Source organism: Geotrypetes seraphini, chromosome 8, assembly GCF_902459505.1.
Source record: "Geotrypetes seraphini chromosome 8, aGeoSer1.1, whole genome shotgun sequence".
Lineage (NCBI taxonomy): Eukaryota > Metazoa > Chordata > Amphibia > Gymnophiona > Dermophiidae > Geotrypetes > Geotrypetes seraphini.
The window spans coordinates 89,380,142-89,501,693 of record NC_047091.1 but is presented as its reverse complement, the minus strand read 5'-3'; the positions used below and the strand labels follow the sequence as shown (position 1 = coordinate 89,501,693).

Genomic DNA, 121,552 nt, shown 5'->3' with positions numbered 1-121,552 from the left:
AGAGTGGTGGAAAACTGGAACGCTCTTCCGGGGGCTGTTATAGGGGAAAACACCCTCCAGGGATTCAAGATAAAGTTAGACAAGTTCCTGCTGAACCAGAACGTACACAGGTAAGGCTAGTCTCAGTTAGGGCACTGGTCTTTGATGTAAGGGCCGCCGCGGGAGTAGACTGCTGGGCATGATGGACCACTGGTCTGACCCAGCAGCAGCAATTCTTATGTTCTTATAAAGTTAGGACAGAAAAAAAATACTGTCCTATCTTTATGCACCAAGTTAACTGGGCACAGGTCTGAATATCAGCAGATGCCTGTTTAACTTCTGGGTGAGTGGCCATGCCCAGATATTCAGTGCAACGAGCCAAGCATTTCCTGGCCTTGAAAATCTAATCTAATCTGGTATTTATGAGTCACACTATGCCTACACGGGTAAAAGGGAACTAAAATTCAGAGTTAATTTAGTATGTAGCTGTTAGCAACATGCAACTGCTTACTGCTGAGGGCTGAATATTATGTCCAAAAGAAGACAAAAGAGGCGACCTGTGATGCTCAATCTGTTTATTCACTGTTAAGACCCGACATGTATGTGTTTCGGCCATAAGGTCTGCCTCAGGAGTCTTATCTAAAAAGATGATAATTAATATACTGTTCGAAACCTGATCACTAAGACCCCTGAGGCAGGCCTTACAGCCGAAACATGTACATGTCGGGTCTTAACAGTGAATAAACAGATTGAGCATCACAGGTCGCCTCTTTTGTTTTACCTTGAGGAAGTAGAATCTCCTTTATTCGTGTATCATACTGAATATTATTTCCTACATTTAAAAGAAGTCAAAGAAAATATTTCTTCACTCGTGTAATTAAGCCTTGGAATTCATTGTATATAGTAAAATTGGTTTGTGCAGCAGAGTTTAAAAAGGGTTAGGAGAAGTTTCTGGAAGAAAAGTGCATAAAACATTACTAAGGTGAACTTGGGAAAATTAATTGTTTATTCCTATGATAAGCTGCATAAAACCAGTTTTGTAGTACACTTTTGCAATCTTTTCAGCCAGGGAATAGCTACTGATGGAAATAGGATACTGGGCTTGATAGACCATTGCACCGTCGAAATACAGTAATGCTTATGTAGTTATGAGCACTAAATGGATTACACCGGCCCTGAGCTTCATATTTACAGTGAGCGATTGAGACATGCGTAGAGCCCTAACAGTAGTGATAGGGAAAGCAGCCTCCTGTCACTGCTGTCATGGCTTTTGCTAGGTTGTTTTTTTGGTTTTTCTTCTTTTTTTATGGCATAGATATTGTCCCCCACCGCCGGCCCTCCCCCAAGACCCCTGAACAAATGCGCAAACCCCCCCCCCCCGACACATGGTGACCCACAAATGGTAGGAGGGATGCCCACTACCTCCTGTCATGAATAACAAACCCCCCACACACAATAAAGGCAGTAGGGATGCCCACTCCCTCCTGCCACCAGACACTCCAACAAGCCCTTCCCTCCCACTGAATTAAAATATGGCAGGAGGAATGCCCACTCCCTCCTGCCATCGCCCCCCCCCCCGGTCTGGCCCCATACCTTTAAGTTGGGAGCAGGAGGGTGCTTAGTTAGTCCCTCCTGCTCCTCCGCCAGCCACTGACTGGAATGTGGGCCTTAGGCTCCTCCCCTGTGCATCATCTGATGCACAGGGCTGGGCCTAAGGCCCTGATTGACTCAGATGCTTCAAGCCCCTCCACTTAGGTAGGCTCTTAGGCATCTAAGCCAATCAGGAACTCCCTTAAGCTCCCTCTGTATCCTGTATTTAGGCTTAGGCTCCCCCCCCCCCTTGTATCCAGGATACAGAGGGAGCCTAAGGGAGTCCCTGATTGGTTCAGATGCCTATGACCCCACCTAAGGCTAGGGTTTTGAGGCTTCTGAGCCAATCACGGCCTTAGGCCCTTCCTCATGCATCAGATGATGTACCAGGGAGTGGCCTAAGGCCCAAGTTGCAGCCAGCAGCTAGTGGAGGAGTAGGAGGGACTGACTGAACACCCCTCCTGCTCCCGACTTAAAGGTACAGGGAGGGGGGCGATGGCAGGAGGGAATGGGTATCTCTCCTGTAATATTTAAGTTAAGCATGAGTGGGAGGGAGACCGGGGAGGGGTTGATGGCAGGAGGGAGTGGGTATCTCTCCTGTAATATTTAAGTTAAGCATGAGTGGGAGGGGAGACCGTGGAGGGGCCGATGGCAGGAGGGAGTGGGTATCCATCCTGCCTTTTTATTGGCTTCAGGGAGGAAGGGGGTGCTTTGTCAGGTACACACAAAATATCTGTGCCATTGCAAAAAAAATGAAAAAAAATCGTCCAGGCAGACCTGTCTGTAACACAGTTATCGACAGGTCTACAGCAATCATGTTTTAGGATAGGTAAAACTCGTTGCTAAATAGCCAGGCAATGTATGTGAATCAATTGCTTGGCTATTTTTCATGGGGTTTTACTGATTTGCATGGCCGGAAAATGGGTGATTGAGGGGAAAAACACACGGTGGACCATTTTGGGAATCGGGTTGGTTAGCAACAATTATTGCTAAACCTGTGAAAACAGGTTTAGTGACAATCACTGACTTTAGGGATTCTAGGCAAGGCCTGAAAAAAACAGCTAAATGATTGGATTCAGTATGTAAGGATTATATAGTTATCCCTCACTGATATCTCCCACTCTAAACTTTGGCAAGTTCAGTAAAGCAAAATGTATTCTCACAAATCACAAACCTATCCTATTCTTTTTTTTTTTTTTTTTTTAATAAAAATCAGAATTTCACTCACCAGCTTTAACACCATTTCAGCGGAACTTCCTCTTTGAAACTACTACCGTACTTGAGCCATCAGCCAATCAAATGACTCTTAGCTGTAGCTGTCTCCAGGTCACTTGGTAATTACATTACACATGATTACCTATGGCAGATGATTGGGCCTAGCTAAAGATTAGTTTATGTGGAGACTATTTTATGAATGCTCTTGTGTGTTCTGTAAATGATGTCCCTTTATTTAAAATACTGAAGGAGTTCCTTGATCTATTTGTGTGTGTGTGTGTATATATATATATATATATATATATATATATATATATATATATATATATATATATATATATATATATATATATATATATATATATATATTGTACACTGTGAGAAATAACATTATCTCACCATAAAAACTCAGGACGGACTCTGCTATAGAACAGTGATTTATTTTACTCTCTTGCAAGAAAGGATGTCTCACATACAGAGTAAAAAATCAATCAAATACTATACTTCTTATAGTCATCAGTTATATACGTTTGGATCTCAGCAATGTGCCTCCGCTGCAATCCAAATTTCATTGCCACTAACAGGAGAGTACTTCAAATCTTCACTGATCCAATAAATTTATCCACCCTTCAATTTTAATCTATTGCTTATATTTTAACTTTTGAGTAACTTATTTCATTTAAATAGTTTCCAACAGTAATAAATATTAATTCAAAGCATATAACTTAGCTTTAAGATCCAGTCGGCAAGAGGGTTCACTTCACTGGCATGGCTCATGTTTCGTGTTTCAAGGTAAACACCTCCTTTTACTAGCATCACGTCACTCTCCTAGTCTAGTTTTATTCTTGAAGACTAGAGTAGGAGAGTGGCGGTGACGTATACGAATAAAAACCTTTTTAATAATCTTTGAAAATTACTCAAATTTTCTTGACTTATGTACAACAGGATCTCATTCCACTTGTGAGGGCCTATACAGGAAAACATGCCCTGGTTACTTTCAACTTTACTTGTTTAATCGTTGGACTATATAGATCGACACGAACCACAGAGCGCAACTTTGGAAGTGTAACATATGGCAAAACTGCCTTTGGTTAAATGACTATGTTAGCCCTAAACATTTCAAAAAACAAGAACTTGCTTTTTCCTTGGAAAGAGGGGCTAACCCTATGTGCCCCTATCACACTCAAAGGTAGTATGTTGCAAATAGTTACATCTATTAAAATCCATGGGGTCATCTTTGGCACTAAGATTTCGTACCGCGACCACATTAATAGTATGGTTAAATCCACATTTTACAGACTACGTTTGATTTGTTTGGTATCTAAATTTTTAAGATTCCAAATCGTTGAACATTCTGATCCATTCCCTAGTAATCTCTAAGCTTGATCACTATAATTCTTTTTTCAAGGGTATCACTCAACAGGAAATGTGACACCTCCAAATCATACAAAACTTATCATGAATGCAGGAAAATTTGATTAGGTATCGTCACTCCTGGTAAAAGCCCACTGACTCCTGGTCTCACATAGGATTACATACAAAATAATAATGCTGTCATTTAAAATACAAGTATTTAAAGCTCCACTATTCATTGACAAACTCTTCATACCATATGCCCCCCTATGGTCACTTCAGTATAACAGTCAACACATACTAACTATCCCTTCTTTGAAAGTAATTAATACTAGACGCCAAAATATTTTCACTGTCTTTGCATCTCAACTCTGGAATTCTCTACTGATTCACTTAAGAGAAGAAAAATATTTTGAACGGTTCAGAGGCAAATTAAAAAGCTTCCTATTTAAAGGCGCTTTCAATTTATAACTCCATTATTAGGTTATTTTTCTTCTAATTACATTTCCCCACTTCCAATCATTCTTTGATTCCTTCATCTGTTTCCCCCACCTTGCTGTTTTTACCTTAAACGTGCCACTATCCTATCTTAGAAAAACATAGAAAAATGACGGCAGAAAAGGGCCATAGCCCATCAAGTCTGCCCACACTAAAGACCCACCCCCCTAACTTTACCCTCTTAGATATAACATAGCCCATCAAGTCTTCCCACTCTGATGACCCTCCCCCCAACTTTACCCTCCTTAGAGATCCCACATACGCATCCCATTTACTCTTAAAATCTGGCACGCTGCTGGCCTTAATCACCTGCACTGGAAGTTTATTCCAATAATCGACCACTCTTTCAGTGAAGCAATACTTCTTGGTGTCGCCATGAAATTTCCCACCCCTAATTTTTAGCGGATGCCCTCTTGTGGCCGAGGGTCCTTAAGAAAGAGGTTCCTCCTCGATATGACCGGTGATATATTTAAACGTCTCAATCATGTCTCCCCTCTCCCTACGTTCTTTGAGAGAGTACAGCCGCAATTTATTCAGCCTCTCCTCTTATGATCTCACCATGGATCTGTATAACGGCATTATGACCTCGGGCTTCTGGCTGACGAAACTTCTACGGATACACCGCAACATTTTTCTAGCCTTGGATGAAGCCTTCTCCACTTGATTGGCAGCTTTCATGTCTTCACTAATGATTACTCCTAAATCATGCTCTGCTGCAGTCCTAGCATTTAGGGTGTAATTTCTGCACGGATTTCTGCTGCCAAGGTGCATGACCTTACATTTCTTAGCGTTGAAACTAAGTTGCCAAGTCCAGGACCAATGTTCCAACAAGAGTAGGTCCTGGGTCATACCGTCGGGCAAATTGCTATTAATTACTATGTACATAGTTTGGCGTCATCGACAAATAATTTTATTTTACCTCGAAGCCCCTGAATCAGGTCTCCTACAAATATGTTGAAAAGGATCGGGCCCAAGACTGAGCCCTGCAGCACTCCACTGGTTACCTCTGACGTTTTGGAGAGGGTACCGTTAAGCACCACTCTCTGAAGTCTACCACTTAGCCAATCATTGACCCATGTAGTTAGTGTTTCTCCTAATCCCATCGATTTCATCTTGCTCATTAACCTAGGGTGTGGAACACTATCAAAAGCTTTACTGAAGTCCAAGTACACAACATCCAAGGACTCTCCCAAATCCAATTTTCTTGTGACCCAGTCAAAGAAGCTAATTAGATTGGGGTTTCACCGGTTTCTTGCCAGAGCGCAACGCCGTACTCCAAGATGCACTCTGCCTAATTAGATTGGATTGGCAGGACCTACCCATGGTAAATCCATGTTGGTGGGGATCCCGTAGATTCTCTTCGCTCAGGATTGTATCTAATTCATGTTTTATTAGTGTTTTCATGAGTTTACTCACTATCGATGTGAGACTCACCGGTCTGTAATTTGCAGCCTCTGTCCTGCAACCCTTTTTGTGCAGTGGAGTGACATTAGCTGTTTTCCAGTCCAAGGGGACTCTTCCTGTACTCAGGGAAAAATTGAAGAGCACAGATAACGGTACCGCTAGGACATCACACAACTCTCTGAGCACCCTGGGGTGTAGATTGTCCGGTCCCATGGCCTTGTTCACCTTGAGTCTTGATAGTTCGTGGTAGACATCGCTGGGTGTAAACTCGAAATTCCGAAACGGGTCTTCCGAGTTTTGCCTTGCCTGTAACTGTGGACCGGACCCCGGCACCTCGCAAGTGAAGACTGAGCAGAAGTATTCATTTAGAAGTTCTGCTTTATCGGAATCTGATTCTACATAATTCCCGTCTGGTTTTCTAAGGTGTACTATCCCGTCTGTGTTTCTTTTTCTGTCACTAATATACCTGAAAAAGGATTTGTCTCCCTTCTTAATGTTCTTCGCTAGATTTTCCTCTATTCGAAGCTTGGCCTCTCTGACTGCCATTTTGACTGCTTTAGACCTGGCTATATAGTCTGTTTTAGCCTCCTTTTTCCCAAATTGTAGGAAATAAATGCTCTTTTCTTTAACGAGGTCCGAGATCTCTGCAGTGAACCATTGGGGTCTATTGTTTCTTCGCCGTTTGCTCACTGTTTTTATGTAGCGGTTTGATGCTTCGTGTAGGGTAGATTTCAGGGTTGACCACATCGCCTCCACATTATCGGTTTCGGCTTGGTTTTGTAGTGCCCGATGGACGAAATCTGCCATGAGTTTGAAGTCAGTGCCTCTAAAGTTGAGTACCTTTGTTGATGTGTTTGATCTAGTGGAACCTTTCCTGAGATTGAACCATACCATGTTGTGGTCGCTGGAGGCTAGCGTATCACCTACCAAAACCTCCGAGACGCTTTCTCCTTTTGTGAGTACTAGGTCCAGTATTGCCTGATCCCTAGTGGGCTCCAATACCATTTGTTTGAGTCGTGCTCCTTTTATGGAGGTTAATAGCCTTCTGCTGTTGCTGGTTGTCGCTGAAAGTGTGTTCCAAACTGCATCGGGCATATTGAAGTCTCCTAACAGTACAGTGTCCCCACGTAAAGTGATATTCTCTATGTCCTTGATTAATTCTATGCCCTTCTCTTCCAGCTGTCTTGGAGGTCTGTGTACTACACCAAGATACAGGCATTTTTCGGTACCTCTGACCAGGTTCATCCAGAGGGATTCTCCGGTGTACTTGACATCTGTGATTCTGGTAGTTTTGATGTCTTCTTTAGTGTATAGCGCTACCCCTCCTCCTAACTTGCCCTCTCTGTCTCAACGAAGTAAGTTGTAATCCGGTATAGCCATATCCCACTCATGAGAGTCCGTGAACCAAGTCTCAGATATCGCCACCAGGTCTAGCTCGGTGTTTATTATTTCCGTCTCCAATTCCAGAATTTTGTTGCCTAAACTGTGTGCATTAACATATATAGCCCTCCATACCTTATGTTTGCTAAGTCCCTAATCAGGGACTAATCAGTTTGCTAATCAGGGGATTTTCCCGCCTGAGTTAGTGTGACTCTTAAAGAATTGTTTGCAATGTGTGGGTACTTACCTCGAACTCAGAAGTGGAGTCACGACTTACCTCCTCAGGATAGTTACTTACTGTATTGGTATGTGAGTGGATACCCTCCCCCAACTTACCTAGTTTAAAGCCCTACGAAGTAGGCGGGCTAGTTAATGTCCAAAGATGTTCTTACCTCTACTGGTCAGGTGTAGTCCGTCTAGTCCCTGAAGTCCCTGCAGTGCCTCTCCATGGTTTAGGAATCCGAAGTTCATCTCCCTGCACCATCCGTGTAGCCACTCGTTAGTCCTCTGGATACGCTCATCCATGGCATATATTGTATTTCTCCCCTTTTTACCCCTCTCTGTTTCAGTCTGTCTATTTGTATTTGTATTTTCTAAGAAATCAAAATGTCTGAAAGTATAAGAGAAATTACATCCCTTGATAAATTTAAAAGTAATTTGAAGGCTTTTCTTGTTAAAGACGCATATGGTGTATAATAGTCCTTATAATAGTCCTCTATTCCTTGCCATCTTTTAATCTTCTAGCATATTTTTACATAATTCTAGACCTTTTATACTTTGTTCCCCTTCTTATAGTTTTGATCCCTCTTCCCCCCTCTTTTTCTCTTCATACAAATTGTATTTCTCCCCCTCTCCATCTTGTAAGTTTATGTTCGTCAGTGAGTTTGATTGTTTGTAATACTGTTTGTAATTTGTTTTTAATGTATGTTTTTACTACACTCTGTTTTTATATTATGTAAAACCGCTTTGAATTTTTAATAAGGCGGTATATCAAAGTTTTAATAAACCTGAAACCTGAAAACATGAATACTATCCACTAGATATTTTGGTGCTAATCGATAAACAATCAACAACAATTTATAATGTATACTGTACTTCCGTTTAAGCCAGTACAATTCCATTTCCGGTGACAACAGATCAGCTCCCCCCAAAGAAGCGCAGAGTGGTAGTCATTGGGGATTCCCTGCTGAGGGGCACCGGAGCCAGGATCCAAGATGTAACCGCCTGCCTAGACAGACTTATCAAGTCCTATGACCACTTCCCCTGCTTCTCATCCACGTTGGAACGAACGACACTGCCAGGAACACCACGAGAACATATCTGTAGACTTTGGAGCCCTGTGTGAGAAGCTGAGGAGGATGGAAGCGCAGGTGGTCTTCTCCTCGATCCTCCCAGTGAGAGGCAAGGGGAGAGCCAGGGAGGATTGTATCCAGAGGACAAACGACTGGCTGCATGGATGGTGAAGGGAGATGAACTTCGGATTCCTGAAACATGGAGAGGCGATGCAAGGACTACAGGAACCTGACGGACTTCACCTGACCAGAAGGCGAAAGAACGTCTTTGGACACCGACTAGCCTGCCTACTTCGTAGGGCTTTAAACTAGGTAAGTTGGGGGAGGGTACCCACTCACGTGCTGGCGCAAGTAACTAACTTGGCGAGGTAAGTTGCCAATCCATTTCTGAGTCCAAGGTAAGTACACACTGCATTTCTGAGTCAGAGGTAAGTACACACATTGCAAACAATATTATAGGAGTCCAATTAGCTCAAGCAGGAATATCTACACAGGGACATAGCAAATATAAGGTATGGAGGGCTATGTACATTAATGCCCACAGTTTGGGCAATAGGATTCTGTAATTAGAGACGGAAATGAGGAACGCCGACCTAGATGTGGTGGCGATATCCGAGACTTGGTTCACGGACTCCCATGGGTGGGATATGGCTAAACCGGGACACAACTTACTTCAGCGGGACAGAGAGGGCAAAATAGGAGGAGGGGTAGCAATATACACTAAAGAGGACATCAAAGTTACCAAAATCACTGATGTCAAGTACACCGGGGAATCCCTCTGGATGAATTTGGCTAGGGGGAAGGACAAATTCCTATATCTTGGTGTAGTATACAGACCTCCAAGACAACAGGAGGACATGGATATAGAATTAGTCGAAGACATTGAGAATATCACTTTGTGTGGAGACACAGTATTGTTAGGAGACTTCAATATGCCTGATGTGGATTGGAACAATCTTTCCGCTATGACCAGCGGCAGCAGGAAGCTATTAACCTCAATAAAGGGAGTGAGACTCAGACAAATGGTATTAGAGCCCACTAGAGATCGGGCGATACTAGACCTAATACTCGCCAACGGAGAAAGTGTCACAGAGGTTTCGGTAGGTGATACGTTGGCCTCCAGTGACCACAACATGATATGGTTCAACCTCAGGAAAGGTTTCACTAAGTCAAGCACATCAACCAAGGTCCTCAACTTTAAGGGCATAAACTTCGAAAGCATGGGAGATTTCGTCCATCGGGCACTGCAAAACCATGCCGAAACAGATAATGTAGAGGTAATGTGGTCAACTCTGAAATCAACCTTACACGAAGCAACCAACCGCTACGTCAAATCAGTAAATAAATAACTAAGAAACAACAGACCACAGTTGTTCTCTGAGGAGATCTCAGACCTCATAAAAAAGAAGAAAAGAGCGTTCATCATCTACAAATAATCAGGGAAGCGAGAATCCAAGGAAGACTATCTGGCCAAGTCAAAAGCGGTCAAAACGGCAGTCAGGGAGGCCAAACTCCAAATGTAGGAGAACCTTGCGAAGAACATCAAGGAGGGCGATAAATCTTCTTCCGGTACATTAGTGACAGAAAAAGAAACACAGATGGGATAGTACGCCTTAGGAAACCCGACGGGAACTATGTAGAATCAGACTCCAACAAAGCCAAACTTTTAAATAAATACTTCTGCTCGGTCTTTACTTGCGAAGCACCGGGATCCAGCCCTCAGCTGCCGACGAGGGAAAACTCGGAAGACCCATTTCGAAATTTTGAGTTTACGCCCAGCAGTCTACAAGGAGCTATCAAGACTCAAGGTGAACAAAGCTTTGGGACCGGACAAACTACACCGTTATCTGCGCTCTTCAATCGTTCCCTAAGTACAGGGAGAGTCCCGTTGGATTGGAAAATGGCTAACGTCATTCCACTCCACAAAAGAGGATGTAGGACGGAGGCTGAGAATTATAGACCGGTGAGTATCACATCGATAGTGAGTAAACTTATGGAAACACTAATCAAACGCCAATTGGATACGATCCTGAACGAGGAGAATCTACAAGATTCCCATCAACATGGTTTTACGAAGGGAAGGTCCTGACAATCAAATCTGATCAGCTTCTTTGACTGGGTAACAAGAAAGCTGGATATAGGGGAGTCCCTGGACGTCATGTACTTGGACTTCAGCAAAGCATTTGATAGCGTCCCACACCGCAGGTTATTGAGCAAGATGGGTTCGATGGGATTGGGTGAAACATTAACCGCATGGGTTAGGGACTGGCTTAGAAGTAGACTTCAGAGGGTAGTGGTAAACGGTACCCTCTCTGATACGACGGAGGTGATCAGCGGAGTGCCGCAGGGCTCGGTCTTGGGCCGATCCTATTTAACATCTTCATAAGAGACTTGGCTGAGGGGCTTCAAGGTAAAATTACATTATTCGCCGATGATGCCAAACTATGCAACATAGTAGGCACAACAGATGAAAGCACAGTGCCCGACAAAAGCTCAATGCCCAACAGTATGACGCAGGACCTACTCCTGCTGGAGCATTGGCCAAAGACTTGGCAACTAAGTTTCAATGTCAAAAAATGCAAGGTCATGCACCTTGGCAGCAAAAATCTATGCAGGACTTACACCCTAAATGGTGAGATCCTAGCAAGGACTGTAGCAGAACGTGACTTGGGGGTGATTAATAGCGAAGACATGAAGACTGCCAATCAAGTGGAGAAAGCTTCATCCAGGGCTAGACAAATCATGGGCTGTATCCGTAAAAGTTTCTTCAGCCGTAAGCCCGAGGTCATAATGCCATTGTACAGATTCATGGTGAGACCCCACCTGGAATACTGTGTACAATTCTGGAGGCCGCATTATCAAAAAGATGTGCGGAGAGTTGAGTCGGTTCAGCGAATAGCCACCAGGATGGTCTCAGGACTCAAGGATCTCCCGTATGAAGAACGACTGGGTAAGTTGCAGCTATACTCACTCGAGGAACGCAGAGATAGGGGAGACATGATAGAGATGTTCAAATATGTCACAGTCCGTATCAAGGTGGAAGAGGATATCTTTTTCCTTAAAGGACCCACGGCAACAAGAGGGCATCCGTTGAAAATCAGGGGTGGGAAATTTCATGGCGACACCAGAAAATATTTCTTCACCGAAAGGGTGGTTGATCGCTGGAATAATCTACCACAACAGGTAATTGAGGCAAGCAGCGTGCTTTTAAGAAAGATGGGATTGGCATGTGGAATCTCTTCATGCAGGTAGTTAGGGAGTGGGCCATTAGTGTGAGCAGACTAGATGGGCTGTGGCCCTTTTCTGCCCTCATGTTCTATGTTTCTATGTTTCTTTGTTTCTATATTCTGATATATGTTCAAGCTTCCCCACTTAAAATAATGTACTAACAATTGAGTTTTACGCAACCTGCAAAGCACACAGAGCCATTGCAGGTTACGCCCAACAAAACGAGGTTCCAATAATCAAAACTCAATAAAACTACTGTCTGCAAAACAATCTTAAAATTACTCCCTGACAAATATGATCTGAGATTACTAAGTTGAATTTGGGAGAATCCACTGCTTATTCAATAGATAAGCAACATATTCGTTTCTAATCATGCCAGATACACAGACCAGGATTGGGCACAGTTGGAAATAGGTTACTGTGCTTAATGGACCTTTGGACAGTCCCACTGAGGTGATGCTTATGTTTACATCAGCCATGATCTTCATATTTACATGTGAAATTATAAGCAGGTATCATATTTGCATGTACAGTACTGGGGGTCTCCCTACTGCTGGTATTTATACTCCCACCAAGTATCTGCCTTCACTTTAGAGCACAGATCTGAGCTGGGAGCAAGAGAAATTCCTTTTTTACAATGAGACAGCTACAGACTTTGTTACTTTATGTCCTTCTCTGCTTTTCATGTATGTACAGCACTAAATGTTTATAAATTGGATTATATATAAGAATAGTGTAAATAGTAATTTATGAATTCTTTTTTGTTCTGCTTCCAGATGTTCAGTCTCAGACGCCTGTGATGTCTCCTCCTGTTCTCTCTGCTAGACTTGGGCAAAGTGCGACTTTTAATTGTGATGTTGGAGTGAAGAATAACCATGCTACATTTTTTTATCAACAGATCCTGGGAGAAGCTCCAAAGCTTCTCCTGTATCACCATCACACCTACTCAACACCAAAGTATGGACCAGGAATTTCAGCAGCACATTTTACTTCCACTATAAACAGTGCCGGGACAGTGTATCAGCTACTTATAAATAACGGAGAACTTAAAGATACGGCTCTTTATTACTGTGTAAAATGGTATGAGAGTCCCCAAGGATACCACTCTGATAAAGTACTTGACAAAAACCTAGACTGATCTGTGTAGAAGAGCACAAAGAGGAAGAGAAAAGAGCAGGTGTTAGAAGCAAATAGAGTGTGACAGAGGGAAAGAGCAGCTTTGCTAACTTCTGCTTCCTTGTTTTTCCTTCTGCTATGGACAAGGATCCACATCACAGTGGGAGCAAAACCACTTCTATATCCCATCCAAAGAATTCATCAGGATCACTGACTCCCAAGTTCTATCTATAGCTTTCACTGGGACTGTAACGGGACTCTTATCCATATCCTCGCGCCATACAGCGCTACTCCGACGTGCTTCTTAAATGTAAGAAGTCCTGCTGGGTTTTTCTCAAAGTATAGAACAAAACAAAACAAAAGTCAATTTTCATAATCATTCAAACCCACTTTATTCAGTGGTACTGGTGTTGTTGCTCTACAGGCAGTCCAGGAACTGAGCAACCCAACACCATCCAATTCAAATAAACAAAAATAGAGTTGAACCGTAAGACAAGGTTCCCACTCTTACCTTCATTCAGGCAGTTCAGGTAAGTAAGGTACAAACATGAAACAAAAACTGAAGTGAAGTTGCCTAAACTTTCATCTAGGTAACAGAACCAATAATCACTTTGCTTCACTCTGTGTCCAAGCCCTACAGACTTCCAGGCTTGTCTCCAGCCAGCTCCAAGAGGAGTTGGTGGGGGAGGGGAGTAAATGAATTCACTAATTATCTTTCTGATTAACAGAATGCCAGTAAAGGCCCCACAAACCCAACCTAGTTGGTAAGTGAATTCTCCCCAATTACTTCCCTCAGATATTCATACCAATCCTGGCAACAAAAAACTCCAGTCAGCCTTACTCTAGCTAACTGAATCATAAGCACAAAAAAAACGTTTTTTTTTTTTTTTTTTCCTCCACACAAGCAGAGCCAGCACAAGTCCTGCAAGGGCATTCAAAAACAAACCCTCTTTCTCACAGCTTGTGCATTTAAACTACAGAAGGATTAACCAACCTTCCCACCTCTCAGCCCTGCCACTTAGCTGATGTCCATTTCTGTGTCTTCAGACAGATTGGCAAGTTCTCCAAACTCCATAGGTCCTTCCCCAGGGTCTGTGTCAAGTTCCTGCATTTCCCAATCTGGCAGCTCTGAAGCACTTTGGTGGGGAGAGATCCTTCCACTGGCTGGTCCTGGGCAGACTGCCTTTTTCCTACTCAAAGCAGCTTCTAACATCCTCAGGTGAACCTGCCCTGCCTTTTTAGTGGGAGGAGCTTTCAGCTTACTTTGCTTGCTTGGTTTGGGAAGCCTAATTATTCCCTCCAGCTGGGATATCTCCAGGAAGAGGAAGGTTCTGCAGGGGCTGTTCTCCTGCCAACCCTCTCTTCCCTGAATATCAGCAAGGACTGATTTAAAGGGAAAAGACAGTTTTTCCCTAGTCTTAGTCACAATCCTATCCCCGTGATTTGCCCTCTGAATCACAGGACCAGGCTTGACAATAGCCTGCCCTGGCGAAAGCTGCATTTTAGGGATAGGATTGTGACATACCCTCACCTTTAAGGGCTGCCCCTCCTGGGACTCTCAATCCCCCTCAAAACCGTTTCCGGGGTTTATTTCCCCTTCTTTCCTGACTTAGGAGAGGAGGGTCTGGGTCTTCAAAATCTTGCGGCCATCGTAATAGGGCAACCTCCCGCTGCCCTCCTGCCGCTCCACCACTATGATCTTTAGGACCCTCTAGCCCCTCCACCCTCTGGGCTAATGCTGCGACCACCTGTGTTATTCCCCCCAAGTCCTCTTTTCCTAGCTGGGCAATTTGTTCCCTCAATTCATTCATATCCTGGTCCATACCTTTAAATGTAGCCAAGACTTTTTGGAAATGCTGGGCATGTTCTTCCAGTTGTTCCTCTTGTGCCTGCTGTTTCACCACCCAGCTTTCTGCCTTCCCCGTTCTATTAGTTAGTTCCCCGCACGTGTTTTTTATTTCTTTAACGCTGTGCTGCACAGCTTGTTGCTGGGCTTGCCCTTCTTTTACCTGCCCCTGAACTACCTTGAGCTGTGAGGAGACTTGTTCCATTAAACGGGTCAGTTTCTCGGACTCTTGTTGGCACTGGGTAAGCACCTGTTCCCTAGACCTTTTCTGTTCTGGGTCTATAGGAACTTTCCAGGACTGGAAACTGGCCTCTGTACATGACTTCAATCCTGTCTCCCAATCCTGGCGAGCAGAGGCTAGCTCTTCTTTTATCTTATGTACCTCCGCTTTAAGTTCGGCCAAGGAAGTGGCCTTCCTATCCCCCATTGGATTATTAAGGGCTTCTATCTGGGGACTGCTTTCTGGTACCCCTACCCCTGTAGAGCCAAACCCCCGTTCTCCTCTATCTGTCTCCGGGAGACGGGACCACTGCATTATGTCTGGGTGCCAAATTCTCTCACATAACAACTGAGCTATTCGATCACCCATCTGTACCCAGTACTCTGAATTTCCCTGGTTTACGAGGAGAACCGCTACGTTTCCCCTGAAATCCGGGTCTATCACCCCAGCAGCTACATCAATCGATTGGTGAAGAGCTAACCCTGACCTCGGAGCCACCCGTAGATAAGCCCCTGGGGGGGGTGATACCTGGATATCGGTCTTTATTAATGCTCGCCCCCTAACAGGTATGACCTGATCTTGTGCTGCATACAAATCATATCCTGCGGCCTTACTGTAAGCCCGAGTGGGTGCCCTCGCCTTATCAGAGAGTGGAGCCCACCGAATAGTTGGCCTCCAACTCTTGGGTCTGGTAGCCCAGGATCCTCGTCTCCCCTCCGGTGAGGCGAGAGCCTTCCTACCTATGTGGCTCCCAAACACCCACTTTCCCGGGTACTGATTCCCTTTAGGCCTCTCTGCCTGAGCTAAAGCAAGCCAGTCCCTTCCTAAAATTAAGGGATATGGGGTGGAATTCAGCACGGCCACCTTCATGTGGATTTTCTTCCTACCGTGCTCTATGACCAGAGGACACACCGGGTATTCTTGGGCCTCCCCGTGAATGCAGGTGATGGGCACTTTGCTCAATCCAACCTTCTGGTCATCACCTACCTGCTCCCACAACTGTCTTGACACTACCGACATCTCAGCTCCTGTATCTACTAGGGCTGTGATCTTTTCCCCTTTCACCGATACCTTTATCTGATATTCTTTCGGAACTTTGGCCCCGGGGTCCTGGGCTATTACCAGGTCCCTGGTAACCCTACAATAACGCTGGGTATGTCCAGCTTTTCCACAGCGATAGCATCGGACAGCCTCCTTGTGTAAGGACCTTTCCTGCTTGGACCACCCTATCCTGGGGATCTGCCCCTGGGATCCCATACTCTTATCCCCCCGGGCCTGTTCCCCCCTTTCTTCAGGGTACTGTACGGAGATATCCTTCCCTGATCCGGCAAGGTCCCAATATGTTCCCCCTACTGGTCCCGGTGGCCCACCAGCGGTGCTTGTAGCTGAGCACTGTAGTAGCTGAGTTAGCAGCTTGGTCTGCTCACCCATCGCCCTGACCAGTTCGTCATGCTGTTGTTTGGCCTGTTTCTGGCTGCGGTCCCACAAGTCCCGGTTTGCTTTTAGAACCGCCTGCAGGTTCTCGCCTTGCTTCTGCCGCTCCTCCGCGAGGAACCTCAATAGCTGCTCCTGGTTCATCGTCCCGGAGACTGGAACAAAGTAAACACAAAAGACAAACCCAAGTGCGGCACCAAAATAACTGGGTAGCCAATCCCCTCACCCCCCCTGGTTTAGTAGCTTACCAGAGAGCAAGGTGAGTCTCCGCCTTTGGTTTGTAGGCCTCCTTGGCCCCCAGTCGCTTACTGCGTTTCTGTCCTCTTATTCTTTTTCCCAGTTCTCCCGATCCTTCTCGGCCTCCGATTCTCCACGGACAGACAGGATCACTCTGGTCACTCCAACAGAAACGTCTGGCCACCGGATCCTCCAGGACAGGAACTCAGCTCCTCGCAAACAGGAACCAACACAACAAACTAAAAAAACAAGCTAAAGAAATAAATCAGTCAAAAGTCTCAAACTTTTTTTTTTTTTTTTTTCCAACTATATCCAAAAAATTTTTTTTTTTTTTTTTTCCCAAAAAAAAAAATTTCACCGTATGTCCAGCAGGAGGCGCACAATCCCACTCCTGATACCACTTGTAACGGGACTCTTATCCATATCCTCGCGCCATACAGCGCTACTCCGACGTGCTTCTTAAATGTAAGAAGTCCTGCTGGGTTTTTCTCAAAGTATAGAACAAAACAAAACAAAAGTCAATTTTCATAATCATTCAAACCCACTTTATTCAGTGGTACTGGTGTTGTTGCTCTACAGGCAGTCCAGGAACTGAGCAACCCAACACCATCCAATTCAAATAAACAAAAATAGAGTTGAACCGTAAGACAAGGTTCCCACTCTTACCTTCATTCAGGCAGTTCAGGTAAGTAAGGTACAAACATGAAACAAAAACTGAAGTGAAGTTGCCTAAACTTTCATCTAGGTAACAGAACCAATAATCACTTTGCTTCACTCTGTGTCCAAGCCCTACAGACTTCCAGGCTTGTCTCCAGCCAGCTCCAAGAGGAGTTGGTGGGGGAGGGGAGTAAATGAATTCACTAATTATCTTTCTGATTAACAGAATGCCAGTAAAGGCCCCACAAACCCAACCTAGTTGGTAAGTGAATTCTCCCCAATTACTTCCCTCAGATATTCATACCAATCCTGGCAACAAAAAACTCCAGTCAGCCTTACTCTAGCTAACTGAATCATAAGCACAAAAAAAACGTTTTTTTTTTTTTTTTTCCTCCACACAAGCAGAGCCAGCACAAGTCCTGCAAGGGCATTCAAAAACAAACCCTCTTTCTCACAGCTTGTGCATTTAAACTACAGAAGGATTAACCAACCTTCCCACCTCTCAGCCCTGCCACTTAGCTGATGTCCATTTCTGTGTCTTCAGACAGATTGGCAAGTTCTCCAAACTCCATAGGTCCTTCCCCAGGGTCTGTGTCAAGTTCCTGCATTTCCCAATCTGGCAGCTCTGAAGCACTTTGGTGGGGAGAGATCCTTCCACTGGCTGGTCCTGGGCAGACTGCCTTTTTCCTACTCAAAGCAGCTTCTAACATCCTCAGGTGAACCTGCCCTGCCTTTTTAGTGGGAGGAGCTTTCAGCTTACTTTGCTTGCTTGGTTTGGGAAGCCTAATTATTCCCTCCAGCTGGGATATCTCCAGGAAGAGGAAGGTTCTGCAGGGGCTGTTCTCCTGCCAACCCTCTCTTCCCTGAATATCAGCAAGGACTGATTTAAAGGGAAAAGACAGTTTTTCCCTAGTCTTAGTCACAATCCTATCCCCGTGATTTGCCCTCTGAATCACAGGACCAGGCTTGACAATAGCCTGCCCTGGCGAAAGCTGCATTTTAGGGATAGGATTGTGACAGGACACAGTCTATATCTCACTCCCAGTGATAAAAGTAGGTGACTTACTAGGCTTACCAGATGTACGGAAACCCCCAGATATGTCCTCTAGAGGAGTCATCCTCAACCTTTTTGACACCAAGGACCACTTTTATAGAAGTAAATTTTTCCAGGGACCGGTAGGGGAGGGGGACGATTCAGAGTGAGTTCATAGGGCAGTTTTATACACAATATACATTTCTATTATTCTTAAGTTATAATATCATAATAGAAATTATACAACTTACCATAATGTAGAATCAGTGGGAGCCCTGAGCTTGCAGAACCCCGATGACCCCACCAACCCATCCCCCTGCGCAGCACCTTTCCATCTCTCCCTCCCATCCTATCCCACCCAGCCGACCCTCCCACCGCGATGCCGACATGCCTCCGTTTGAAACAGCAGTGGCGGCAGCAGTGAACAGGCTGCATCGCTGCCTTTCCCGCTGGAACCTTTACTCTGCTGCCGCATCATTGATGCACGGAAATGCAAATTATTTACATGCAATCATTTAGTGAACGATTGAGACATGCGCAGAGCCCTAACAGTAGTGACAGTGGAAGCAGCCTCCTGTCACTGCTGTCATGGCTTCTGCTGGGTTGGTTGCTTTTTTTCTTTCTTTTTTTATGGCACAGATATTTTCCCCCACCGCCGGCCCTCCCCCAATGACCCCTGAACAAACGCACACCCTACCCTGACACATGGTGACCCACAAAGGTAGGAGGGATGCCAACTCCCTCCTGCCATGAAAAACCTAACCTCACCCCACAAAAAAGATACTCCCCCAGACTCTCCCCCCCACTGAACTTAAATAAGGCAGGAGGGATGCCCACTCCCTCCATCTCCAATGTCAGCCACTGACTGCAATGTGGGCCTTAGTCAACTCCCCGGTGTATCATCTGATGCACAGGGAAAGGCCTAAGGCCTTGATTGACTCAGATGCTTCAAGCCCCTCAGCTTGGGTAGGCTCTTAGGCATCTAAGCCAATCAGGAACTCCCTTAGGCTCTCTCTGTATCCCAGATACAAGGGGGAGGAGCTTTAGACTTAGGTTCCCCCGTGTATCCAGGATATAGAGGGAGCCTAAGGGAGTCTCTGATTGGCTCAGATGCCTAAGACCCCACACAAGGGGAGGGTCTTGAGGCATCTGAGCCAATCAGGGCCTTAGGCCCCTTCCCCATGCATCAGATGATGTACCAGGCAGGGATATAAGGCCCAAGTTTCAGACAGTGGCCAGTGGAGGAGCAGGAGGAACTGAATGAACACCCCTCCTGCTCCCGACTTAAAGGTACGGGGGGGGAGGGGCAATGGCAGGAGGAAGTGGGTATCCCTCCTGCCATATTTCAGTTGGGGGGGAGTGTCTGGTGGCAAGTGGAAGTGGGCATCCCTCCTGCCATTTTTTGGGGTTCGGGGAGAAAGGAGGCACTTTGTCGGGTAAACACAAAATATCTGTGCCATTGCAAAAAAAAACAAAAAAAACCCCCGAGGCAGACCTGTCTGTAACACAGTTAACGACAGGTCTACAGCAATCATGTTTGAGGATAGGTAAAACGCGACGCTAAATAGCCAGGCAATGTTTGTGAATCAATCGCTTGGCTATTTTGCATGGGGTTATACTGATTTGCGTGGACGGAAAATGGGTGATCGAGTGGAAAAACACGTGGTGGGCCGTTTTGGGAATCGGGTCGGTTAGCAGCAATTGTTGCTAAACCAGTGAAAACAGATTTAGTGACAATCACTGACTTTAGTGATTCTAGGCCTTAAGGCCTGAAAAAAACAGCTAAATGATTGGATTTAGTATGTAAGGATTATATAGTTATCCCTCACTGATATCTCCATAAACTTTGGCAAGTTCAGTAAAGCAAAATGTATTCTCACAAATCACAAATCTATCCTATTCTTTTTTTTATAAAAATCAGAATTTCAGTCACCAGCTTTAACACTATTTCAGCTGAACTTTCTCTTTGAAACTACTACCGTACTTGAGCTAATCAAATGACTCTTAGCTGTAGCTGTCTCCAGGTTTTAAGTTTAAGTTTATTAGGATTTTATATACCGCCTATCAAGGTTATCTAAGTGGTTTACAATCAGGTACTCAAGCATTTTCCCTATCTGTCCCGGTGGGCTCACAATCTATCTAACGTACCTGGGGCTACGGAGGACTGAGTGACTTGCCCAGGGTCACAAGGAGCAGCACGGGGTTTGAACCCACAACCCCAGGGTGCTGAGGCTGTAGCTTCAACCACTGCACCACACATTACACATGATTATCTATGGCAGATGATTGGGCCTAGCTAAAGATTAGTTTATTTGGAGACTCTTTTATGAATGGTCTTGTGTGTTGTATGAATAAGGTGACCATACGTCCCGTTTTCGGACCGACTGTCCCATTATCCTGACCCACCGCTTCGGGACACTGAAATGTTCCGTTTTCAGGGACAGCGTTCCAAAGCTGTGCGCGGGGACACCAGGACGAGTGATCACATTCCCTCCCTGCCGCGCCGATTCAAACCCTGGTCTGCCACCGCTGCTTCTTGCCTTCTTCCCGATGTCAATTTTGACTTTGGAGAGGAAGTTCCGGGCCAGCCAATCGCTGCCTGGCTAGCCCGGAACTTTCTCTCCGATGTCATAATTGACATCGGGAAGAAGGCAAGAAGCAGCGGCGGCGGACTGGGGTTTGAATCGGCACTGCAGGGAGGCAGGCAGCGGCAGTACACGGACGAATGGAAGGACGGGCGGGCGGGGGATGGGGGATGAATCAGGCACTGGAGGAAAGGAGGTAGGCAGGCAGGCTGGCTTCCGGGGAGCGGGTGGGACAAGGGCTGGAAGGCAAGACATAGGAAGGTGGCACTGGGGGCACTAAGGACACAGGACAGAGGCACTGAGGGCACTGAGGACATGGGAAGGAGTCACGGGGGCACTAAGGACATGGGAAGGAGGCACTGGGGGCACTAAGGACACAGAACAGAGGCATTGGGGCACTAAGGACATGGGAAGGAGGCACTGGGGGCACTAAGGACACAGGACAGAGGCACTGGGGGCACTAAGGACATAGAAAGGGGCACTAAGGACATGGGAAGGAAGGAAGGAGGGAGGGAACAGAAAGGGACAATTGTTGGGCCTAAGTGCAGCAAAAAAGAAATGAAAAAAAGGATACACAGATAGAAGGAAACGCAACCAGAGACTCATGAAATCAGACAGCAAAGGAAGGAAAAATGATTTTATTTTCAATTTAGTGATCAAAACATGTCAGTTTTGAGAATTTATATCTACTGTCTATATTTTGCACTATATTTGTCTATTTTTCTCTAGTGAGGTGGCATATTTTAAAGTCATTTGCCTTGACATCCCCCTCAAATATAAATGATAATTAACATTTTCTCTACGTATAGTGTGCATTGTAGTTTTTTTTTTTAATTTTATGATTATCATTATAAATTAATAAGATATTATGTGTACATGAAAATGAATGGAAGAAATTGGGGGTGGGATTGGGGGCGGGGCTAGGGCATGGTTTAGGGCAGGCGGGACTGACAGTTAATACATGTCCCCTTTTGATGAAAAAAATAAATGGTCACGTTATGTATGAATGATGTCCCTTTATCTATCATACTGAAGGAGTTCCTTGATCTATTTGTTTTAATATACTATATATATATATATATATATATATTGTACACTGTGAGAAATAATAGTATCCCACTGGAAAAACTCAGGATGGACTCTGCTATGGAACAGTGATTTATTTTACTCTCTAGCAAGAAAGGGTGTCGCAGAGAGTAAAAAATCAATCAAATACTATACTCCTTATAGTCATCCTCTATAATAAAACCCTAAGCGCGCATGCGCAGTTAGGATGGTGTGTTCCCTGCCAGTGTGATGTGTCCCTCCGTGCCGAATTCCATTTTCTAACACGGAGGCAGGGAACATACCAGCAACTCCCCCCCTCCCCACCTCACTCACCCAGACACTAAACCGCTGTTGCTCCTCTTTAAAGCAGCCTGCTGAGGATCGCGGCCATCTGTAGTGAACCTCGCAGGCCGCTCTCTACCTCAGTAGCACATTCCCTCTGACGCGATCCCCGGCGTCAGAGAGAACGTGCTACCGAGATGGAGAGTGGCCTGCGAGGTTCGCTACAGCCGGTCGTGATCCTCAGCAGGCTGCTTTGAAGAGGAGCAGCAGCAGCGATTCGTGCTGATGGGCCAGAAGAGGGAGCAATACAGGCAGGCAGGGGGGCCGAGAGAGGGAAAGGGGGCTGATATGGGGGAGGGGTGTGCTGGAGGCAGACAGCAGTCATGCTTTGTGCTGGGAAAGGAAAGCAAGACAGACAGACAAGCGTCCAAGGAGAGAGAGACAAAGAAAAAAAGACAGACGGACAGCGGCCAAGGAGAGATAGAGAAAGAAAGAAAGAAAAAAGACACACACACAAATCTATTCTAGCACCCGTTAATGTAAAGGGCTTAAAGACTAGTCAGTTATACACTTTGGATCTCAGCAATTTACCTCCGCCGCATTCCAAATCTTATTACCGCTAAGAGGGGAGTACATCAAATCTTTACTGATCCAATAAATTTATCCAACCCTCAGTTTTAATCTATTACTTATTTTTTAACTTTTGATTAACTTATTTCATTTAAATGGTTTCCAATCAGTAATAAATATTAATTCAAAGCATATAACTTAGCTTTAAGATTCAGTCGGTAAGGGGGTTCAATTCACCGACATGGCTCATGATTCGTGTTTGCTGTTTCAAGGTAAACACCCCTTTTTAACAGCGTCACTATTACTCTCCTACTCTAATTATATTCTTGAAGACTACATTGGAGAGTGGTAGTGACATGTGCAATTCTCAAAATTCGCTTCTGAGATTGGGCATCCTATACAGAATCCATGCTTCAGTCCCCATACTTCATCTTGCAGAATAAATATCTTTTTAATAATCTTTGAAAATTACTCAAATTTTCTTGACTTATGAACAACAGGATCTCATTCCACTTGTGAGGGCCTATACAGGAAAACAAGCCCTGGTTACTTTCAACTTTACTTGTTTAATCGTTGGACTATATAGATCGACACAATCCACAGAGCGCAACTTTGGAAGTGTAACATATGGCAAATCTGCCTTTGGTTAAATGACAATATGATTGCCCTAAATATCTCAAAAACCAAGACCTTGCTTTTTCCTTGGAAAGAGGGGCTAACCCTATGTGCCCCTATCACACTCAAAGGTAGTACATTGAAAATAGTTACATCTATTAAAATACTTGGGGTCATCTTTGACACTAAGCTTTCGTACTGTGACCACATTAGCTGTTTGATTAAATCCACCTTTTACAGACTATGTTTGATTTGATCCGTATCTAAATTTGAGATTCCAAATCATTGAACATTCAGCTCTATTCCCTAGTAATCTCTAAACTTGATTACTGTAGTTCTTTATTCGTGGGTATCACTCAACAGCAAATGCGATGCCTCCAAATCATACAAAACACAGCCTTAAAACTAATTATAAATGCTAGAAAATTTGATCACGTATCGCTACTCCTGGTAAAAGCCCACTGGCTCCTGGTCTCACATAGGATTACATACAAAATAATTTTGCTGTCATTTAAAACACAAGTATTTAAAGCTCCACTATTCATTGACACACTCCTCATACCATTTGCCCCCCTACGGTTGCTTTGGTCTAACAGTCAACACATACTAACCATGCCCAACAAAATAAGGTTACAATAATAAAAACTCGATAAAAATACTGTCTGCAAAATAATCTTAAAATTACTCCCTGACAAATATGGTCTGAGATTACTAAGGTGAATTTGAAAGAATCCACTGCTTATTCCATAGATAAGCAACACATTCTTTTGCAATCATGCCAGATTCACAGACCAGGATTGGGCACAGTTAGAAATAGGTTACTGGGCTTAATGGACCTTTGGACAGTCCCACTGTGGTGATGCTTATGTTTACATCAGCCATGATCTTCATATTTACATGTGAAATTATAAGCAGATATCATATTTGCATATACAGTCCAGGGGGTCTCCCTACTGCTGGTATTTATACTCCCACCAAGTGTCTGCCTTCACTTTAGAGCACAGATCTGAGCTGGGAGCAAGAGAATTTCCTTTTTTACAATGAGGCAGCTACAGACTTTGTTACTCTGTGTTCTACTCTGCTTTTCATGTATGTATGGCATTAAATGTTTATAAATTGGATTATATATAATAGTGTAAAGAGTAATTTATCAATTCTTTTTGTTCTGCTTCCAGATGTTCTGTCTCAGACACCTGTGATGTCTCCTCCTGTTCTCTCTGTTAGACTTGGGCAAAGTGCGACTTTTAACTGTGATGTTGGAGTGAAGAATGGCTATTCTACAGTTTTTCTTCAACAGATCCCGGGAGAAGCTCCAAAGCTCCTCCTGTACCACCATCACTCCTACTCAGCACCAAAGTATGGACCAGGAATTTCAGCAGCACATTTTACTTCCACTATAAACAGTGCCGGAACAGTGTATCAGCTACTTATAAATAATGGAGAACTTAAAGATACGGCTCTTTATTACTGTGTAAAATGGTATGAGAGTCCCCAAGGATACCACTCTGATAAAGTACTTGACAAAAACCTAGACTGATCTGTGTAGAAGAGCACAAAGAGGAAGAGAAAAGAGCAGGTGTTAGAAGCAAATAGAGTGTGACAGAGGGAAAGAGCAGCTTTGCTAACTTCTGCTTCCTTGTTTTTCCTTCTACTATAGACAAGGATCCACATCACAGTGGGAGCAAAACTACCTCTCTATCTCATCCCAAGAATTCATCTGGATCACTGACTCCCAAGTTCTATCTATAGCTTTCACTGGGACACAGTGACTTACTAGGCTTACCAGATGTTTGGAAAAACCCAGATATGTCCTCTAGAGGAGTCGTCCTCAACCTTTTTGACACCAAGGACCACTTTTATAGAAGTAAATTTTTCCAGGGACCGGTAGGGGAGGGGGACGATTCAGAGCGGGTTTGTAGGGCAGTTTTATACACAATATACATTTCTATTATTCTTAAGTTATAATATCATAATAGAAATTATACAACTTACCATAATGCCGAATCAGTGGGAGCCCTGAGCTTGCAGAACCCCGATGACCCTGCCAACCCATCCCCCTGCGCAGTACCTTTCCATCTCTCCCTCCCATCCCCTACATACAGCAGAATCCGATGATCACACCAACCCATCCCTCTGCGCAGCACCTTTCCATCTCTCCCTCCCTCCCATCCTATCCCACACAGCCGACCCGCCCACCGCGATGCTGACATGCCTCCGTTTGAAACAGCAGTGGCGGCAGCAGTGAACAGGCTGCTTCGCTGCTTTTCCCGCTGGAGCCTTTTCTCTGCTGCTGCGTCATTGATGCACGGAAGTGCAAATTATTTACATGCAATCATTTAGTGAACGACTGAGACATGCGCAGAGCCCTAACAGTAGTGACAGCGTAAACAGCCTCCTGTCACTGCTGTCATGGCTTCGGCTGGGTTGGTTGCTTTTTTTCTTTTCTTTTTTTTTATGGCATAGATATTATCCCCCACCGCTGGCCCTCATCCAATGACCCCTGAACAAATGCACACCCTACCCTGACACATGGCGACCCACAAATGGCAGGAGGGATGCCCACTCCCTCCTGCCATGAAAAACCTACCCTCCCCCCACAAAAAAGATACTCCCCCAGACTCTACCCACACTGAACTTAAATATGGCAGGAGTGATGCCCATACCTTCCTGCTCCTCCACCAGCCACTGACTGCAATGTGGGCCTTAGGCCCCTCCCTGGTGTATCATCTAATGCACAGGGAGGGGCCTAAGGCCTTGATTGACTCAGTTGCTTCAAGCCCCTACACTTGGGTAGGCTCTTAGGCATCTAAGCCAATCAGAAACTCCCTTAGGCTCCCTCTGTATCCCAGATACAAGGAGGTGGAGTTTTAGACTTAGGCTCCCTCTGTGTATACAGGATACAGAGGGAGCCTAAGTGAGTCCCTGATTGGCTCAGATGCCTAAGACCCCACACAAGGGGAGGGTCTTGAGGCATCTGAGCAAATCAGGGCCTTAGGCCCCCACAACATGCATCAGATGATGTACCAGGGAGGGATGTAAGGCCCACCTTGCAGACAGCAGCCAGTGGAGGAACAGGAGGAACTGACTGAACATCCCTCCTGCTCCCGACTTAAAGGTACGGGGGGGCGGGGGGGGGGGGGGGCGATGGCAGGAGGGAGTGGGAAATAATAGTATCCCACTGGAAAATCTCAGGATGGACTCTGCTATTGAACAGTGATTTATTTTACTCTCTAGCAAAAAAGGGTGTCGCACAAAGTAAAAAATCAATCAAATACTATAGTCCTTATAGTCATCCTCTATAATAAAACCCTAAGCTCACATGCACACTTGGGATGGCGTGTTCCCTGACAGTGTGATGTGTCTCTCTGTACCGAATTCCATTTTCAAACACAGAGGCAGGGAATACGCCAGCCACTTCCCCCCTCACTCACCCAGACATGAAAACGCTGCTGCCGTTACTGCTCCACTTCAAAGCAGCCTGCTGAGGATCGTGGCCGGCTGTAGCGAACCTCGAAGGCCGCTCTCCACCTCAGTAGCACGTTCCCTCTGATGCGATCCCGTGCGTCAGAAAGAACTTGCTACCGAGGTGGAGAGCGGCCTGTGAGGTTCGCTACAGTCGGCCGCGATCCTTAGCAGGCTGCTTTGAAGAGGAGCAGCAGCGGCGGTTCGTGCCGATGGGCCAGAAGAGGGAGCAATACAGGCAGGCAGGGGGGCCAGAGGGAAATGGAAAGGGGGCTGCTTTGGGGGGAGGGGTGTGCTGGGGGCAGACAGCAATCATGCTTTGCACTGGGAAATGAAAGGAAAGGAAGACAGAAAGAAGACAGACAGACAAGTGTCCAAGGAGAGAGAGACAAAGAAAAAAAGACAGACAGCAGCCAAGGAGAGATAGAGAAAGAAAGAAAGACACACACACACACACACACATCTATTCTAGCACCCGTTAATGTAACGGGTGCTAGACTAGTCAGACTAGTCAATTATATACTTTGGATCTCAGCAAAATCTGCCGCATTCCAAATCTTATTACCGCTAAGAGGGGATTACATCAAATCTTTACTGATCCAATAAATTTATCCAACCTTCAGTTTTAATGTATTTCTTATTTTTTAACTTTTGATTAACTTATTTCTTTAAATAGTTTCCAATCAGTAATAAATATTAATTCAAAGCTTATAACTTAGCTTTAAGATTCAGTCGGTAAGGGGGTTCACTTCACCGACATGGCTCATGTTTCGTGTTTGCTGTTTCAAGGTAAACACCCCCTTTTAATAGCGTCACCGTTACTCTCCTACTCTAATTATATTCTTGAAGACTACAGTAGGAAAGTGGCGGTGACATGTGCGATTCTCAAAATTCGCTTTTGAGATTGGGCATCCTATACAGAATCCATGCCTCAGTCCCCATACTTCATCTTGCACAATAAATACCTTTTTAATAATCTTTTTTAATTAGTCAAATTTTCCTGTTGACATATGTGCAACAAGATCTCATTCCATTTGTGAGGGCCTACACAAGAAAACATGCTCGCACTGCTTACTTTCAACTTTACTTGTTTAATCGTTGGAATATATAGATCAACACGATTCACAGAGCGCAACTTTGGAAGTGTAACATATGGCAAATCTGCCTTTGGTTAAATGACAATATGATAGCCCTAAACATCTCAAAAACCAAGACCTTGCTTTTTCCTTGGACAGAGGGGCTAACCCTATGTGCCCCTATCACACTCAAAGGTAGTACGTTGAAAATAGTTACATCTATCAAAATCCATGGGGTCATCTTTGACACTAAGCTTTCGTACTGTGACCACATTAGCTGTTTGATTAAATTCATCTTATACAGACTATGTTTGATTTGTTCCATATCTAAATTTTTAGATTCCAAATCATTGAACATTCTGATCCATTCCCTAGTAATCTCTAAGCTTGATTACTGTAATCCTTTATTCAGGAGTATCACTCAACAGGAAATGCAACACCTCCAAATCATACAAAACACAGCCTTAAAACTAATTATGAATGCTAGAAAATGTGATCACGTATCGCCACTCCTGGTAAAAGCCAACTGGCTCCTGGTCTCACATAGGATTACATACAAAATAATTTTGCTTTCATTTAAAACACAAGTATTTAAAGCTCCACCATTCATTGACAATCTCCTCATACCATACGTCCCCCTACGGTCGCTTCCGTCTAACAGTGAACACCTTCTAACCATCCCTTCATTGAAAGTAATTAATACAAGGCGCTAAAATATTTTCTCTGTCTTTGCACCTCAACTTTAGAATTCTCTTCTAATCATTCTTTGATTCCTTCATCTGTATCCCCTACCTTGCTGTTTTTCCCTTAAATGTGCCACTATCCTATCTTATATTGTGTTTCTCCGCTTTTTTCCCCTCTCTGTTTCGGTCTGTCTGTTTGTATTTGTATTTTGTAATCAATCAAAATGTCTGAAAGTACTAATCTCTGTACCCATTTTAAGTTTTGCACATCGCTTAGAAAGTTTGATAAGCGATATAATCAAATTTTAAATATAACTTGAATACTATCCACTAGATATTTTGGTGCTAATCGATAAATAATCAACAACAATTTATAATGTATACTGTACTCCAGTTTAAGCCAGTACAATTTTATATAGTATTCTGATTATGTTCACGCTTCTCCACTCAAAATAATGTCTTAACAATCGAGTTTTGTGCAACCTGCAAAGCACACAGAGCCGTTGCAGGTTATGCCCAACAAAATGAGGTTACAATAATCAAAACTCGATAAAAGTACTATCTGCAAAACTATCTTAAAATTATTTCCTGACAAATACGGTCTGAGATTACTAAGGTGAATTTGGGAAAATCCAGTGCTTATTCCATAGATAAGTAACATATTATTTTGTAATCATGCAAGATACATAGACCGGGATTGGGCATAGTTGGAAATAGGTTACAGGGCTTAATGGATCTTTGGACAGTTTACATCAGCCATGATCTTCATATTTACATGTGAAATTATAAGCAGATATCATATTTGCATATACAGTCCAGGGGGTCTCCCTACTGCTGGTATTTAAACTCCCACCAAGTGTCTGCCTTCACTTTAGAGCACAGATCTGAGCTGGGAGCAAGAGAATTTCCTTTTTTACAATGAGGCAGCTACAGACTTTGTTACTCTGTGTCCTGCTCTGCTTTTCATGTATGTATGGCATTAAATGTTTATAAATTGAATTATATATAAGAATAGTATTAATAGTAATTTATGAATTCTTTTTTGTTACGCTTCCAGATGTTCAGTCTCAGACGCCTGTGATGTCTCCTCCTGTTCTCTCTGCTAGACTTGGGCAAAGTGTGACTTTTAACTGTGATGTTGGTGTGAAGGATAATGGTGTTACAGCTTTTCTCCAACAGATCCTGGGAGAAGCTCCAAAGCTCCTCCTGTATCACCATCACACCTACTCAGCACCAAAATATGGACCAGGAATATCACTTCCACTATTAACAGTGCTGAGACAGTATATCAGCTACTCATAAATAACGGAGAAGTTAAAGATACGGCTCTTTATTACTGTACAAAATGGTATTCCAGTCCCAAAAGATACCACAGTGATAAAGTGCTTGACAAAAACTTAGATCTGTATCTAACAGTACAAAGAGAAAGATAAAAGAACAGGTGTTAGAAGCCAATAAAGTGCGAAAGAGGGAGAGAGCAGTGCAGCCACCTTTCTGCTTCCTTATTTTTCCTTCTGCCATGGACAAAGATCCACATCACAAAGATATGTATGAGAGCAAGACTGCCTCTATAATCCTATCCCAAGAGTCCTTTTGGATCACTGAAACCAAGTTCTATCTATAGCTTTCACTGGGACACAGTCTATATCCCACTCCCAGTGATAAAAGTAAGTGATTAGCTAGGATTACCAGATGTCCGGGAAAACAAGAACATGTTCTCTAGAGAACTGTCTGGGTGCCCAGACAGATTTCCAAAACCTGGCAATTTGCCCAGGTTTTGGAAAGCCTCAAGCTCAGGGCCCTGCCTGGAGGGCCTCTGCGCTTGTGCTGATGCGACAAGATGGCATCACATGCATGCATGCGACATCATTGCGTCACATCCGTGCATGCTCAGAGACCCTCCAGACATGGCCCCGAGCTCGGGGAAGAAGAGATGAGGTATATGTGGGGGCGGGGCTGGGGTGGAACGGGGTATAACTAGGGGCAGAAAGGGGCAGGGCCACGTCCTCTTTTTTTTATCAAAGAAATCTGGTAACCCTATGACTCCAACCTCTATATAGATCCCCAATCTGGTAACCCTATGACTCCAACCTCTATATAGATCCCCCTCCCTGGAACACAGTCGAGAATCTCTCTATATTCGACCTCTGGGCCCAGATCTGAACTGCTGAATTCAAGCTTTGTCTGAATCTCATTCTCACCCACAAACATATTCTGGGTAAGCGACTATAAATCCCACCCTCAAAACACAATTTAGGCCCTGGATTCTCAACCTAGTTCTTGGGATACATCCAGCCAGTCTGATTTTCATGATATCCACAATGAATAAGCATATGATAGATTTGCATGTTCAGTCTCTTTTGTGTGTGATCTCATGCATATTCATTGGCATATGCATATGCATTTTTAGTATTTTTCTAGCATCACTAGGTCCTTCCTCATGTTATTCACACCATCAGGGCTCTAGTGCACATTCTGGTACCACCCTCAAAGGGGCAAACCTTAATAGGCAGCCCTTCAGCAATATCATTAACAAAAATAGCCCAAGAACGCATTAGGGTTTAAAAATGAGGGGGCATAGGGGAGGAGTAGGAAGGAATGAGGCAGAGAGGAGGAGGGGTGCCGTGCCCCAATCAAGACAGCACCCGGGATGGACTGCCCCCCTGTCCTCCCTCTTACTATGCCACTACCTCCTCTGCCAATTCCAGACTACGTTCCTTTCACCTCGCTGCCCCACATGCCTGGAATAGACTACCTGAGTCCATGTGTCACTCTCCTTCCCTTGTTCAAAAACAGATTGAAAGCCCACCTTTTTGAAATTGCCTTCAATATATAACCCTCTTTCTCTGCTCATCACCCTAGCCAGAGGTTTAACCATACCCCGCTAACTGTAACTCCAACCCTGGCATCCTGTTTGTCTGTTTAGATTGATTAGATTGTGATTGATTAGATTGTGAGTTCATTTGAGCAGGGACTGTTTCCTTCATGACTATGTACAGCACTACATGTGTCTGGTACTGATATAGAAACAGTAGTAGTAGTAGTAGTAGTAGTAAAACAGGAAGTACCCCTGTAGTCATCCCCATCTTGAACAAGGGGCATGGTCTGGGTGGTGTTTGGTGCAGGTTATGATATCACAACTACAAATTGGGGGGGGTATTATTGGGAGACAGCAGACTCGAGAGAGACTTGGGTGTGCTGGTGGATGCATCACTGAAGCCATCTGCACAGTGCGCAGCAGCCTCGAAAAAAGCCAACAGGATGCTGGGAATCATAAAGAAGGGCATAGTAACCAGATCACGGGAAGTCATCATGCCATTGTATCGAGCGATGGTGCGTCCACATCTGGAATACTGCATTCAGTTTTGGTCGCCACACCTCAAGAAGGACATGGCGGTACTTGAGAGAGTCCAAAGGAGAGCAACGAAATTGGTAAGAGGGCTGGAACACTGCTCATATGCCGAGAGGCTGGATAGGCTGGGGCTCTTCTCTCTGGAGAAAAGGAGGCTCAGGGGAGATATGATAGAGACCTTCAAGATCATGAGGGGCATAGAGAGGGTGGATAGGGACAGATTCTTCAGACTGAAGGGGAAAGCAAGTACGAGGGGGCATTCGGAGAAACTGAAGGGAGACAGGTTCAAAACAAATGCAAGGAAGTTTTTTTTCACACAAAGGGTCGTGGACACTTGGAATGAGCTACCGGAGGAAGTGATCAGGCAGAATACGGTACAGGGATTCAAACAGGGATTGGACGGATTTCTGAGGGATAAAGGGATCGTGGGATACTGAGGGAGGAGCTGGGATGTAACACAAGTATAGGAAGTTAACCAGGAAATGAGTATAAACCAACCAGGTCGTGCATGTGCAAGACCGGAGGGCTAGGACTTCGATAGGAAGGCAGGACTTAAATGGGAAACCAAGGTGGCAAGGGAGCCCCTTCTGATGATTCAGACAGGTCTTGACCTGTTTGGGCCGCCGCGGGAGCGGACTGCTGGGCAGGATGGACCTGTGGTCTGACCCGGCAGAGGCACTGCTTATGTTCTTATGTTCTTATGTACTTCCTTTGATAGCATCCAAAGGGCTAGGGTTTGAAGCAGGACCATGATGTCACTTTCAGTGATGACATCAAAAGGGGTGCGTCAGGGTAGGTGTGAATTGGGCAGAGTAGATATAACCTGGATGGAGAATAGGTTGGGCTAAGGTCCATCTCAGATCCAACATTGTGCCCTCTTCTCTCTCCATCACCCTCTCTCCAGCATCTTTCCTGCCTTTCTAATAGCTCACAACTTCACAGATTTCAACAGGGTCAGAACAGACTTAAGGCCAGAAGAAAACAGCTAAATGTTTTGGTTCAGTATGTAAGGATTATATAGTTATCCCTCACTGATATCTCCCACTCTAAACTTTTACAAGTTCAGTAAAGCAAAATGTATGTTCACAAATCACAAACCTATCCTATTCTTTTTTTAAATAAAAATCAGAATTCCACTCACCAACTGTTAACACCATCTCAGCTAAACTTCCTTTTTGAAACTATTACCGTACTTGAGCCACCAGCCAATCAAATGACTCTTAGCTGTAGCTGTCTCCATGTCACTTGGTAATTACATTACACATGATTACCTATGGCCTAGCAGAAGATTAGTTTATATGGAGACTCTTATGAATGGTCTTCTGTGTTGTGTGAATGATGCAGTGGCGTACCTAGGGGGGGGCGGGGGGGCGGGCCGCCCCGGGTACCAGCCCTAAGGGGGTGTTCCCGGCCTTGCCGTTCAGTCCCCCGCCACCCCCGAAGGACCGCTCGCCCCCCTGGCCTCCCCGCACCACCTATGAACAGCCGCAGCAGGATCGCGAAGTCAGCGTCAGCATCCCTGCGCTGCTTCCTACGACGCGATCCCGCCCCTCCTCTGACGTCAGAGGAGGGGCGGGACCGTGGCGCAGGAAGCAGCAGGGATCGCTGACGCTGACTTCGCGATCCTGCTGCGGCTGTTCATAGGTGGTGCGGGGAGGCCAGGGGGGCGAGCGGTCCTTCGGGGGTGGCGGGGGACTGAACGGCAAGGCCGGGAACACCCCCTTAGGGCTGGTACCCGACGCTGACTTCGCGATCCTGCTGCGGCTGTTCATAGGTGGTGCGGGGAGGCCAGGGGGGCGAGCGGTCCTTCGGGGTGGGTCGGGGCATCAGGCCTTCAGGGTGGGGCGGGCGGGCAGGCAAGCAGGCTTTCAAGGGGGAGGGGGTGACAGGCAGGCAGGCAGGCCTTCAAGGGGGGACAGGCCTTCGGGGGGGGGGTGCAGACATTCAAGGGGTGCAGGCCTTCAAGGGGGGCAGGCAGGCCTTCAGGGGGGGGCAGACCTTCGGGGGGGGGGGTGTAGGCCTTTGGGGGGGTGCAGACCTTCAAGGGGGTGCAGGCCTTCAAGGGGGGAAAGGCAGGCAGGCCTTCAAGGGGGGGACAGGCCTACAAGGGGGGGGGGACAGGCCTACAAGGGGGGGACAGGCCTACAAGGGGGGGGACAGGCCTTCAAGGGGGGGTGCAGGCCTTCAAGGGGGGTGCAGGCCTTCAAGGGGGGAAAGGCAGGCAGGCCTTCAAGGGGGGGACAGGCCTACAAGGGGGGGGGACAGGCCTACAAGGGGGGGGACAGGCCTACAAGGGGGGGGACAGGCCTTCAAGGGGGGGTGCAGGCCTTCAAGGGGGGGTGCAGGCCTTCAAGGGGGGTGCAGGCCTTCAAGGGGGAGACAGGCCTTCAAGGGGGGGAAAGGCAGGCAGGCAGGCCTTAAAGGGGGGACAGGCCTACAAGGGGGTGGGACAGGCCTTCAAGGGGGGGACAGGCCTTCGGGGGGGTGCAGACCTTCAAGGGAGTGCAGGCCTTCGGGGGGGGTGCAGTCCTTCAGGGGTGGGGTTTAGGCCTTCAGAGGGGGACAGACCTTCGGGTGGGAGGTAAAGTCCTTCGGGGGGTGCAGGTCTTCAGGGGTGGGGTGTAGCCCTTCGGAGGGGGGACAGACCTTCGGGGGAGGGGGGTCCTGGTGTAAAAGTACACAGAGGGAGAGAGGGAAGGGGGGGTTCAAAGATACATGCATATGCCAGACTTTGGGGGTTAGAAATAATGGGTCTAAAAACAGAGGAGTGGGAGAGAGATGGTGCATAATGGGATTTAGGGAGGGAAGGAACAGAAAGGGAGAGAACTTGGAAACAGGGGATGGTGTGGAGGGGGGATAGAGATACTGGATAGGAGGATAGTTGGGAACAGAAAGGGAGAGATGGTGGATCCTGGGGTGGTGGGGAGTTGAGAAAAGGTGAATCTGTGGATGGAGACAAAAAAAAGGAAAGATGCCAGATCTCCGGGAGAGGGAAGGGAAACGGAAGGGGAGAACAGAGATGGCAGACGGATGGTTAGCACGGAGAAAGGAGACCCTGGCAAGCAAGACAACAAGAGCCTGGGACCAACAAGATTTGAATATTGATCAGAGAACAAAAGGTAGGAAAAATAATTTTATTTTCTGTTTTGTGATTACAATATGTTAGATTTGAAAAGTGTACATGAGACAGCTTGAAATGGGAACTTTTCTATTTTTGTGAATGGCAAGGCTGAGTTCAGTTAAAATATATGCTTTATAAGAAAATATAATAATGTGTTTTATAAAGTTTATAAGCATTGCTGGCATACTCGGTGAGGTGTTCCTAGTGTTGGTGGTGGTGGTAGCATGTCAGTGTGTTGAGAGGAAGAGGTAGTCTGGGAAATTCTGCTGAGCAAACTCTGGGCCCATTTCCACCCCCAGTTAGTCCACTCCACTCAACTGGTTCACACACTGAGTGGGTCTTTGGGTGTTATTTCTGGGTAGTTGTTTTAGAATCTCTTCCAGTGGTTTGTCAGTATCTCCTTCTGGTCCAAGGAAGGAAACTTTGTCAACCTTAGCATTGACCTTCAGAATATGTTTGTAACAGCGCTGCTTGTGTGGCATTAGGCTATGTAGTGATCGAAAGAAAAAAACAGACCTTTGCACATTTTTGCACTATATGGTGGGTGTATGAGGAGATTCATTTCCTGCACAGTTAAGTCCATTTTTTTCTACTGAATAATAGTATAGGTACAATGAAAGTAAATAGCAAAAATGTTTGAGTAGATAATTAAGGAAATCTTTTTCATATTGCTTGCTTATGGACTGGGAAAAAAGACTGTTCAAGCAAATGTCTCCAGAACTGCTTTAATGGAAAAATTTGATTTTTTTTTTTTTAAGTACTTTGTGAAATTTATTGTTGTTGTGAAATTTATTGTTATACTTTGTTTAAACTTAAAAAGCGGTGTCATTAACAGTGAATCTAATCGAAAAATCGATTCAACAGGGTGAATCGGATCGAATGAAATATTTTTCTCTGAATCGGGCAGCACTATTGGCTACCATGAGAATGGGCTACTGGGCATGATGGACCATTGGTGTAACCCAGTTAGGCTATTCTTATGTTATGTTCTCATCTGTAGGGGCCTTTGTTTTCACTTCTTATTTTAATGTATTTTTTTCCTGGGAACTTATCAGTGTTTTTTTATAATGGGAACAAAAATGGAAGAGAATTAATGTGTGTGGAATGGGGGGGGGTAACTAATTTCTTCAGCTAAATAATTCAATCCACTTCAAACAGACATAGGAGAACTCACGCACCATTCACACACCCTCCAACCAAAAACGTCAAAAGAAAAAAACTGTTCGACAACCTCCTAGCCATTCGAGCTGCAACACTTGACCCCCAACTCTACAACCTATTGACCTCGACCACAAACTACAAAACCTTAAAAAAAGAAATAAAAACCCTTCTATTAAAAAAACACATAAAACCAAACTAACATAATCAGAACTGTCCCAAGCATCACCTGCAACTACTCCATATGTACTTCTGATGTCATGACAATTCAGACATAATTTATGTTATGTTATGTTTGGAATAATGGTTACATAAATGAGGTTCAATAAAAGAAAATTTTCTGTGGGAGCATTTGTTGGAACTTCTGTTATCCTGATTTCTTCTATCTGTGGGCTTTCTTTAGCTAACCTACTTATCTGGGGCTTTCCACTTCTGCAGCTGCCCTTTTCACGGTCCACTTTGCGCTTGCACTCTCTGGGGAGGGGGGGTTGGGTCTGGGCTTGGTGGGGTAGGTGTGTCTGGTAGTTTTGTCTGGGTGGTGGCTGGGTGTTTCTTGGGTGCTTGTTGTGCGGATTGGTGTGTCTGGTGAGCGGTCTGGGTGTTGTTGCTTGTGGGGATTTTTTTCATTATAAAATATGGCTGAGGGTCTAGTCCGGCTTATTATTCTTGTGGGTTCTGGGGTGGGATTTGTTTGCTTGCCCCAAGTTTTGGCCTTTTGTTGTGTATTGCTATGCCTCTCATTGGCAATTTTCTCTTGGGAGAGGCTTGTTCATGCTTGTTGTTGCTGTTACTCTCATTCTGTGTTCTTTTTGATAATGTATAAGTTTCTGTACAGACCATGGTTGCTTGTCTGGACCTTTTGCCATTCTCAATAAAAATACTTTGGAAAAAAAAAAAAAAAAATTTTCACTGCCTGTTTCTATTCTGACCATTTATTCCATTTCATGGTTATTGCAAAAAAAAAAAAAAAAAAAAAATTTTACATGAGGGGGGGGGGGGGGTGTCAAAAAATGATGGGCCCCGGGTGCCACATACCCTAGGTACGCCACTGGAATGATGTCCCTTTATCTATCATACTGAAAGAGTTCCTTGATCTATTTGTTTAAATATACTGTATGTATATTCAGTGGCGTACCAAGGGGGGGGCGGGGGGGCGGTCCGCCCCGGGTACCAAGCCCTGAGGGGGTGCTCCCGGTCCGGTCCAGTTACCCCCCCCTGCGCCGGGTGTCGCGTCTGGAAACAGCCTGCAGCAAGATCGCGATGCCAGAGATCTTTGCCTGCTTCGACTGTTTCCTCCGCCACGGTCCTGCCCCTCCTCTGATGTCAGAGGAGGGGCGGGACCGCGGCGGAGGAAACAGCCGAAGCAGGCAAAAATCTCTGGCATCGCGCGATCTTGTTGCAGGCTGTTTCCCCAGGGCAGTAGCGTACCAAGGGGGGCGAGGGGGAGGTCCATCCCGGGTGCCGCCTTAGGGGGGGGTGCACAGCTGGCCCGGTCCCTATCGCGCTCCTACCCTCCCAGCGAAAGCAGCATCGGCGCCATTATCGAAAAAGGTAATGGCGCCAGGCCTTGGAGCACCAAGGCAGACCGCTTCTCCCCCCTCCCAGCCGAAACCCCGCTGACCATCCTATCTCTCTCCCCCCCCCCAAGTGAACCTTTCTGACCCTCCCAGCGAAAGCAGCAAACCTCCCTCCAGTAGCGTCGGCTTTATCCTCCCTCTGCCGCATCACTGATGACGTCATCAGTAACGCGGCAGAGGGCGGAGAAAGCCGCGAAGGAGGTTTGCTGCTCTCGCTGGGAAGGTCGGAAAGGTTCACGGGGGGGGGGGAGATAGGAGGGTCAGCGGGGGTTCGGCTGGGAGGGGGGAGAAGCGGACTGCCTCGGTGCTCCATTACCTTCTTCGGGCAGCAGCAGCGTTTACAATTCGCTGCTGTTGCCGGCTTCAGGCCTTGTTCTCTGCCGGGTCCTGCCTACTTCCAGTTTTCATGAAGACAGGACCCGACAGAGAGGAAGGCCTGAAGCGGGCAACATCAGTGAATTGTGAATGCTGCTGCTGCCCGATGAAGTTCAGGACATCAGGACATCGGGGAAGGAGCAGGGAGAAATCGGCTGCTGGCTTGGGGGTGAGGGTAGGGAAAGAATCGTGGAAGTGGAGAAATCGGCACGATGGCTTTGTGCAGGCTAGGGGGAGAGAGAAAGAAAGGAAAAAATAAAGAGGGGGGCCAGGGGGAGAGAGAAAGAAAGGCAGAAAGAAAGAGGGGGACCAAGGGGAGAGAAAGAAAGGCAGAAATAAAGAGGGGGTCAAGGGGGAGAGAAAGAAAGGCAGAAAGAAAGAGGAGGGCCAGGGGGAGAGAGAAAGAAAGGCAGAAAGAAAGAGGGGGACCAAGGGGAGAGAAAGAAAGGCAGAAATAAAGAGGGGGGTCAAGGGGGAGAGAAAGAAAGGCAGAAAGAAAGAGGGGGGCCAGGAGGAGAGAGAAAGAAAGGCAGAAATAAAGAGGGGAGCCAGGGGGAGAGAGAAAGAAGAAGGATCAGAAGAAGGACCAGAGACTCATGAAATCACCAGACAAAAAAGTAGGAAAAATGATTTTATTTTCAACTTAGTGATCAAAATGTGTCCGTTTTGAAAATTTATATCTGCTGTCTATATTTTGCACTATGGCCCCCTTTTACTAAACCGCAATAGAGTTTTTTAGCGCAGGGAGCCTATGAGCGTCGAGAGCAGCGTGGGGCATTCAGCGCAGCTCCCTACGCTAAAAACCGCTATCGCAGTTTAGTAAAAAGGGAGGGGGAATATTTGTCTATTTTTGTATAGTTGTTACTGAGGTGACATTGCATAAAGTCATCTGCCTTGACCTCTTTGAAAACCCGCGGAATATAAATGATAATTAACATTTTCTCTGCGTACAGCGTGCTTTGTGTTTTTAAAATTTTATTGTTGGTAGATCATTTTGACTTGGCCACAAAGGTAAGGGGGAGGGAGGGGAACTGCTGAAAGACATCTAATAATCCTTGCAGGCTTGACTGCAGGGAATTATTTTTGTAAAATCATGTTTTGTTATGTGACTGGCATTATCTAGACTTTAATTTCTATGAATGAATAGAATGAAAATGATATAAAATTACTTGCTTGTTTTTATGTGCGTGCGCTGAAGGAAAGTGGAGAGAGAGTGGGCTGAGGATGCTGAAGGGAAATGGGGAAGAGAGTGGGGAGAAGACGCTGATTTATAAATTGACAATTGTACAGAATATTGTTTCTTTTTATACTTTAATATAAACAATTCAAGGCTTGTGTGGATGGAATCAGGTGGTTTGCGGGGATGGGGACCGAGCTTACGGGGATTAGTCCAATAAAATTGTATTTTTTTATATCTCATTATTTGTTTTATTTTTATTTGTTAATTTATAAAGTGGTGATTGTTATGTATCAGTTTTTTCAAATTTACATCTACTGTCTTTATATTTTGCACTGTTTTAGAGGACATGTGTTACTGTTTTTTGTGGTGTTGCATTGTATCCAGGGTCTGGTTTCTTGGCGGATCAGTTTAACTTTTGTCTACATATTTCTATTTTTAGTTTGTGATTATTCCATTTTGGGCGAGGGTGTATCTCTGTTCTGTGTGTATGAAAAAGACATAGTTTTCAGTTGGCATTGACTACAGGACCAATTGACTGTGCGGGATCTGGCTTGTTTAGTTTTACAATGTATGTGTTGGTGTTCTAGTGCTCACTGCAGTGTTTAAGATGCAGCCTTTTCCTAGGTACACTCTTGTGGTGCGATATGTAGATTGGTACTAAAAATCATATTTTTCATATAGATGGGGGGGGTGTCAAAAAATGATGGGCCCTGGGTGCCACATACCCTAAGTACGCCACTGCCTGCAACTACTCCATATGTACTTCTAATGTCATGACAATTTAGACATAATTTATGTTTTGTTATGTTTGGAATAATGGTTACATATATGAGGTTCAATAAAAGAAAATTTTCACTGCCTGTTTCTATTCTGACCATTTATTCCATTTCATGGTTAATGCAAAAAAAAAAAAAAAAAATTTTTACATGGGGGGGGGGGGGGGGGGTGTCAAAAAATGATGGGCCCCGGGTGCCACATACCCTAGGTACGCCACTGTGTATATTATATATATACACACATATATATATTGTATACTGTGAGAAATAATAGTATCCCACTGGAAAATCTCAGGATGGACTCTGCTATGCAACAGTGATTTATTTTACTCTCTTGCAAGAAAGGGTGTCACACAGAATAAAAAAATCAATCAAATACTATACTCCTTATAGTTATCAGTTATATACTTTGGATCTCAGCAATTTGCCTCCACCGCATTCCAAATCTTATTACCAGTAAGAGGGGAGTACATCAAATCTTCACTGAGTCTGATCCAATAAATTTATCCAACCTTCAGTTTTAATCTATTACTTATTTTTTCAAGTTTCAAGTTTATTAAAAATTTGTTGTACACGCAATGTCAAATACTTCAATGCGTATGATAATTTATAATTAGGAAACAAACAATAAAACAACTTTATACAAATAAACATACAGTGTATACGTACAAATAATTACCAGTACAAAAGGAAAGGAGGGTGAACTACAATCTTTAAAGAAAATAGAGATACATGTAGGGATAAAAACAACTAGAGGGTAATAGAAATTAGAAATTAATCTTGAAAGTATGGCTAAATATGGAAAACGTGGAAAAGAGGTAAAGGAGATTTCGACCTATACGTACAGTCTGATTAAAATTAAGTATTAGAGCATATGCTTTAATGATAGAAGATTTATGATATCTATGTCTCAAATGCGTCCCTATACAAGTAACTTTTTAAAGAGCTTTTAAATTTTTCTAGTGAGGATTCACCACGTAAGTAAATTGGTAAGTTGTTCCAGATCTGGGGTGCTATAACCGAAAAGATAGTAGATCTCCTAGTACCTATTACTTTTAAAGAAGGGATAGTCAGCAGATGTTGTTCTGTTGATTTAAGTGTCCCGACTGGAAAATATGGTATTAGAAGATGATCCAGAAATATTGGTGCATTAGTTTGTTAGATTTTAAAGGTTATTAATGAGATTTTATAAATTATTTTATGCGAGATTGGTAGCCAGTGTGCTTTTTGTAACAGTGGTGTGACATGATCATATTTTTTTGAAATAGTAATAATTTTTATTGCTGTATTTGTATGATTTTTAGTCTTCTTATTTCTTTCTGGGTTATACCATGATACAATGTATTGCAGTAATCAGTGGCGTACCAAGGGGGGGGGGGGGCGGGGGGCGGTGGTCCGCCCCGGGTGCAGGCTTAGGGGGGTACACAGCCGGCCAGGTCTGGAAAATTCAGCGGTGAATTTGAAACAGCTCCCTTTCTCCCTACCTGCCCCTTACCTCGTGGCTGCGAGTCTAAATTACCTTCTTCTAGCAGCTGGAGTTGCGTGTGGCTGCCGTAAAGGTCATCTCTGACGCAACTGGAAGTTGCATCAGAGACGACCTTTACGGCAGCCATACAGCAGCTGGCTGCTGTACGAAGGCAGTTTAGACGTCACCGGCCACAGGGCAGGGACATTTGTTGGACTGGGCCCATTGTCCGGGGGGGAAGAGAGCGCCACAAAGGTAAGGGGCAGGGAAGGAGAAAGGGAGGAAAGGTGGGGTGGAGAGGAAAAGATGCTGAAGGGAAATGGGTAAAACAGAGGGAGGGAGGGGAGAAGGACGCTGAAAGCACATGGGGAAGACAGAGGGGGAGAAGGATGCTGAAAGCACATGGAGAAGACAGAGGGGGGAGAAGGACGCTGAAAGCACGTGGGGAAGATGGAGGGGGAGAAGGACGCTGAAAGCACATGGGAAAGACAGAGGGGGGATGAAAAGGACGCTGAAAGCACATGGGGAAGACAGAGGGGGGAGAAGGACGCTGAAAGCACATGGGAAAGACAGAGGGGGGATGAAAAGGACGCTGAAAGCACATGGGGAAGACAGAGGGGGAGAAGGATGCTGAAAGCATATGGGGAAGACAGAGTGGGGAGAAGGAGGCTGAAAGCACATTGGGAAGACATGGGGGAGAAGGACGCTGAAAGGACATGGAGAAGACAGAGGGGGGAGAAGGACACTGAAAGCACATGGGGAAGACAGAGTGGGGAGGATGCTGAAAGGACATGGTGAAGAGAAAGTGGGGAGAAGACGCTGCCAGACTATGGGGGGAGCAGAGGGAAGAAAATGGATGCCAGACCAATTTGGAAGGGGAGAGAAAGGGAGGGACACAGTAACAGAGCAAATGGAAGACGCAGAGAGAAGAGAGACAGTGGATGTAAGGAATTGAATGAGAAGATGAGGAAAGCAGAAACCAGAGAAGATAAAGGTAGAACAAAAATTTTCTATTTATTTATTGCTTTAGGAGACATGTGTCACTGTTACTGTGGTGTTGCATTGTATGCAGAGTCCAGCTTTTTGCTGGTTCAATTTAACCTTTGTCTATGTATTTATATTTTATCCCCCCTTTTACAAAACTGTGGAAAGTTTTTTAGCACCAGCCATGGTGGTAGCAGTTCTGATGCTCAGAATTCTATGAGCGTCAGAGCTGTTACACCGTGGCTAAAATCCACACTACAGTTTTGTAAAAGGGGGAGAGGTTAGTTTGTGATGACATATTCCATACTAGGCAAAGGTATTTTCTGTGTTCTGTGTGTTCGAAGGACATGGTTTTCTGTTAGGATTGACGGTGTAGGATTGATCTGTACTAATCTGGCTTGTTTAGTTTTACAATGGGTGTATTGATGTTGTGCTGCTCACTGCAGTATGTAAGATGCTGCCTTTTCCTAGGTACTCATGTGTGACGTGTGGCTTTTTACTAAAAATCATGTTTTTTATACAGATGGGGGGGGGGGGTGTGCCAAAAAATGATGGGTCCCGGGTGTCACATATGCTAGGTACTAGCAGTAACCAACACAGATGTATTGAAAACCAATGTATGTAAATTATACACTTTCAATTGGAGACTGTTGAGATAAAATGATGTTACAGTAATGCAGAGATAATGAAAAGCCAGTGAAGCTCAGTGTTTAGCTCAAAAAGAAGGAAAAAGCCTCAGAACGGGCCCTCCCACCACCACAAAGGTGGATATAGTAGGTGGTTGAGCGGTAACCTCACAGGCAAAACCTTCGTTTAAAAATGAGCACTGCAACACATGAGCATAAACTGTGCTTCACATAAAAAGTGTCCAGACAGAGGAACAAATTCCACATATCTCAATGCTGATCGGCACACCAACGGAGGCCAGCTTTTCATCGACAGGCTACATTAGGGTGTGACCCGACCGATCAGTCTGCAAAACAAAAGAAGAAGAACACGAGAACATGTAGTTCCTCACTTACTTTGAACTTCCTACTCTATTAATTAAAGACATACCTTTATAAGAGCGTAAAAAGATGCTTCAAAAAGTCCAGAAAAGGGCTCCCATGGGGTGGCTCCGGATGTCTGGTTTTTAAATCTTCCCGGTGGGAGAAGACGTCACCACCGGAAGTACGTCAGAGAATGACACAAAAGCGGAGACATGATTGATTCTAACAAAACCAGCTGACAAAAAATGTGTCAATGAAAAAAGGAACAGGAAAAAGAAAAAAGACAATGTGTTGTTGCTCAGTGTGCAAAAAGAACCAAAGAGTTATGCATACTTAAACCCACATGTGAATAACTTTTTGTATGTTTTTATACTTATATTTGTAATTTTTATGTATCTTCGTTTTTCTTTTTATATTCATAAGTAGTGGAAAGGTTAAAAAGGAGAAACAAGGAAGGTAAAACCTAATAAAACGTGCCCCATTCCAGTCTCTGATTTAGCCCAACAGGCTCTTCGCTGTTAAGTAGATGGATCCAGAATTGCTCAGCACGTAACAGTTGAAGGGGGCGATTGTTCACTTCTTCCCCAATGTGATCAATGACACAACACCGTAGGTCTTCAAAGGTATGGTTGTACTCGAGACAGTGGACTACAAGGGGAGCTTGAATCTTGTTGTGCAGGCAGCTTTTATGTTCAGTGATGCATCTCCTGAACATCCGTGTGGTTTGCCCCACATATATCTTCAGAAAGGGGCAAAAAATAACATATACCACAAATGTGGTAGAGCATGAGGTCAGATGTTTAAGCCTATAGATTTTTCCTGTGCCGGGATGTACAAAGTTGTCAGTAAATTCTATAGTAACGGTACAGGTCAAGCACTTGCCACATTTCACATGCCCCATAGATTCAATGCAACGTCCACTCCATTGAGATGAAACATGACTAATGTCTGTGGGACTAAGTAGATCCTTTAGATTTTTCTGTCGCGTGAATGCAATCCTAAGATGAGTCTCAGTGTGCATAGGGTGTACTTTCATAAGCTCCCAATGCCTCCTCAAAATCTTAGTAATTCCGTTCATACTAGGGGAATATTGCAAAATACAAGTAGTTATGTCATCGTCTGTTGATTTGTCTCTAGGGAGAAATAAAAGATCCCTATTCAGATGTTTGGCTCATTTGTAAGCTTTTTTAAGGACATGACCCGGATAACCCCTGGTTATGTCTGACGTCAGAGGAGGGGCGGGACCGCGGTGGAGGAAGCAGCTCCGAAGCAGCGCAGGGATCGCTGACATCGCGATCCCGCTGCGGGCTGCTTCAAAGGTGGTGCAGGGAGGCCAGGGGGGCGAGTGGTCCTTCGGGGTGGGGCGGGCAGGCAGGCAGGCCGGCAGGCCTTCATGGGGGAGGGGGGTGACAGACAGGCAGGCAGGCCTTCAAGGGGGGGGGACAAGCAGGCCTTCAAAGGGGAGACAGGCAGGCAGGCCTTCAAAGGGGGGACAGGCTTTCAAGGGAGGGACAGGCCTTCAAGGGGGGGGACAGGTAGGCAGGCTTTCAAGGGAGGGACAGGCCTTCAAGGGGGGGACAGCAGGCCTTCAAGGGGGGGACAGGCCTTCGGGGGGTGCAGGCCTTCAAGGGGGGGGACAGGCCTTCAAGGGGGGATATAGGCCTTCAAGGGGAGGGACAGGCAGGCAGGCAGGCCTTCAAGGGGGGGTACAGGCCTTCGGGGGGGGTGCAGGCCTTTGGGGGGTAGTGCAGGCCTTCAGCGGTGGGATGCAGACCTTTAAGGGGGGGACAGGCCTTCAGGGAGGGGGGCCCTGGTATAGAAATACACGGAAGGAATGGGGGGGGTTCAAAGAGATGCACATATGCCGGACTTTGGGTGGGAAGAAATAATGGGTCTGAAAATAGAGAAGAGGGAGAGAGATGATGGACCGTGTTTTTTAGAGAGGGAATGAACAGAAAGGGAGAGAAGTTGGACACAAGGGATGGTGTGGAGGGGGGGATAGAGATACTGGATAGGAGGGTAGTTTGGAAAAGAAAGGGAGAGATGGTGGACCCTGGGGTGGTGGGGAAGGAGGGAGAGATGCTGGATGAAAGGGTAGTTAAGAAAAGATGGATCTGTGGAGGGAGACGAAAAAAGGATAGATGCCAGACCTCCTGGGGAGGGAAGGGAAACGGGGAGGACAGAGATGGCAGATGGATGGTTAGCATGCAGAAAGAAGGAAGAAGGAGACCCTGGCAAGCAAGTTATCAGAAGACAACCAAAGCCTTGGACCAACAAGATTTGAAAAATAACCAGACAACAAAAGGTAGAAAAACTAATTTTATTTTCTGTTTTGTGATTACAATATGTCAGATTTGAAATGTGTATCCTGCCAGAGCTGGTGTTAGACTGCAAACGTGAGCTAGGATTTAACAGAGAGGAAAAGTCCTTTTTGTTTCTTTATTTTTTTTACACCACAGCACTAGTGTGGTTAGGAGAAGCCAAAGGTGGGTGAAAAAGCTATAAAATAAACCCACCAGGATGTTTGAAAAAAAACAAACAAACACCCAATTGGGCAGGAAAGTTGAATTGAAAAACCAATTCAATAGGCTGAATCGAATTGAATTTTTTTTTTCTTGAATCGGGCAGCACTAGTTTGCGCTACTGTCTTAGACTTTAGGACCTGGGATTGGGGAGAGATGGCATCCTCAGCACTTTATAATGCAAGTGAAATGAGGATTTGGTCAGACTTTTGAAGGGTCTGCAGAAGAAAAATATTGTACAGGCCGGGGACATGAGACAGCAGGAAACGGGAACTTTTCTTCCTTCTATTTTTGTGAATGGCTAGGCTGAGGATGTCAGAGAGTTCAGTTAAAATATGTGCTTTATAAGAAAATATAATAATGTGCTTTATAAAGTTTATAACACAATCACACAACAGCGAAAAATTATTCCACTGTCTTCCCATACACCATTCCAAGTGATTACTTATTCAATTTTTTCAATTTTTGGGTCCTCAGCGGATCAACACGAAGAATCCCAATCTGCAGTTTGTCCCCCAATATGATAAAGTTAAGATCGAGTTTTTGGACATATTGATAAGTATAGAGCAAACAACATTTGAAACGACTTTATATAGAAAGCCGGTGGCTCGCAATACCCTTTTACATTTCAATAGTTTTCATCCGTACCATCTTAAATACAGTCTACCCATTAGCCAGTATTTGAGAGTTAGAAGGATATGCTCCTCTCTAATGGATTTTAAAAAAGTAGCCAGGGATTTGGAGGGGCGTTTTCTGGAGCGGGGATACCCTAAAAGTTCCATTAGGAAAGCTTATCTTAGGGCTCGTTATGCCCAACGGGAACTCCTTCTAAAAGACAAGGCCCGGGTACAAGAGGAGGAAAGACTAGTATGTGTGCTCCCCTTTTCTAGAGCTTCAGGGGTACTGATCTCATTTATAAAACAATATTGGCACATACTGAGTCTTCATCAAGGGTTTACAGAACTCCCCCTATTTTCCTACCGAAGGGGTCAGACCATTGGCCAAGCCCTTAGGAAATTAGAAAATCAGTATGACAGTAGTATAGGGACAGGACACATCAAATGCCAACATTGCCAATGGTGTGACTCGACATTGGAAGGACTCCAGTGGACAGACCCCAGTTCAGGTTACACGGTGAGAGCCAAGGCAGACACTACTTGTAAAACAATGAGGGTGATATATATCATTGTATGTCCCTGTAACCTTGTCTATGTAGGACGCACCAAAAGAGCTATCAGTGTGCGTCTGAATGAACACAAATCCCGTATCACCACAGGGGCGATACAAGCCCCAATAGTTCAACATTGGTTAGATAAGGGTCATGAGATCCAGCATATCAAATGGAGGGTGATTGAGCATATATCTGAACAACAACTGGAAGGGGACTGGGAGAGTAGACTAAACTTCATCGAACAAAGGTGGATTTACCGCCTCAACACAGTGGTCCCTTATGGACTGAATAATGAATTGGAGTGGGCGTCCTTAATATGAGGAGAAAATAATAATAACAACAAAAAAAAGGGGGGTTCTGAGTGTCATCCTTTATTAAAACATTCTAGTAATGAACTTCATACACAAACAATAATTGTCTAGAGAAACGTTACGTCTACCTCTGACGTCTCTAACCTTTTGGGACGTTACGTCTTGGTGACGTATAAATGGGTTTACTTTGAGCGTGACCGCCATTTCGTCGGAGACGCGATGGTGGAAGCATAATAGTGAGAACGGTAAGAGAGTTTGATAAATATTTTATTATACACGATTTACATGCTTTATGGTAGTTATGACACTTAGTTTTATCTTTATCACAGGGAGAGGGTGCCTTGACAAAGCCCTTAAACAATATGGGCGAAACATGTTGGTGACGGATGTTTCTACCCTCCCGGCTAGCGTCAAAACTCTAAGCTAAGTACCTTTAGCATACATACATTAAAACGTAATTTATATAAAAAAACTGAAAGCAAATAGTGGTCCAATGACGATTATGAGCATAAAGCCTCACACTATGAAAACACTTGAGTGTGTGGTGGCCCGCTGAGGACCCAAAAATTGAAAAAATTGAATAAGTAATCACTTGGAATGGTGTATGGGAAGACAGTGGAATAATTTTTCGCTGTTGTGTGATTGTGTTGTTGAATACCCTCCATTCTAGAACTTATACTAAAGAGCCTGGTGTTTCATTTTATGGTAATTATGGCACAAGAAGATTCTGAGTTTATTGGTTATACGGAAGAACAATTTAGGTCTATATTGAATAGACCAGCTTTATTGGATGACACTACAGAATCCATAGGACAACCCTCATGGGAGGAATGGGAGCTCACCCAAAAGAGATTGATTAGGGCAGAGCTTCACGGTAGCACATTGGTGCAATACCTTAAGAAAGCGATGATCCCTCGTGGACTGCGCATTCTGAAAGAACCCATGCTTATGGGTATGGACAAAACTTTCATGGACAAATGGGTTGGGATATTAAATCGATGTTCCCGAGACCTGATGATACTGCTGGTTGAGACCACCACTAGTATTGAGCAAGATCTAAAGGTGAAATGTGTGGATATTGAACAAGATCTCCAGACTAAATTGGAAAAGGATGATTATGACACCAAACGTAAGGAACTAAATGATTCATTACAACAGTTGCGGGACTCCATTAAACAGACGAAAATCAAGAAGTGGAAACGAGACGAGAGAGATTATATGGCAGGGAAGGTTTACACATGGAATAAAAAACATACCCCAGTACAAATTAAAAAGAAAGTGGCTTTTGAGGGATCCACGGACGAATCTGAAGGCACAAGCGGAGAATCTGGGGATTCATCTACAAGTCGGATGTCGGGGGAAGAAGGATTTCAACCCCCACGGTCACAAAACACCAGGTCCAAGAACAGAGGACGGGGCCAAACCAGAGGCAGAGGAGCAAAAGCGAGACAACCTCCCTAATTACCAATCTCTCTTCCACTGTTGTATTGACACCAGACCAACAGGGGGTTTTACAGCTTGGGTTGGGATATGTGATCCAAAGGAGACCGGATTTTTTCCAATTAAAAATCGCGTTTCATAAGTTTGTTAGGAAACTCAGTCTTAAAATATTTTTTGAAACCACTACATGGGGCTCGGAAGGGAATGACATGTCAGTTATTAAAAAAGAATCCAAGTGGATACCCCCGGGACTGATGGATCCGATCCTAGCCACCTTTAAAGATTTAGTACTGGATGGTATAACGAAATATGAGAGATCCTGTAGATCTTCACACAACCAGTATAATTTGTCGTACCATCAACATCTGGCAATAAACCAATTAAGGGATATGAACAATATTATAATAACGAAAGCGGATAAGGGGGGTTCTATTGTTATTCAAGATATTTTACAATATCAAGCAGAGGCGGAGCGTCAATTGAGCGATGTGAGAGCCTACACCAAGCTATCAGATGACCCCACGGGTCCACTTATGAAAGACATATTTACTTTCATCACCCAACACTATGAACTGGGCCAAATCACTTTAAAAGAATATCAATTTCTGTTGGAAAAACATCCCAGGACCCCAACTATCCGCTTCGTTCCGAAGATCCACAAAAGTCTTGAAAACCCCCCAGGTAGACCCATAGTAAACACGAGAGACAGCTTACTAGAACCTTTGTCCAAATTCTTGGACGTTTTCCTTAGGGACGAAGCGATTAAGGTTCCATCGTACCTCAAAGATTCCTCCCATCTACTTAGGATGCTTCATGACAGTAAAGTCCCACATGGGGGGTTTTTTCTAGTAACCCTGGATGTGGTATCGCTCTACACCAGGATACCCCAGGATGAGGCACTCACTATTGTAGAAGAAGTTATGATTAAGAGAGTACAGCATCTTAGAATATCCAACTCCTTTCTTTGTAAACTAGCTCAATGGATATTGAAGAGGAGTTTTTTTGAATACAATGGGGATTTTTTTCAACAAGTAGAAGGGGTAGCTATGGGGGCGACTCTTGCCCCCTCAATAGCCACACTCTATATGGGGAAATTTGAGAGTGAATTTATATATCCGTCTGAATTCTTTAAATACATCCCCTTATGGAAACGGTTTTTGGACGATATTTTCTTCCTATGGGAGGGTACGGAAGGGGGGTTGCAAGATTTTTTTATATGGATCAACACGAAGAATCCCAATCTGCAGTTTGTCCCCCAATATGATAAAGTTAAGATCGAGTTTTTGGACATATTGATAAGTATAGAGCAAACAACATTTGAAACGACTTTATATAGAAAGCCGGTGGCTCGCAATACCCTTTTACATTTCAATAGTTTTCATCCGTACCATCTTAAATACAGTCTACCCATTAGCCAGTATTTGAGAGTTAGAAGGATATGCTCCTCTCTAATGGATTTTAAAAAAGTAGCCAGGGATTTGGAGGGGCGTTTTCTGGAGCGGGGATACCCTAAAAGTTCCATTAGGAAAGCTTATCTTAGGGCTCGTTATGCCCAACGGGAACTCCTTCTAAAAGACAAGGCCCGGGTACAAGAGGAGGAAAGACTAGTATGTGTGCTCCCCTTTTCTAGAGCTTCAGGGGTACTGATCTCATTTATAAAACAATATTGGCACATACTGAGTCTTCATCAAGGGTTTACAGAACTCCCCCTATTTTCCTACCGAAGGGGTCAGACCATTGGCCAAGCCCTTAGGAAATTAGAAAATCAGTATGACAGTAGTATAGGGACAGGACACATCAAATGCCAACATTGCCAATGGTGTGACTCGACATTGGAAGGACTCCAGTGGACAGACCCCAGTTCAGGTTACACGGTGAGAGCCAAGGCAGACACTACTTGTAAAACAATGAGGGTGATATATATCATTGTATGTCCCTGTAACCTTGTCTATGTAGGACGCACCAAAAGAGCTATCAGTGTGCGTCTGAATGAACACAAATCCCGTATCACCACAGGGGCGATACAAGCCCCAATAGTTCAACATTGGTTAGATAAGGGTCATGAGATCCAGCATATCAAATGGAGGGTGATTGAGCATATATCTGAACAACAACTGGAAGGGGACTGGGAGAGTAGACTAAACTTCATCGAACAAAGGTGGATTTACCGCCTCAACACAGTGGTCCCTTATGGACTGAATAATGAATTGGAGTGGGCGTCCTTAATATGAGGAGAAAATAATAATAACAACAAAAAAAAAGGGGGGTTCTGAGTGTCATCCTTTATTAAAACATTCTAGTAATGAACTTCATACACAAACAATAATTGTCTAGAGAAACGTTACGTCTACCTCTGACGTCTCTAACCTTTTGGGACGTTACGTCTTGGTGACGTATAAATGGGTTTACTTTGAGCGTGACCGCCATTTCGTCGGAGACGCGATGGTGGAAGCATAATAGTGAGAACGGTAAGAGAGTTTGATAAATATTTTATTATACACGATTTACATGCTTTATGGTAGTTATGACACTTAGTTTTATCTTTATCACAGGGAGAGGGTGCCTTGACAAAGCCCTTAAACAATATGGGCGAAACATGTTGGTGACGGATGTTTCTACCCTCCCGGCTAGCGTCAAAACTCTAAGCTAAGTACCTTTAGCATACATACATTAAAACGTAATTTATATATAAAAAAACTGAAAGCAAATAGTGGTCCAATGACGATTATGAGCATAAAGCCTCACACTATGAAAACACTTGAGTGTGTGGTGGCCCGCTGAGGACCCAAAAATTGAAAAAATTGAATAAGTAATCACTTGGAATGGTGTATGGGAAGACAGTGGAATAATTTTTCGCTGTTGTGTGATTGTGTTGTTGAATACCCTCCATTCTAGAACTTATACTAAAGAGCCTGGTGTTTCATTTTATAAAGTTTATAAGCATTGCTGGCCTACCCGGTGAGGTGTTCCTAATGGTGGTGGTGGTGGTGGCAGCGTGTCAATGTGTTGAGAGGAAGAGGTGGTCTGGGAAATTCTGCTGAGCAAACTCCGGGCCCATTTCTACCCCCCAGTTAGTCCACTCCACTCAACTGGTTCACACACTGAGTGGTCTTTGGGTGTTGTGTGTCTGGGTAGTTGTTTTGGGATCTCTTCCAGTGGTTTGTCAGTATCTCCTTGTGGTCCAAGGAAGGAAACTTTGTTAACCTTAGTATTGACCTTCAGAATATGTTTGTAACAGCGCTGCTTATGTGGCATTAGTCTATGTAGTGATCAAAAGAAAAAAATAGACCTTTGCACATTTTTGCACTATATGGTGGGTGTATGAGGAGATTCACATTTCCTGCACAGCTAAGTCCTTGTGAAGTTACCTTGTTCTTTCTGTATTTGACATCTAGCAAGGTCTCTGTTTGGAAGGAAAGATCTAAGCTTATGTTTATGTTTATGTTTATTTATTCATTTGATGAATCACTTATCCAAAATTTACTAAGCGATTTACAATAAGATACATGAGCATTTTAAAAAACATATTAATAATATCAAGTACAAGATAAAAACAAACTCATGAACTGACTGACACATAAACATTTTAAGACAAATATAAGTATTTTAAAAGACATATTAGTAATCTCAAATGCTAAATGAAAAACAGACTCATGAACAGACAAAACACAAAGACACATAATGATAAAAAGGGAAAAGTTACATAATAGATATTTCGAGAAGAAAAAAGGGAACATTCAAGGGAGAAACATAAGGTAGGGATGACTTAATTACAGTAAAAAGTATGTCTATTAAAGATTAAAAGCATCTTTAAAAGGGAAGTTTTTAAATTTTTTAAAAAGACTGAGTTCCTTTTCATTGTTAATGTATTATGGCAGAGTGTTTCAAAGTAATTTCTATTAAAGATTAAAAGCATCTTTAAAAAGGAAAGTTTTTAATTTATTTTTAAAAAGACTGAGTTCCTTTTCATTTTTTATGTATTGTGGCAAAGAGTTCCAAGTTTGGGTGGCCACAATTGAAAACATGTAATGACGTCTGGTACCTACCACCTTTAAAGAAGGGACTGCCAGTAACCCTTGTGTTAACGAACGAAGCGAACGTGATAAATTGTGTGGAATATGCATCCGATTTATGAATAAAGGTTCGTTTGTGGATAAAGTTTTGAAAACTAGCAATAAAATTTTGTATGTTATGCGGTGCGTAATAGGGAGCCAGTGCGACTCGATCATATAAGGGGTTACATGGTCATACTTCTTACCATTATATAAAAGTTTAACTGCAGTGTTTTGAATTATTTGTAGCTGTTTTTTTTCTTTTTGTGTAATGTTAATTAATAATGCATTACAATAATCGAGCTTTGTTATTATCAGTGAATGTAATAGAATATTTAAAGATTTAGGTTCAAGAAATTTAGAAATTGAACGGATCATTCGCAATTTATAAAGGCAGGATTTGACAACGTTGCTAATATGTTCATGATAGGTAAAGTTTTCATCAATCACAACCCCAAGTATTTTTAATGAAGAAACTAACTCTATATGAATATTGTTGACAATAAAAGGAGCAGCTAGCTTTACTCCTTGTTTCCATAAAAAAAGTATTGCTTTTGTTTTAAGGATATTTAGTGCTAGTCTATTCTCAGAAAGCCAATTTTTAATAGTATCGAGTTTTTTATTGATCTGGGCGATTTCTTCTGTGTTTTCGGGGTTTAAAGGATGAAACAGCTGAATGTCATCTGCATAAGTGTATGAAGAAAAGCCAATAGATTGGCATAAACTAAGTAGCGGTGAAAGAAAAATGTTAAACAGTAAGGGTGATAGTATGGATCCTTGAGGGATTCCATAGCTAAGGGAGTAAGGTTTTGAACTTGTATTGTTGAGATGGACTGTGTATTGTCTGTTTGTTAAGAAAGAGACAAACCATTGCAAAAAAATGAATGGCCAGAAGTTATGGTAAAAGCAGATAGCATTGCTGATTTTAAGAAAGGTTTGGACAAATTCCTGGAGGAAAAGTCCATAATCTGTTATTAAGACATGGGGGAAGTGTCTGCTTGCCCTGGATCGGTAGCATGGAATGTTGCTACTCTTTGGGTTTTGACCAGGTATTAGTGTCCTGGATTGGCTACCATGAGAATGGGCTACTGGGCATGATGGACCATTGGTCTGACCCAGTTAGGCTATTCTTATGTTATGTTCTCATCTGTAGGGGCCTTTGTTTTCACTTCTTATTTTAATGTATTTTTTTTCTGGGAACTTATCAGTGTTTTTTAGAATGGGAACAAAAATGGAAGAGAATTAATGTGTGTGGAATGAGGTTTTTTTTTACTAATTTCTTCAGCTAAATAATTAAATCCACTTCAACCAGACATAGGAGAACTCACGCACCATTCACACACCCTCCAACCAAAATCGTCAAAAGAAAAAAACTGTTCGACAACCTCCTAACACTCGAACCCCAACTCTACAACCTATTGACCTCGACCACAAACTACAAAACCTTCAAAAAAGAAATAAAAACCCTTCTATTCAAAAAACACATAAAACCGAACTAACACAATCAGAACTGTCCCAAGCATCACCTGCAACTACTCCATATGTACTTCTGATGTCATGACAATTCACACATAATTTATGTTATGTTTGGATTAATGGTTACATATATGAGGTTCAATAAAAGAAAATTTTCAGTGGCTGTTTCTATTATGACCATTTATTTTTCATGGTTATTACAAAAAATATTTTTTTACATGGGGGGTATCAAAAAATGATGGGCCCCGGGTGCCACTGGTCTGAATAAAGGGACCAAAGAAAGAAAAGAGAGAAGTGTTTGAATTAAAATTTGTGCCTTTAATGTTAATACTTTGTAAAAGTTGTTTGAGGTCTTCAAGAGTTGGTATATTAAAATAGGCATATTTGGAAATAGGTATCATTTGTATTTGTTCCGCGTCTATATTAGAATTAATTTTTGAATCAATGCTTTCTCTAATTTTCTTGATTTTATTTACAAAATAATCAGCAAGATTTTGTGCGGAGGGCTTATTTTCTAGAGCAGGATCTTCTATTTTTTTACTTTTGATTAACTTATTTCATTTAAATAGTTTCCAATCAGTAATAAATATTAATTCAAATCATATAACTTAGCTTTAAGATTCAGACGGTAAGGGGATTCACTTCACCGACATGGCTCATGTTTCGTGTTTACTGTCTCAAGGTAAACACCCCCTTTTACTAGCGTAACCGTCACTCTTCTAACTTTACTTGTTTAATCGTTGGAATATATAGATCAACACGATCCACAGAGCGCAACTTTGGAAGTGTAACATATGGCAAATCTGCCTTTGGTTAAATGACAATATGATTGCCCTAAATATCTCAAAAACCAAGACCTTGGTTTTCCTTGGAAAGAGGGTCTAACCCTATGTGCCCCTATCACACTCAAAGGTAGTACGTTGCAAATAGTTACATCTATTAAAATCCTTGGGGTCATCTTTGACACTAACCTTTAGTACTGTGACCACATTAGCTGTTTGATTAAATCCACCTTTTACAGACTATGTTTGATTTGATCCGTATCTAAATTTGAGATTCCAAATCATTGAACATTCAGCTCTATTCCCTAGTAATCTCTAAACTTGATTACTGTAATTCTTTATTCAGGAGTATCACTCAACAGGAAATGTGATGTCTCCAAATCATACAAAACACAGCCTTAAAACTAATTATAAATGCTAGAAAATTTGATCATGTATCGCTACTCCTGGTAAAAGCCCACTGGCTCCTGGTCTCACATAGGATTACATACAAAATAATTTTTGCTGTCATTTAAAACACAAGAATTTAAAGCTCCACTATTCATTGACAAACTCCTCATACCATACGCCCCCCTACGGTCGCTTCAGTCTAACAGTCAACACCTACTAACCATCCCTTCATTGAAAATAATCAATACAAGGAGCCAAAATATTTTCTCTGTCTTTGCACCTCTACCGATTCACTTAAGAGAAGAAAAATCTTTTGAACGGTTCAGAGCAACTAGAAAAGCATCCTATTTAAAGACGCTTTAAATTTATAACATCCATTATTAGGTTATTTTTCTACCAATTACATTTCCCCACTTCCAATCATTCTTTGATTCCTTCATCTGTATCCCCCACCTTGCTGTTTTTCCCTTAAATGTGCCACTATCCTATCTTATATTGTGTTTCTCTCCTTTTTTCCCTCTGTATGTATTTGCATTTTCTAATTAATCAAAATGTCTGAAAGTACTAATCTCTGTACCCATTTTAAGTTTTGTACATCGCTTAGAAAGTTTGATAAGCGATATAATCAAATTTTAAATAAAACTTGAATACTATCCACTAGATATTTTGGTGCTAATCAATGTGCACAAAGATAATCAATCAACAACAATTTATAATGTATACTGTACTCCAGTTTAAGGCAGTACAATTTTATGTAGTATTCTGATACATGTTCACACTTCCCCACTCAAAATAATGTCTTAACAATTGAGTTTTGCGCAACCTGCAAAGCACACAGAGCCGTTGCAGGTTATGTCCCACAAAACGAGGTTACAATAATCAAAACTCGATAAAAATCCTGTCTGCAAAACAATCTTAAAATTACTCCCTGACAAATACGGTTTGAGATTACTAAGGTGAATTTGGGAGAATCCACTGCTTATTCAATAGATAAGCAACATATTCGTTTGTAATCATGCCAGATACACAGACCAGGATTGGGCACAGTTGGAAATAGGTTACTGGGCTTAATGGACCTTTGGACAGTCCCACTGTGGTGATGCTTATATTTACATCAGCCATGATCTTCATATTTACATGTGAAATTATAAGCAGGTATCATATTTGCATGTACAGCCCTGGGGGTCTCCCTACTGCTGGTATTTATACTCCCACCAAGTATCTGCCTTCACTTTAGAGCACAGATCTGAGCTGGGAGCAAGAGAATTTCCTTTTTTACAATGCGGCAGCTACAGACTTTGTTACTCTGTGTCCTGCTCTGCTTTTCATGTATGAACGGCATTAAATGTTTATAAATTGATTACATATAAGAATAGTGTAAATAGTAATTTATGAATTCTTTTTTGTTCTGCTTCCAGATGTTCAGTCTCAGACGCCTGTGATGTCTCCTCCTGTTCTCTCTGCTAGACTTGGGCAAAGTGCGACTTTTAACTGTGATGTTGGAGTGAAGAATAACCATGTTACAGTTTTTCTTCAACAGATCCCGGGAGAAGCTCCAAAGCTCATCCTGAACCACCATCACTCCTACTCAGCACCACAGTATGGACCAGGAATTTCAGCAGCACAATTCACTTCCACTATAAACAGTGCCGGGACAGTGTATCGGCTACTTATAAATAACGGAGAACTTAAAGATACGGCTCTTTATTACTGTGCAAAATGGTATGACAGTCCCCAAGGATACCACTCTGATAAAGTACTTGACAAAAACCTAGACTGATCTGTGTAGAAGAGCACAAAGAGGAAGAGAAAAGAGCAGGTGTTAGAAGCAAATAGAGTGTGACAGAGGGAAAGAGCAGCGTTGCTAACTTCTGCTTCCTTGTTTTTCCTTCTGCTATGGACAAGGATCCACTTCACAGTGGGAGCAAAACTACCTCTCTATCTCATCCCAAGAATTCATCTGGATCACTCACTCCCAAGTTCTATCTATAGCTTTCACTGGGACACAGTCTATATCTCACTCCCAGTGATAAAAGTAGGTGACTAACTAGGCTTACCAGATGTTGGGAAACCCGGAGATGTCCTCTAGAGCAGTAGTCCCCAACCTTTTTGACACCAAGGACCACTTTTATAGAAGTAAATTTTTCCAGGGACCGGTAGGGGAGGGGGAAGATTCAGAGCGGGTTTGTAGGGCAGTTTTATACACAATATACATTTCTATTATTCTTAAGTTATAATATCATAATAGAAATTATACAACTTACCATAATGCAGAATCAGTGGGAGCCCTGAGCTTGCAGAACCCCGATGACCCCGCCAACCCATCCCCCTGCGCAGCACCTTTCCATCTCTCCCTCTTGTCCTATTCCACACAGCCGACCCGCCCACTGCCATACTGACATGCCTCCGTTTGAAACAGCAGTGGCGGCAGCAGTGAACAGGCTGCATTGCTGCTTTTCCCGCTGGAGCTTTTTCTCTGCTGCCGTGTCATTGATGCATGGAAGTGCAAATTATTTACATGCAATCATTTAGTGAACGATTGAGACATACGCAGAGCCCTAACAGTAGTGACAGTGTAAGCAGCCTCCTGTCACTGCTGTCATGGCTTCGGCTGGGTTGGTTGCTTTTTTCTTTTCTTTTTTTTATGGCACAGATATCCCCCACCACTGGCCCTCCTCCAATGACCCCTGAACAAATGCACACCCTACCCTGACACATGGCGACCCACAAATGGCAGGAGGGATGCCCACTCCCTCCTGCCATGAAAAACCTACCCTCCACCCACAAAAAAGATACTCCCCCAGACTGTCCCCCCCACTGAACTTAAATATGGCAGGAGTGATGCCCATACCTTCCTGCTCCTCCACCAGCCACTGACTGCAATGTGGGCCTTAGTCCCCTCCCCGGTGTATCATCTAATGCACAGGGAGGGGCCTAAGGCCTTACATCCCTCACTGGTGCATCATCTGATGCATGTTGTGGGGCCTAAGGCCCTGATGGGCTCAGATGCTTCAAGCCCCTATACTTGGGTAGGCTCTTAGGCATCTAAGCCAATCAGAAACTCCCTTAGGCTCCCTCTGTATCCCAGATACAAGGGGGTGGAGTTTTTGACTTAGGCTCCCTCTGTGTATACAGGATACAGAGGGAGCCTAAGGGAGTCCCTGATTGGCTCAGATGCCTAAGACCCCACACAAGGGAAGGGTCTTGAGGCATCTGAGCCCATCAGGGCCTTAGGCCCCACAACATGCATCAGATGATGCACCAGGGAGGGATGTAAGGCCCACATTGCAGACAGCGGCCAGTGGAGGAACAGGAGGAACTGACTGAACATCCCTCCTGCTCCCGACTTAAAGGTACGGGGGGGGGGGGGACGGGGGGGGGAGGGCGATGGCAGGAGGGAGTGGGAAATAATAGTATCCCACTGGAAAAACTCAGGATGGACTCTGCTATTGAACAGTGATTTATTTTACTCTCTAGCAAAAAAGGGTGTCGCACAAAGTAAAAAATCAATCAAATACTATACTCCTTATAGTCATTCTCTATAATAAAACCCTAAGCGCACATGCACACTTGGGATGTCGTGTTCCCTGACAGTGTGATGTGTCCCTCTGTACCGAATTCCATTTTCAAACACAGAGGCAGGGAATACGCCGGCAACTCCCCCCTCACTCACCCAGACAAGAAACCGCTGCTGCCGTTGCTGCTCCACTTCAAAGCAGCCTGCTGAGGATCGTGGCCGGCTGTAGCGAACCTTGAATGCCGCTCTCCACCTCAGTAGCACGTTCCCTCTGATGCGATCCCGTGCGTCAGAAAGAACTTGCTACCGAGGTGGAGAGCAGCCTGTGAGGTTCGCTACTGCCGGCCGTGATCCTCAGCAGGCTGCTTTGAAGAGGAGCAGCAGCGGCGGTTCGTGCCGATGGGCCAGAATAGGGAGCAATACAGGCAGTCAGGGGCCAGAGGGAAAGGGAAAGGGGGCTGCTTTGGCTGATGGGTTTGCGGGGGGCAGACAGCAATCATGCTTTCCGCTGGGAAAGGAAAGGAAGACAGACAGAAGACAGACAAACAAGCATCCAAGGAGAGAGAGAAAGAAAGACAGACAGACAGACACACATATCTATTCTAGCACCCGTTAATGTAAGGGCTTAAAGACTAGTCAATTATATACATTGGATCTCAGCAAAATCTGCCGCATTCCAAATCTTATTACTGCTAAGAGGGGAGTACATCAAATCTTCACCGATCCAATAAATTTATCCAACCTTCAGTTTTAATCTATTACTTATTTTTTAACTTTTGATTAACTTATTTCATTTAAATAGTTTCCAATCAGTAATAAATATTAATTCAAAGCATATAACTTAGCTTTAAGATTCAGTCGGTAAGGGGGTTCAATTCACTGACATGGCTCATGTTTCGTTTTTGCTGTTTCAAGGTAAACACCCTCTTTTAATAGCGTCACCGTTACTCTCCTACTCTAATTATATTCTTGAAGACTACAGTAGGAGAGTGGCGGTGACATGTGCGTGACATGTGCGATTCTCAAAATTCGCTTATGAGATTGGGCATCCTATACAGAATCCATGTCTCAGTCCCCATACTTCATCTTGCATTATAATCACCTTTTTAATAATCTTTTTTAATTAGTCAAATTTTCCTGTTGACATATGTGCAACAAGATCTCATTCTACTTGTGAAGGCCTACACAGGAAAACATGCTCGCACTGCTTACTTTCAACTTTACTTGTTTAATCGTTGAAATATAAAGATCAACACGATCCACAGAGCGCAACTTTGGAAGTGTAACATATGGCAAATCTGCCTTTGGTTAAATGACAATATGATTGCCCTAAATATCTCAAAAACCAAGACCTTGGTTTTCCTTGGAAAGAGGGTCTAACCCTATGTGCCCCTATCACTCTCAAAGGTAGTACGTTGCAAATAGTTACATCTATTAAAATCCTTGGGGTCATCTTTGACACTAAGCTTTAGTACTGTGACCACATTAGCTGTTTGATTAAATCCACCTTTTACAGACTATGTTTGATTTGATCCGTATCTAAATTTTGAGATTCCAAATCATTGAACATTCTGATCCATTCCCTAGTAATCTCTAAACTTGATTACTGTAATTCTTTATTCATGGGTATCACTCAACAGCAAATGCGATGCCTCCAAATCATACAAAACACAGCCTTAAAACTAATTATAAATGCTAGAAAATTTGATCACGTATCGCTACTCCTAGTTCTTACTGGCTCCTGGTCTCCCATAGGATTACATACAAAATAATTTTTGCTGTCATTTAAAACACAAGTATTTAAAGCTCCACTATTCATTGACAAACTCCTCATACCATACGCCCCCCTACGGTCGCTTCAGTCTAACAGTCAACACCTACTAACCATCCATTCATTGAAAATAATCAATACAAGGAGCCAAAATATTTTCTCTGTCTTTGCACCTCTACCGATTCACTTAAGAGAAGAAAAATCTTTTGAATGGTTCAGAGGCAACTAGAAAAGCTTCCTATTTAAATTTATAACATCCATTATTAGGTTATTTTTCTACCAATTACATTTCCCCACTTCTAATCATTCTTTGATTCCTTCATCTGTATCCCCTACCTTGCTGTTTTTCCCTTAAATGTGCCACTATCCTATCTTATATTGTGTTTCTCCCCTTTTTTCCCCTCTCTGTTTCGGTCTGTCTGTTTGTATTTCTATATTGTAATTAATCAAAATGTCTGAAAGTACTATTCTCTGTACCCATTTTAAGTTTTGTACATCGCTTGGAAAGTTTGATAAGTGATATAATCAAATTTTAAATATAACTTGAATACTATCCACTAGATATTTTGGTGCTAATCAATGTGCACAAAGATAATCAATCAACAACAATTTATAATGTATACTGTACTCCAGTTTAAGGCAGTACAATTTTATGTAGTATTCTGATACATGTTCACGCTTCCCCACTCAAAATAATGTCTTAACAATTGAGTTTTGCGCAACCTGCAAAGCACACAGAGCCGTTGCAGGTTATGTCCCACAAAACGAGGTTATAATAATCAAAACTCGATAAAAATACTGTCTGCAAAACAATCTTAAAATTACTCCCTGACAAATATGGACTGAGATTACTAAGGTGAATTTGGTAGAATCCACTGCTTATTCTATAGATAAGCAACATATTCTTTTGCAAATATGATAGCATCACAGACCAGGATTGGGTACAGTTGGAAATAGGTTACTGGGCTTAATGGACCTTTGGACAGTCCCACTGTGGTGATGCTTATATTTACATCAGCCATGATCTTCATATTTACATGTGAAATTATAAGCAGGTATCATATTTGCATGTACAGCCCTGGGGGTCTCCCTACTGCTGGTATTTATACTCCCACCAAGTGTCTGCCTTCACTTTAGAGCACAGATCTGAGCTGGGAGCAAAGAATTTCCTTTTTTACAATGCGGCAGCTACAGACTTTGTTACTCTGTGTCCTGCTCTGCTTTTCATGTATGTACGGCATTAAATGTTTATAAATTGGATTATATATAAGAATAGTGTAAATAGTAATTTATGAATTCTTTTTTGTTCTGCTTCCAGATGTTCAGTCTCAGACGCCTGTGATGTCTCCTCCTGTTCTCTCTGCTAGACTTGGGCAAAGTGTGATTTTTAACTGTGATGTTGGCGTGAAGAATAATGGTGCTACAGCTTTTCTTCAACAGATCCCGGGAGAAACTCCAAAGCTCATCCTGTACCACCATCACACCTACTCAGCACCAAAGTATGGACCAGGAATTTCAGCAGCACATTTCACCTCCACTATAAACAGTGCCGGGACAGTGTATCAGCTACTCATAAATAATGCAGAAGTTAAAGATACGGCTCTTTATTACTGTGAAAAATGGTATGACGGTCCCTCAAGATACCACAGTGATAAAGTGCTTGACAAAAACTTAGACCGATCTGTATCTAACATCACAAAGAGAAAGTGAAAAGAACAGGTGTTAGAAGCCAATAAAGTGTGAAAGATGGAGAGAGCAGTGCTGCTACCTTTCTGCTTCCTTGTTTTTATTTCTGTCATGGACAAAGATCCACATCACAGCAAGATCTATGAGAACAAGACTGCCTCTATAATCCTATCCCAAGAGTCCTTTAGGATCACTGAAACCAAGTTCTATCTATAACTTCTTTTGAAGTACAGTCTATATACCCACTCCCAGTGACCAAAGTGGGTGATTGACTCCAAAATCTGTCTAGATCCTATTTCCATGACACAGTTCACTAACTATAGGCTCTGTCTATATCCCCTATCTCCTTCCCCAGAGCATAGTGTGAGTCACCGACTCCAGAATCTACTTCTTGAAAGGCTATTTCAGTCAGGTCCAGCTGGGAATGGAGTCTTCTTGCCTTCATTTTAGCTCCTTACATGACACAGGGATGAGTACCCATAGTTAACCGCAGGGTAGGGATGAGGACTGAGCCCACAAGGCAGGGACGGAGACAGAGCCTGTGCGGATGGGGCGGGGTCAGGGATAGAGCCTACGTGGACAGTACAGGGGCAGGGATAGAGCCCACCGAGACAGGGACAATTCCCACGTCATTCTCTAATACTCGATACTAGTATCAATATGTAAAAATTTAACACATCTTAGTCAATTGGCAACTGAATTCAATGATGAAAAATAATTGCAGAAGCTGTTTTTGGATTTTGACCTCATTTGTGTCTTGTCTGCCTTTGATGTGGCAACAAGATGCCACATCAGAATCTTGTCTGATGATCAGTCTTCTACCATCTGCAGCGTCCTTCCATCATGTGCCCAGCTTCTCAAGCATCTTACTGTTACTGCAACCAATTCTTCACTCGTTGCTGGCATCCATGAACATTTCCAACATTTAATAGACACTTATTTTCCTGTTCATCTGCTACACAGTTTAGGTTCTCTTCTATATCCATGTCTGAAAGACAATCCAATTACCTTCCTAGATGATGGAAAAACATAGGCAACTGAATCTTTGGGAAGGTTGTACCAAAACCAGATTGAAATGGAAGGCTTTGTTTGTGATTTATAAACAGTTGTACAGAATATTGTCTCTTTTTATACTTTAATAAAAATATTTAAATATAAAATGGAGTCTTGTGCAAATGAGGGCAGAGTTTGTGGAGATGGAGACGGAGCCTGCAGGGAAGGAATAGGGATGGGTACAGAGCCTGTGGGGACAGGGACAAACTTTATCCCTGTGCCATTCTCTATTTCTTACCCTTCTGGAGCTGTTTACTATATTCAGACTGATTAATGGAAAGCTCGGCCTCCTTTTGTGCTGACATCATCGGCCATTATTGAAGCCCTTCAGATGGGACCTGCAGACCGACCCCTCCGAAGGGTCCTGCAAAGGGACCTTTGTGCGGTTAAAGGAGGATAAACAATCTTAAAGTATTAATATGCTTTAACTGTTCCTTTTAAATCATCAATATGCTTTGGTTCATACTCTGTGCCCTTTGCTTTCTGGACTGGTCAATTCCTGCCAGCCTTGATCCTTAGTGTCCTGGGAATAACTTTTACTATGCATTGCCAAATATCTATCCTGTGTACAATCTCTCTTCATCGCAGAAGACTGAGGTCATTATAGGCAATTTATCTATTAATAATAATAATAATAATATATAATAATAACAATTTATATACCGCAGGACCGTGAAGTTCTATGCGGTTTACAATGATTAGAAATGTTGCAAATTGAATGGAATAAACAAAGTATAGACTTAGTGATTGATAGTTCTAGAGATCGTTTCTTGAGGACTAAGATTGTATAAGTTGGTTTCCTAAGTATTTCAGGAACAGATGTGTTTTTAGGCGTTTCCTGAATTCCCCATAGGTAGTAGGCACGAGCAATTGTTCTGGGTCTTTACCCCATAGTGCTGCTTGATGTGCGAAAAGATGTTGGTGATGACTTTTAAATTTACAACCTCTAACCGGTGGAGAAACAAAGTTCGGGTGTGAGCTTCGCTTGTGTCTGTTGGTTGTGAAAGAGAAAAGATCTGTTATATATTTAGGGGATAAGCCATATTTAGGGGCTAAGCCATATTAATAGACGGAATATACCTAGACCTCCATCTATTATCAGGAATCTGCTATATGTCAACTTCTCCAATTAACTCCTTACCCTCTCATTTATCTATACCGTGCTTTTATTTTAATGCTAGGGCAGTCTGTAATTAACCTTTTATTATTAAGGACCTGTTAGGAGACACACAGGTTGGTTTTGCTTTTATCACTGAAACTTGGATTATAGATAATGATCCTTCTGTTTTAACTGCTCTGCCCTCAAGACTATAACACTATAAGCACTTCTAGAACTGGAGCAGGAATTGCTGTTATTTATAAGGACTTTTTAAAACTCTCAGTAGTAGAATCTGAATCAGGGCCAGATTTGGAATTACTTTGCTGTAAATTGACTGATTCAAATTTAATAGGAAATGTGGCCGTTATCATGGTCTACTGACTTCCAGCAGTGGCGTACCTAGCATATGTGATACCCTGGGCCCATCATTTTTTGACACCCCCCCCCCCCCATCTATATGAAAAATATGATTTTTAGTAACAATCCACATATCGCACAACAAGAGTGTACCTAGGAAAAGGCAGCATTTTAAACACTGCAGTGAGCACTAGAACACCAACACATACATTGTAAAACTAAACAAGCCAGATCCCGCACAGTCAATTGATCCTGCAGTCAATGCCAACTGAAACTGTGTTCTTTTCATACACACAGAACAGAGATACATCCTCGCCCAATATGGAATAATCACAAACTAAAAATAGAAATATGTAGACAAAAGTTAAACTGAACCGCCAAAAACAAGATTCTGCATACAATGCAACACCACAACACCACAAAAACAGTGACATATGTCCCCTAATACTATGCAAAATATAAAGTCAGTAGATGTAAATTTGAAAAAAATTATACCTAACAATCACCACTTTACAAATTAACAAATTAAAAATAAAACAAATAATTAGACATAAGAAAATACCATTTTATTGGACTAATCCATTTTTCAATTAGCTTTCAGAAGCACTGCTGTTATGGTATCCTGTCCTGACCAGAGGAAAGGGGTTTAGTGCAAAAAATTGCCTTATTTCCATTTCCTATTTATAAACTTTTATCAATACAGTTACAATACTACTTGATTTTAAGTAAAGCAACAAAAAAATCTTTCTACCTTTTGTCTTTTCAGCTTTATCATCTTCTCTTTGCTCTCTTCTTTCTATACAGCGATTGTCCTCTCTCCCTTCCATGCAATATCTGCCCTCTCTTTGCCCCTTCCACCCAGCTTCTGCCCTCTCTCTACCCCTTCCATCTACTGCCCACACTCTCTCTGCCCCTTCCATCTACTGTCCACCCTCTCTCTCTCTTCCATATGGTATCTTCCCTCTTTCTATGTCCCTTCAATAAACTGTTTATCCTGTGTCCCTTCTCTCCTTTGCACATGATTCATTTCAGCTTCACCCCCTCTCCATTTTTCTATCTTCACCCCCTCCCCTATGCTTTGTCATCTCTCTCTTTCTCTTCTCTTCTCCTTTTCTTCCCACTTAACACCATGGTCTGGTATCTCTATCTCCTTCCCTTCCTTCCCCCCATGCCATGGCATCTCTTCCCCCCATGGTCTGGTATCTCCTTTCCTTTTTTCCTTTCCCTCCCTTCCATGGACTTGACATCTCTGGTTCCTCTTCCTTGTCTTCCTTCTCCCTCCTTTCCTCTCTCTCCCCAATTGGGTGCTGCAATTGCAGCATTTCTCTCCCCCTTCCCTGTGCAGCAGCAGCATTTCTCTCCCCCTTCCCTATGCAGCAGCAGCATTTATCCCCCCTTGCCTGTGCAGCAGCAGCATTTCTCCCCCCTTCCCTATGCAGCAACAGCAGCATTTCTTTCCCCCTTGCCTGTGCAGCATTTCTATCCCCCCCTTTCCTGTGCAGCAGCAGCAGCATTTCTGCCTCCTTGCTTGTGCAGCATGTCTTCCCCCCTTGGCTGTGCAGAAGCAGCATGTCTCCCTCTTGCCTGTGCAGCATTTCAACCCCCCCTTGCCTGTGCAACATTTCTACGCCCCCCTTCCCTGTTCAGCAGCAACATTACTATGCCCCCTTCCCTGTGCAGCATTTCTCCCCCCTTGCCTGTGCAGAAGCAGCATGTCTCCCCCTTGCCTGTGCAGCATTTCAACCCCCCTTGCCTGTGCAGCATTTCTATCCCCCCTTTCCTGTGCAGCAGCAACATTACTATGCCCCCTTCCCTGTGCAGCATTTCTCCCCCCTTGCCTGTGCAGAAGCAGCATGTCTCCCCCTTCCCTGTGCAGCATTTCTCCCCCTTGCCTTTGCAGAAGCAGCATGTCTCCCCCTTGCCTGTGCAACATTTCTACACCCCCCTTTCCTGTTCAGCAGCAACATTACTACGCCCCCCTTCCCTGTGCAGCAGCAGCATTTCTCCCCCCTTGACTGTGCAGCATTTCTTTCCCCCCTTGCCTGTGCAAAAGCAGCATGTCTCTCCCCTGCCTGTGCAGCATTTCTATACCCCCCCCTTCCTTGTTCAGTAGCAACATTACTACGCTCCCCCCTTCCCTGTGCAGCAACAACAGTTCCCTTCCCTGCCCAGCATTTCTGGCTGGTTTCCCTGCTCAAAGTTGTGGGCATCTACATCTCAAGTGATCCGCGGCTGCATCGGAAGCCTTCTCTCTGACGTTGTGATGTCAGAGGGAATGCTTCCGATGCAGCTGCGGATCACATGAGGAGCCGATGCCTGTGGCTTTGAGCAGGGGAGCCGGCCAGAAGCTAAACAACGCCAGTGAGCACCCGTGGACACCACTGTTTACTACCGCTGCTGCTGGTTAAGGAAAGCAGCAGCAGTAGAATAGGGAGGGTGGCCGGCTGTGCACTCCCTTGGGGCATGCACCAGGGGCAGATCTCCCCCCCCCCTTGGTACGCCACTGACTTCCAGGAAGCTGGATGAAGACTAAGGAAAGGCTTTCTTAATTCCGTTTCAGTTAATTATCACATTTTATCATAGAAACATAGAAACATGATGGCAGATAAAGGTCAAATGGTTCATCTAGTTGGCCCATCTGAAGTAACCATTATCTCTTTCTCTCTCTGAGAGATCCCACACCTTCTTGAATTCAGACACAGTCTCTCCACCACTTCTTCCGGAAGACTGTTCCATGCATCTACCACCCTTTCTGTAAAAAAAGTATTTCCTTTGATTACTCCAACTCCATCCAACCTCTTAACTTCATCCTATGCACTCTCATCCCAGAGCTTCCTTTCAATTGAAAGGACTCATGCGCATTTACTCCATGTCTGTATCACATCTCGGGGAGTGTGTGGCGCAGTGGTTAAAGCTACAGCCTCAGCACCCTGGGGTTGTGGGTTTAAACCCACGCTGCTCCTTGTGACCCTGGGCAAGTCACTTAATCCCCCCATTGCCCCAGGTACATTAGGTAGATTGTGAGCCCGCCGGGACAGACAGGGAAAAATGCTTGAGTACCTGAATAAATTCATGTAAACCGTTCTGAACTCCCCTGGGAGAACGGTATAGAAAAATTGAATAAATAAAAAAAATAAAATCTCCTCTCTCCAGCCTTTCCTCTAAAGTATACATATTGAGATCTTTAAGTCTGTCCCCATATGCCTTATGACAAAGACTATGCACCATTTTAGCAGCCTTCCTCTGGACCGATTCCATCCTTTTTATATCTTTTTGAAGATGCAGTCTCCAGAAATGTATACAATATTCTAAATGAAGTCTCACCAGTCTTATACAGGACTATCATTACCTCCTTTTTCCTACTAGCCATACCTCTTCCTATTCACCCTAGCATCCTTCTAGCTTTCACCATCACCTTTTCAACCTGTTTGGCCACCTTAAGATCATCATATACAATCGCACCCAAGTTCCGCTCTTCTGTCGTGCACATAAGTTCTTTACTTCCTTCAGGTTTTTGCAGCCCAAATGCATGATCTTGCATTTCTTAGAATTAAATTTTAGCTGCCAAATTTCAGACTATTCTTTGTCTTTCTTCATGTTAATCACACCATCCGGGGTGTCTACTCTATTGCAGGTTATGATATCTTCAGCAAAGAGGCAAATCTTACCTGACAACCCTTTATCAATATCACTTATAAAAATGTTAAAAAGAACAGGCCCAAGAACAGAACCTTGAGGCACACCACTGGTAACATCCTTTTCCTCAGAGTAATCTCCATTGACCACTACGCTCTGTCGTCTTCCACTTAACCAGTTTCTGACCAGCCCATCCCAAGAGCACTCAGTTTATTTATTAAATGTCTGTGTGGTACACTGTTAAAGGCTTTGCTAAAACCTACATACACCACATCTAGCACACTCCGTCTATCCAATTCTCTGGTCACCTAGTCAAATAAGTTGATCAGATTTGTCTGTCAAAGACCTACACCTAGTGAATCCATGTTGTCTCAGGTCCTGTAGTCCACTAGATTCCAGAAATTTTATTTTACTTGGGGATATTAATTTACATCTAGAAAATAGCACAGATTTAGATATTGCAGATTTTAAATCTATTTTAATCTAATAGGGATTTCCATATGCCCTGTTTCTACTACACATGAGAAGGGTCATTGTTTAGATTTTCTATCTTATTCCTTAGGTCAGTTCTCTAAGCTGTCCATATATGAGTCAGTTGAGTGAAATGATGTGGTAGCCATGCTAGACCACTGTTTAAAGATAATATATAGAATTAAATAGAAATAAAAGAATAATAAAGGTAATACCTTTTTTATTGGACTAACTTAGGCCCAGATGTTCTAAAGTCAGTGATCGCCTAACAATAGTCACTAAACCGGTTTTGATTGGTTTAGTGATGATCGGATTTTATGACCTGATGCACGATCACTCATTCTACGATCTGGCCATGCAGATAAGGTCATTAATATTGAAATGCCATGTAATCTAGCAGAGCGATTGATGATCTAACATGGCTTCCCAATGAACAAAAAAAAAAAGTGATCGCTTTTAGTGATCCAAAAAAAGCAATTGGTCAAGACCAGTCACTTACCTGACCTAGCAATAGTTCAGCCCTGAAATTAATATATTTATCTCAAACACATAATCACCTTGTTGAACATATTACTAAATAAATACATCACATGGCCACAAAGGTGACTCTAGGCTTCTAAGTGAACGCTCAGATCCATAACCGAAACTCTAATGAAAAATCACGGAGCCAGTTATTGTAGAGACCATCACAGCTGTCTCCGCCACCTGCTATGGAAATTGCATCAAATAACAACATATGCAAACAAGTCGAGATTACTTATTTGGGGGGGTCATAGAAACATAGAAACATAGAAATAGACGGCAGATAAGGGCCCACGGCCCATCTAGTCTGCCCACCTTAATGTCCCTCCTCTACCTTTGCCCTGTGAATAGATCCCATGTGCCGATCCCATTTGGCCTTAAAATCAGGCACGCTGCTGGCCTCAATCACCTGTAGTGGAAGACTATTCCAACGATCAACCACTCTTTCAGTGAAAAAGAATTTCCTGGTGTCACCTCGTAGTTTCCCGCCCCTGATTTTCAACGGATGCCCTCTTGTTGTCGTGGGACCCTTGAAAAAGAAGATATCTTCCTCCGCCTCGATACGGCCCGTAAGATACTTGAACGTCTCGATCATGTCTCCCCTCTCTCTGCGCTCCTCGAGCGAGTATAGCTGTAATTTGTCAAGCCGTTTTTCGTATGGTAGATCCTTGAGTCCCGAGACCATCCGGGTGGCCATTCTTTGCACCGACTCCAGTATCAGCACATCCTTGCGATAATGTGGCCTCCAGAATTGCACACAGTATTCCAGGTGGGGCCTCACCATGGATCTATACAATGGCATAATGACTTCCGCCTTACGACTGACGAAACCCCTTCGTATGCAGCCCATGATTTGTCTTGCCTTGGACGAAGCCTGCTCCACTTGATTGGCAGACTTCATGTCCTCACTGACGATTACCCCCAAGTCTCGTTCTGCTACCGTTTTTGCTAGGATCTCGCCATTAAGGGTATAAGACTTGCATGGATTCTGGCTGCCCAGGTGCATAACTTTGCATTTTTTGGCATTGAAGTTGAGTTGCCATGTCCTAGACCATCGCTCCAGTAGGAGTAGGTCGTGCATCATGTTGTCGGGCATTGAATCTTTGTCTGTTGTGCATTTGCCCACTACATTACTCAGTTTGGCGTCATCGGCGAATAATGTAAAAGTATGGCAACAACAGCTTAATAGCTTTTCAAGCATGTACAAGGAGCAGTTATAGAGCAGCAGCATCGCCATCAGCATCCAGATAAGTAATCTAGACTTGCTTGCATAGGTTGTTATTTAATGCAATTTCCATAGCAGGTGGTGGGGACAGTGAATTAGCTGTGATGGTCTCTACAATAACTGGCTCTGTGATTTTTCACTAGAGTTTCATTCACTTAGAAGCCTAGAGTCACCTTTGTGGCCATGTGATGTATTTATTTAGTAATATGTTCAACGAAGTGATTAGTATTTGAGATATATAATTTTATCACCTTAGAACACAGAAGTTCCCTCATATTTTGTGTGTATTAATATATTTATAACATACCATACCTTTTTTTAAAAAAATGAGCACAGATGTTATGTGTGTGTTACACACGCACAATATCTGCCCCATTAAAAAAAAAAAAAAAAGCAAGCCAAGCCACCCCCAACCATGACAAGCCACTGCACCCCCCAGATAACAACCGCGGATCCCTGAACCCCTTACGATGATGGCCATCCTCACAACAGTGATGCACCCAGAGAGACAGGAGGGATGCCCACTCCCTCTTGCCCCAGCAACCTGGTTGTGCATTCGTGCCACCTTGACCCTCCAACTCTCCCCGCCATTCCCCCATGCTCCCTGACACCCCCCTCATCCTACATGAAGATCCCCCCTCCTACCACCCCATCAATAAGAGTCAGCTCAGAACCCTCCCCAAGCTCAAGCAACCCCCCTAGCCCCTCCCCGTACCTCATTGTAGGCCAGCAAGAGGGATGTCCACTCCATCTTGCCAGCAGGCCTGCCTCTTCAAAATGGCAGGCTTTCCCAGTGCATCCTGGGATGCACAAGGAAAGTGGCCTAAGGCCCCTCCCATAGGTGTTTGCAGTTTGGTTTATTGTAAGGATGTGTGCCATTCTCTTTCTTGTGAGTTTGTGTTGGGAGTGTGTTTTTCACCAATTTTTGTTTAAGATTAGGTGGCTGTTGGGAGGCCAGCAAGGGAGGAGCTGGGTCTGTTTCTTTCCCACCCCTGCTATACTGCTGGAGTGGTTAACAAACTGATGGAGTGGCTATTCTGAAAATATTTCCAAAGTACAGTATTTAAATTCATCAAAACTGATGTTTTCTCTTTATATTACCCATGGTTTCATGGGCCTCATAAAATTCAATGGCAGGTCACAGGTTGCCCACTCCTGCTTTATAGCATCTTATAGAAACAGAGAAAAATGAAGGCAGATAAGGACCATGTGCCCTATCCAGTCTGTCCATTCATGCCATCTACTCTCCCTTTCACTTCCTTAGAGATCCTATGTACTTGTTCCAACCTTTCTTAAATTCAGATACTGTTTTTGTCTCCACCACATCCACTGGGAGGCTATTCCATGAATTCACAACCCTTTCCATGAAGATGTATTTCCTCAGGTTACTTCTGAATCTATCTCCTTTCACCTTCATCCTATGCCCCCTCATTCCAGAGCTTTCTTTCAATTGAAAAAGACTCACCTCCTATGCATTTATGCCACATAAATATTTAAATATATCTATTGTATCTCCCCTCTCATGCCTTTCTTCCAAAGTATATATGTTTGAGATCTTTAATAATAATAATAATAATAACTTTATTTTGTATACCGCCATACCCAGAGAGTTCTAGGCGGTTCACAGCAATTAATTAAGATTACAAATGATGAGATCATTGGAATTAACATTTTAGGAATGTAGAGGTCATTGAAGTTGATAGGAATATACAAGAATGAACAAGGAATATACAAGAATGTACAATAGGAAGGTAATATTTTATTTTCAGGAATATACTGGTCATTGAAGTTAATAGGTTTGGAGATGAAGAGGTGAAGAGGTGTGAGGGTGTGTTAAGGGTTCTGTCTGTGAAATAAGTGAGTTTTGAGTTTTTTTCTGAAGTCAAGATAGATGGGGGCGTCGAGTACAATTTGGGCTAGCCATGAGTTTAGTTTAGCTGCCTGGAAGGAGAAGGTTTTGTCAAGGAACCTTTTGAGACGACATAATTTTAGGGAGGGGAAGGCGAACAGATGAATTCTGCGAGAGTTCTTATTGTTATGATTTAGCTTGAAGTGAGGGTTGAGGTAGCTTGGGGATAGGCCAAATACAATTTTGTAGCAGAGGCATGCGAACTTGAATATGACTCTGGATTCAAATAGCAGCCAGTGCAGTTTATGGTAGAACGGGGTGATGTGTTCCCTTTTGTTTAAGCCAAATATAAAGCGGACGGCGGTGTTCTGAATCAGTTTTAGTCTCCTGGTGGTTTTCTTCATGGAGCCTAGATAAATGATGTTGCAGTAATCCAGGATGCTGAGAATGGAGGATTGTACTAACAGGCGGAATGAGTTGTCATTGAAGTATTTTTTTATGGTGCGGAGTTTCCAGAGCACCGAGAAGCTTTTCCTGATGGTAAGATCAGTGTGTTTCTCAAGGGATAGGTGTTTGTCCAAGGTGATTCCCAGTATTTTTAGGGTTTGTTCTAGGGGAAAGTCCGATCCATTCACTTGAATTGAGGTTTCTTTGATTTTGTCGTTGGGGGTGGCCAGGAAGAATTTAGTTTTGTCAGAGTTTAGTTTTAATTTATAGGATAACATCCAGAGTTCTATCTGCCTGAGTATGTGTGATATAGAGTTAAGCATCTCTAGAGTGAAACTGGATAGCGGGATGACTATTGTGATGTCATCTGCATAAATGAAGAATTTGAGCTTGATGCTTTGCAGGAGGTTTCCCAAGGAGACGAGATAGACGTTGAACAGGGTGGGGGATAGGGGTGAGCCCTGGGGAACCCCACAGGAATTGTCCCAGCTGTGGGAGAAAGAGTCGTTCTTGATCACCCTGTAAGATCTATTTCTTAGGAACTCGTGGAACCAGTTGAGAACCTAGCCGGAGATGCCGATGTGTGCAAGGCAGTCTAGGAGAATAGTGTGGTCGACTAGGTCGAAAGCACCGCTTAGGTCAAGTTGCAAGATTAGGGCGCTGGAACCCTGGCTGAAGAGTGAGTACAGGTGATCGAGTAGAGAGGCTATGATGGTTTCAGTGCTATGGCCAGAACGAAAACCCGATTGGTTGTCATGTAAGATGTTGAATTTGTCCAGATATTTGGTGAGTTCGGCATTTACCGCCCCTTTTGTTATTTTGGTTATTAAGTCTGTCCCCATAAGTTTTATTTATGATGAAGACTACTGACAATTTTAGTAGCAGTCTTCTGGACTGACTCCATCCTATTTATATCTTTTTGAAGATCGGTCTCCAGAATTGTACCCAATATTCTAAATGAGGTCTTACCAGAGTCTTGTACAGAAGCATCATTATCTTCTTTTTCCTACTGGCCATTCCTCTCCCTATGAACCCAAGCATCTATCTAGCTTTTGCCATCATCTTTTCTACCTATTTGGCCACCTTATAAATTGTCGCATACAATCACACCCAAGTCCTGCACCTTTGCATACATAAAAGTTCTTCACCCCTTAAACTGCACTTATACCTCCAGTTCTTGCAGCCTGTGATGGATTAAGGGATTTTCCCTCACTAATGTGACTATTATACCACCGGGCAACAGAGGGTGCTAGTCAGAGAGGGGATGGACTACAGGTCCCAGGAAGCACTAGGCTCAGCAGCTTAGACCTGAGCTACCTTGCAGGAGCTGGAGCAATTGCTGAGTCACAAGGGCAGGACCCAGAGAGAGAGAGAGAGGGATACTTCTTCTCAGGCTGAATTCATTGGAAAGAGGTTCCCAAGGAGGAGAGTTCCCCAAGAGAGAGGTCTTTAGAAGGAGGGAGATTCCCTAATTAGGAGCTAAGCAAATGCCTAAGCTCTAGGAAGCCATGCCACATGTGAATGTATGGGAGAGACTTGCTTTGCATGGGGAAAGCTGAATATGTTGGAGACTGTGTTGGAGTGACTACTGCCCGGCTGAAGGTAAGCTGGTGGTTAAGTGAACCTTCCTTGGCTGGGGGTAGAGAAGAAACTCTGGGGAAGAAGGAAAAGAATGAATAATATATGTTGTCAACTCTGTTTTTTTGTTAACAAATAAAAGTGTCCCTGTACACCTTACCAGTGGACTGTATTTATATGTGGGTAGAGGTGCACCTGGAAAACCAGACTGTTCCACAGCCCAAAACAATACAATATAATGTGAGTGCTTATATCCTGTAATATACCCAGCAGAGTTAAATGCGGTTACAAATCAATAAACTGGACAGTATGCCAGGAATTACAATTTAAACAAACATGACCCTACATTTTTTTTTCCACAGTGTGGTTAGAGCTATAGCCTCAGCACCCTGAGGTAGTGGTTCAAACCCCACGCTGCCGTTTGTGACCCTGGGCAAATCACTTAATCCTCCTACCCCAGGTACATTAGATAGACTAAGAACCCGCTGAGACAGATAGGAAAAATGCTTGAGTACCAGATTGTAAACCACTTAATATACCTTGTCCAAGTGATATATCAAATTCCAATCCCCCTCCCCCTTTAAATCTTAGCTGCCAAATTCCAGACCATTCTTCGATAGGTCCTTCCTCATGTTATCCATACCATCAGAGTATCTATCCTATTACAGATTCTAGTATCATCTGAAGAGAGGCAAACTGGAATGGAGGCAGGAGGGATGCCCACTCCCTCCTGCCACCAGATGCTCCCTCCGGGCCCCAAACCTCCCCTCAAAAGTTGACAGTAGGAGGGATGCCTGATCCCTCCTGCACCGAAGCCCGCCACTCCAAAATGTCAGGTCTTTCCCTTCCTGGTGCATCATGTGATGCACAGGAAGGGGCTCAAGACCCTGATTGTCTCAGACACCTAAGGCCCAAGGGGACAGGCCTTAAGCATCTGAGCCAATCAGGCCCTTGGGCCCCTCCCTCTGTATCCCTTGCGGCATAGCTGGTCACCAGTCAATCCACTAAGCCAGCTGTTCAACGGAAGGTAGTAGTTTATCTCCCAATGAATATCACAGGATACAAGTTTATTGATTTTCTATACCACTTACTCACTTAAAAAGGAATATAAATAGTTTACAATATTAAAAATCAAAATAATAATTAAGAAAAGAAATACAGTAATAAAATAGGCTAGCCCCTTTCCAAAGCTACTCAAAAGGAAAAACAGCCATAAATAAAACTTTATCAATTAAAAATAATTCATAGCAAGAAACCTTCCTCCAAGGACAAAAACAAAAATGCTGAGAATTTGGTACAATAATGCCAGCAAAATTGCAAGAAAAAAAACTCATACTCACCATAAAGGTAGGGTTACCAGACATCTGGGAAAATACCATTATGCCCTTTTTTTAGATGACTATCTGGGTGCCTAGAGGGATTTCCAAAACCCGGCAGTTTGTCCAAGTTTTGGAAGTCTCCGAGCTTGGGGCCACATCTGGAGGCCCTCTGTGCATCTATGGACGTCAACACGATGATATCATATACACACATGCATGGGGGAGGAACAGGGAGGAGCTGGGAAGAATGGGGATGGACTGATGGTGGATCGAGGTGCGGCCAGGTGTCTTTTTTCAAGAGGAAATCTGGCAACCCTACAGAAAGGCAACTGAGTATCTTCCAGTAAAACCCCATAGTCCTACTTAAAAACCCATGCTTTTAATAGGTTCCAAAATAGTTTTTCTAAATCTAAAAGGGCTCCTTTTACTAAGGTATGCTAGCGTTTTTAGTGCGTACTGAAGATTAGCACGTGCAAACCCCGCGCTGAATGAAAAATACTAACGCAAGCTCTATGGAGGCTAAAACCGCTAGCGCACCTTAGTAAAAGGAGCCCTCAGTCTTTTTGCCCCCTTCAATTACCTTTCAGGCCTCTAGACCTTCCACCCTTAAGACTACCCATTTATCATAGACCTAAGAATCATTTTGCAGTGAGATATTCAGAGAATGTGTATCACACAGAAGGAAGAAACAGTTGCTATATTTATGAGCATGAAATGGGTTTCTCTCCTGCTGATTTCCATATTTACACGTGTAATTATGAACAGGTTTCATTACTGATAAGTATTTGCATATTTGCATGAACAGCCCTGGGGTTCTCCCTTCTGTTGGTATTTATACTCCTGCCAAGTGTCTGCCTTCACTTTACTGTACAGATCAGAGCTGGGAGCAGGAGAATTTCTTCCTAAAAATGAGGCTGGTACAGACTTTGTTACTTAGTGTCCTGCTCTGGATTTCATGTATGTATGGCATTAAATGATTATAAACTGGATTATATATAATAACAATGGTGTAAATATTAATTTAACTTTTTTTGTTCTGGTTTGCAGATGTTCAATCTCAGACATCTGTGCTGTCGCCTCCTGTTCTCTCTGTGAGATTTGGGCAAAGTGCAACGTTTAACTGTGATGTTGGCGTGAAGGATGGAAACTATGCATTCTTTATGAGACAAATCCCGGGAGAGGCTCCCAAGCTCCTCCTGTATCACCATCACTCCTTCTCAGCACCAGTGTATGGGTCAGGAGTATCAGCAACCCATTTCACTTCTACTGTGAACAGCGCTGGGACAGTTTATCACCTACTCATAAATAATGCAGAAATTATGGACACGGCTGTTTATTATTGTTACAGATGGAATCCAAGTATCTCTGCATACCACTGTGATATAAAGTATGACAGAAACCCATACTGGTCTTTCACTATTAGTAGAAAGAGGAAGAGCAGGTGTTAAACATGAAAAGCTATAAATACCGAATGTAATGCAATGTATTAGTAACATAGTAACATAGTAGATGACGGCAGATAAAGATAAAGACCCGAATGGTCCATCCAGTCTGCCCAACCTGATTCAATTTAAATTTTTTTTTTTTTTCTTCTTAGCTATTTCTGGGCGAGAATCCAAAGCTTTACCCGGTACTGTGCTTGGGTTCCAACTGCCGAAATCTCTGTTAAGACTTACTCCAGCCCATCTACACCCTCCCAGCCATTGAAGCCCTCCCCTGCCCATCCTCCTCCAAACGGCCATGCACAGACACAGACCGTACAAGTCTGCCCAGTAACTGGCCTAGTTCAATCTTTAATATTATTTTCTGATTCTAAAGATTGAAATCATTAAATGTAAACAAGTCAAAATTAATGTTTTTTTCCGTTTAAAGATGACCTTTCTCTTCAGTCCTCTTTAATACTTAAAAATCTACCTATCAAAGTGGTACCCTCTCTAAAATTACTGGAGGTTACATTCGATAGCAAATTTACTTATCACTTACATATTAGTACAATTGTCCAACGTTGTTTCCATCGATTACGTATGATTAAAGCTTTAGCAAAACTGTTAGAGTCTTCTTCCTTGAACATTTTAATTCATTCCCTTGTTATCTCATGCATAGATTATTGTAATGCCCTCCTCAAAGGCATTACAAAAAAAGGAAATAAGAAGACTTCAAATAGTACAAAACACTGCCGTAAGAATCATATTTAACGCAAAAAAGTATGACCATGTCACTCCCCTTCTACAGAAAGCTCAATGGCTTCCAATAGAACATAGGATCACCTACAAAATTCTTGTACTTATTTTTAAAACCAGAACAATCAACCTGAATTTATTAACAATTTACTTATTCCGTATAATCAAACTAGGACGTTAAGGTCCACAGCTCACAACCTTCTTACTATTCCCTCGCTGAAATATATCAGTATAATGAGGGCTACAATTTTCTTCGTTAGTGCCCCCCTCTCTTTGGAACAGTATCCCAAATCACTTACGTGATATAACAAGTCTTGCCAATTTTAAGTCGAAGTTAAAGACATTTTTATTCCTTGATGCCTTTGTAACTTAAACTGCCCTTTTAAGGGCGACTTAGATTCAGGAACGGTTTTTACCTTCAGTTTCCCTTCCTTTTGTTCTTTTCCTTGAATGTTCCTTTTCTATTAATTGTAGTTCCAGCCCTTCTTCCCTTTCGATCCTGTTTGTCAATGTCTATAAAAATTTGTCTTGTGAATGCTGCTGTTGCCCGATGAAGTTCAGAACACCAGGCCTTAGGTGACAGAAGGAGGAAAGGAAGCAGAGGGGGAGAGAATTGGGGAGAGTGTTGCTGTACCCAACTAGAGGGAGAAGGAAAATGAGGGAGAGAATGAAAGGAGATGCCAGGGCTTTAAGGGAAGAAAAGATGCTAGGGCATGGAGGGAAGGAGGAAGGCATGACAGACCAAGGGAAAAGGAAGGAGGAGATGTCAGAGCATGAAGGAGGAGGGAGAGATGGAAGAAAATGAAAGGAGAGAGATGCTAGGGAATCAGGGAAGGGATGATGCCAGACTGTGGGGTGGGAAGGAAAGAAAGGAGAAGAGAGAGATGCCAGAGCATAGGGGAGGGGGTGGTGACAGAGAGAGAGAGAAATGGAGAGGTGACACAGCTGAAATCAATCATGTACAAAGGAGAGAATAGGCACAGGATAGATAGTTGATGGAAGGAGCATAGAAAGAGGGAAGATGCCATATGGAAGAGAGAAAGGGCAGACACTGGATGGAAAGAGCAGAGGGTGAACAGCAGATGGAAGGGGTAGAGAGAGGGAAACAGACACTGAATGGAAGTGTGGGGAAGAGGAGGGACAGCCGGTGAATGGAAGTGTGAGGGACAGGGGGAGCAGACGCTGGAAGGAAGTGGGGAGGAGAAAGAAAAAAAAGGCACATGCAGGATTGAGGGAAGAGGATAGAGTTAGTTACTGGAAGGGATGAGGAAAAGAGGTGGCAAGCTATAGGTAAACACAGTGAAAGAGGTAAATTGAGGACTGAATAGTAAAAAAGATTTTAGACAGAGGCAGAAAATAAATTGAGAAGGAAGACCAGGGAAGAACAGGAGGAAGGAAGCAGAGAGAGAGAGAGATGCCAGAGCAAGGGGGAAGGAGAGGAGACAGATACCAGACCTGGGAGGAGGAAAAGAGGAAGGAGAGATATATGCTAAAATCTGCTGGGAGGGAAGGAGGGTGGAAGGAAAGGAGGAGAGAAAGAGGAAGAGAAAGGGGGGAGGGGTTGTAAGCACATTAGAAAGACTACAGAGAAAAAGACTTGGACAAAAGGGGAAAGATAGGAGGCAGATGCAGGACTATGGTAGATTCAGACAGAGGGGGAGAGAGAGGGAGACCTGAAACAAAGGTAGAAAGGAGAACTGACACTGGATCTGGGGAGGGTAACAGAGGGACAAGAGAGAAAGACCTGGACCCAAAGGGGATGGGGCTGGATTGTGAAAGAAATGTTGGATGCAAAAGAAAGAAAGAAAGATTGGATGCACAGTCAGAAGGAAGTGCAATCAGAGACTCATGAAATCACCAGAAAACAAAGGTAGGAAAAATGATTTTATTATCAATTTAGTGATCAAAATGTGTCTGTTTTGAAAATTTATATCTGCTGTCTATATTTTGCATTATATTTGTCTATTTTTCTATAGTTACTGATGTGACATTGCATATTTTAAAGTAATATGCCTTGACATCTTTGGAAAAACCCTGAAACTCGTAAATGATAATTAACATTTTCTCTGCGTACAGTGTGCTTTGTGGGTTTTTTAAATATTTTATGTTTACCATTATGAATTAATAAGATATTGTATGTACATGAAAATGAATGGAAGAAATTTGGAGTGGGACTGAATATTAATAGCTGTCCCGTTTTGGTGAAAAAATAAATGATCATATTATCCATGCCCCTCTGTCGTCTTGTTCCCAAGCCCTCCTTCTACTATCACACCCTTCCCTACCCTACCCTTCTACAACCATCTATCTTAATGGTCTCAAACTCACGGCCCGGGGACCACATGCGGCCCGCCAGGTACTATTTTATTTTATTTTATTTTTTTCAAATTATCTTTATTAACAACTGCAAAGGAACATACAACCAGGAGGGCCTCGGTATGTTTATCATAATCACAAAAGTAAAATAAAACAGTTTCTTGATCATGTGTCTCTTTAGCTATAAATTACAATATTATTATTAAGACTTAGCCAAAAGGAAAGATTTATAAACTATAAAGAGTTTTACCTCATGCAAAATTATAATTTCTTTAACGAGACATTAACTAGTTTTTCTGAGGCCCTCCAAGTACCTACAAATCCAAAATGTGGCCCTGCAAAGGGTTTGAGTTTGAGACCGCTGATCTATCTGAACTAGGGTTGCCATCTCAGAGGAAAAAAACTGACTTGTATGATTATTTTGCAAACTTTACAAAACAGAAACAGAACTCCTGGAACAAAACTGCAACAAATACATTCCAGACTTATATATGTAGAAAACCTGTCATAATAAAGCAGTCCTAATGTCTAGGACAAAGAGGGATAGCCTAATGGTTAGAGCAGCAGGCTAAGAATCTGAGGAGCCAAGTTCAAATCCCACAACAGTTCCTCATGGCTTTTGGATTCCCAGCCACTTTGCCTTCCTCAATGGAAGTAAAATCCAGATCTCAATCCATTTTCCTTTTTCTGGAGCCATATGGTAACCCTAAGGAACCTCCATTGCCTTAAAATGGCCAGGGGTGGCAATCTCACCTCATTTAGGGCCTGCCATGTAAACTGTCACACTTGTAGGGACTAGAGAGTGAGAGAGAGAGAATGCCCAGACTCAAACAGCAGCAACCCTAGCTATGAAAATACAGCACTCCAAAAACAGAACAAGTCAGACTGCTTTATGCTAGCAGAATATTGTCATCTTGGTCACATGCACAAAATACAGATAGACTCTTAACAAATATAAAACAAGGAGACACACATCAGTAATAGAGATAGGAAGGCAAAAAAAAAAAAAGTTTAAGTTTATTAAAAAACAACAACAGGAAATATCATTAAGCCAGAGCAAGAATCAACAAAACCCCTGCTCCTCATCCTTTCACAAATATTCCCTCCACTATTGTGAAAACTGAACAAACCAAATTATTGCAGAATCCTACATAGAAAAATCAAGCTAACAGAATACTTCAGTCACACATGGCAGGAATAGTGTTAGGGGAGTGCAACTAGGGCAACTGCCCCCTGGTCGAGAGAGTGAGCTCTAAGCCAGCTGGAAGCTAAAGAAGCACAGCCTGGGCTTTGTGGTTCCCAGTTTATGTCTAATACCAGCTCTAGCAGGATATATATTTCAAATCTGAAATATTCTAATCACAAAATATAAAATAAATTATTTTTTTCCACCTTTTGTTGTCTGGTAATTTTATTCTTCAAATCACATTGATCTCAGGCTTTCGTTATGAGCTCCTTCTGTCTTCATCGTGGCATGGCTGGCTCCTGAAGGTAAAATAGGCCCAAGAGGAGCTGGGGAGGAGATGCGGAGTCTGATACATGTGCAATTTTTTTTTCCACAGGAGCAAGACTTTTCAATGCTTCCACGGAGCGGTGAAAGGTCTTGTCCCCTTTCTTGCGATAAACCATTGCAAATGTCTCCATTCCTGCGGATTTACTACAGTGACTACGGTTTACCGTGGTAAACGGTCCCCCGTGTCATTCTCTAATGTTCATCATCCATCTTCCCTGTGTCCCTTATTTGTAGTGCCAGCATCTCCTCTCTACGTCCCTGGGTCTTCTACCCCCCCCCCCCCCCATGTTCATCATCTGCCCTCTTAGTGTCCCTATCTCTCTTCCTGTGTACAACATTGCCCCTCTCTTTGCCTGTCCCTATGCTTCCTCCAAGCCCAGCATCTTTTCTCCTGTGCCCTGAACCAACCCTAGTCCAGTTTAACCCTTCTCTCTTCTCCTTGTACCTGGGGCAATGAAGTGTTAAGTGACTTGCCCAGAGGCAAATGGGAGCTGCAGTAGGAATCTAACTCACAACCTCAGGGTGCTGAGGCAACTGCTCTAACCACTAGGCCTCTCTCCTCCACTCAGTGAGTCCTGATACCTCTGAGTATCCTAAAGCAACAGCAGGGGTGGTGGTGGCTGGTGGGAAGAGGCAGTGCTTGTAACAGGCTGCTCCTGGCATGCTCTGCCAGGGCCTTCCCTCTGTCACATCACTAATGATGTGGCAGAGGGAGGCCCTGGCAGGGCAGGCCAGAAGTAGTCTGTTCAGAGCAGTGCCTCTTCCCGCCGGCCACTGCCACCACTGCTTTGGGAGGCAGTGCTCCTTCTTTGAACTGCAGCTAACCTGCTGGCCGTGTTATTGCCCCCTTCCTGATGACGCCTTGAGCGAAACTCGAGTAAAGAAGGGAGGCCAGTAGATGAAAGAATGCGGGGTTACACAAGGCACAGCACTTGATTTAGATTTAATTGATTTGTCCAGCATGATCGTTGGTGTCCCGCCTCCAGCAAGTTTATACTGCTTTCAGATAAGTATTTTTTACTTATTTGATCTATCTTTTCCAAAGTAAGAGCCTGTGATCAAATAGGAGGACGGCAAAAGGGACTTTGAAGTGCTATGATGGTCCCTATCATACAACCATTGCTGGCATTTTTATGACACTAATTAGTTGGTGACTGAGCACTTATAATTTAACACTGTTATATATTTTTTGGCACGTATGATGCTAAGCATCACTGTTGTTACAATATAAAAGACACAACTTGTGGAGTTTTTGTTTTCAGTTTGATATTCAACACGTCTTTATTATTGCTCCTGAATCTGTTTAGTTGGGAGGCCATACGTCAGATCTCACAGTGGAGGGAGTCAGTCGGGAGGTGCTGCACAGGGGGATAGGAGGGAGGGATGGAAAGCTACTGCATCATCAGTGACGCAGCAGAGGGAAGCCTTAGTGATGCAGCAGAGGGAAGGCCCTGGTGAGGCAGGCCACAAGCAGTCCGTTCAGAGTACTGCTTCTGTTAACTGGCCACTGCCGCTGCTGCTGCTGCTTTAGGAGACCTGGAGGTATATCGGGTCTCACTGGGGGAGGGGTGTTGGTCGCTGAATCGGTGAGTCTGATTTTTTCAGACAATTCAAATTGATTCACCAAAGTGAATCGGTTCCAATCAGTGAATTGGGCAGCACTACTTACGACACTAAACTGGGTTGAGGAGAGGCTTTTTCCTGGAAATTCTTGCTGGCCTGCTTGTACCAGTGTCCAACCTGACAACAACATCCCTGTTTCAGCCAATTACTTATTGATGTCAGCATTCAGCAGCAGTTAATTTCTGGTTCTGTAGAGCCATTCTCACTATCCTTCTACGTGTTTCATTGAATATAAGACCTACCCCGAAAATAAGCCCTAGCATGATTTTCGGGGTAGGTTTTAATATAAGCCCTACCCCCGAAAATAAGCCCAAGTCGTTGGCAGCCGTGCTTCCCCCCAGCCCCGCTGCGCAGCCAAACTGCTGAGCCCCCGCTGACCCTACATCCTTCACTCCCAACCAAACCACGCCAACTGCGACCATAAATACCTTCCGGCAGAGCAGCATCAGGCCAGCAGCACTCTAAACAGGCTGCTTCGTGGCTTTCTTGCTGGGGAATTCCCTCTGCCGTATCACTGATGATGTCATCAGTAACGCGGCATACAGAAGGCCCCGGCGAGAAGGCCTGTTTAGAGTGCTGCTGGCATGATGCTGCTCTGCCGGAAGGTATTTATGGTTGCAGTTGGCAGGGTTCGATTGGGAGGGAAGGATGGAGGGTCAGCGGGGGTTCGGCAGTTCAGATACATGGTGGGGGCAGGGGTGGGTGCTCAAGGGTTCTGCTGCACGAGGGATGGATGGAAGGGAGGGATGGATGGATGGAAGCTGGGCAAAGGGTTCTGCTGCACAGGGAGATGGGAGGGATAGAAATATGCTGCAGAGGGAAGGCACAAAGGGATGGGTGAGAGGGTAGGAAAGATGATGCACATGTGGGGGAGAGAAAGGAAAGAGGAAGAGCTGGGGTGAAGGAGAGGAAGGGAGAGATGATCATGTACATGAAAAAAAATAAGCCCTACCTGAAAATAAGACCTAGTGCGTTTTGTGGGCCCAAAATTAAAATAAAACAGTGTCTTATTTTGGGGGAAACATGGTATCAGTCTGAGGTTCTGTAAAGCCATTCTCACTATCCTTCTATCAGTTTCCCGGCTCCTTCCAGCCTTGTTTTTGATGCTTCTAGTCTCTTCAAAGCGCTTGCAGTTTCAGTACCCCAGCTGGTGACACACCTTGACCAATTTTGGCTGCAACCTCTCGGTAACTGTAGCCTTCTTTTCTTAAGGTTATGGCTGTTGCTCTCTTTTTAGGTGACCAATCGACTCTTCTGCAAAATTTAGCAGACAGCTGTAATTTTAAAGTATTTAGACAATTAATATTTAATTCAATTAAATCACAATTAAAGAAAATTAGCAAATCAAATTTTGTCATATTGCACAACAGGCCTTTAGACAACCCACTGTACTTTATGTGTTCAAAATCTGAGCAATATACATTAAAAGAAACATGACCGAACGCTTACCTTTTTGATGTCAAATCACTAAAATCATTCCTAACCACAAATATTACCAGTAAGTTTATAAATAATAAAGTTCTTCAATTTTAAAAAAACTTGAAGAGTTTCCACAATTTTGGCCACCAGCGTTTCTGTATAGTTAGGAGGTATGGCCACGTTTGACCCATGCTGCCCCCTGGCACTATCCTGATAGCGGTCTGTAACAGTTTTAAAGGTACTATTTGACTAGTGCCACTGAAACTTCAAAGGTAGGGCACACTCGTATATAGAGTTACCAGAGGGATGCGCTGCCGGAGGATGTAGTAAGTAGGAACACGCTACAGGGCTTCAAAGAAGCTTTGGATAGGTATTTGAAGGACAAGGGATAGAAGGGTACAGATAAGAATAGAGGTAGAGGTAAATTATAAAATTAGTCAGGGACCACTGTTTCAGGCAATAGGCCTGATGGGCCGCTGCCGGTGCGGACCGCTGGGCAAGATGGACCTATGGTCTGCCTCAGCGGAGGCAACTCTTATGTTCTTATGTTCAGATGTCTGGGGAAACCTGAACATGTCCTCTTTTTAGAGGACAGTTTGGGTGTCCGGACGGACTTTCTAGAACCAGGTAGTTTGTCTGGGTTTTGGAAAGCCCCGATCTTCCAGCCACGTCTGGAGGGCCTCTGAGCTTGCGCAAATGATGTATCACGCACCCACACCCGCACATGCTCGGAGACCCTTCAGATGCAGCCCAAAGGTCAAAAAACAAAGACAAGGCTTCGCAGGGGGCAGGGCTAGAGGCAGAATGAGGCAGGGCTGGAGGCGGAACAGGGTGTGGCCATGTGTCTGAGTTTCTCCGGACAGAAATCTGGTAACCCTACACATATATGTTTAGTGGTCACTGCTAATTGTATAAGTGCTTTTGAATATCTGGCCCAAAGTTTCATTATATCCCCAAATTCACAAAACTAAACTTTCCAAAACAGAAGACAAGTAGTCTATGCTTCCCACCTTTTATCCCTCCCTCCACAAAAACAGAAACAGGCTGTGTTAGTATAACAGGATATCTAACAAAGAAAAAGTGATTATCATCCTAGTTAACTCCTACAAGAGTCACTACCAGAGGGACTGATCTACCCATGGGTCTTTCAGAGAATCTTCTGGTACATGTTCCCTGTGAATTCTGAGGTGCACTCGTTACTAAGGGCCATTGTTGTAGATAATGATTTGAATAGTTCCACTTGCAATCATAGGTATTGAGAACAATGTGATCTTATTACTGATAATTATTTGCATATTTGCATGTACAACCATGGGGGGTCTCCCTGCTGCTGGTATTTATACTCCCACCAAGTGTCTGCCTTCACTTTGCTGCACAGATCAGGAGAACTTCCTCTTTACCATGAGGCTGCCACAGATTTTGTTATTCTGTGTTCTGCTCTGCATTTCATGTATGTTTGGCATTGAAAGGTTATAAATTTGGTTATCCATAATTGTAAAGATGTAAGTAGTAATTTAACAATTCCTTCTGTTCTGGTTTGCAGATGTTCAGTCTCAGACGCCTGTGCTGTCTCCTCCTGCTGTCTCCGCTAGACTAGGGCAAAGTACCACTTTTAACTGTGATGTTGGAGTGAAGGGTGGATGGGCTATTTTCTTTTTCCAACAGATCCTGGGAGAGGCTCCAAAGCTCCTCTTGTATCACCATTATTCCTACTCAGCGCCAAAGTATGGACCAGGAATATCAGCAGCACATTTTACTTCCACTGTAAACAGTGCTGGGACAGTTTATCAGCTACTGATAAATAATGCAGACGTTAAGGACACGGCTCTTTATCACTGTCTGCATTATTATGGCAGCACCCAAGGACACCACTGTGATAATGAGCTTGACAAAAACCAAATCGATTTCACTATTAAGACAAACAGGAAGAGCAAAGAGCAGGTGTTAGACATGATAAATCCTAAGGGACGGAGAGGCTGTGCAGCTCTCTGCTGTTTCTCTTTCTTGACTTTTATGGTGGCTGAGATCTGTAGCAGGAAAATTCCTTCTGTTTCTCAGTCCCAGGGCACAATCTAGAGCCCCGGGGTAGAGAATGACACGGGAACAAATTTTTCCCCATCCCCGCGGGAACTCATTTTCCCATCCCGTCGAGTTCTTTTCCTGTCCCTGCCCCATTCCTGCAAGCTCTGTCCTCATCGGTGTTTGATGCTTGTGCAGCTAAGGCAGAGCTTACAGAAATGGAGCAGGGACAAGGACAGCGACAAAACTTGCAGGGATGGGATGGGAAAACTGAGTTCCTGCAGGGACGGGGGCAAATTTGTAGCCATGTCATTCTCTGCGCTAGCGTATGTGAAGTGTGATCTTTACTGCTAACATTCACCATAGGACTAGGTATGTCAAAGAGAGGCGCCCTTTGGAGTTTGTAAGATGCAACATTTGTATATGCAATCTACCTGGGTGTGTTTGGAAATAACTTATAATTGGGCCTGTGTCACTCAAAATGATGGAAAATATTTTTATTTCTCTTTGTCACATTTTCTTGGTCTAAAACTGCATTTTTTTTGTATTGGTCTTAATGGGGATATCCAAAAAATATTGGGTGTTAAACCAAAAAACTTCTATGATAAATATATCCAATTAATCACATCACAGATCACTATTTCACAAACTACCAACAGGTTATAATAAATATTTAACATGAAGTGCTCAGACCCACAACCCCACATGTTTAGTGTTTAAAAGTCACTTCAGGGGTTGCCAATGGGACCATCACTGCACTCACAGGTCCCAACTGCCAATCACTATTAGTAAAATTATATCAACTTATCTCATTACTTCATGGCGGTATTCAAGATGTTTCAATGGTTAACTCCTGCTGCAAACCATAACATCGACTCCTGAAGCTGTTCATTTCAAGTTGGCCCCGCAACTTGAGTTTCACTATCAAAACACTTCCTCGGGAGGGGACGCTAAGGGAGTAAATAAATATAATCAACTATAACATGCACATAGTATAAGGAGATAAGTTGATATAATTTTACTAATAGTGATTGGTGGCTGGGACCTGTGAGTGCAGTGATGTGTGAGTGCAGTCGGCAACCCCTGCAGTGATCATAACTGCTTCGTTCTCCATAATTCTCTTGCGTTTGTGATCTCAGTGCTTTTCTGGTACAATGATGTTGTAATGTTTACAAAGTTTTCATGAATGAGACATGCCAACTTGTACCTTTCCATATCAACATTTTCTGCCACCATCAGCATTTATCAGTTCTTTCTTACAGAACCAGCAGATGTCTGTTGTGCCAGTTTTATCTATGCTTCTTGTGAAGCCTCCCACCACCACACAAATTTTTAAAAAAAGACTCTTGATTCCTCCTTCCCACCGATCTTCCCCATGGCCGTTCAATGCCGGCGTCCTCCAACACTCCCTGCACTGGCAGGAGGGATGCCCACTCCCACCACCAGGGTTCATTGCTCCCCGACCTTTAAATTCAAGAACAGCAGGAAGGATGCCCACTCCCTCCTGCTGCCAGGGTTCTCGCCCGCCTTTACCTTTATGATGAAGGCAAGACTGCCAGAGGTTATACCTATTCCTTCCAGCTGGCGGGCCTTCCTCTTCTTGGTGCATCCTGGGATGCACTGGGGAGGGGCCTAAGACTCTAATTGGCCCAGGTGCCTAAGGCCCCTCCTATGGGAGAAGCCTTAGGTGCCTCAGCCAATCAGAGCTTCCACTACAGCCAATACATCGACTCACTGGATTTTAGAATCTAGCATTTGTACTATCCTTTCCTTCTGCGGCACCTCCATAATTTTTCCTACAACTGAAATGAGGCTTACAACCTGTACTACTTCTCTTGTCACCATTTTTGTGGAGACTGCCATTAAAGTTAGGACTTGAACTTGTCCCTGCATCAAAAAAGATTCCTGGGGCATAGGAAGAAGTGGGACGGGGATACATTTGGCAGTCCACTGGCCCACCAGGCACAGTAGCAGTTAGGGGGTTGCGCCCTGCCCTGCCAAGTTAGATCAGGCTGGGGGAGGGGGGTGTCGAATTCGGTTGGGTTGCCTTTGGCGGAGCAGGGTAGTGAGGTTGGTGATTGAGAAGGGGTGCCCTTAATCAACCCTCAACGCTACCCCTGATGAGGCATTCATTTTAAATTCATTTACGTCTGCACAAATAGTTTCAACACTGGCACTGAAATCACTAGGCAAAAACTACTCGGCTATATTGTTTCACTCTCTTTTTCCCTGAAGATGGAAGCTTGATGACTCTTCTACTCAGTGGTGTAGAAAGGGTAGGAGGCACCTGTGGTAATGATGCTCCCCCCTCGTGCCCTCCTCTCTGCGCCCCTGCTCCTTCCATGCCCCGCCCACTCCTTCCCACCCCCCACTCGTGCTCTCCCTCCCCCCATACCTCTAAATATTTGCCAGAGCAAGTGGCTTTTCTCCAGCATGCTCCTCGCACCAGCGTTGGATTTCTCTCTGACGTCACTTCCTGGCTCCATGACCTGGAAGTGATTCAGAGGGAAACCAGGCTGGTGTGAGCAACAGGCAGGGGAAGTTGCTTTCACTAGAAAAGATCTACAGAGGTATGGGGTGGGGTTAAGGATGGAGTGAATGTGGCATGGTGGGGTGGAGAGGTGCCAGCCCCCCTACTGACACTGCGCCAGGGGCGCATTGCATCCCTTGACTATGCCACTCCTTTGCTTGTGCCTAAAAGCACGAGAATAGTGATGCCGAATTAGATGAAGACCCATCAAGTCCAGCATCCTGTCTCCAACAGCAGCCAGTTTGGGCCACAAGAAGCCACCAGACAGTGGTGTAGCGAGGGTGAGAGGCACCCGGGGCAGTGACACCCCTCCTGCCCTATTCTCCACCCCCTCACCTCCACATGCTCCTTCCCCGCCCCCTCCTGCTGCGCACACACCACTTCCCTTCCCCCGTACCTCTGTAAAATTCCTGGTGCGAGCAGCAACCCCCAATCTGCTGTCGCGCCAACGTCAGCTCTTCCTCTGACATCACTTCCTAGGCACAGGTCCAGGAAGTGATGTCAGAGGAAGAGCCGACACCAGGTTACGGGGTTGATTTTTGCGCCAGGAACATTACAGAGGTATGGGGGGAAAGGAAGCAGCGCCCACGCACAGTAGTGAGGGGAGGGGAGAGGAAGGAGCAGGGGGACAGAGAGGAGGAAGGGCGCCTGCACCATCACCAAGATGGCGCCCGGGGCAGACCATCCCCCTGCCCTCCTTACCAGGCCACTGCCACCAGATCCCAAAAATTAAATCTATTTCTCACATTTCCAAGGATGAGAAATGACTCTCCCAGTTCTACTTGGTTAAAAAGTTTTGATGGAGTTTCCTTCCAGTATATGCTCAGCCCTCTTTTGAAATCTGTAAGATTTGCATGCGAGATCAGTTTCACTGGTACGGAACTTTGCATATGTGTAACCCTAGGGATTTCATTACTTTTTAGTGATTTGCATATTTCTAAACATAATATTGTAGATACCATTATTATTTTCATATGTAACCCTGGGAAGTCTAATTGATATGTACTAGTAATTTACATATATGTCTGTGAGATCCTGGGTGCATTATTACTAATTTGTATATTAAAATTAACATTATCCTACTTCCCACCTCCTGGAGGTCTCCCTGCTGCTGGTATTTATACTCCTGTCAAGTGTCTGCCTTCACTTTACTACACAGATCAGAGCTGGGATCAAGAAAACTTCCTCTGTACAATGAGGCTGCCACAGGCTTTGTTATTCTGTGTTCTGCTCTGCATTTCATGTATGTGTGGCATTAAATGTTTATAAATTGTTTAATACATAATAATAATGGTATAAATAGTAATTTAACAATTCTTTCTGTTCTGGTTTGCAGTTGTTCAGTCTCAGACACTGGTCCTGTCTCCTCCAGTTTTCTCTGGGAGTCTCGGTCAAAGGGCAACATTTAACTGTGAAGTTGGAGTGAAGGATGGAAATTATGTATATTTCTTCAGACAGATCCCAGGAGAGGCTCCAAAGCTACTCCTATATCACCATCACTCTATAAGTGCACCACAGCATGGACTAGGAATATCAGCGGCCCATTTCACTGGCGCTATAAACAGCGCCGCTACGGTGTATCAACTATTTATAAATAATGTAGAAGTTACAGACACGGCTCTTTATTACTGTCTCCATTGGTATAACAGTCCCCCGGGATACCACTGTGATAAAGTGCCCGACAAAAACCCAGACTGATCTGTCACTGCTTGTATAAAAAGGAAGTGCAAAGAGCAGATATTTGATACAATAAGCTAAAAAAAAACAACAATGGAGTAGAAGTTTCAGGTTTATTTCCACTTAGGAAGGGATCATCAAAGTAGAGTCAAATAAAAGAAATAACGGTCCAAAAGGAACTACGACATTACAGAGAAAATGAAAGAAAAAGATAAAAGTACTGCTGGACTTCTATGGGCTAGATTCACTAAGCAAACTGATCATATACTGATCGGTTTGCGACCCGATTTCCCTCTGACCCGATTCACTAACCTGTGTCCCGATCATCCTCTGATCCACGCATGCAAATGAGGGGGAACGGCATTCAAATGATGGCAGGCAGCAATTCACTAACAAAAAACCGACTGGGCTGGCCAATCACAAACAAGCGACTGCTGAGGACAAGTCGCTCAGGTCATTTCCGATTGCCCTGCCTTCTGCCACCCTGCTCTCTGCCCCAAACTTCTGCAGTCCCGCTCTGCCTGCCCCGAACTCCTGCAGCCCCGACTCTCCCACCCTTCCTCACAGTGCAAGCCCTTCCTCACAGGCTTAAAGCGGGTTAAACCACGGGCTTGGGAAGGAAAAAAAAAAGCAAAAAGGAAATTTCCTGCTCTGCCGAGCACAGAGGGCCAGTGCATGCGCAGACCATCTACAGATGGTCTACGCATACTCAAGGATCGCTGATCAGCCCCCTGGACACAGATCGGATCTGTGCCCTTAGTAAATCTAGCCCTATGTCCCCATGCTCCAGGACATAATCAAATATAGGATGTGAAAAAAAAACCTCCCCACCCAAAAAATCAACAAGTAGAAACATAGAAACATAGAAAGATGACGGCAGATAAGGGCCATAGCCCATCAAGTCTGCCCACACTATTTACCCACCCTCTTAAATCTACTGACCCCCTAAAGAATAATTGTAATTATACTGTCACTCTACTGACCCGCTCATTCAGTCCTAGTGACCCTAACCCTTGGCATGACCTCGTAGGGATCACACATAGGTATCCCATTTGTTCTTGAAGTCTGAGATGCTGCGTGCCTCGACCACCTGCACTGGAAGCTCGTTCCAATGCTCAATCACTCTCTCCGTGAAGAAGTATTTCCTGGTGTCTCCACGAAACTTCCCTCCCCTGAGCTTGAGCGGATGTCCTCTTGTGGTCAAGGGTCCCCTGAGAAGAAAGATATCATCTTCCACCTCTACCCGTCCCGTGATGTACTTAAATGTCTCAATCATGTCTCCCCTCTCCCTACGCTCCTCGAGAGTGTAGAGCTGCAATTTGCTCAGTCTTTCTTCGTACGGGAGACCCTTTAGCCCCGAGACCATCCTGGTGGCCATCCGCTGAACCGATTCAACTCTGAGCACATCCTTACGGTAATGTGGCCTCCAGAATTGAACACAGTATTCCAGATGCGGTCTCACCATGGCTCTGTACAGTGGCATCATGACTTCAGGTTTCCTGTTGACGAAGCTTCTCTTGATACAGCCTATCATTTGCCGTGCTTTAGATGAAGCCTTCTCCACTTGAGTGGCTGCTTTCATGTCAGCACTGATGATTACTCCTAAGTCTCGTTCTGCCGTAGTCCTAGTTAAAGTTTCTCCATTCAGGGTGTAAGTTCTGCAAGGATTTCCGTTGCCGAGATGCATGACCTTACATTTCTTGGCGTTGAAGCCCAGCTGCCAGATCAAGGACCAACTTTTTAAAGTACGCAGGTCTTGCTCCATAGCATCCTGAAGATTATAGCCGTTTACTACATTGCATAGTTTGGCGTCATCAGCGAATAAGGTTACCTTGCCTTGGAGCCCTTGAGTCAGATCCCTAATGAATATGTTGAAGAGGAGTGGGCCCAGGACCGAACCCTGTGGTACTCCGCTGGTCACCTCTGACATTTTAGAAAGGGTACCGTTGACCACCACCCTCTGAAGTCTGCCACTAAGCCAATCTTTAACCCACGCAGTTAGAGTCTCTCCTAATCCCATAGAATTCATCTTGTTCAGCAGCCTGCGGTGTGGGACGCTGTCAAACGCTTTGCTGAAGTCCAGGTACACGACGTCCAAGGACTCTCCTGAGTCTAGTCTTCTTGTTACCCAGTCAAAGAAGCTTATTAGATTGGACTGGCATGACCTACCCTTGGTGAATCCATGTTGGCTGGGATCCCGGAGATTTCCCTCGTTCAGGATCGTATCTAATTTATACTTAATTAGTGTTTCCATGAGTTTGCACACTATTGAGGTGAGGCTTACCGGTCTATAGTTCGCAGCCTCAGCCTTGCAACCCTTTTTATGTAGAGGAACGACATTGGCTGTTTTCCAGTCCAACGGAACTTTCCCCGTACTTAGTGAGAGATTGAAGAGCACCGCCAACGGTTCTGCCAGGACATCTCTCAATTCTCTGAGCACTCTTGGGTGTAAATTGTCCGGTCCCATGGCCTTGTTTACCTTTAGCCTTGCCAGTTCGTTGTAGACGTCCCCAGGAGTGAACTCAACGTTCTGAAATGGGTCATCCACGTCTTGTATTATCATCAACTGTGGTCCGTGTCCCGGTGCTTCGCAGGTGAAGACTGAGCAGAAATATTCATTTAGTAGTTCTGCTTTTTCTGAATCCGCCACCGCGTAGTTTCCGTCCGGTTGTCTAAGGCGTACTATACCGTCTGTGTTCCTTTTCCTATCGCTGATATACCTAAAGAAGGCTTTGTCCCCTTTTTTAATGTTTTTTGCCATGAAAAGATTCATCTCAAAACAGACAAGAGAAAATTTCTAATGAAGTAGAATTACATGATTCTAATAAATCAGCTTTAAAAAATTGCATGTACAATATGGTGATACCAGCTCCCTGTCTATTACTTCTAGGCAAATGTATAATTTTATAGTCTAATGGACAGAGATCATTTAAACAGGGATAATCTATTAAAACAAGCCATGCCTCAGTAATAAAAAGGAAACCTGGTTGATTTTCTTCAATAAAATCTCTATTATATCTAATGTATTTACTATTGACTTTCCATTTATATAAAATACAGGAACTAGGGGAGTCCATACTTCATTTACTAGAGATGTCAGTGGAACCTTGGTCAAAATTCCCTGACCTCTATGATCTCCTTTTGAGATTTGGGGCTACTTTTACTAAGCTACGCTAGCGGTTTTAGCGCACGCTGCAATGCCGCACACGCTAGACGCTAACTCCTCCATTGAGCTGGCATTAGTTTATGGCGCGGGGTTAGCGTGCGGGGCAATGTAGCGTGCGCTAAAAACGCTAGCACACTTTAGTAAAAGGAGCCCTTAGATTTAAACCAACATCTCTCTCATGTGTTAGGACAGAAATTTACCCCCTCCTTTACTAATGCATAGCGTGGGTTTTAGCTGCCGGCGCTAAATCCCGCACTATACGTTAGTAAAGGAGGGGGTTAATTTGACATATAATGCGAATAGTCCAGTAGGTCTGAATATCTAATCATTATAAAACCTATAACACGGTGAATACACATTTGAAATTAATACAGGAATTTGTTGACCTTGTGACCCCAATTAAGCCTCTACACTTTCCTATTTCCATGGCCAAAAACAACTCTTAATAGAAGTCAAATAAAAGCGATCCATTAGCACATAGAACGACTAGGCCTCCACACAATCTTACTGGGGGTTTCTGTCTAATCCAGTGCCTCTAGTCTATATACAATATATTAACCATAATCTAATGTGGCTCAAGAAGCTGTACAAAGAAGCACACCTTAGGCAGCGCACCGAGTGCCGGCACCACACTAAGCTCCCCAGTAATATCCCAGAGGCGTCTGACATCACAATCCTAGGCGGAGCAAGCTCCCATGCCCATGCTCAAGACAGAGTCAGGAAAGCAGAGTGACACCAAAAACTGCAAGTAATTCTCAGCCGTAGACCTGACATATCCGCGGATGCTTTATTGAGATAAGGGTGTATATAATTTACAGTATTCTGTAAGTGGAAGCACCGTTTATGCCCCTCCCATGCACTGCCCATGTGAAAATGCCCCTTACCTTTATGTGCTTTGCCACTAACCCATGCCCTGATAGAATAGCGCTTAAGTGTGTTGCTGCCACTCATGTACATAAATGTACAACCCACAAAAGTGACAGTGTTTTCTACGCTCACTCAAAAGACCTGTAAATGTGGGCACTCACTAATTGCCATTCAGTGCTTCTCCTATACAGAGAGTGAAGCTGAATATATGGATTAAGTTAAAAGCCGGTGTTTAAAGTAATCTGGTCATCAGGCTGGCTGAAAATTAACACTGCTATTTGTTTTACAAAGAATAAAACCCTGGACCATGCTGTGAATTTGTCGGGCTAGTGGATGAAAAATCCCTGGATTCCATATGTGATGCCCAATTTTCCTGCCCAACTTTGGACTTGCTTCTGAGATGCATGTACAGATAAATTAGATAGTAAGCTCTGAATCGTCAATAATTGGGTGCTAGTGACCAATTACTAATGTCAATTGGCACTCATTCAATTTTGTTAATGCTTCTCGATATGCGCTACTCTATAATAATAATAATAATAATAATAACTTTATTCTTCTATACCGCCATAGTGAGACTTCTAGGCGGTTCACACTAAAGAGAGCTGGACAGTCAGCGAGTTACAATATGTTAAAGTCCGGGATACAGTATATAGAAACTTACAAAAAGCATATAGAATCTTACAAAGAGCATATAGAGTCTTACAAAAAGGTAGAGAGGTACAGCATATGGAATCATACAAAAGGCAGTGAAATACAGCAAACAGAATCTTAAAAGGCAGCAAAATATAATGTTAGACATTTCAGACTTAAAAGCAGGAGTGGACATATGTAGTGTTAGGAGTAGATACTTTTTTAGGTGATAATTTTGTTGAATAAGGCAGTTTTTATGGCTTTTCTAAAGGCATTATATGTCAGTCTTGCTCCATTTATGTAGCTGTCTAACCAGTGTTGTTGTTTGTTTGCTTGGTACTTAAAAGTTCTATCCAGGAAGGTTTTGTATTTGCAGCCGGTAATGCTTTGGTATGCAAATAGGTTGCTGTTTCTGGTTTGTCTCGTAGGCTGTATAGAATGAAGTGAGGTAGCAGGTATGTAGGAGCAGAACTTGAAAATTATTTGTGCCTCCATTGGTAGCCAGTGAAGCAGTCTGTACTTAGTAGGGCTAACATGGTCGCTTTTTTTAAATCCAAATATCAAGCGGACCGCTGAGTTTTGGACAATCCTAAGTTTCCTTACAGTTTTTTGGGGTATACCCATATAAACAATATTGCAGTAGTCCAGTGTTGAAAGCACTAGTGATTGCACTAGTAGTCTAAATGATAGAGGGTCAAAATATTTTTTGATGGACCTTAATTTTCACAGTGTCAGGAAACATTTTTTTACTACTATGTTCGTGTGTTCCACCATTGTCAAGTGTGTGTCTAGTGTGACTCCCAATATTTTTATTGTTTTAGTAATCGGGTATGCATGATCTTTTATATGTAACGTTGTATTGGTAATTTTGTCTGTTGGGCTTGCAAGGAAGACTTTTGTTTTTTCTGTGTTTAGTTTCAGCTTGAAGTTTATTGTCCAGTGTTCTATTTCGGTCATAATATGAGAAATGTATTCTGAGGTCTCGTTTGTTATGCTGTTTACTGGGATTAAAATGGAAATGTCATCTGCATATATGTAGTGGATTAGGTTTAGCTTTTTTAAGGCTCGGCACCTAACTTGCAAACTGTGTATCTCAAAAGGAGGTGTCGTCGTGGGTGTGTCGGGGTATTCCAAAAAGCTGCATGCAGAATTTCAAACTAAGGCCTAAGCATGCCAGCATTTACACAGGCGTAAGTCTGTCCAAAAGTTAGGCACTGGAACACTGTCGCTAAAATTGTCTGTAGTACCTGAAGATTGGAGGGTGGACAACATTACGTCGATTTTTAAAAGGATTCCAAGGGAGATCTGAGAAATTACATACCGGTAAGCCTGACTTCAGTACCAGGAAAACCAGTAGAAACAATTATAAAAAATAAAATTGTGGAACACATAGACCAACATGATTTAATGGGACAGAGGGTTAGATGCATTAAACACAGTTGCTAAGACCGTGCGAGTCACTGTTGGCTCATTTTTGGGCCAATTGTGAAACAGCGATTGCTACATTAACCGCTCCTTCTAGTTTTCACGGTTGCCTTTTCTACCTGTAAGTTCACGAGCATAAAGCTTGACTTCTAATTTCAGTTTTTGGTCATCACTATGGGATGCTAACTGAATCTGATCTGGTAAAACCTGGAGGTATGTTAGGGAATTAGATTCTTCTGGTAGTACAGAACGTCATACATTTTAAAAGAATAGGTGACTTCCCCTAGTGGCCATTCGCTGAATCGACTCCATTCTCTTCACATCCTTTTGATAATGTTGCCTCCAAAACTGAACACTGTACTCCAGGTGAGGTCGCATAGTAACATACATACATAGTAGATGACAGCAGATAAAGACCCGAATGGTCCATTCAGTCTGCCCAACCTGACTGAACATGCAAATATATTCTGATTCCTGTTTAAATCATACTAATTTCCCTCATATATGCATATATAAAAACTATGTGTGGGTCTAATTATGAGAGGGTTTTGCATATTTATATATACATCCCTTCACCAGGAGCCTCCCTGCTGTTGGTATTTACTGTATTTCCCCCACCAAGTGTCTGCCTTCATTTTGCAGCATAGATCAGAGTTGGGAGCAAGAGAACATCCTCCTTACAATGAAGCTGCTACATTCTTTGTTGTTCTGTGTCCTGATCTGGATTTCATGTATGTAAGGAATTACAGTAAATGGTTGCACTGGGTTAACTGTAATAACATTAATAAAAATAGTAATTTATCAGTTCTTTCTGTTCTGCTTCCAAATGTTCGATCTCATATACCTGTACTGTCTTCTCCTGTTTCTCTGTGAGATTTGGGCAAAGCACAACATTTAACTGTGATGTCGGAGTAAAGGATGGAGGTGCTGTAGGATTTCTCAGACATGTCCACGGAGAGACTCCAAAACGCCTTCTGTATCACCATTACACCTACACAACACCGAGATATGGGCCGGGAGTACCAGCTGCCCATTTCAACACCACTGTGAACAGCGCCGGGACAGCATATCAGCTACTCATAATCCGTGCAGATGTTACAGACACAGCTGTTTATTATTGTGTAAAATGGGATGGGAGTATCTATGCATACCACTGTGATAAAAAACTTAACAAAAAGCCCCCACACCTCTGTCATTGTTATGTAGTACAAAGAGGAAGAGCAAAGAGCAGGTGCTGAAAATGTTTCTCTTACTGAAGTCATGGGATATTAGATCTTTGCACAAAAGATGCTTTACAGTATTTACAAGTTGTTCAAATAGGCTGATCCCCACTAACTCTACACATTTTTTGCCCTGCATTATAACAACAATTTTCAACCAGGCCCCATGATAGCAATCTAATGTCAGTTCAGGTTTTTGGCCTTTATTTTTAGAGAGATACAGGCACTTTCAGCTAAGATTTTGAATTAGTCCCTTTCTGTCCTACAAATTGCTTACAACTACTACTACTATTATTCACTTCTACAGCAGTGAAAGGCCTACATTGCGCTGTACATTTGACATTTAATAGACAGTCTCTGCTCGGAAGAGCTTACAGTCTAACTTGGACAGACAGACATGACATAGAGGGTTAGGGATGCTGAACCCAAGGTGAGAGGAGTTAGGAGTTGAAAGCAATCTCAAACAGGTGGGCTTTTAACTTGGAGCCTTTCTGTGTGGTTACAGTATTATAGCACAAATGTCCAATCACAGGAATATCAAATACACATTGGGCTAGATTTACTAAGCCCACCGATTAAGTCCCGACACTTAGCAACCTCGACCTGATTCGCTAACCTTACTCCAGATCTGATCCACCCCTGGTCCGATCTGCATATACAAATGAGGGGGAACGGCATGCAAATATAGGCAGGCAGTGATACACTAAAAAAAATGAGGGACACCGACTGGGCTGGCTGATCAAAAAATAAGTGACTGCTGAGGACCAGTCGCTCAGGCCCTTTCCGACTGCCCTGCTCTCTGTCCCGACTGTCCTTTCCTGCTCTCTGCCACCCTGAAATCCTGCCTCTCCCCAGAGCCTGTCTCCCTTGTCAGATGCTTAAAATGTCCATTTCTGAAGTGCTCTTCTGCCCCAATTGCCGCCCTGCTTCTGCTCTGACTTTCCTGCTCTCTGCCTGTAGGGGTGTTTCCTTATTCACACCTGAAGGTTAGACCTCTCTGACGTCATCAAGCCTGAACCATTGTTTGCAAGAAATCATTCCAGCCTGAACCATGCGAGAAAGAAGAAAACATATTTGCTGTTTATGCCTGATGCATTCTGGGTATGTACCAGAACAGTATTCTAGTCAAGGACATCCAGCTATGCCTACATGCTCAGCCTGTGTGAATCTTGGGGGAGGCATGGTGCCTGTGCTGTTCTTATCTACGAAGGCGCCTCTGTTTCACAGCCTGTGCGAGACTCTATACAGAAAGGGTATTCATCTAAGTTATGTTTCTGGATTGGTCCGGAGAGGTCATCTGACGAGAACCAAATGGAATGTGCCTAATTATTAATTATTCGGTGGTGAGGTGTGAGGAGCTTGCATCTTAACATTGGATTCTCTGCACATCTTCTATAATAATTAAGACCTCAAAAGTTACCTCTTGTTACTCTCTCCCTGAGATAGAGAGATACCGGACTTTCTACAGATCAGGATTCCATCATGTAAAGGAAACCTTTGCTGCCAACCTAATTTACAGCTTTTCCAGTGGCTGACGGACTGTTCCTAATCAGAAGAATTTCTATATCTGCTAAGTGGAGGAAAGACACCAACTCCTTCTCCCCGATTTTGCTGAGGCCTGATCTATGTGGTGAGAATAAAGAATTCTATTGTCTTTTCAGCTGGGTTAGAGAAAGAATTCTATTGTCTTTAGGACAAGGACGTGAAGTACCTGTGGTGATAAGCTATATTTTTAGTTACTGCTAATCAAGAATTATAAGGAATTATTTAGAGTGTAAGAATTAGTTTTACTAATTTATCTAACAAGTGTGGTGTGATAATTATGTACTGAGTTTCATATATGTATTCGGATATTTTGTGAACAATAATCATTATTTGCTACTGGCTTATGAATTATATTTTTCTATAATAAAGTATTTCATTTAGCCTGGGTCTCTGTGTCATGTAAGTAGGCAAAGCTTGCTGAACCTGGACGGAGTTTATGGTTTCCCCTAGAAAACTAAGAAACACGTGACTTGTTTATGTAACTAATTAGTAATACCATAAATCTTGCCGCCCTGCTTCTGCTCCAATTCTCCTGGTCTCTGCCCCAACTTTCCTGCTCTCTGCCCTGATCGCTGCCCTGACTCTCTTTGCCTTCCCCCCACAGTGCGAGCCCGTGGTTTTAACCCGTGGGTTAAAACCACGGGCTCACAAAAAAGTAAAAAACAAAAATAGTAAAAAAAAATTTTCTTTTAGCTCTGCCGGGCACGGAGGGCCAGCACATGTGCAGACTATCTACATGCATGTGTCAGGATCGCTGGAGAGTGATCCATGCAGTCGGTTGGGGGCGTGAATCAGCCCCCCAGCCATGGATCAGATCAGATCGTTCACGGATTGGATCCGATCTGTGGCCTTTGAGAATCTAGCCCATTATATTTACATTGTGAAGTGCTCAGAATATTATATATAGGGACTTATTTTGTACCTTGGGCAATAAAGGGTTAAGTGACTTGCCCAGAGTCACCAAGAAGCTGCAGTGGGAATTGAATCCAGTTCTCCTGGATTACAGGCTGCTGCACTAACCACTAGACTATTCCTCAATGAGAGAAAGGGTTATTTGTCTAGAGGTGTCATGAGTGTCCCTTAGTAGAGATTTCAAGGTGTTTCGTGCCATGAAGGATAAAGTCTGAGAGCTGGGACGTGTCTTGAAAGGGTTGTGTTTCTATAAAACTCATAAGACCTCTTTGTCTCTTCCTAATTTTCTTCCATTCTATCCTAGGAGTGTGCTAAAGAGCTCTTGAGCATCAAGAAAAGGGAGTCTATTGAGACTACAAAAACCAGAGGTTAATCTTAGTGAAAGTGGAGTTAGTCCCATGCTCCTTGGATTCACTAAAGAGTTATTGCAAGCAGGGGCATAGCCAGACACCCAATTTTAGGAGGGCCCAAACCCAAAGTAGGTGACCTTCTTTTTCATTTCTGATTTTCTATACTGGTTACTCGACTTGATTTATTGTTGCTGCAATTATCGTTTCAATTTACATCTCTTCACTACTATATATTTGTCCTTTTTTATGTGCTTTAAGAGGCATTTATACATCTGGGTTTTGGCTTAACAGACCACTAATTGTGCAATGATGGTTCTCCGTTTCATTGGTCTATATCTCCATTGACCGGTGTGTGTGAGGGTACTGAGCACATTCATCACATATTAGTATTTTTAATTTTAGAAATTTGATGTAGTTTTTGCCATTATGCTTTTTGTATAGCATTTATAATATATGTTATTTTTTTGAGGCACTATTGATTTGTGATATATTTTGTGGGTGCTGACTTTATCCCAGTGATTTATTTGGGGTAACCCTATTCAAACCCCATACTGCTCCTTGTGACCCTGGGCAACTTACTCAATCCTCAATTCAAGACAAAGTTGGACAAGTTCCTGCTAAACTGGAATGTACGCAGGTGAGGCTGGACTCATTTAGAGCACTGGTCTTTGACCTGGGGGCCGCCGCGTGAGCGGACTGCTGGGCACGATGGACCACTGGTCTGACAATTCTTATGTTCTTATGTACATTGCCCCAAGTATGTTAGATAGATTATGAGCCCACTGAGACAGAAAGGGAAAATGCTTTGAGTACCTGACTGTAAACCGCTTAGATAACCTTGATAGGTGGTATAGAAGAAAGTTTTTAAATATCCAATAAAATGAAAATAAATAACTCTGGAATGTTGCAGGCATGTCTTTGTAAGCTGGCGTTTTCTCCATGGGACATGAGGACAGGCTCTTGGTTGACAAGTTGAACTGTAGGTTCAGCTTCTTGTCATGGGTGGGCACTGACATGTCTGGCTGTGTGGGTGTTCAGCCAAAGCAGCAAACTGATCGTTAACGGTAAGACCCTATCTAATGACTCCAGTGTATTGATTGTTTGCAATTTCAGCGTGTACCAGAGACATTTTGAAAACATTTCTGAGTAAAAGGGTTTTTTAAAAAAAAAATTTTTATTTCCTTATATTTTGAGTACAGTTAAATTAATACAAAGTTTGGCAGCTACCAGGGTGCAACTTGGTACTAGAACTTCTACTTATCTATTTGCTTATTAACCCACAGGTGAATTAACAGTGAACAGATTTTAAAAAAAAACAAGTTTCAAGCTTATTTAAAATTTGATTAATTGCTTAATCATACTTTTAAGTGATGTACATAGTTAAAAACGTTACAGCTTTCAGGGGAACAATATATATGACGTAGACTTGACGTACAGGACATATATGACAAAAGGGAAAAAGGGTCAGAAATACAATAATTGATAGGCAATGAGACAAATAAGTGATAAAACAACAGGCAGGGATGAGGAGGGACCAGAAATCAGAGTTTTACGGAGCAGTCCAAATCTGGGGACAACACTTTCTTGATGTCTGAGCTGGGATTAGAAATGATAAGATTTGAAGCAATGCCTTGTTCATAAGTGTTATTCTTTTAAATCTTTCAGCCTGCTCTTCCCCTGACTAAGGCTTCTTGGTTTATGCTAGACTTTTTTGTTGCTGCCAGCTAAGAAATGCTTGAGTACTAGGGGCTCCTTTTGTCAAGCCAAGCTAGCGGTTTAACGCGCATAATCACGCGCGTTAAACCGCCGGCCGCGCTAGCGGCTAACGCCTGCCTTGAGCAGGTGGTAGTTTTTTGGGCCAGCGCAGGAGTTAGCGTGTGATTAAAAGTCATGTGCGCTAACCCCGCTAGCACGGCTTGATAAAAGGAGCCCTAGAGATGCAGAGACTAGCTTCCAAATCTGGAAATGAGAATTTCCTTGCTAATGAGATAAAGGATCTTATAGGAACCATAAAAATTCCAAGCCTATTAGACCCCTGCCTATATAAGACGTACTGATAGCTTAATAAAAGTCCCATTAGTCTAGATTCTCTATAGGCTGTGGTATCTTTATTGCTCCAAATACAAATGACCCATGGGGGAAATTGGGTGTAAGTTTTGAAGACCACACAAGTTCTGTCTTCAGCTGACCTCCAAAGAGGAGACTGATGTGCTCTAGAAGGCTCACATACAGCATCCTCCCTGGAGAACTCTTTTGTTGGGTAGATATCAAATATCACAATCTGCTGAGAATTTATTTCCTCCAGGACATTCACTGCTACTGCAGTTCTGCACAATTAAAAACAAAAGGAGTCCCCTTAGAAGCACAAAGAAGAATAAGAACCTAAGAATAGCCTTACTGGATCCATCTAACCCAGTATCCCGTCTTCATGGAGGCCAATCCAAGTCACAAGTACCTGGCAAAAACCCAAATAGTAGTAGCATTCCATGCCACTGAACAAAGGGCAAAGCAGTGGCTTCTCCCATGTCTGCCTCAACAGCAGTTAAAGGACATTTCCTCCAGGAACATGTCCAAACCTTTTTTTAAAACTAGCAACATTAACTGCTCTTATTGCATCCTCTGGCAACGCGTTCCAGAGCTTAACTATTCTCTGAGTGAAAAAATATTTCCTCCTATTGGGAGTATTACTCTGTAGCTTACCTTTGTGTTAAAGCGGGGCAGCGCTGAGCAGAAAACCACATTTTATTCTTTCCTCACAGTATGCAGGAAGCTTTGTAAATCTTCTCCCCCTATCTTCAGGCTCATCAGAACACTTTTCCCAACCCCTAAAACACAAAACTTGGCTAGGAACCAAAACTTCCAGGTGGTGGGTAAACACAGAAGCAAGTCACCCACAGCCATTTTTCTTAACATAGCTTAAAGAGCTATCAACACATGAGAGAATAGTTCAAGTGTTACAATGCAAATTCCAGGTCCTCTTGCCACTGAGAGCCAGTGGTCTCCAGATGCTCTTCTCCCTCCAGCACTAAGATGAATGTGCGAGTCCTCCCCAGCATCTAGAGTCCCACATGTGCAGAGTGAAGGCCTATATTCTGTAGAGATGTGGTAATGCCCAGAAAACCTCTCAAACCAGATTATTTCTGAGGAATCATGAATAGTTCATAATATATTCATTTTCATATACTTAAAAATGAACGTTAGACTTTTTAGTTGTGGTTCAAGCAACAGAGGCTTGTTGAATAAGGCAGTGTTTGTGTACAATTACTAATACGACTTCTTATTTTTATAGTACTGCCAGACGCATGCAATAACCTCCTTCAATTTCTAAAAAGAAACAGATGTAGTAGAATATAATATTTTCCACTAGAATTTTCCTCTTTTATCAAGCTGCGTAAGAATTTTTTTTTATTGCAGACTGTGCGGGAAAAGCTACGACGCTCATAGGAATTCTATGAGCGTCTGAGATTTGATCACAGCGGTCCACGATAAAAACCCTTATGAAGCTTGATAAAAGGGGGCCTTACCCCCTCTTTTACTAAGGTGCGTTAATCGATTAGCGCGCACTAAACACTAACGCATGCATGTTGGTCTATGGACACGTTAGTGCTTAGTATGTGCTAATTCGATTAGCGCCCGCTAATTAGTTAACGCCCTTAGTAAAAGAGGGCCTTAGTTTGGTGCTTAATTCATTGCATTATGAAGCAGCAGAGAGATGGAGTGGGCACATTTGTCATAGATATTACATATCTATAAAGGATATGAAATGTAAATAAATGAAAATAATATTAATAATATAACATAAGACTTTATTTATGTACCGCAAAATGCCTTTCAGTTCGATGAAGTTACAAAAATGTAAAAACAAGAAGAGAATTTTAAGAATAATAATAATGTATAAAACCAATTGTATGAAAAAGTGAGGCACATAGGATTTCCCTGACTGTCCCAAAAATTAGGATTACAATATAACTAAAGTGCCTAAGAAGTAATGGTTAATATAAAAGTAAAATAAATAATTAAAAAAAAAAAACAAAGGTAGAAAGTGAAATTAATGGACCTTTAAGGCAGTGTTCAGCTGAGTGTATGAAGAAAGACCATTTTACAGTAAACTTCCTTATTTCAGATCGTAAAGCAAACTCTCACAGCAACAGATTCAGTCCATATACCGTAGCCAGAATTTCAATTATACCAGCTGAAAGGTTAGATAGAGGACCTATGGGATATCAGACAGCCCTCCAACCAACATAGTTTGGATGGGTAAATTCCTCATTTGTCCCAAGGTACCTCCTCCACCTAATTTTATCTATATCTTTTTCTTATTCTTAATTTCTTTATATATATATGTTTTTCTTATTTTTAATCTTATATCTTATTTTTCTTAAGCATATTAGATGTACTTAGCTTTTTGCTAGCATTCAGCTGCAAACTATTTCCCCGAATGCCAACGCGTTTCAAGATCTTTGTCAAGGCGACAAGGGGAACTTAATATTAACAAAGAACAACATACCGTCTACCCGTATCCAAAAGCTACGGCTACGGTATATGGACTGAATCTGTTGCTGTGAGAGTTTGAAGAAAGACCACCCAGGCAATGTGACAAACATTAAAATGTGTCCAGTGATCCCAAATATTCAGGGTTGCCCAATAACTATATGGGATGCTGTGTTCCTGTCCTGATTTTGTTTAATGTTTACTTTGGAGGAAAGGCACAGAAGAGAGGTGGCTTCAACTTTTTCTGGTAGGTTATGATAGGTTTTGGCAATAACGTTTCACATTCAGATCCTATAAGTTATTCCTTTACTGATAATGTAAACCAGCACCCAATTTAAAAAACTGAATGGGAAAGATTTTTTTTCTCCTTAATTCTCCCTCTGTTCATGCCTATTGCCAGTTCATATCCAAATGTTCTTCCAGTGACCTTGACATCTGTCTGTTCAGAGGTTGGTAAATGCCACAACTGGGAAAAGTTTAGTGTTGTTCATCACCTGGTATTATTTGGGAAGATCTGAATATAATCGAACTTCATACTCTCATTCCCACACTGACTGTTGATGTGAGTTGCTTAATTCAGCTTTTCTTGCGTGGAATTTAGAGAAACTCATTTGCATAATACTGGGTTTTTCACATTTCAGAAATGAAGACTTCTTGCCAGGATTCATTCTAAAAAAAATAACACCCTATGCAGAGTTTCTAAGTTAGTCGGTTCCAAAAGGGAGATTTTAGGCAGGTCTTGGATTTTGGGGCAACTGTACCCTGATGCATTATGTGGCCTGCAGCACAAACCAGAACTAGCCAAAAAGTCTCCCTCCTAATACTGGATAACATAGAACCTCTGCATCTGTTTCTCCCACCTTTCTGTCTACTTGTGTTGTATCAAAATGGAGGGAAAGGAAATAAAAGGAGGCGCAGAGGTTAAACCTACAGCCTCAGCACCCTGCAGTTGTGGGTTCAAACTCACTTTGCTCCTTGTGATGTGATGCAAGGCAAGTCATTTTATCCCCCATTGCCCCAGGTACATTAGACCAGTGGTTCCCAACCCTGTCCTGGAGGAACACCAGGCCAATTGGGTTTTCAGGCTAGCCCTAATGAATATGCATGAAGCAAATTTGCATGCCTATCACTTCCATCATATGCAAATCTCTTTCATGCATATTCATTAGGGCTAGTCTGAAAACCCGATTGGCCTGGTGTTCCTCCAGGACAGGGTTGGGAATCACTGCATTAGATATATTGTGAGCCCACTGGGACAGTCAGGGAAGAATGAGTACCTGAATAAATTTATATAAACCATTCTGAGCTCCCTTGGGAAAACAGTATAGAAAATTAAACAAATAAATAAAATCCCTTATTTCTGTAGTATTTCAAGGCAAATTATAATCAGATATACTAGCTATTTCTTTGTTCCCAGAGGGCCAACACAGTACATTCATTTGCACCTGAGGCAATCGACAGTTAAATGATAGCAGTGGTTAACCTCCCCAATTTTTCTCTATATACTACCTGTGTATATCTTTTCTTTAAAGATTGTAGTTCTTGCCCTTTTTTTTCCCATTTGTGTGAAATAAGTTTATATGTCTTCTTATGTGTCTTATTAACCTACCCTGGTATTGTTTAGTATTTCTAATTTTAATTTGTTTTTATGGAATTTTTTTCATTGTACACCACCTAGAAATTTGATTAAGCGGTATAAAAAATTTTAATAAACTTGAAACTTGATATTACATATGTATGCATTAATTTACACCCTCAAACATTCTAGTCATATCAGTCCACCATATCTCAGAATAAATGTGTTCCTATTGTATCTGTCTTTTCTCAGTGTCCATCTAATTATTAATATTCATTGTCTGTTTACAGTTCCCTCTTCAGATGCTGTATGTATAGAATTGCCACAAATGGGTTAATGGTCTTTTTTTGTAATTTGTTTCTTTCTTGTTCAACAGTGGATAGCTATCCCAAGCCTTCTGTGTCCATCTTCCCTCCGTCATCACAGGATTTGGCGGCCAACACAGACAGGACCTTCACATGCCTCATCAAAAACCTGACAGTGGGCCTGACCAAAGTGCGCTGGACGATGGACGGCACTGGTTTGGGCAATGGTATCCAGACCAGCCTCCCCTCCCGAGACTCAGACAACACCTTCAGCCTCAGCAGCTACTTGACCCTGCCAGTCGCCTCACTTGATCAGGAAAAGGTGTACACCTGCTCAATCGAGCAGGAGGGCTCTAGTGAGGTCACCTCACAAGGCGTGAAGCTGTCAGAGTGCTAACTGAACAAAAGGCATCCTTCTTGCTCTCCCTTAACCCTCCCCAAATGCCTGTACTCTCTTCCCCTTCTGAGCAAATAACAGACTTTGTTTTCCATTTTCTTTGCTTCAGATTCTTGTGCTCATGTAATCACATGTCAGCTGAAAATCCTCTCCCAGGTCTTCCTTTCATGTATCAGAGTACGTGTTGCATCCATACATTAAATGATTTTTCTGTCATGAAGATGTTTCCACTGGTTTCTCTGGTTGTCCTATGTAAATGTTGTCCCACAGAAAAGCCTCATTCAGTTCTTTCTTCCTATGAATGCCAAATGCATCTGATTCCATATTCAAGCACATATACAAGAATGCTTGAAAATATATGTAAGATTCATTTAAAGGAAATTTTAAAGAACCACATTCATTAATTCATCTTTGGCAAATTAGATGCAATCTATACAGCACCTATGTTATCATATGGTTGGGAGGATAGCCATACTGGATTAGTGGTCTCTTAAAATCATGAAACACGGCAAAGTATTCTTTCTCCTTCTCAATAAAGGAACTAACTTTCTATTTATTCTCTTTCTTTGCTTGCTATTGGCAAGTTTATCATTCTTTTTTAGTAAAATAATAGTGTTCTTAAAACTTTACCTAGGAATTATATATTTCACTACAAGATGCAGTTTGTGTAGGGAGCAGAAGGGTGCAGGATTGAGGTCAATGAACAAATTATAAAAATTTCCAAGAATCAGCAACATTGGAGATATACGGTAAATACCGTATGGTGTCAAGAAAGTCACAAGGCCATTTGAGGCCTGTCAGCCATAGAGTTCCCCATCATGCAGACTGATTTCACCTCTCACAAAAGAGATCTTTTGACATTTGAAATATTGGTCATCATTTCAAAAGTGTCTTGACCATATACACATAAGTCTCTAGAACACAGATTGTGACATCACATTCTTTGTGGTTTGGTACTGGAGGTTCCCTAAGGCCTTTTCACAGCCAGATCAAGAAGGTAGACCATGTTTTCCACAGAATCAAAATATTAGATTCTCATTTCCAAACAGAAGGTTGTAAGGTTCAAGTCTTGATGACTGGCACTATTGTTCCATCATTTTAACCTTGTGCTATTTGAATTGGGTTTTTTAATCTTTCTAAACTGGGCAACCAACACCAAGGATAAAGGAAAGAGCAAACCGAACTTAATGTGACCAGGCCACACCTTGTCATAAGGGTAAGGCAAAGCCAAGTCTGGTTTAATCCCGTTGCATTTTAAAAATCTCTAGAACAGTAGCAGCACAATAAACGGGAACAAGTAGGCAGACTAGTTGGAATATTGCTTTGTGATCCTTCCCAACTAACATTTTCTAAGATTCTCTACAAGGGGCCACTGAGAAGTTCTCAGCCCAACCAACAAAGTTGGGGCAGTCTCCATCAAGGTCTATACACTTAATTCAGCAATTCTCCTTTTTTTTTGTTCTGGATTTTTCTGATGGAACAAAAAAAGTAGAAAATTGCTGGACTTAAGTGTATAGCCCTGGTTGGAGACTACTCCAACTTGATTGGGCTGAGAACTTTTCAGTGGTCCCTCATACGTAGATTGCAGTTGAAGGCTGGGTCCTCCTGTTCCTTCTAGCATTAACTTAATTGGCCACCTCAGTTTAACTGAATGTGCTCAAAATCTGGGTATATGGAAAGTTGCTTTTGCCCCGGATGGGATTGGTTTTCCCCACATGCCAGTACAATGCTATTTCTTTCTGGCTCCAAACTGCAGAGTTTCTCATATTAGGAAAGGAAATGGAGGTTGACCACAAAGAGAAGGCAAAAATATACTGGGAGAAATAGTGAAAAAACAGAAGAAGGGCAACGGAAAAGGAAAAGAGAAAGATAAACGGGAGGGGCTCAGGGTGATTACCACCTACATAGAGATGTAGCCTATATGGCAGATAAGCACCTTAAGTTTCATCCAGTCTGTCCAATTTGCTCATACTTTCCTCTTACTTTTCACCCAGCGCAACAGAAAGAGGCTGGTTCTGTCCTGGGTTTGACTCTACATATCTGCAATTGTAGCTCTAGCTTTGCAAAGAAAGAGGACTCAGTTTCACTGCATACAATGTGGCAAAGCAGGACTGGAATACTCTCCTTGATTTCACTTGGGTATGATGGCAGCCATAGATAGGGAATAGAGAAGTAGGCTGTTGAGAGAAGTACATAAGCTGTGGAATGGAGGGATAGGAGGAGAGTTGAAGAAGAAATATATTGAGGGGGAGGAGGGGGGGAATGAGGTGTGGTCATGTGCTGTAGGTTGAGCTCATGCTATAACAGGGCCCAAGAACCTGGTTTTTGTGCAAGACCATAGCTGGGATGTCTGACTGTGTCGAGTGTTCAGCCAAAGCAGCAAACTGGTTGTCACAGGTAAGAACTGGGAGCGCGTCCCCAGAGAACTCTTCTAATTCCTAGCATTAGAAAATGGGAGATTTCCTCTCTCAATTTATCAGTTAAAAACTGTATTTCTTTACTGGCAGTAATAACTCTTGTTTGTAATGCTTATGCATGTGTCTGTGGTATTGCTTGTACCCCAGTTCAAGATTTGTTCTGAATCCCAATGTGGCATTCCTCTTTACAGTCTCTACTAGCTGAAAAGATTATGTCTTTAGGCTTATGAAATGAATAATCTGGAATGTCATAGGTAGGTCCTTGTAAAATTGAGTTTTCTCCTTGGGGCTAAAGGATCAGGCTCCTAGTTGGCAAAAGTCAAACTGTAGGTTAATTTTTGTCCAGGGTGAGCACTGGTATGTCTTGCTGTGTTGGTTTTCAGCCAAAGCAGTAAACTGATCATTACAGGTAAGACCCTATCTAATGACACTAACCTATTGATTATTTGCAATTTCTGCATAAGCCAGAGGAGTTTAGAAAATGTTTCTGAAGTGATAGTGTCATTTTGATGTTTAGTATTATGTTCTGAAAAAAAAAAAGTTAAATTAACTCAATCCAGAAAGGGTCTTGGGGGTAGAACTTCAGCTTATCTACTTCCATTATTTTTCTACTAACCCTAAGAGGAGAAACCATTTATCTAAGGGCTCCTTTTACTAAGCCACGTTAGCGTTTTTAGTGCACGCAACATTTTAACGCGTGCTAAACCCACGCTCCGTGGCTAGAACTAACGCCAGCTCAATGCTGGCGTTAAGGTCTAGTGCGGACGGCAATTTAGAGCGCGCTAATCCACGCGTTAAAGCCCTAACGCGGCTTAGTAAAAAGAGCCCTAAGTTTAATCAGAGCTGAGAAATATAAATGATCTTTTAGGTTTTGGGTGTAATTTTGTTAATTTGAACATCAGTAGCAATGTATTTTGGTTAAGTTTATTCTTAAGTGTCTTCCAGTCTGCTCTTCCTTCACTGAGATTCTTTATTTTGGGTAAGACATTTTTCTTTTTTTAGAGATTCCTGATTAGGGAAAGCGGTTTCAGGTTAAATTTCAAGGGATATTTCTTGTAGCTTCAGAAAGCACAAGGCATGCAGAGTCTGTAAATGCTGGTAATAGGCTTACTAATAGGATGAAGGGTTATATAAGGACCAGCAATACAAAATAGGTTCCATTAGTCTGGATTCTTTTAATTGATCCACTATTTAAAGTTTCAGCAGTGTGAGAGACATAAAAAACACACCAAATATCCATCTCAAACACAAAACCCAAATACAATGTTCGACCTTCAAACTGTGGGACAATAGCTAAATAATAATTGTTCAGCATTCACCAGAGTATTATCAGGTGCATTTATTTCCCTTTTCACTCTTCCTCAATTCAAATACAGTGAGTAAGATTAACTGAACATATTTTCTATAGTATAATCTTAGCATTTATCTTAAGGGAGATGAAATCATATCTTCAATTGCATTGAGGGATTACTTTTCAGCTGCAGTCCATGCTACATTTATTGTTGCGTTTGAGACGGCTGTTTGATGTGACCTTTATCAATCCAACATAAGAGTGATCCATGGGGGAGTTTGGAGTTCATACAAATCCCTCCTTCAGCTGTCCTACAAAGAAAGGACTGATGTGTTGTGGAAGGCTACTGCAGTTCTGACTATTAAAAGGAAAGGGATTGAGACTTATATACTGCCTTTTTTTTAATTTTACCACCACATTCAAAGTGGTTTACATGCAGGTACTTCAAGCATTTTCCCTCTCTGTCCCGGCGGGCTCTCAATCTATCTAACGTACCTGGGGCAACAGGGGGATTAAGTGAGGAGCAGCGTGGGTTTGAACCCACAACCCCACGTTGATGAGGCTGTAGCTTTAACCACTGCGCCACACTCTCCCCACAATGTATCTGGAGCAATGGAGGATTGAGCGATTTGCCCAGGGTCACAAGGAGCAGTGCAGGGTTTGAACCCACACCCTCAGGGTGCTGAGACTGTAGCTCTAACCACTATGCCACACTTCCCATAGAAACACAAGGAAAGACAGCTTCCTTTTAAGTGAAAGAAGGGCAGGGCTGAACAGAGCATCCAAGGATGGGTTTTACAACCTCGGGGACTGTTGCCCCTACTTCACACTACCCAGTAAGCTTGGAAACTATTCTCTCATCGTCCTTTATTTTATGGCAACTCTTCCTGCTACCAAAATTGGCCAGGAACCAAGACTTCCAGGTAGTGAGTGATCATACTGTAGAAGCAAGTTACCCACAGCTTTGTTTCTTAACACTGCAGAGCAAGCAACAAAAGAGAGAATAATTCAAGTGTTAAAATTCAAATTCTATGTCTTCTTGCCATTGAGAGCCAGTGGTCTCAAGACCTAGCAGTGAGTTCCATTCATGGGTCCTCTCAGAAGCACCTGGAAGAGGGGGGAGGGGGACATGAGTGAAAATGAGGCTCAATATACATATGAGATACAGACTTTTCCTAGACTTCTCAGACCAGTTTATTGCTATGGATTCTTAATGGTTCATAATATATTCTATGTAATGTACTTACAAGTGAACTTAATTCTTTTAAACTTTGGTTTAAGTAGAGGTTTATCAGATACACTCTGTCTCTAGGGTTACCATATGACTCCAGGAAAAAGAGGACGGATTGAGACATCTATTGAAACAATGGAATTAAAACCCAGATGTCTCATCTGTCCTCCTTACATCCATTGCTTTCAATGGAAGTAAAACCCGGATGCCTCAATCCATCCTCCTTTTTCAGGAGTCATATGATATGTTTTGGGTACAGTTTAACTTTGGATAACTTTTTTTTTTTTTTTGGATTTACAAATTTTAATGTTTGTGCATTTCTTGGGGTAGGGAACTCCGGTCCTCGAGAGCCGTATTCCAGTCGGGTTTTCAGGATTTCCCCAATGAATATGCTTTGAAAGCAGTGCATGCAAATAGATGTCATGCATATTCATTGGGGAAATCCTGAAAACCTGACTGGAATACGGCTCTCGAGAACCGGAGTTCCCTACCCGTCTTAGGTGGTCCATCTTCAAATACTCAGTTCATCATTCCCTTAACGGACCATAGTATGATCTTCATTTATTAATATTTTATCAAAAGAAACCTAGGCCCCCTTTTATTAAGATGCTTTAGGGTTTTTATCAATCGGCCGCTTCAGTAAAAGCTCCGACACTCACAGAATTCCTATGAGCATTGGAGCTTTTACCACAGCGACTGACGATAAAAGAACCTAACGCTTTTTAATGGATTCATTCTAAGTTACAATAGATTAGGAAGACGATCTAGTAAAATCAAGCAGGTATTTGTTCCCCAACCTTTTGTGTCATTAGACCTTCCTTTTTTGTTTATTATTTATTTTTAGAATTGTATTTAAGCCAATTGTTGTCGGCCCCTATTTCCCTAAATGTATTATTGTAATTAGTATTAATTGTTATGTTTTTTATTTTAACCAACTCTTAACTTATGTAAATCGCATTGGATTTGGAGTATGCGAGTAAATCAAAGAATTTAAATAAACTTGAGACTTAATAAAAGGGGGTCCTAGGAAGTAAAAACTTTGTTTAACAGTTTGAAAGAGTAAGACGTTTTAATGGTAGCCCACATTGATAATTTCTCTTCTAAATGAAAATGGAAGGGGGAGAGAAGGTGAATTTTAGGGTAAGAACTGTCATTCATCACCAAATAGCACATGAATGACCAAGCCTGATATTTTCATCCAACTAAAATATACCCAGTGACCATATATATTCAGAGCTGCTCAGCAACTTCACAGGATGCTCTGTTCCAGTCCTGGCTTTCTTTAATACTTCTTTCTGAGGGGTGAGGTTGGGGATGGTGGGAATAGGGACAGAGGAAAGTGAACTTCTGCTTTTGTCTGGAGCCTGTGATGAATTTTGGTAGTCATTTTTCCTTTCAAGATACTAAGAGCTGGCCCTTTACAGTTAGTGTTTAAAAAAACAAAACAGGGCCTTGGTTGCAGAAAGCGAGCCTTGAAAATCAACTCCCCAGTTAAAACAATTGAACAGAAAACTGTATTTCTTCTTAATTTTCCTTTCTGTTCATGCCAGTTGCTACATGTTTTTCTAAATACCATTTCATAAGCTTGGTATCTGTATTCACAAAGGCTGAGAGAGGCTGAAAACACCAAAAGGAGGAACAACTTGAGTGTCCCTTGTGATCTGCTGTTATTTGGGGAAGACTTGAATATTATAAATGAACCACACCCCTCTTATCCCCACCATGTTCAACTCTAGTTCTTTTGTCTGGAAAAAAAGAGAAACCCACTTGTAGAGTATGTAACCTTTCAAAAGTACAAAAATACTGATACAGTTCTATATAAATTCATCATATGCCTCTACCATATTTCTCTATAAATTTCCTCTATCAAGTGTTTTATTTCTATGTTATCTATAATATCAAACTGTCTAGTTTTATCAGTCCACTATATCTACCCTTCCTCAATGCCTATCTAGCTGTCTTTTTACAGTTCCCCCTTCAGATGCTATATATATAGAATTGCCACAAATGGGTTAATGATCTTTTTTTGTAATTTGTTTCTTTCTTGTTCAACAGTGGATAGCTATCCCAAGCCTTCTGTGTCCATCTTCCCTCCGTCATCACAGGATTTGGCGGCCAACACAGACAGGACCTTCACATGCCTCATCAAAAACCTGACAGTGGGCCTGACCAAAGTGCGCTGGACGATGGGCGGCACTGGCTTGGACAATGGCATCCAGACCAGCCTCCCCTCCCGGGACTCAGACAACACCTTCAGCCTCAGCAGCTACCTGACCCTGCCGGTCGCCTCACTTGATCAGAAGAAGGTGTACACCTGCTCAGTTGAGCAGGAGGGCTCTAGTGAGGTCACCTCACAAGGTGTGAAGCTGTCAGAGTGCTAACTGAACAAAAGGCATCCTTCTTGCTCTCCCTCCACCCTCCCCAAATGCCTGTACTCTTTTCCCCTTCTGAGCAAATAACAGGCTTTGTTTTCCGTTTTCATTGCTTCAGATTCTTGTGTTCATGTAACCACATGTCAGCTGAAAATCCTCTCCCAGGTCTTCCTTTCATGTATCAGAGTATGTGTTGCATCCATACATTAAATGATTTTTCTGTCATGAAGATGTTTCCACTGGTTTCTCTGGTTGTCCTATGTAAATGTTGTCCCACAGAAAAGCCTCATTCAATTTTTTCTCCCTCTGACTGTCAACTGGCATCTCATTCAAGATTCAAGCATGCTAATATAGGAAGGTTTGAAAATCAGATCAATTTAAAGGAAAGCTTAAAGAACTACTTTCATTAAATGCAATTAATTATTCACCTTTAGCACACTAGAAAAATCTATGTAGTGCCTGTGTTATCATAGAATGGGAGGAGGCCAGTCTCTTAAAATCATGAAGCAAGGCAAATAATTCTCTCTCCCGCTTAATTAATAATCTCCTCTTTTCTTTATTGCCTTTCTTGGATTGCTGCTGGCAGGATTTTTGCTCTTTAATAAAAAGCCTTCTCAACAATTTACTTAGGAATTACAGTATATATATTGCACTGTAAGATATAGTTTGTGTAGGGAGCTATAAAACCCTATTACAGAAAGCTAGTGTCACCACAAGGGTGTAGGATTGAGGTCAATGAACCAATTATATACCCCAATCCCATTATTCACTGACATTGGGTGAACACTGCATGGTTTCAAGAAAGTCATAAGAATGTTTTTGATATGTTGAGGCCTGTGAGATAGAGAGTTCTTCATCCTACGCACTGATCACACCTTTCCTAAAAGAGATATTTTTCCATTTGAAGTAATGGTTATCATTTCAAAGGTACTCTAACTACCTGTCCCCCTAAACTGCAATAGCGGTTATTAGCGCAGGGAGCGCTGAATGCTCTGCGCTGTTCCCAACGCTCATAGGAACTCTATGAGAGTTGGGAGCATTCAACACAGCTCCCTGCGCTAAAAACTGCTATTGCGGTTTAGTAAAATGGGGGGAGGGGGGTGTCTCTAGGACAGGGCTGTCATTCCTTGTGGCCAAATCAAGAAAGTAGAACATGGATTCCATAGAATGAAAATAGTAGATTCTTATTTCCAAACAGAAATCTTTAAGGTTCCAGCCTTGATGTCTGATACTATTGTTTCATAGTTTTAACTATGTGCCGGAGAACCTAGGGAACAAGGTCCAATTCCCACTGCAGCTCCTACTGACGCTGGGCAAGTCACTTAATAATATGTAAACCAATTTGATTGTTTGTAACCACAGAAAGGCGGTATATCAAGTCTCATCCCCTTTCCCTTGTGTCTTTCTCAGTGGCGTACCTAGGGTATGTGGCACTCGGGGCCCATCATTTTTTGACACCCCCCCGTGTAAAAAAATATTTTTTGTAATGACCATGAAACGGAATAAATGGTCAGAATAGAAACAGGCAGTGAAAATTTTCTTATATTCCAAACATAACATAACATAAATTATGTCTGAATTGTCATGACATCAGAAGTACATATGGAGTAGTTGCAGGTGATGCTTGGGACAGTTCTGATTGTGTTAGTTCGGTTTTCTGTGTTTTTTGAATAGAAGGGTTTTTATTTATTTTTGAAGGTTTTGTAGTCTGTGGTCGAGGTCAATAGGTTGTAGAGTTGGGGGTTGAGTGTTAGGAGGTTGTCGAACAGTTTTTTTCTTTTGACGTTTTTGGTTGGAGGGTGTGTGAATGGTGCGTGAGTTCTCCTATGTCTGTTTGAGGTGGATTGAATTATTTAGCTGAAGAAATTAGTTACCCCCTCATCCCACACACATTAATTCTCTTCCATTTTTGTTCCCATTATAAAAAACACTGATAAGTTCCCAGAAAAAAAATACATTAAAATAAGAAGTGAAAACAAAGGCCCCTACAGATGAGAACATAACATAAGAATAGCCTAACTGGGTCAGACCAATGGTCCATCATGCCCAGTAGCCCAGTAGCCAATCCAGGACACTAATACCTGGTCAAAACCCAAAGAGTAGCAACATTCCATGCTACCGATCCAGGGCAAGCAGACACTTCCCCCGTGTCTTAATAACAGATTATGGACTTTTCCTCCAGGAATTTGTCCAAATCTTTCTTAAAAACCAGCTACACTATCTGCTTTTACCATAACTTCTGGCCACTTCATTTTTAAGTTTAGATCTTTCCTTTCAAACAGAGACCTTGCTAGATGTCAAATACAGCACAAGGTAACTTCACATGGACTTAGCTGTGCAGGAAATGTGAATCTCCTCAAATACCCACCATATAGTGCAAAAATGTGCAAAGGTCTGTTTTTTCTTTCAATCACTACATAGCCTAATGCCACACAAGCAGTGCTGTTACAAACATATTCTGTAGGTCAATGCTAAGGATAACAAAGTTTCCTTCCTTGGACCAGAAGGAGATACTGATAAACCACTGGAAGAGATCCCAAAACAACACCCAAAGACCCACTCAGTGTGTGAACCAGTTGAGTGGAGTGGACTAACTGGGGGGTGGAAATGGGCCCGAAGTTTGCTCAGCAGAATTTCCCAGACCACCTCTTCCTCTCAACACATTGACACGCTGCCACCACCACCACTAGGAACACCTCACTGGGTAGGCCAGCTATGCTATAAACTTTATAAAACACATTATTATATTTTCTTATAAAGCACATTTTTAAACTGAACTCTCTGCCATCCTCAGCCTTTCCATTCACAAAAATAGAAGGAAGAAAAGTTCCCATTTCCTGCTGTCTCATGTCCCTGGCCTATAAAATTTTTTTTTTCTGCCGACCCTTCAAAAGTCTGACCAAATCCTCATTACACTTGCATTATAAAGTACTGAGGATGCCATCTCTCCCCAATCCCAGGTCCTAAAGTCTAAGACAGTAGTGCAAACTAATGCTGCCAGATTCAGGAAAAAAAATTTCGATTCGATTCAGCCTATTGAATTGATTTTTCAATTCGATTTTCCTGCCCAGTTGGGTGATTTTTTTCAAAAATCCTGGTGGGTTTTATAGCTTTTTCACCCCCTTTGGCTTCTCCTAACCACACTGGCGCTATGGTGTAAATAAAATAAAGAAACAAAAAGGACTTTTCCTCTCTCTGTTAAATCCTAGCTCACGTTTGCAGTCCAACACCAGCTCTGGCAGGATACACATTTCAAATCTGACATATTGTAATCACAAAACAGAAAATAAAATTAATTTTTCTACCTTTTGTTGTCTGGATATTTTTCAAATCTTGTTGGTCCAAGGCTCTGGTTTTCTTCTAATAACTTGCTTGCCAGGGTCTCCTTCTTTCTTCTTTCTGCATGCTAACCGTCCATCTGCCAACTCTGTCTTCCCTTTGCATTTCCCTTCCCTCCCCAGGAAGTCTGGTATCTTTCCTTTTTTTCATCTCCCTCCACAGATCCACCTTTTCTTAACTACCCTTTCATCCGGCATCTCTCCCTTCTTCCCCACCACCCCAGAGTCCACCATCTCTCCCTTTCTTTTCCCAATTACCCTCCTATCCAGTATCTCTATCCCTCCTCCACACCATCCCTTGTGTCCAATTTCTTTCCCTTTCTGTTCCTTCCCTCCCTAAATCCCATGGTCCATCATCTCTCTCCCTCTCCTCTATTTTCAGACCCATTATTTCTTCCCTCCCCCAAAGTTTGGCATATGCACGTCTCTTTGAACACCCCCTTCCCTCCGTGTACTTCTAAACCAGGGTCCCCTCCAAAGGCCTGTCCCCCCTTAAAGGTCTGCCTGTCCCCCCTTGAAGGCCTGCACCCCCCTTGAAAGCCTGTCCCACCACCTTGTAGGCCTGTCCCCCCCTTGAAGGCCTGTCCACCCCCTTGTAGGCCTGCCTGCCTGTCCCCCCCTTGAAGGCCTGCACCCCCCCCGAAGGCCTGCACCCCCCGAAGGCCTGTCCCTTCCTTGAAGGCCTGTCCCCCCCTTGTAGGCCTGTCCCCCCCCTTGAAGACCTGCCTGCCTGTCCCCCCCTTGAAGGCCTGCACCCCCCCTTGAAGGCCTGCACCCTCTTGAAGGTCTGCACCCCCTTGAAGGCCTGCACCCCCCCGAAGGCCTGTCCCTCCCCCTTGAAGGCCTGCACCCCCTTGAAGGTCTGCACACCCCGCGAAGGCCTGCCTGTCCCCCCCTTGAAGGCCTGTCCCCCCTTGAAGGCCTGCCTGCCTGCCTGTCATCCCCCTCCCCCTTGAAAGCCTGCCTGCCTGCCTGCCCGCCCCACCCAGAAGGCCTGATGCCCCGCCCCACCCCGAAGGACCGCTCGCCCCCCTGGCCTCCCCGCATCACCTATGAAGCAGCCCGCAGCAGGATTGCGATGTCAGCGATCCCTGCACTGCTTCGGTGCTGCTTCCTGCACCGCGGTCCCGCCCCTCCTCTGATGTCAGAGGAGGGGCGGGACCGCGGCGCAGGAAGCAGCGCCCAAGCAGCTCAGGGATCGCTGACATCGCGATGCTGCTGCGGGCTGCTTCATAGGTGGTGCAGGAAGGTCAGTGGGGCGAGCGGTCCTTCGGGGGTGGGGGGGGGACTGAACGTCAAGGCCGGGAGCACCCCCTCAGGGCTGGCACCCGGGGCGGACCTCTCCCCTTAGTACGCTACTGAAACACAGAAGACTAACACCAAAATAAAGGAAAGAGCTAATTGACCCTTCTGAATTTGATGTGATCGAACCACACCTTGTCATAAGGGTAATACATAGAACTGTGGCAGCAAAATAAATGGGTACAAATGTGCAGACTGGGTGGAAAAGGATTTGTGCTCTCATAGAGGAGACTATCTAATATTTTTGGATTTAAACTATTTTCAGAGTTCTGATAGCAACGCTGGTGCTCTTCTCTAGCTGATTTGCAGTTGGCCATTTTTCCATCTAATAAAAGGTCAATGCATTTTTCTCAGCTTGGAGGCCATATTGTGCATGAGAAACCTGGAATACCATGTCTTTAATCAGAATAACACTCAGAGAAGGTGATTCTCATTCATTAGGAGTGTGTCACACTCATCTGAAGACTTTCACACTCTTTGAGCCCCTTCTCTTACTCATTAGGAGTATGTCACACTCAGTTGAAGGATCTCTCTCATTCTTGAGTCCCTTCTCTCACTCATTAGGAGTGTGTCCCATTCATTTGAAAGCTCTCTCTCTGTCTTACACTCTCTGAGCCTCTTCTCTCATTCATTAGCACTGTGTCCCATTCATTTGAAGACTGTGTCACTCTCACATTCCCTTCTTGCTCTCATTAAACATAGAAACGTGACAGCAGATAAAGGCCAAATGGCCCATCCAATCGGCCCATCCACAGCATCTACTATCTCCTTCTCTCTCTAAGAGATCCCATGTGCCTGTTCCACGCTTTCTTTAATTCAGACACCTCTACTGAAAGACTATTTCAACCATCTACCATTCCAAGAGTCTATCACCTCTTAACCTTATTTTATGCCCTCTCACTCTGAAGTTTCCTTTCAATTGAAAGAGACTTGCTTCATGTGTATTTATGCTACAGAGGTGTTTAAATGTCTCTCCCTTATCTC

The 121,552-nt window shown here is 43.2% G+C and overlaps 3 protein-coding genes and 1 gene segment (V, D, J or C); 3 read left to right on the top strand and 1 right to left on the bottom strand.

The window, feature by feature from the left end:
• Positions 1–12,499: 12,499 nt before the first annotated feature.
• On the top strand, positions 12,500–13,077 carry LOC117365854. The segment is given in 2 exon segments: positions 12,500–12,625; positions 12,716–13,077. Coding segments are annotated over 2 exon segments (411 nt in total).
• Positions 13,078–14,598: 1,521 nt separating this feature from the next.
• LOC117365851 lies at positions 14,599–16,881 on the bottom strand. Its single transcript, XM_033956746.1, has one exon. The coding sequence runs from the start codon at positions 16,697–16,699 to the stop codon at positions 14,624–14,626; it is 2,076 nt and encodes a 691-aa protein (XP_033812637.1). The 5' UTR covers positions 16,700–16,881; the 3' UTR covers positions 14,599–14,623.
• A 7,701-nt stretch (positions 16,882–24,582) lies between these two features.
• LOC117365853 (immunoglobulin lambda-1 light chain-like) lies at positions 24,583–116,157 on the top strand. The gene is made up of 4 exons (XM_033956751.1): positions 24,583–24,670; positions 24,757–25,079; positions 111,407–111,443; positions 115,612–116,157. Exons 1-4 carry the CDS (start codon positions 24,622–24,624, stop codon positions 115,935–115,937), a joined length of 735 nt encoding a protein of 244 aa, XP_033812642.1. The 5' UTR covers positions 24,583–24,621; the 3' UTR covers positions 115,938–116,157.
• On the top strand, positions 57,163–108,837 carry LOC117365852 (immunoglobulin lambda-1 light chain-like). Of its 3 annotated transcripts, none has more exons than XM_033956748.1 (4): positions 57,163–57,252; positions 57,342–57,664; positions 102,876–102,912; positions 108,292–108,837. In XM_033956748.1, exons 1-4 carry the CDS (start codon positions 57,204–57,206, stop codon positions 108,615–108,617), a joined length of 735 nt encoding a protein of 244 aa, XP_033812639.1. In that variant the 5' UTR covers positions 57,163–57,203; the 3' UTR covers positions 108,618–108,837. The 3 variants fall into 3 exon arrangements, with proteins under 3 accessions (XP_033812639.1, XP_033812641.1, XP_033812640.1); XM_033956750.1 differs by having other exon boundaries at positions 57,342–57,667; positions 102,879–102,912; XM_033956749.1 differs by lacking the exons at positions 57,163–57,252; positions 57,342–57,664 and adding exons at positions 62,359–62,439; positions 62,530–62,855 and having other exon boundaries at positions 102,879–102,912.
• Positions 116,158–121,552: the final 5,395 nt, after the last annotated feature.

Coding starts and splice junctions, on each gene's coding strand:
- LOC117365853 (XM_033956751.1), top strand. CDS start 24,622: ATGAGGCAGCTACAGACTTTGTTACTCTGTGTTCTACTCTGCTTTTCA. Junction 24,671..24,756: donor TGTTCTACTCTGCTTTTCAT/GTATGTATGGCA, acceptor TTCTGCTTCCAG/ATGTTCTGTCTCAGACACCT. Junction 25,080..111,406: donor GGTATGAGAGTCCCCAAGGA/TACCACTCTGAT, acceptor TGTCTTGCTGTG/TTGGTTTTCAGCCAAAGCAG.
- LOC117365852 (XM_033956748.1), top strand. CDS start 57,204: ATGCGGCAGCTACAGACTTTGTTACTCTGTGTCCTGCTCTGCTTTTCA. Junction 57,253..57,341: donor TGTCCTGCTCTGCTTTTCAT/GTATGAACGGCA, acceptor TTCTGCTTCCAG/ATGTTCAGTCTCAGACGCCT. Junction 57,665..102,875: donor GGTATGACAGTCCCCAAGGA/TACCACTCTGAT, acceptor TGTCTGGCTGTG/TGGGTGTTCAGCCAAAGCAG.
- LOC117365851 (XM_033956746.1), bottom strand. CDS start 16,699: ATGAACCAGGAGCAGCTATTGAGGTTCCTCGCGGAGGAGCGGCAGAAG.